This window comes from Coregonus lavaretus (assembly GCF_964263955.1).
Source record: "Coregonus lavaretus genome assembly, chromosome: 15".
Taxonomy (NCBI): Eukaryota; Metazoa; Chordata; class Actinopteri; order Salmoniformes; family Salmonidae; genus Coregonus; species Coregonus lavaretus.
The window spans coordinates 45,377,499-45,521,677 of NC_140002.1; the positions used below are offsets into that span (position 1 = coordinate 45,377,499).

The 144,179-nt window shown below is 41.3% G+C and overlaps 6 protein-coding genes across 13 annotated transcripts in view; 2 read left to right on the forward strand and 4 right to left on the reverse strand.

The window, feature by feature from the left end:
• Positions 1-1,712: 1,712 nt before the first annotated feature.
• Positions 1,713-24,870, forward strand: LOC311142791 (E3 ubiquitin-protein ligase TRIM69). 5 transcript variants are annotated; one of them, XM_084178468.1, is made up of 12 exons: positions 1,713-1,816; positions 8,116-8,597; positions 15,751-15,819; positions 16,279-16,374; positions 18,455-18,597; positions 18,733-18,813; positions 20,371-20,472; positions 20,721-20,846; positions 20,992-21,126; positions 21,718-21,769; positions 21,897-21,950; positions 22,401-24,870. In XM_084178468.1, exons 4-12 carry the CDS (start codon positions 16,332-16,334, stop codon positions 22,934-22,936), a joined length of 1,272 nt encoding a protein of 423 aa, XP_084034594.1. In that variant the 5' UTR covers positions 1,713-1,816; positions 8,116-8,597; positions 15,751-15,819; positions 16,279-16,331; the 3' UTR covers positions 22,937-24,870. The 5 variants fall into 5 exon arrangements, with proteins under 5 accessions (XP_084034594.1, XP_084034593.1, XP_084034596.1 ...); XM_084178467.1 differs by lacking the exon at positions 8,116-8,597; XM_084178470.1 differs by lacking the exon at positions 8,116-8,597 and having other exon boundaries at positions 15,803-15,819.
• Positions 24,871-25,273: 403 nt separating this feature from the next.
• Positions 25,274-44,154, reverse strand: tp53 (tumor protein p53). The gene is made up of 11 exons (XM_084178474.1): positions 44,008-44,154; positions 43,373-43,510; positions 43,055-43,100; positions 42,618-42,815; positions 32,445-32,631; positions 32,102-32,214; positions 28,133-28,242; positions 27,720-27,865; positions 27,413-27,513; positions 27,190-27,293; positions 25,274-27,030 (listed from the first exon to the last, which is right to left on the reverse strand). Exons 2-11 carry the CDS (start codon positions 43,453-43,455, stop codon positions 26,937-26,939), a joined length of 1,182 nt encoding a protein of 393 aa, XP_084034600.1. The 5' UTR covers positions 43,456-43,510; positions 44,008-44,154; the 3' UTR covers positions 25,274-26,936.
• A 2,695-nt stretch (positions 44,155-46,849) lies between these two features.
• gps2 (G protein pathway suppressor 2) lies at positions 46,850-76,255 on the reverse strand. Of its 3 annotated transcripts, XR_014614385.1 has the most exons (13): positions 76,033-76,255; positions 74,921-75,038; positions 73,598-73,707; positions 73,390-73,502; positions 72,968-73,053; positions 72,786-72,865; positions 67,705-67,882; positions 67,310-67,393; positions 62,191-62,267; positions 61,874-61,969; positions 61,505-61,588; positions 48,774-49,135; positions 46,850-47,283 (listed from the first exon to the last, which is right to left on the reverse strand). XR_014614385.1 is itself a non-coding variant. In XM_084178472.1 (12 exons), the coding sequence occupies exons 1-12, from the start codon at positions 76,126-76,128 to the stop codon at positions 49,043-49,045; spliced, it is 1,215 nt and encodes a 404-aa protein (XP_084034598.1). In that variant the 5' UTR covers positions 76,129-76,255; the 3' UTR covers positions 48,678-49,042. The 3 variants fall into 3 exon arrangements, 2 of the variants coding, with proteins under 2 accessions (XP_084034598.1, XP_084034599.1); XM_084178472.1 differs by lacking the exon at positions 46,850-47,283 and having other exon boundaries at positions 48,678-49,135; XM_084178473.1 differs by lacking the exons at positions 46,850-47,283; positions 76,033-76,255 and adding an exon at positions 75,865-75,887 and having other exon boundaries at positions 48,948-49,135.
• A 2,350-nt stretch (positions 76,256-78,605) lies between these two features.
• gabarapa (GABA(A) receptor-associated protein a) lies at positions 78,606-81,255 on the reverse strand. The gene is made up of 4 exons (XM_084178212.1): positions 80,800-81,255; positions 80,345-80,423; positions 80,137-80,255; positions 78,606-79,908 (listed from the first exon to the last, which is right to left on the reverse strand). Exons 1-4 carry the CDS (start codon positions 80,887-80,889, stop codon positions 79,828-79,830), a joined length of 369 nt encoding a protein of 122 aa, XP_084034338.1. The 5' UTR covers positions 80,890-81,255; the 3' UTR covers positions 78,606-79,827.
• Positions 81,256-84,265: 3,010 nt separating this feature from the next.
• LOC311142843 (CTD nuclear envelope phosphatase 1A-like) lies at positions 84,266-111,743 on the reverse strand. Of its 2 annotated transcripts, XM_084178539.1 has the most exons (9): positions 111,633-111,743; positions 111,247-111,444; positions 99,916-99,982; positions 97,750-97,868; positions 97,502-97,573; positions 91,394-91,504; positions 91,036-91,147; positions 85,534-85,618; positions 84,266-85,391 (listed from the first exon to the last, which is right to left on the reverse strand). In XM_084178539.1, exons 2-9 carry the CDS (start codon positions 111,349-111,351, stop codon positions 85,313-85,315), a joined length of 750 nt encoding a protein of 249 aa, XP_084034665.1. In that variant the 5' UTR covers positions 111,352-111,444; positions 111,633-111,743; the 3' UTR covers positions 84,266-85,312. The 2 variants fall into 2 exon arrangements, with proteins under 2 accessions (XP_084034665.1, XP_084034664.1); XM_084178538.1 differs by lacking the exon at positions 85,534-85,618.
• Positions 111,744-133,527: 21,784 nt separating this feature from the next.
• The window catches only part of senp3a (SUMO specific peptidase 3a), an 11,946-nt gene continuing 1,294 nt past the window's right edge, over positions 133,528-144,179 (forward strand). Inside the window, exons 1-10 of the mRNA XM_084177898.1 lie at positions 133,528-133,685; positions 137,939-138,625; positions 138,882-139,061; positions 140,868-140,982; positions 141,236-141,383; positions 141,709-141,756; positions 142,000-142,077; positions 142,349-142,486; positions 143,000-143,083; positions 143,178-143,228. Coding sequence (XP_084034024.1) covers positions 138,172-138,625; positions 138,882-139,061; positions 140,868-140,982; positions 141,236-141,383; positions 141,709-141,756; positions 142,000-142,077; positions 142,349-142,486; positions 143,000-143,083; positions 143,178-143,228 — 1,296 coding nt within the window. The 5' untranslated portion in view covers positions 133,528-133,685; positions 137,939-138,171. The remainder of the gene's footprint in view (positions 133,686-137,938; positions 138,626-138,881; positions 139,062-140,867; positions 140,983-141,235; positions 141,384-141,708; positions 141,757-141,999; positions 142,078-142,348; positions 142,487-142,999; positions 143,084-143,177; positions 143,229-144,179) is intronic.

The following is a 144,179-nucleotide window of genomic DNA, read 5'->3' on the forward strand; positions in this document are numbered from 1 at the left end:
GAAAGTCCTAGCAAGGCTATAAGCATGTCACCCCAGCCTGCTCAGTTCATTGGATCCAATTGTTCGAACATTTCTCAAAAAATGAAGAGAAAACGACCTATATATATATATCGCAAGACCAGTTCTTTATGTCCATTACATGCAAGACATATTTCATGAAGTCCTCATTATATCCTGTTTTATTCCGACAAAGAAAGAAAAACGAACATTGATTCTAACGGCCGCTAATGACTGCCAGTAAAATTAGTCTTAGGCATGACACTACCTATAAAGGAATACCTAAATTTAACTTACAATCGACTCTGACCATAGCCTAGAATACATGCAGTACTGACAATCCAGAGCGAGCAAACCTGTAAAACCAACCCTCTCTCCACCCACACACATTTTGTTTTTATTCCAGGGTCATTGCTCTATCACCTCGGCTGTTTTACACCTAGGCCTATATCATTAGGATCAAGAATATAAAAGGTAGCGTAAATAGCTTATATAGAAAGATATAATATACCTCTCGCTTAGAGAAGTGCTTCCATAAGCCAGTTATTGTGTTGGTTCTACCATTAACTTTAATAAGTTTATCCCAGTGTTAACCAGCCCGCCACACACTAATAGAGACAAAAACCCTGTTGACAATACCTAATCCATTTGCCGGTGTGTATCTGAACAATCTTTTACTTTTTTAATATTTAGATTTATTTTAAAATGTAAAAGGATAATGACATAAATGATCGTATAGGCCTACTCCAATAGAGAACCTACGCAGGTTTTAAATTCTATAATCCTTTATCATAGCCCTACATTAGATCTATTCATATTTATTACGTTTTATCTTAAAAGCTAATCGTTCCGATTCACATCCGCGAACAAGGGCTGCACTATATAACAGCTTTTAAGTCTTAACATACCCGGCCTCTACAATTAGGCCATATCATATCAAACAAACAAAAACAACCGTAGTATTTCTAATGTACTACTGTACAATCTTCAAATTAAATAAACAATACAAAATAAAAAAGGTCAGCCTTACCCATCTTCTTCTTTCCCCTAAATCAAAACCTGATTTTAAGTCCATATAGTCCAAAGTTCCATATTGCCTAAATAAAAAAAGGATAAGTTCATCATACCCATTCTGCATTACCATGAGTTCAACCTTATTTTAAGTCCACATAGTCCACGGTTCCCATACTGCATGAATAAAAAAAAGTCCATCATGCAAAAAAAAATAATTTTTTTAAACCAATGAATCCATAATTGTACGGCGTAATGCGGTGCAAATGTGTATTGGAGACAACTTCAGCAGGAGACAGCTATCACTCACAGCCACGTTGTAATGTTCGAGTCCTTGAACATTTGGTTGTTTACATACAATTGATCGACCACTAGACGAGACCTTTGAAAGTGGGGTACAGGGCACGTCGTCTCTACACTATTTGATGGGGAAATTGTTCATTAATAGAGAACGGGGTGTTCTTCAGTTCCCTACCCTGTTGTAACAAGGCACTGAACTGAACTGAAGAACACCCCGTTCTCTATTAATGAACAATTTCCCCATCAAATAGTGTAGAGACGACGTGCCCTGTACCCCACTTTCAAAGGTCTCGTCTAGTGGTCGATCAAGTGTATGTAAACAACCAAATGTTCAAGGACTCGAACATTACAACGTGGCTGTGAGTGATAGCTGTCTCCTGCTGAAGTTGTCTCCAATACACATTTGCACCGCATTTCGCCGTACAATTATGGATTCATTGGTTTTAAAACATTTTTTTTTTTTTGCATAGCTACGATCGGACGGGGCCTTCCCTCTGCCACCGAAACGGTGAGCCCTTTGAAAATGAATTGTATCCACCTGTTCGTCCGTCATCTTGAGCTTAGGTTTCATGAACACCTTGACTTTTTCCTCCGTTGACTGACAATTTTCGTTTTCATCCTCCTTTATTCCCATTATAACAATATTATTCTTCATACTTCTGCACTTTAGATCCAGTAATTCGGCTTTCATTGTTTTATTATCATAGCCTCTCTGTAGTATATTTTAGGGAGTCTACGGTAGTTTTTAAGGCCTCAACCTCCCCCAGTAGCCCAGGCAATAGATCCAGCTTTTTTAACTGCTCGCTCATACTTGTAAGCAATGCTCTATCTTCTGGAGACATAGTTATAAAAACGTCCCCTCCAATGTTAAATTTGGAATTCTAGACGGGGGCTTTCCTTCAGTTTCACTCGCAGAGCTCGAGGAAAGGTCTTCTCTTGTTCTCTTTGATGTATCTGATTATTTTTCGAGCATATCAAAATGCTGATCAATAAATAGTTAAAGGTTCTCTATATTATCCAGATTGTTTGTTTCGTAGTTATCAGCTAATCCTAAATGTTTATGATTAATTCATGGGACAAGCTGTGGCTACCACGCTGCCACCTGCCATGTCATCAAGCCCTCAGGTCAGAGTGTTCTTTCTTTTCACTCTGTCAATTCGGTTAGAATTGTGGAGTAACTATAATGTTGTTGATCCATCCTCAGTTTTCTCCTATCACAGCCATTAAACTCTGTAACTGTTTTAAGGTCACCATTGGCCTCATGGTGAAAACCCTGAGCGTTTTTCTTCCTCTCCGGCAACTGAGTTAGGAAGGACGCCTGTATCTTTGTAGTGACTGGGTGTATTGATACACCATCCAAAGTGTAATTAATAACTTCGCCATGCTCAAAGAGATATTCAATGTCTGCTTTTTTTTTTTTTACCCATCTACCAATAGGTGCCCTTCTTTGCGAGGCATTGGAAAACCTCCCTGGTCCTTACAGATAATTGTATGTGTGGGGTACAGAGATTAGGTAGTCATTCAAAAATCATGTTAAACACTATTATTGCACACAGCGTTCATGCAACTTACGTGACTTGTTAAGCAAACTTTTACTCTTGAACTTATTTAGGCTTGCCATAAAGGGGTTGAATACTTATTGACATAAGACATTTCCCAAAATAAAATAAAAAAACATAATTCCACTTTGACATTATGGAGTATTGTGTGTAGGCCTGTGACAAAATATCTTAATTTTATGCATTTTAAATTCAGGCTGTAACACAACAAAATGTGTAAAAAGTCAAGGGGTGTGAATACTTTCTGAAGGCAATGTACTATAAAAATGAACAAAAATATAAACGCAACATGCAACAAGTTCAAATACTTTCGAGTTACAGTTCATATAAGGAAATCAGTGAATTGTAATAAATTAATTAGGCCCTAATCTATGGATTTCCCATGACTGGGAATACAGATACGCATCTGTTGGTCACAGATACCGTTTTTTATTTTTTTAAAGGTAGGGGCGTTGATCAGAAAACCACTCAGTATCTGGTGTGACCCACCATTTGCCTCATTCAGCGCGACACATCTTCGCATAGAGCTGATTAAGCTGTTGATTGCGGCTTGTGGAATGTTGTCCCACTCCTCTTTAATGGCTGTGCGAAGTTGCAGGATATTGGCGTGAACTGGAACACGCTGTCATACACGTCGATCCAGAGCATCCCAAACATATTCAGTGGGTGACATGTCTGGTGAGTATGCAGGCCATGGATGAACTGGGACATTTGCAGCTTCCAGGAATTGTGTACAGATCCTTGCGACATGGGGTCGTGCATTATTATTCTGAAACATGAGGTGATGGCGGCAGATAAAGTTGAATTCGGAAGTTTACATAGATTTAGGTTGGAGTCATTAAAACTCGTTTTTTTTTAACAAACTATAGTTTTGGCAAGTCGGTTATGATATGTACTTTGTGCATGACACAAGTCATTTTTCCAACAATTGTTTACAGACAGATTATTTCACTTATAATTCACTGTATCACAATTCCAGTGGGTCAGATTTTACATACACTAAATTGACTTTGCTTTTAAACAGCTAGGAAAATTCCAGAAAATGATGTCATGGCTTTAGAAGATTCTGATAGGCTAATTGACATCATTTGAGTCAATTGGAGGTGTACCTGTGGATGTATTTCAAGGTCTACCTTCAAACTCAGTGCCTCTTTCCTTGACATCATGGGAAAATCAAAATAAATCAGCCAAGACCTCATAAAAAAAATTGTAGACCTCCACAAGTCTGGTTCATCCTTGGGAGCAATTTCCAAACGCCTGAAGGTACCACGTTCATCTGTACAAACAATAGTACGCAAATATAAACACCATGGGACCACGCAGCCGTCATACCGCTCAGGAAGGAGACGCGTTCTGTCTCCTAGACATGAACGTACTTTGATGCGAAAAGTGCAAATCAATCCCAGAACAACAGCAAAGGACCTTGTGAAGATGCTGGAGGAAACAGGTACAAAAGTATCTATATCCACAGTAAAACGAGTCCTATATCGACATAACCTGAAAGGCCGCTCAGCAAGGAAGAAGCCACTGCTCCAAAACCGCCATAAAAAAGCCAGACTACGGTTTGCAACTGCACATGGGGACAAAGATCGTACTTTTTGGAGAAATGTCCTCTGGTCTGATGAAACAAAAATAGAACTGTTTGGCCATAATGACCATCGTTATGTTTGGAGGAAAAGGGGGATGGCTTGCAAGCCGAAGAACACCATCCCAACCGTGAAGCACGGGGGTGGCAGCATAATGCTGTGGGGGTGCTTTGCTGCAGTAGGGACTGGTGCACTTCACAAAATAGATGGCATCATGAGGAAGGAAAATGATGTGGATATATTGAAGCAACATCTCAAGACATCAGTCAGGAAGTTAAAGCTTGGTGTCTTTCAAATGGACAATGACCCCAAGCATACTTCCAAAGTTGTGGCAAAATGGCTTAAGTACAACAAAGTCAAGGTATTGGAGTGGCCATCACAAAGCCCTGACCTCAAGCCTATAGAACATTTGTGGGCAGAACTGAAAAATCATGTGCGAGCAAGGAGGCCTACAAACCTGACTCAGTTACACCAGCTCTGTCAGGAGGAATGGGCCAAAATTCACCCAACTTATTGTGGGAAGCTTGTGGAAGGCTACCCGAAACGTTTGACCCAAGTTAAACAATTTAAAGGCAATGCTACCAAATACTAATTGAGTGTATGTCAACTTCTGAACCACTGGGAATGTGATGAAAGAAATAAAAGCTGAAATAAATCATTCTCTCTACTATTATTCTGACATTTCACATACTTAAAATAAAGTGGTGATCCTAACTGACCTAAGACAGGGAATTTTTACTAGGATTAAATGTCATGAATTGTGAAAAACTGAGTTTAAATGTATTTGGCTAAGGTATATGTAAACTTCTGACTTCAACTGTATATGGCATGACCATGGGCCTCAGGATCTCGTCACGCTATCTCTGTGCATAAAAATGTCCATCGATAAAATGCAATTGTGTTCGTTGTCCGTAGCTTATGCCTGCCCATACCATAACCCCACCGCCACCATTGGTAATTCTGTTCACAACGTTGACATCAGCAAACCGCTCGCCCATGCGACACCATAGACGTGGTCTGCTGTTGTGAGGCCGGTTGTACATACTGCCAAATTTCCTAAAACGACGTTGGAGGTGGCTTATGGTCAAGAAATTAACTTTCAATTCTCTGGCAACAGCTCTGGTAGACATTCCTGCGGTCAGCATGCAAATTGCACACTCCCTCAAAACTTGAGACATCTGTAGCATTGTGTTGTGTGACAAAATTGCACATTTTAGAGTGGCCTTTTATTGTCCCCAGCACAAGGTGCACCTGTGTAATGATCATACTGTTTAATCAGCTTCTTGATATGCCACACCTGTCAGATGGATGGATTATCTTGGCAAATGAGAAATGCTCACTAACAGGAATGTAAACATATTTGTGCACAAAATTTGAGAGAAATAAGCTTTTTGTGCATGTGGAACATTTCTGGGATCTTTTATTTCAGCTCATGAAACATGGGACCAACACTTTACATGTTGCGTTTATATTTTTCTTCAGTGTATATATATATAATGGTGTGTATAGACAGTATGGACAGTATATGAATAGAAAAGGTGTGTATAGCAGTAGTTAATTCCTGTAAGTCGCTCTGGATAAGAGCGTCTGCTAAATGACTAAAATGTAAAATGTAAATGTAGTTATATAGGATGAGCCATGACTAGAATACAGTATATATATATATATATATATATATATAAAGTGGGTTAAACAGTTTGTAAAAATTATTAAAGTGACCAGTGTTCAATGACTATGTATATAGGGCAAAGCATTCTCTAAGGTGCAGGGTAGAGTACCGGGTGGTAGCCCGACAGGATGCTCTCAATGGTGCATCTATAGAAGTTTGTGGGTCTTAGGGGCCAAGCTGAATTTCTTCAGCCTCTTGAGGTTGAAGAGGCTCTGTTGCACCTTCTTCCCCACGCTGTAGGCAGGTAGCCTAGCGGTTAGAGTGTTGGGCCAGTAACCGGAAGGTTGCTGGTTCAAATACCAGAGCCAACAAGGTGAAAAATCTTTCAATGTGCCCTTGAGCAAGACACGTATCCCTACTTTGCTCCAGTGGTGCTGTACTACTATGGCTGACCCTGTAAAACAACACATTTCACTGCACCTATCTGACAATAAAAAACATATATTTTTGAAGGGACCATTTCAGGCCGTCAGTGATGTGCATGCCAAGGAACTTGGAGCTCTTGACCTCCTCCACTGCAGCCCTGTAGATGTGGATTGGGGCGTGCTCTCTCTGCTGTCTCCTTTAGTGCACAATCAGTGTAGCGGGAGAGGTTATTTTCCTGGTACCACTCCACCTGGGCTCTCACCCACTCCCTGTAGGCTGTCTCGTCATTGTTGGTAATCAGGCCTACCACTGTTACGTCATCAGCAAACTTGATGATTGAGTTGGAGACGTGTGTGGCTACTCAGTCATGGGTGAACAGGGAGTACAGGAGGGGGCTGAGCACACACCCCTGTGGGACCCCCGTGTTGAGGATCAGCGTGGCAGAGGTGTTGTTGCCTACCTTCACCACTTGGGGTCGCCCCGTCATGAAGTCTAGGACCCAGTTGCACAGGGAAGGGTTCAGACCCAGGGCCCTGAGCTTAGTGATGAGCTTGGAGGGCACTATGGTGTTGAAGGCTGAGCTGTAGTCGATGAACAGCATTCTTACATAGGTATTTATCTTGTGCATGTGGGATTGGGCAGTGTGCAGTGCAATTGTAACAGATGTTAATCGTACTCTCCTTGCGTTGTGTTTAGTTCAAAGAAATCACCCCAGCCAGTGGTCCCAGTTGATCGTTATTTATTATCTGTGATTAAATAGGACACAGCACATTAGTTGTGCAGGGTTTAATGATGTTGATGGCTGTCGATGGTAAAATCTGTAGCAGGAAAACAACTGTGTTAGCAGTGAGCTTATGTGAACATTACATTGGTGCATGCTAGATAACACACTTATATACAGCAATCATATACCAAAGCACATCCCAGAAAGCCCCTCAATCCCTAACAGGTACCATATACCCACACATGTATAAATCAGGAATGTACAGCAAACTTGTATACATTGTAAAATATAGAAATAGAATACAGTATTCAGAATGTGACCTACCCCTTGGATCACATTTTTATACTGGGGAGACCTGGCCAGTGTTGCCAACTCATCAGTAAGGAAAGTAGCTATTGGCTGTCCTAAAAGTCACTAGAAGTCGAGAGGAATAACGTTGTGGGGGAGACAATAAGTGAGTAAAAAACACCCTAAATATGTTTAGAACTACAAATGAATTTTCTTCTGTCGATTCTTTTTTTTTTTATGTCACAATTCCAACCCTCCTCCTTTATCCGGGCTTGGGACAAAAAGTCACCCAAAAGAGACACTGGCGGAGTTACTTAGTTTTTTTATTTGTATTTATATTTATTTTATCTTTTTTTAAATCTGTTTTTGTCTTTTTTGTCTTTTTTTTTCTTTTTCTTAAGTTTGGTTTGGTTTTTAACCTTATGGTCCACGTAGGAGCCTACAACAAGTCACAGTAAAACATGAACATTTTTAACCATAACATTTTGTATACAATCTACATTAACAATCTAAATGGACCAAAAAGAGACAATAGAAGAAACTGTCAATGGCAATGTGAGAAAATGATGGTAACTAGTCTGGCCCTAATTCAGGTTAATTGTTTGTTTTCTCCAGACCCCCCTCCACACAAACACAGGCTGTGCTGGCTCACAGAAAGAGTGGGTCATCGTCATTTTGGTCAAGGCTCTCTATGGCAGGTTCAGCAACTGAGGGAGCTGACTTAAATGAGTAAGCAGCTGATGTGCCAAAAAGCTACAAACCATTATCAGGCAGCTGGTGCTCATAGCAAGCCTCACCAGACAGCTTCAGTCCATATCGAATATACAGGATGGAGTTAAGGGTCTGCAAGGACATCCGATTTCTAAGTTTGCTTTTTACCACACTCATCTGGCTGAATACTCTCTCGACCTCAGCATTCGAGTGTGGCAAGGACAACACAGACACAGCAGCCATGGCAAGTTTTTGAAACGGGTTGATATCAGCTGCATCCCTGAACTTCCAAATCTCACTCCAGAAGCCCAGTGTGTTTTTTGTCTCATTCCATTTACTAAGATGAATGGCACGCCATTGCTGGACAATCTTGTCTATCTCTGCAGGTGAGTAGCCAAGGAGCTTGGCTATTTTTTATATTTCTCCAGGGCTCTTATTGTGCTTTAGAGTTTCCTCCACATTGAAAACTGACATGTACTGCAATGCTTCGATGTTGTCCGGCAGTCTCACCCTCAACTCATTAGTGAGGGAGATGGTGAAGGCCACACACCGCTTTCAGATATTGTTTTCATCCTCAGGCGCAAGGTGGAGCTCAGCTGCCTTTGACTCAAAAAGGTAACCAAGGTACGGTTTGGGACTGATGTATCCATCTATTGGCCCTTTGAGTACATCAACATTTGCCAATGGATTCAGCACCCTGCTGCTCACAGACTTGATCAGGCTAACCAAGCTGTCAAGTAGCTTAAGAGGATCTACTTGCTCTCCCTCAAAAGCCTTGATGGCCAACTGTACCTCACCCAGCACTGACTTCAAAAAAGTCCGATACAATATGTTTTGAGGATCACTGTCCATGGAGTATACAACCTCAGCCATGTAGCAGTGTTCACTGGACTTGGTGACTGCGAAATGCAGCCTAAGCTCCTCCCACTGGTCCAAAATGCGTGAAACCGCAGGTTCAATGGAGAGCCAACGTGTGGCACACACCTTGGTTATCTGTAAAGGTTTCTCCCCACAGTTAATGGTCTCATATATATATATATATATATTTTTTTTTTTTCACCTTTATTTAACCAGGTAAGCCAGTTGAGAACAAGTTCTCATTTACAACTGCGACCTGGCCAAGACAAAACAAAGCAGTGCGATAAAAACAACAACACAGAGTTACATATGGGGTAAAAAACATAAAGTCAAAAATACAACAGAAAATATATATACAGTGTGTGCAAATGTAGCAAGTTATGGAGGTAAGGCAATAAATAGGCTATAGTGCAAAATAATTACAATAGTATTAACACTGGAATGCTAGATGTGCAAGAGATTATGTGCAAATAGAGATACTGGGGTGCAAAAGAGCAAAATAAATAACAATATAGGGATGAGGTAGTTGGGTGGGCTAATTTCAGATGGGCTGTGTACAGGTGCAGTGATCGGTAAGGTGCTCTGACAACTGATGCTTAAAGTTAGTGAGGGAGATAAGAGTCTCCAGCTTCAGAGATTTTTGCAATTCGTTCCAGTCATTGGCAGCAGAGAACTGGAAGGAATGGCGGCCAAAGGAGGTGTTGGCTTTGGGAATGACCAGTGAGATATACCTGCTGGAGCGCAGACTACGGGTGGGTGCTGCTATGGTGACCAATGAGCTAAGATAAGGCGGGGATTTGCCTAGCAGTGATTTATAGATGGCCTGGAGCCAGTGGGTTTGACGACGAACATGTAGTGAGGACCAGCCAACAAGAGCGTACAGGTCACAGTGGTGGGTAGCGTATGGGGCTTTGGAGACAAAACGGATGGCACTGTGATAGACTACATCCAATTTGCTGAGTAGAGTGTTGGAGGCTATTTTGTAAATGACATCGCCGAAGTCAAGGATCGGTAGGATAGTCAGTTTTACGAGGGCATGTTTGGCAGCATGAGTGAAGGAGGCTTTGTTGCGAAATAGGAAGCCGATTCTAGATTTAACTTTGGATTGGAGATTCTTTATGTGAGTCTGGAAGGAGAGTTTACAGTCTAACCAGACACCTAGGTATTTGTAGTTGTCCACATACTCTAGGTCAGACCCGTCAAGAGTGGTGATTCTAGTCGGGTGGGCGGGTGCCAGCAGCGTTCGATTGAAAAGCATGCATTTAGTTTTACTAGTGTTTAAGAGCAGTTGGAGGCTACTGAAGGAGTGTTGTATGGCATTGAAGCTCGTTTGGAGGTTTGTTAACACAGTGTCCAATGAAGGGCCAGATGTATACAAAATGGTGTCGTCTGCGTAGAGGTGGATCTGAGAGTCACCAGCAGCAAGAGCGACATCATTGATATACACGGAGAAAAGAGTCGGCCCAAGAATTGAACCCTGTGGCACCCCCATAGAGACTGCCATAGGTCCAGACAACAGGCCCTCCGATTTGACACACTGAACTCTATCTGAGAAGTAGTTGGTGAACCAGGCGAGGCAGTCATTTGAGAAACCAAGGCTATTTAGTCTGCCAATAAGAATGCGGTGGTTGACAGAGTCGAAAGCCTTGGCCAGGTCGATGAAGACGGCTGCACAGTACTGTCTATTATCAATCGCGGTTATAATATCGTTTAGGACCTTGAGTGTGGCTGAAGTGCACCCATGACCAGCTCGGAAACCGGATTGCATAGCGGAGAAGGTACGGTGGTATTCGAAATGGTCGGTGATCTGTTTGTTAACTTGGCTTTCAAATACTTTCGAAAGGCAGGGCAGGATGGATATAGGTCTGTAGCAGTTTGGATCTAGAGTGTCACCCCCTTTGAAGAGGGGGATGACCGCGGCAGCTTTCCAATCTCTGGGGATCTCAGACGTTATGAAAGAGAGGTTGAACAGACTAGTAATAGGGGTTGCGACAATTTCGGCGGCTAGTTTTAGAAAGAAAGGGTCCAGATTGTCTAGCCCAGCTGATTTGTAGGGGTCCAGATTTTGCAGCTCTTTCAAAACGTCTGCTGTCTGAATTTGTGTGAAGGAGAAGCGGGGGGGGCATGGGCAAGTTTCAGCGGAGGGTGCAGAGTTGGTGGCCGGGGTAGTGGTAGCCAGATGGAAAGCATGGCCAGCTGTAGCAAAATGCTTGTTGAAATTCTCGATTATTGTAGATTTATCGGTGGTGATAGTGTTTCCTAGCCTCAGTGCAGTGGGCAACTGGGAGGAAGTACTCTTATTCTCCATGGCCTTGTAGGCCTCCCTGTGCTTTGGAGACACTGAAAACCAGTTATAAGTCTCTCGTACCAAGTACTCCACACTACGGGGGATGGTGTCATTGGAAGCATGATTTACAGCAAGCTGCAGAGAGTGGCACACACAGCGAATAAGAACCAGATCTTTGAGGCCATACTCCTCCTTCAGCACTTTATGGACTCCATTGTTAATCCCCGTCATAACAGAGGCATTGTCAGTCCATATCCCCAGGAGTTTCTCTTTTTTAAGACAACATTTATCGAGGAAAGCCACAACTGCACGGGCTATAGATTTGGCATCTCCTCCCTCCAACTCAACAAGCCCCAGAAATGTTGATACAATTGTCTGCTTGGTGTCACTAAAGTACCTTATCACAACCCCCAGGTACTTAGAGGCTGAAACGCTGGTCACCCACATCGGCGACCAACTTTTTCAGAACATGTGGTGCTAGAACACCATTAATCATTTCTGTGCACTTTGTCCTGTGCATTTTGAAGTGGGTAGCAGCAGTGGAGTCTGAGAAAGCAGCTCTACATGCTTCTCCAATGTGATCACATGCCAGCATGGAACAGTGGCCTCAGCCTTTTTTGCAGAGTCAATTTTTTTAACCATAAATTGCTTGTTTTGGTGGAACTGTTATAAGGCTTTGCCTTTTGAGTATGTTTTTGAGTTGTCATGTGTTTTTTTACATCACTAAGTTTGGCGTAGAAATCAGCCTTACAATACAGGCAGTATGCCCGTGTATCATCTCCAATAAACGGCTTCAACCAGCCTTTGAATTCAGGGTTTGATTCCCACTCCTTTCTGTATTTTTGAGTGTACAGTTTAGACTGAGACATGATGAGCTAGCCAGCTAGATGTTTAGCTTATGTCACAGAGAGGCACACACACAGTGGACGAGGTGAGTAAGTGACTGAGGCTGTGTGAGTCAAATGCAGTGATTTATTTTTGTGCAGTGATTTATTTTAGACAAAGAACATTTTACATTTACATCCCACCCTGAATGTAAGCCAGGGCGGGATCAGCCAGCGGCGGCTTCCCGCATGCGCGATTCATTTGCAGTCTGGATGCGGAGGGGTGAACATCTCCTGCTCTGACTGCAGCTGGGAGGGACTGCTGTGCGAGGACTGGGCCGCCTGTGAGTTCTTTGGGACGGGAGTGGGCCCGTGTGGGGCCCACGGCAGCACCCACTGCTCGTTGAGAAGAGTAAGAAGGATACGTGCTTTCATGTCAGAGTCTCCAAAAGTCTCCAATAACACCAGAAAAAGTTGCTAGATTTGTCGCTAGTCGATTTTTTGAAAATGTGTCGCTAGTGGGGTCTGAATACTCGCTAAATATAGCGACAAAGTCGCTAAGTTGGCAACACTGCTGACGTTCGCGATCTCCCCCTATCTTCAAGCGGGGCCAATAACAACACGCCTTATTGTCATCGGAATTGAACCAACCAATAAGAGTGCTTGAACATTAAATACACATTTCTTTAGAGGCAAGTGGAAACATAACCAACTCTGTTACACAATGGCGATTGCATCGTCCCTGGACCTGTTGGGGCTGTATGCGAATTGTAGTGGGTTTAGGTTGTCGGGTAAGGTGGAGGTGATATGGTCCTTAACTAGCCTCTCAAAGCACTTCCCGATGACAGAAGGCGATAGTAATTTAGTCCAGTTACCTTCGCTTTCAACCAACTTCCATAATAAAGTCTCCAAGGGCCCAGTATGGTATTTAGGTGAAGAGTGACACATGCCTTACAATAAACAGTTTGATGGGAGTATTATTATTATCGGAAGGCAATAGTGAGTGCAAAATAGTAGTTAAAGTCCATAACCTAGGTGGCTAATTCATATACAGGAAATGTACATACACCTTAGCCAAATACATTTAAACTCAGTTTTTCACAATTCCTGACATTTAATCCTAGTAAAAATTCCTTGTCTTAGGTCAGCTAGGATCACCACTTTATTTTAAGAATGTGAAATGTCAGAATAATACTAGAGAGAATGATTTATTTCAGCTTTTATTTATTTTATCACATTCCCAGTGGGTCAGAAGTTTACATCCACTCCAATACCTTGACTTTGTTGTCCTTAAGCCATTTTGCCACAACTTTGGAAGTATGCTTGGGGTCATTGTCCATTTGGAAGACCCATTTGCAACCAAGCTTTAACTTCCTGACTGATGTCTTGAGATGTTGCTTCAATATATCCACATAACTTTCCTTCCCCATGATACCATCTATTTTGTGAAGTGCACCAGTCCCTCCTGCAGCAAAGCACCCCCACAGCATGATGCTGCCACCCCTGTGCTTCACGGTTGGGATGATGTTCTTCGGCTTGCAAGCCACCCCCCTTTTCCTCCAAACATAACGATGGTCATTATGGCCAAACAGTTCTATTTTTGTTTCATCAGACCAGAGGACATTTCTCCAAAAAGTACAATCTTTGTCCCCATGTGCAGTTGCAAACCATAGTCTGGCTTTTTTTATGGCGGTTTTGGAGCAGTGGCTTCTTCCTTGCTGAGCGGCCTTTCCGGTTATGTCGATATAGGACTCGTTTTACTGTGGCTATAGATACTTTTGTACCTGTTTCCTCCAGCATCTTCACAAGGTCCTTTGTGTTGTTCTGGGATTGATTTGCACTTTTCGCACCAAAGTACGTTCATCTCTAGGAGACAGAACGCGTCTCCTTCCTGAGCGGTATGATGGCTGCGTGGTCCCATGGTGTTTATACTTGCGTACTATTGTTTGTACAGATGAACGTGGTACCTTCAGGCGTTTGGAAATTGCTCTCAAGGATGAACCAGACTTATGGAGGTCTACAATTGTTTTTTCTGAGGTCTTGGCTGACTTCTTTTGATTTTCCCATGATGTCAAGCAAAGAGGCACTGAGTTTGAAGGTAGGCCTTAAAATACATCCACAGGTACACCTCCAATTGACTCAAATGATGTCAATTAGCCTATCAGAAGCTTCTAAAGCCATGACATCATTTTCTGGAATTTTCCAAGCTGTTTAAAGGCACAGTCAACTTAGTGTATGTAAACTTCTGACCCACTGGAATTGTGTTACAGTGAATTATAAGTGAAGTAATCTGTCTGTAAACAATTGTTGGAAAAATTACTTGTGTGCACAAAGTAGATGTCCTAACTGACTTGCCAAAACTATAGTTTGTTAACAAGAAATTTGTGGAGGGGTTGAAAAACTACTTTTAATGACTCCAACCTAAATGTATGTAAACTTCCAACTTCAACTGTAGGTTATTGATGACTCCTTGGTTGATACTAAGCTAAACAAACACATTCTGATATACTGTAACTGGGTTAGGCAACTTGAGTTAATAATGCAAAAAGAATGTGATTAAATTGATGATTGTATATCCTCCCACCCTGTTGTTATATGGCGTGTCTATTAGTAGGATCTTCCCATTGCATTTATTTTATTGTGAGGATGCATTGGAGGCCTCTGACTATCAATAACAAGATAACAAGATATCATCATCTTCTATTGTCTTCTAGAAATGTTTATTTTTTTATTGTTATGCAATGTATTATAATTTATGTCCATAGTCCATCTGATGAGTAGATATGGTAACCGTGAGGATCCTTTATTTTATAGCACGCTCTCTCTCACAAGGCTTGAGTGGCTCCTCAATAGCAAACTGAAATATAAAATACTTATTCACTATATCCTTAAATTTAGCAGTAACCTTTTATTGTGACTGTCTGTTTACTACATAGCAATAACTACCTATTAATCTAAATAACTTAAATCCATCCAACCATCCCCATTCTTGTGAAGTTGTTTACAGGAAAATTCTAATTCCCTCACAAACAGAGCAGAAGTCTCTGTACTCTAGGTGTTGGGTTGAACTCTACAGGCTACTCATGGCAGCTCTATGTCCCGAAAGGAAAAATACTATTAAGTAAGAATGGTTTTAATATAATATACAGATTTGTTTAACTTCATCAAACAAGTAAACACAACCTCTGGAGAAATACAGTATGAGTTTTGTTTTGTAGCATGATACCTCCTATCAAATTAAGTCTTAGTCTGTGTATACATTTATATAAATCGAGTACATAAATCTGTGGTGTATTTTAATTCAGTAGATTTTATTGCTAAGTGTCTAACAAAGTTCATCGACTTTCTTTCTCTGTAATTATGTTAAATCATATGCCGTAAAATAGCATCTCTACATTCAGGTAGATAGTAAAGGTATGGTGCGTGATTATGATCTGATGAAGGCTAGATCTGCTGGGATTGGGATTCCATAAAAAGGACCAAAGGTGACAGCAGCATGACTGTCTGTCTGGGAGACTCAAGTCTCTCTGTACCAGAGGCTTTTGATCTTTTAGCTCTCTCTCACCGTAGCAGACGGGAAGCAGACGGAACACAACCTGGTCTCTGTCTCTCTCACTCCTAGGCCAGGACCCTCACAGGGTAAGATGTTTATCAGTTATATATGCACTGCTTTTATCAATTATTAGGATGAACTATCAGTTTAATTATTATCAATTAAAACATGCTCAATGAAGTTTGACTTGTTTTGGTTATCTTTTAATCAGTCTTGTGTGACATTTTTTCTTTGTGAGGTGATTCCATGTGATGTTACCATTTCATACAGTTATAGTAAATGTAAAAATGATGTTTTCTTTATTTCATAATGATAGCATGTCCTTTTTATTTTTCATGGATGATAGTTATACTGATAGATAAATAGACGATTTTACTTTCATTGCCACAGGTTTGCATATAAACCTATTTGATTTATGCTATTATTTGATAGCTCAGTGATAAAATAAAAGATCAGTTCGCACACACACTGCCAAAATGATCAGGCAGGCAACTATGTTTGTATTAAAGAGAGTACTAAGGCCTACTATGTGAATGTTGTTTCAGATTCTACACCAATAGCATACAAAAGCACTAAAGTGGCTCAATAAACATCAAAAATGAGTATTCTCAAGAAGAGTATTCTCAAGGAGAAGAAGATCAGTAAGTTGTTTATTGTTGTATGTCAATGCTGATTCAGCATTATGACAGACTTCCTATGATGCCTCTATATGATATGTAACCATGCCTGAAAGCCCCAGTAGCTGCATATACACATACAGTTGAAGTCGGACGTTTACATACACGTTAGCCAAAGACATTTAAACTCTGTTTTTCACAATTCCTGACATTTAATCCTAGTAAAAATGCCCTGTCTTAGGTCAATTAGGATCACCACTTTATTTTAAGAACGTGAAATGTCAGAATAATAGTAGAGAGAATGATTTATTTCAGCTTTTATTTCTTTCATCACATTCCCAGTGGGTCAGAAGTTTACATACACTCAATTAGTATTTGGTAGCATTGCCTTTCAATTGTTTAACTTGGGTCAAACATTTCTGGTAGCCTTCAACAAGCTTCCCACAATAAGTTGGGTGAATTTTGGCCCATTCCTCCTGACAGAGCTGGTGTAACTGAGTCAGGTTTGTAGGCCTCCTTGCTCACACACGCTTTTTCAGTTCTATAGGATTGAGGTCAGGGATTTGTGATGGCCACTCCAATACCTTGACTTTGTTGTCCTTAAGCCATTTTGCCACAACTTTGGAAGTAGGCTTGGGGTCATTGTCCATTTGGAAGACCCATTTGCGACCAAGCTTTAACTTCCTGACTGATGTCTTGAGATGTTGCTTCAATATATCCACATAATTTTCCTTCCTGATGATGCCATCTATTTTGTGAAGTGCACCAGTCCCTCCTGCAGCAAAGCACCCCCACAGCATGAAGCTGCCACCCCCGTGCTTCACGGTTGGGATGGTGTTCTTCGGCTTGCAAGCAACCCCCTTTTTCCTCCAAACATAACGATGGTCATTATGGCCAAACAGTTCTATTTTTGTTTCATCAGACCAGAAGACATTCTCCAAAAAGTATGATCTTTGTCCCCATGTGCAGTTGCAAACCATAGTCTGGCTTTTCTATGGTGGTTTCGGAGCAGTGGCTTCTTCCTTGCTGAGCGCCCTTTCAGGTTATGTCGATATAGGTCTCGTTTTACTGTGGCTATAGATACTTTTGTACCTGTTTCCTCCAGCATCTTCACAAGGTCCTTTGTGTTGTTCTGGGATTGATTTGCACTTTTCGCACCAAAGTATGTTCATCTCTAGGAGACAGAACGCGTCTCCTTCCTGAGCGGTATGACGGCTACGTGGTCCCATGGTGTTTATCCTTGCATACTATTGTTTGTACAGATGAACGTGGTACCTTCAGGCGTTTGGAAATTGCTCCCAAGGATCAACCAGATTTGTGGAGGTCTACAATTTTTTTTCTGAGGTCTTGGCTGATTTCTTTTGATTTTCCCATGATGTCAAGCAAAGAGGCACTGAGTTTGAAGGTAGGCCTTAAAATACATCCACAGGTACACCTCCAATTGACTCAAATGATGTCAATTAGCCTATCAGAAGCTTCTAAAGCCATGACATAATTCTCTGGAATTTTCCAAGCTGTTTAAAGGCACAGTCAACTTAGTGTACAGTATGTAAACTTCTGACCCACTGGAATTGTGATACAGTGAATTATAAGTGAAATAATCTGTCTCTAAACAATTGTTGGAAAAATGACTTGTGTCATGCACAAAGTAGATGTCCTAACCGACTTGCCAAAACTATAGTTTGTTAACAAGAAATTTGTGGAGTGGTTGAAAAACGAGTTTTAATGACTCCAACCTAAGTGTATGAACACTTTCGACTTCAACTGTAAGATAGTACTTTACATGTATTTTGGGTCCGTCTAGCTATCACCTGATAGGGCCTACTCTGATATCACTTCTAAGTACAAGTAGAGTCAATGCCTTATCAGACAGATTAGTGGTTAAGAGCGTTGTGCCAGTAACGAAATGGTCGCTGGTTCTAATCCCCGAGCCGACTAGGTGAAAAATCAGTCGATGTGCCCTTGAGCAAGGCACTTAACCCTAATTGCTCCTGTAAGTTGCTCTGGATAAGAGCGTCTGCTAAATGACTAACATTTAATTTTAACCCATGTAAAATGTCTATAATCAATTGACAAAGTTTGGTTTTGTGTATGTGTGTGTCAGAATTCGACGATGTCGAGGAGAGTGCAACGCAGGACAGCTCGATCGGGGCAGTACGATGGGAACTGCCAGAAGACCTACAGACTCACAACTCAGCACCTACCTCCAATAAACAAATACTCAGCAGCAAACCATCCAGACAAAAGGTACAGGATGGACATTAGAGTCGGAGCAAGAGGGAGAGAGAAAGAGAGAGATTGAGAATAAATTATATGGATAGTGAACGTGAGAGACAGTGAATTGACAGCTTGATTTTCTTTTTTGTATCTCTTTCCTTATAGAGCCTAAAGGACATGCGTAGCCTGCAGGACTGTGTTAGATTCATCACACAGTGGAAACAACAGGTGGAGGTCGTCTGCAAGGTAGGCCTGAGACAAAATATTTAAGAATCAAGGTAGGCCTGAGACTAAATATTTACGGTCTGCAATGTAGGCCTGTGACTAAATATTTAAGGTCTGCAAGGTAGGCCTGAGACTAAATATTTACGGTCTGCAAGGTAGGCCTGTGACTAAATATTTACGGTCTGCAAGGTAGGCCTGAGACTAAATATTTACGGTCTGCAAGGTAGGCCTGAGACTAAATATTTAAGGTCTGCAAGGTAGGCCTGAGACTAAATATTTCAGGTCTGCAAGGTAGGCCTGAGACAGAGGGTCTGTCTGGGCTGGGCCCTACTGTATAAGGTTTGGTTAGGTAGGCCTGAGACTTAGGGACTGGGTCCCACGTTGGGGCCAAATCCTTTGTTGTTTGTATATTTGTATATTTCTTGATCAGTCTTTATTGGGATGTAGAGAAGTATCTATCATATGTGTAGGAGTACTGAAACACTGTATGGGAGGTGGCGTTCTGTTGTAGGGTAATGTAGATTGACAGTTGAAATCATCAGTTACCCCTAGGTATACACACGGTATACTGGTATGTATAACACCTTATATACTGAGTAAATGAGGCAAGAAGAGTATAAATTAATCTCTGTTTTTGAAAGCTTTGTGGTTGTTGAGCAGATTCTATTGAAACACGTGTCAAATTCTATTGAGTCACGTTCTGACTAAAATGAGACTACTCAGCGTGATGTCTTAGTTTGTTATGGATTATAATGGAGTTTATTTCATGCTGATAGAACATGAATTTTCTGGTTATAGATTTGTCATTATGGTTTCCTGGTTGAGTTCTTTCTTTGTCTGGTTTGATCTGCTTATGGACAGTAAATTACTTCACATCATTTGAAGAAACTAAATGCAATCACTAAATTAAATCACTAAAGGAAATCATGCTTTGTTTTGGATTTGATCGTTTGAGCAAAATATTATGCATCATATTCTATCTACAGTGTATGTATGTCGGTATGGCATGTTTATCAGTTAACCTTTATCCTGAGCCGTAATCCAGAATGGCCTTTGACAAGGAAATAGAGCCTTCACTGTTGTTGTTTTATGGGACTTTCATAAACGTTGCTCTGGGAGACCTTATGTCATAAATCTATGGATCACGGTGGTTGATAAAAAACTGTATAATTCTTATGACAGAATTTACCAGTCCTTAGATAAACTAAATGTGGAATAAGATACTGGATCTAAATTTGGTGGGGGAGATGCTACATCAGGTCATTGGGACAGGAGTGGGTGTGGTTGTTGTGGGCTGACATATGAATGGGAAGAAGCTTTGGGGCAAATTACGGAATTTCTTGCAAACCTGGGTTCAAATACTATTTGAAATAATTTAAAATACTTTATCTGTGCTTGATTGAGCTTGCCTGACTTAATGCACCAATAGAATAGTCACAAAACTGTAAACCCCACCTATCTAGCAGGCTAGAGGAAATGCTCAAATAGTATTTGAACCCTGGTCTGATGTCTTGAATGGAGTGTAAATGACAGTTTTGTGCTGTGTACATCAACTTGTTATTGTGTGTTGTTCTGCAGCTCAGTAAGAATGTCAGAGTGGACCAGCAGAGTGTACAGAGTCTGGAACAGTGTCGAAAACTCATCCTCCAATGGGCAGAGGAGTTGAAGAGAGTGGACACAGTGAGTGGGTTACTAACAATATTCTCACGAATCTCATCTCGAGCTACTTGCATATTCATACTGTAAAATATGGATGCTGTTGACTAGGACAAGACAGATGAAGTGGAGGGGGGAAGTAATGAAACCAGGATGATCAATTGAGAATCCATGAATCTTACTCATAACAATGATTTATTTCACAAGATAATGAGACACTGATACAAACACAGTAATTGGCTATACTTCATATGTTCTTCCCTGTCCCACAGAGTTCCTGGATACAGGAGCGAGGTGACTTCGTAGACCTGGAGAAGAACAGGGAGGATCTTGACCCCTCCACACAGGCAGAGCAGAGGATCATGGAATGGGCTAAGGAGCTGCAGAGTGTCACAGAGGTGTGTGTGTTCTTGCCAGTCATAGCCATCATTGCTGATTGATACATATCATTGGTGTAGGTAGAGGTTGCCTGATCTAGGGTCAGAGTCAGTCTCAGTGAGATCAAATCAGTTCATGGACCTTGCACTGTTTGTGTCCATTCAGAGATGTGGTCTGATGAGGGATGAGCTGACCCAGATGCTGAGACGGCTGGAGCTGAATAAAAAGAAGCTGGTGACCCTCCTCCCCTTCCTGGAGTTCATCACCTGGTCTCTACTGAAGGAAGAGGACAGCAGCACGGTGAGGCACACAGCCCTAACCCTATGTTCAATCCTAACCCTGACCCTAACCACAACCCTAGCTTCATGTCCACATACTGGTTCAACCCTAACCATAACCCTGCCACCCACACATTTCTCTCAATCTTTGTAGGATCCAGTCTTATTAAATGTCTTTACAATTTCAAGCTATGATTGGTACCATCTACCTTTTTCAAATGCAACACACACAATTTGAGTTAGGTTTCGATTCACCTAGAATATTGTCCTCGGATGACATTGTGTCAACCAAAAGAGGAGGACGGCTCCAGATAAAGCTCTTATGCAAGCAGTGATAAGGCAGCCGCCTAATCAAAGGGGCTATAGACTAGCCAATATAAATCGTTATCAGATCAGAGACAAACCATCAGCAATACTTCATGCTGACCTTTCTATTACCTACAGTTGAGTCAACCGTTTTGGAATGGAATACTACCCTCTAGAACTGCCCATTGGTAACACAGTGCCTCATTTATTACTCCTGGTCATGCCCTCTGGCCCCTGCTCTCTTTCTCTATCAACCACTGGCATTGCCCCAATTCTGACGCAACCCTTCTCTTTGCTCCTCCTATAGGGTATCGTTCCCCAGCTATGGCTGGCTATGAAACAACGCACCTGGAAAACAGGTATGTTCGCCCCCTCCTAACATCCAAATATTTTTGCTTTCTGGCTGTGAATGTTTGAAAAGTGTCATTATTTTAACATTTGAATGTTATAGAGGTATGTTATCGTCTTCTTCTCCTGAATTGACAGAAACGCCTAAGTACATCCCAAACTCAGTGTGGAACTGGATCTGCAGTGCTTCAGGTAATTCTGCTTCATTTGCTGCATTTCATAATTCAGTACAGTGTTTACCAACTCTGGTCCTCAAGTACTGCCAACAGTACATCTTTTTGCTGTGGCCCCAGACACGCACACCTGATTCTACTTGTCAACTAATCATCAAGCCCTTGACAAGTTGAATCAGGTGTTTTTGTCTGTGGCTACGACAAAAATGTGTGCTGTTGGGGGTACTCGAGGACCGGAGTTGGGAAACGCTGCAGTACAGTGACATGAAAATGTATTTAGATGGACAGATTTGATTTGATTTTAAAATAATACAATTCCAACCATACAAGTGGATACAGTGCTTTCAAAATAACCGAGAATAACAGAAAAAAAGGTTTACTTAAATAATTTCAATTGTGGTCCTCTATTGCCCAGAAACACATTATACATGCACTAAAACCTCTCCTCTCACGTTGTCCTCCTACATAGTTGACGTTAACTTGGACCCTATGACCAACCACCCGTGGCTGCTGCTCTCAGACGACCATAAGAAGGTCCAGGAGGCTCACTGCACGACAGAGGTGGACTTCAGCACGCAGCGCTATGACGGCTGGCCCTGCGTCCTGGGCTGGGAGGGCATGTCCTCTGGACGTCACTACTGGGAGGTCACCCTGGCCAACAACGGATACTGGAGAGTCGGTCTGACCACCGCCACGTCCAAACGCCACGGTCGCTTCCCTATGACCCCCGCCGAAGGCTACTGGGCCCTGTGGCGCAGCACGAGGCAGTTATATGCCTGCACCAAGCCAGAGACCTCCCTGCCCCTGGAGATGCTGCCCCGCAATGTGGGCATCTATCTGGACTTCGAGGAGGGTCAGATCTCCTTCTACAACGCGGAGACCCGGGCGCACATCTATACATTCACCGATAACTTCAAGGAGAAGCTGTATCCACTGTTTGCTCCGCTGGATGGACGCACCCTCATCACCATCTCATCGCCGAAGTATGTCAGAGATGTAGACTAGGCACCCCCTACCTAATCTCAGAACCCCAAACTCGTGTGTCTGTCAGAAGAGCCTCTACCCATCATAGGGGCGGTTCCTGCTAGTCCTGGACTGAAAAACTAACTCAATGGAGATTCTCAGGATTAGCCTTAATCAGTGTGAGTGAAACCACCCTATGGTTTACAGCAACAACAGATAACCTTGATCCTGGAACCGTGACCTCAAAATATCTGTTAAGAGCCCTCCTATTGCCTCCATGGATGATGTATCTAGTATCTATGAATTATCTATTTAGTGTCTAGTATCTATGAAGTATCTATTTAGTATCTATGTAGTATCTCTGAAGTATATATTTAGTATCTATACTGAACAAAAATAAACGCAACATGCAACTATTTCAAAGATTTTGCTGAGTTACAGTTCATATAAGGAAATCAGTAAATGTAAATAAATAAATTAAGCCCTAATCTAGGTATTTCAAATGACTGGGCAGGAGCGCAGCCATGGGTGGGCCTGGGAGGGCATAGGCCCACCCAATCAGAATTCATTTAAAAAAAAAGTTAATTTGTGGAATTTCTTTCCTTCTTAATGCATTTGAGCCAATCAGTTGTGTTGTGACAAGGTAGGGGGTGTATACAGAAGATAGCCCTTTTTGGTAAAAGACCAAGTCCATATTATGGCAAGAACAGCTCAAATAAGCAGAGAGAAACGACAGTCCATCATTACTTTAAGACATGAAGGTCAGTCAATACGGAACATTTCAAGAACTTTGAAAGTTTCTTCAAGTGCAGTCGCAAAAACCATCAAACGCTATGATGAAACTGGCTCTCATAAAGACCGGCACAGGAAAGGAAGACCCAGAGTCACCTCTGCTGCAGAGGATAAGTTCATTAGAGTTACCAGCCTCAGAAATTGCAGCCCAAATAAATGCTTCACAGAGTTCAAGTAACAGACACATCTCAACATCAACTGTTCAGAGGGGACTACGTGAATCAGGTCTTCATGGTCAAATTGCTGCAAAGAAACCACTACTAAAGGACACCAATAAGAAGAAGACTTGCTTGGACCAAGAAACACGAGCAATGGACATTAGACCGGTGGAAATCTGTCCTTTGGTTTGATGAGTCCAAATGTGAGTTTTTTGGTTCCAACTGCTGTGTCTTTGTGAGACGCAGAGTAGGAGAACGGATGATCTCTGCATGTGTGGTTCCCACCGTGAAGCATGGAGGTGGTGGTGTGATGGTGCTTTGCTGGTGACACTGTCAGTGATTTATTTAGAATTCAAGGCACACTTAACCAGCATGGCTACCACAGCATTCTGCAGCGTTACGCCATCCCATCTGGTTTGCGCTTAGTGGGACTATAATTTGTTTTTCAACAGGACAATGACCCAACACACCTCCAGGCTGTGTAAGGGCTATTTGACCAAGAAGGAGAGTGATGGAGTGCTGCATCAGATTACCTGGCCTCCACAATCACCCAGCTTCAACCCAATTGAGATGGTTTGGGATGAGTTGGACCGCAGAGTGAAGGAAAAGCAACCAACAAGTGCTCATATGTGGGAACTCCTTCAAGACTGTTGGAAAAGCATTCCAGGTGAAGCTGGTTGAGAGAATGCCAAGAGTGTGCAAAGCTGTCATCAAGGCAAAGGGTGGCTATTTGAAGAATCTCAAATATAAAAATATATTTTGATTTGTTTAACACTTTTTTGGTTACTACATGATTCCATGTGTTATTTCATAGTTTTGATGTCTTCACAATTATTCAACAATGTAGAAAATAGTAAGAATAAAGAAAAACCCTTGAATAAGTAGGTGTCCAAACTTTTCACTGGTACTGTATATATATATATATATACACACGTCTCCTGAGTGGCGCAGTGGTCTAAGGCACTGCATCGCAGTGCTAACTGTGCCACTAGAGATCCTGGTTCGAATCCAGGCTCTGTCGCAGCCGGCCGCGACCGGGAGACTCATGGGTGGCGCACAATTGGCCCAGCGTCGTCCAGGGTAGGGGAGGGAATGGCCGGCAGGGATGTAGCTCAGTTGATAGAGCATGGCGTTTGCAACGCCAGGGTTGTGGGTTCAATTCCCACGGGGGGCCAGTATATATAAAAAAATATGTATTCACTAACTGTAAGTCGCTCTGGATAAGAGCGTCTGCTAAATGACTAAAATGTAAAAAAAAATATATATATAAGAATAGAAGAAATTGATCAAGCTTGGACCAATCACTTTTGTATTAAATATTTTCATAATAATGTAACTTAAAATTGTCTATGCTTTACATTGCATGCATGCTGTCACACTTACTAATACATATATATTTATACAATAAATCACACAAAGCCAAACTTAATGAAAATGTCATGTTTTCTTTAATAGTTTTATGAAAATGTCAATGTATTTCCGTGGCAGTGTAATAAAAAGTGTGTTTGGAAGATATTCTGGTGTGTGTGTGTGTGTGTACTCTTTCTCTTAACAAAAATAAAAAAGGGTACAAAAACATTTTACCGATACAAAATTACGAAAGAGAATAAAGATTAAAAAATAAATTGGACCTTAAAAATATCCAACTAGGACTGCAATTTAAAGTAATACTTTTTTGCAATATTTCTGCAGTGTCTTACAAATTCCTGTTCTGAAAACAGCAAGTGTCTACCTGTGAGGGGAGTCTATTTGGCAGAACATTAAAAGGTTTTTTACCCAAAACGTATTCTCGGCACCCAGAACCAAATCAGCTACTCTTCTGGTAAGGCTGTTTTAAGACACTACCAAAGCATACATTTCAACATCATGATAAAAGGGGTGTCGTAGAAAAGACATGTTGCGCTAAACAGCTAGACACGTATGGCAGTGGCAGGATACTGTTGACAGAACTTTACAGTTAACAATATAATGACTAGGGAGGTAGATGTTCAGTTGAAGCTCTCACCCATTATTCAAGTAAGGATCTTATCAATAGGCCTCACTAACTAAACATCATCACTTATGAACCACAGTAAGGCCCCTGTACTCTAATACGTACTTATCTTTCATATGCAAAAAGGACTGCGTGATGGCCATGCTAGGTTGACGTTAGCTAAATGTACAGTACAGAGAACCCAGGGGAATGCATGTACTATATAGAAAAGAAAGTAGATCATATCACAATCCTACAAAAAGCAATACATATAGTCTAACAGGACAGAGAGTTCATTGTCCTCAGAGTGAGTAACACTAGAACAGGGATTCAGGACCTGCATGGGCCACCAACCAACTGATGAGCGCACCAAAGTTGCCCATAAGCATGACAGAATAACAAGCTTAACCTGCACTAAAACAGCATGCTAACATAAGGCTAGTAAGCTGCAAGCATCAACAGTTTACCGTAATTGCATTCCCTCAATTAATAGAAAAGGTACAGAACAGAAACAAAGCAGGATGGGTAAATCCTCTCTCTCGGGTCGTTCCACCTCAAAAAGCACAAGAAAAAGTATTGACACCCACCATATCAGATTGTTCGGAAATAGTTTCTGTAGTTGGTTACAGATATGATTAGCGTTCCTTAAACATTATTTTGTTGAAATATAATTTAATCTCTGAGAAATTAAGCTAATTGATTGCACCCAAACTGGCAATTTGAATAGGATTCAGATAATACAATATACAGCTCCATACTACTTGTCAAACACAGAACTGATACTGTATACTGGATGTTGGGGTGGGATTGGCATGGGGTGTGGGGGGTCCATGGGTGGCTTTTGATATTCATGTCTTACTCATTGGTAGGAAGAAGTTTGATCCAAATCGGATGTTGGGTACTATATTTCTTAAATATGATCTGAATCCTATCAATTAAAAACGGCCAATTTGGGTGCAATCAATTAGCTTAATTTCGCCAAGATAAAATGACATTTCAACAAAATAATGTTTTAGGAATGCCAATCTTACCTGTTTCTAATTAAATAAACAATTTCAGAACAATCGGATGGTGGGTGTCATGGCTTGCTGAAATGACATGGGACGACTCGCTCTCCTTCTCAGTCAGAGTCGCTCCTCTCCTCCTTCACCAGTAGTTTCTTCCCTTTCTTCGGCCCCACTCCGAGTTCCCGTTTGGCAACTCTCTTGGTGAGGCTGTAGGGGATTTCATGTTTAATTTGATTAAGATTCGGAAAGAAGGAAAAACACACACTCACGAGAGAGCCAAATGTTGCATAAGGGAAAGCGAGAGCGGGAGGAAGAGAGGATGTGTGTGTGTGTGCGCGTGTGTATCAGAGAGGTAAGTGAACTCACCGTTTCTGACGGTATTTGTCAGCGTCGGCAGCAGGCACCAACTCACTCAGTTCAAGACAGTCATTGAGCTTCTTCAGCATCTCATATTTCTCCTTCCCTCGGATCTGGAGGGGCAGACGAGCCCAGTTACACAAACAGCCAACAGCAGACTAGTGACTAGGCATCTCTGAAGGGGACGAGACATGATAATAAATTGCTGTTGGTCTGTCCTCTGAGTAGTTACCTGAAGAGTGTAGATCTCATCGTCACTCACAGCAGGGGAGGAGGACTTGGTCTTCTTACTGACTTCAGGCCGAGGGGCAGGCAGGGAGGCCTCCTTCACAGCTGAGAAGAACACAAACATGACACACATGATGAGGAACTGCTCACACTCAGGGTCATAGGTCAATGTCAACCTTTATCAGCCACAGAATAGAGGAATTCAACTTTATTGTCCAATGTGAATCTGACATCTTTCTTTTTGCCATCTTATGTTATTCCCAACCTCCCAACCCCATGGACACCGCTTTAAGATTGCCAGGATCTATTACAGCGTTTGGTTCCCTGGGCAGGCTTGGTCTTGGTCTCCAGGATTGTCTCCTGCTGCTTCTTCAGGTTGATCTCCTCTGTCTTCCTGTCTCGACCAGGACAGGCACACACACGCACCTCAAAGGAGCGCCGGCCCAGGAGTTGCCCCCTGCAGGACGGGAGAGGAAGTTCCCATCACTGTCATACCATGACATGACATTGGTTGGGGTCAACCCAGGACCAGGGTTGGGGTCAATTCCATTTTAATTCAGTGAAATTAAAATGGTCATTCTTAGAAAAGCAACAATGACTCTGAATTTAAATGGAACTGAGACAAAACCCTGCAGAGGAGAGACACAGGCAGGTAGAGGGAGCCAGAGATCACAAATCAGTCAATGGAGCAACAGTCGAAAATGGATTATTAGATGATACTCACTCCTGTGTCTCCAGGGTGATGATGGTGAGGATGGGTCTGCGGTTCATCCCTCCCATACAGGAGCTGTTGCACATGAAGTTGTATAGCACAGTGGTACACTCTGATCCCACCTGGGAAACCAGATAGACATCTGTGACAGATGGATACACTCGCTCTCATACACACACATACAGTGCTGTGAAAAAGTATTTACCCCCTTTCTGATTCTCTACTTTCGCATATGTTTTATACTGAATGTTATCAGATCTTCAACCAAAACCTAATATTAGATAAAGGGAACCTGAGTGAACAAATAACAACAATTAAATACTTATTTCATAAACAAAGTTACGCAACACCCAATGCCCCTGTGTGAAAAAGTAATTGCCCCCTTACACTCAATAACTGATTGTGCCACCTTTAGCTGCAATGACTCCAACCATACACTTGGTTAACAGTTGTTAATCAGTCTCTCACGTCGCTGTGGAGGAATTTTGGCGCACTCTTCCATGCAGAACTGCTTTAACTCAGCGACATGTGGGTTTGCAAGCATGAACTGCTCGTTTCAAGTCCTGCCACAACATCTGAATTGTGATTTGGTCTGGACTTTGACTAGGCTACTAGAATGTGTGCTCGAAGGTTATACACCTGTCAGCAACGGGTGTGGCTGAAATAGCAGAATCCACTAATTTGAAGGGGTGTCCACATACTTTTGTACATATAGTGTATTCAGACCCCTTTACTTTTTCCACATTTTGTTACGTTACAGCCTTATTCTAAAATGGATTACATAAATATTTTTCCTCCTCAATCTACACACAACACCACATAATGACAATGGTCACTCTGACAGAGCTCCAGAGTTCCTCTGTGGAGATGGGAGAAACCTTCCAGAATGACAACCATCTCTGCAGCACTCCACCAATCAGGCTTTTATGGTAAAGTGGCCAGACGGAAGCCACTCCTAAGTAAAAAGGCACATGACAGCCTGGTTGGAGTTTGCCAAAAGGCACCTAAAGGACTCTCGGACCATAAGAAACAAGATTGTCTGGTCTGATGAAACCCAGATTTAAGTCTTTGGCCTGAATGCCAAGCGTCACATCTGAAGGAAACCTGGCACCATCCCTACGGTGAAGCATGGTGGTGGCGGCATCATCATGCTGTCGTAACCTGACTTTTTATTAATACGGCGACTGTTATTTATCGAATCAACTGTGTTAATTGTCACTCTATTAAATTAATCATGTAACAATTAACTCATTAGGAATTTGGGGCACCACGGAAGAAGTTGTTTAACGAGTTACCATCTCCCGAATTAGACACTACCGTTCAAAAGTTTGGGGTCACTTAGAAATGTCCTTGTTTTCTAAAGAAAAGCTAACATCAAATTGATCAGAAATACAGTGTAGATATTGTTAATGTTGTAAATGGCTATTGTAGCTGGAAATGGCAGATTTTTAATGGAATATCTACATAGGCGTACAGAGGCCCATTATCAGCAACCATCAGTCCTTTGTTCCAATGGCACGTTGTGTTTGCTAATCTAAGTTTATCATTTTAAAAGGCAAATTGATCACTAGAAAACCCTTTTGCAATTATGTTGGCACAGCTGAAAACTGTTGTGCTGATTAAAGAAGCAATAAAACTGGCCTTCTTGAGACTAGTTGAGTATCGGGATGGCGTTTCGCTGCAGAATGCTGTGGTAGCCATGCAGGTTAAGTGTGCCTTGAATTTTAATTAAAATCAGACAGTGTCACCATAACACCTCCTCCTCAATGCTTTACGGTGGGAACTACATTTACATTTTTATATTTTTAGTCATTTAGCAGACGCTCTTATCCAGAGCGACTTACAGGAGCAATTAGGGTTAAGTGCCTTGCTCAAGGGCACAGACAGATTTTTCACCTAGTCGGCTCGGGGATTAGAACCAGCGACCTTTCGGTTACTGGCACAACGCTCTTACCCACTAAGCTACCTGCCGCCCTAACTACATGTGCAGAGATCATCCTTTCACCCACATCGCGTCTCACAAAGACACGTCGGTAGGAACCAAATATCTCAAATTTGGACTCCAGACCAAAGGACAAACTTCCACCAGTCTAATGTCCATTGCTCGTGTTTCTTGGCCCAAGCAGGTCTCTTCTTATTATTGGTGTCCTTTAGAAGTGGTTTTTTGCAGCAATTCGACCATGAAGGCCTGATTCACAGTCCCCTATGAACAGTTGATGTTGAGATGTGTCTGTGAAGAATTTATTTGGGCTGCATTTTCTGAGGCTGGTAACTAATGAACTTATCCTCTACAGCAGAGGTAACTCTGGGTCTTCCATTCCTGTCCTCATGAAAGCCAGTTTCATCATAGCGCTTGATGGTTTTTGCGACTGCACTTGAAGAAACTTTCAAAGTTCTTGAAATGTTCCGTATTGACTGACCTTCATGTCTTAAAGTAATGATGGACTGTCATTTCTCTTTGCTTATTTGAGCTGTTCTTGCCATAATATGGTCTTTTACCAAACAGGACTATCTTCTGTATATCCCCCCTACCTGGTCACAACACAACTGATTGGCTCAAACGCATTAAGGAAAGAAATTCCACAAATTAACTTAAGAAGTAACACCTGTTAATTGAAATGCATTCCATTGAAATGCATCCCCATGAAGCTAGTTGAGAGAATGCCAAGAGTGTGCAAAACTGTCATCAAGGCAAAGGGTGGCTATTTGAAGAATCTCAAATATAAAATATATTTTGATTTATTTAACACTTTTTAGTTACTACATGATTCTATATGTGTTATTTCATAGTTTTGATTTCTTCACTATTATTCTACAATGTAAAAAATAGTAAAAATAAAGAAAAACCCTTGAATGAGTAGGTGTGTCCAAACTTTTGACTGGTAGTGTGTGTGTGTGTGTATAATATATATATATATATATATATATATATATATATATATTATACACTTTATTACAGCAAAGACTAAAAACAGTTGCACGCATTCGTGAATTGCAGTTTATTTATTGTTTAGGCTAATTATCCAAAGCTCACTTTGTTATTTCATTTTAAAACTAAAATGTGCTCTTCAGCCGATGGTAGTTATACAAAGCTATTACTATAAGAAGCTTACTAATGATAATGACATTACTTATAATTATAATGATGATAATAATAATAATAATAAGAGCGAGAGCTGCGTGCATATTATGTGTGACAAACAGGTGCTGTTAGATAACAATATTATTTTTCTGCCCGTTTGGAAAAGTGTAAACACCAAATGTACCAGAAAGTCTGTTCTAACGAAACATTTGTAAAGGCTTTATTACAGCATAGCAAAGATCCAAAACAGCCGAATTTGTGAAATTGGTTTATCCAACATTTTGTGGTTGCGTGAGGCTTGGTGCTCATGGAAACAGTAGGCTACTAATTCAACGGCGCACTGAAGATTAAGTTCCAGAACCGCAGACAACGACCACTATCCATCACGGTAGAAAGCGCATTTGTCATAAAATAATATTATATTTATTAGTGAACCACCATTATTCTTAAATAATAGAATCATTTACAATTTCAGTAGCACATGTCTTAGAGCACAGGTGTCAAACTCATTCCACAGAGGGTCGAGTGTCTGCAGGTTTTCGCTCCTCCCTTGATTCATGAATTAGGGTCACTAATTAGTAAGGAACTACCCACACCTGGTTGCCTAGGGCTTAATTGAAAGGAAAAACCAAAAACCTGCAGACACTAGGCCCTCCATTGAATGAGTGACACCCCTGTCTGCGTGATGGACTGTGCCATCCCTGTGGCCTCCGCAATGGATTAGTCCACAGAGACAGGTGCAAATCAGACGGGTGTCTTGTGCACCATGAAAAAAGAAATCACATTTGCAACTGCTCGACTAAAGAAATCTCTGACCAACAGCCTATAGCCCAAACAATCGTCCAGTAGACTAAATGGGGTCAGCCCTAACACACACAACAGTAGAGTATGGGACCTACCTGAGGCGGCTCATAGGGGACGAGCACGCTCTGTCTCAGAGTGTTACCATCCTCCATATACTCTGCTCGCTGGTTCCCCTCAACTCTGACCAGGTGACCTCGTGGGGCAGGACCTAAGGCACAGAAAACACTTATGAGTATTAAGTGACACTGAGGATAGCCTACCAGCCGAAACATTTGCGTTACACTTGTTGCCTCTTGAATGAATGAGTATAAAAGAACTCAAACTCCTTTTATAGTGTGGACCCTCTATACTGCATCTAAGAGCACACAGTAGAACATTCTAGATCTTTCTAACACGTTGTAGTTTGGGTAAGAGTAGCCTTCCCGCTGTGTTGTGTACCTTCATTGTTCTCGCTGGTGCTCTGGTGGTGAGGACAGCGTCTCACCACGTCAGCCACGTCGCTCAACTTCTTATAGACGGCCAGGGCTCGTACCACTGCCCCCGGAGGAGGGGGGTGGTCCACCACAATCTGAACTGGACAAGTCTTTGCCAACTGGCAGAACAACTTGTTCAGGTCTGGAGAATACTGGAGAAGAAGAGCGAGAAGGGGTTTGTTAAAATCAAAAACCATACTTAGATTAAACAAAGACTGTCAGCATTGTTCTAGTACCGGTGTGATAGATATTATGGCAACGAAATACAAACTTCACCATATTAATTTGGTCACTGTACCCGAACCTATCACTTCTATTTTTTGATAGTTTGATTTAACTCACAAAATGAGTCAAAATTAGGATGTATACATGTCCAAAATTCATAAAGTAAATCTGATCCCCATTGTTCTTGTTTGACTCTGCCCTGAACCTTTCCATGTCCCCTTTGAAGTATTGGACAGTAGAAAATGTAGTTATTTCAAAGCACATGATTAGTTCAGATCTAATTAGTGACATGAGAAGGACATTTGACCATTACAAGAAGTTTGGACAAAAGAGGAATCTCTTACCTTCTGTATAAAGCAGAGTCCTCTTGATTCTTATCAACTGTACTGAAACTCAAGGCTGCTGTGACAGCCCAGCGTCCTCCAAATAAACACATTTTAACATCATTCCTCTCCTGATATACTCTCCAGATTATGAATGAGTCCAGGTTTAAATATTCTGTACAGAGATTATGCTGCTCCCCCAGTTCATATGGCCAGGACTGAAACCCCTCCCCCAACCCTGCTCTGAGGCAAGTCATGACATGTCCTCACAGGCTAAATGTACCATTGCCATTTCAACCTTTATAAAAGACTCATGCTTATTATGCTTTATTAAACATTCCAGTGAATGTGCTGTAGTAAATATAATACTATGTTAGGTGTTATTAATATTAAAGGTGTATAGCAGCGACATTATTGCAAATGTACCATTATAAAGTAAATGATATAGCGCCCATCACATTTACAATGCCTGCCTACAATGAGCTACATTGTACAAGTTTGATACCAACATCAGAGACATTGTTGCATTTGCTCCAAGTAACATTGTTGCAAGTGGAAGATGTTTATGCTATTGTGCCCATTTCAAATGAAACTTCATTTCCTCAAAAATGTAAACGGAACATGTAAAGTGTTGGTCCCATGTTTTATGAGCTGAAATAAAAGATCCCAGACGTTTTCCATATGCACAAAAAGCTTATTTCTCTCTAAATGTTGTGCACAAATTAGTAATTACTCCTTTGCCAATATAATCCATCCACCTGGCAGGTGTGGCATATTAAGAAGCTGATTAAACAGCATGATCATTACACAGGTGCACCTTGTGCTGGGGACAAAAGAAGGCCACTCTAAAATGTGCAGATGTGTCACACAACGCTACAGATGTCCCAAGTTGAGGAAGTGTGCAATTGGCATGCTGGCAGCAGGAAAATCCACCAGAGCTGTTGCCAGAGAATTGAATATTAATTTCTCTACCAATGTTGTTTGAGAATTTGTCAGTACGTCCAACCGGGCTCACAAACGCAGACCATGTTTATGGCGTTGTGTGGGCAAGCGGTATGCTGATGTCAATGTTGTGAATAGATTGCCCCATGGTGGCAGTGGGTTATGATATGGGCAGGCAGAAGCTACGGACAACGAACACAATTGCATTTTATCGATGGCAATTTGAATGCACAGAGATACCGTGACGGGATACTGAGGCCCATTGTCGTGCCATTCATACGCTGCCATCTCCTCATGTTTCAGCATGATGATGCACAGCCCCATGTTGCAAGGATCTGCACACAATTCCTGGAAGCTGAAAATGTTCTGCATACTCCCATGGTCTGCATACTCACCAGACATGTCACCCATTGAGTATGTTTGGGATGCTCTGGATTGACGTGTACGGCAGCGTGTTCCAGTTCCCGCCAATATCCAGCAACTTCGCACAGCCATTGACGAGGAGTGGGACAACATTCCACAGGCCACAATCAACAACCTGAGCAACTCGCGCCGAAGACGTGGCTGTCGATTAAGGAAACCCTTCACACCTCTCTGATTCAGAGGGGTTGGATTAAATGCGGAAGACACATTTCAGTTGAATGCATTCAGTTGTAACAACTAACTAGGTATCCCCCTTTCCTTTCGAAGGAGATGTGTCGCGCTGCATGAGGCGAATGGTGGTCACACCAGATACTGACTGGTTTTCTGATCCATGCCGCTACTTATTTTTTTGAAGGCATCTGTGACCAACAGATGCATATCTGTATTCCCAGTCATGTGAAATCCATAGATTAGGGCCTAATGAACTTATTTCAATTGACTGATTTCCTTGTAACTCAAGAAAATCTTTTAAACTGTTGCGTTTAGATTTTTGTTCAGTATATAATCTATATGCTAAGTATGTGTTACTTCCAACACCAGTAGGTAAGTTACTATTATAAAAGACACATTAAGATCAATATGAGATATTAGCTCCATTGTCATATCAAGCCCACACCTCTCATGTGTTGTCGTGACGTACTTTAACGTATGACTGTTATTTATTGAATCAGCTAACTGTGTTTAATTGTCACTCGATTAAATTAATCATGTAACAATTAACTCATTAGGAATTTGGGGCACCACGGAATAAGTTGTTTAAGGAGTTACCATCTCCCGAATTAAACTCATCTATCTATCTATCTATCTATCTATCTATCTATCTATCTATCTATCTATATATATATATATATATATATATATATATATATATACACACACACACGTACATATATATACACACAGCTGCAGAAAAAATTAAGAGACCACTGCAAAATGATCAGTTTCTCTAGTTTTACTATTTATTTACATTTACATTTTAGTCATTTAGCTGACGCTCTTATCCAGAGCGACTTACATGAGCAATTAGGGTTAAGTGCCTTACTCAAGGGCACATCAACAGATTTTTCACCTAGTCGGCTCGGGGATTAGAACCAGCGACCTTTCGATTACTGGCACAACGCTCTTAACCACTAAGCTACCTGCCGCCCCATTTATAGGTATGTGTTTGGGTAAAAATAACATTTTTGTTTTATTCTATAAACTACTGACAACATTTCTCCCAAATAAAAATATTGTAATTTAGAGCATTTATTTGCAGAAAATGACAACTGGTCAAAATAACAAAAAAGATGCAGTGTTTTCAGACCTCGAATAATGCAAAGAAAATAAGTTCATGTTCATTTTTAAACAACACAATAGTAATGTTTTAACTTAGGAAGAGTTTAGAAATCAATATTTGGTGGAATAACCCTAATTTTCAATCACAGCTTTCATGCGTCTTGGCATGCTCTCCACCAGTCTTTCACATTGATGTTGGGTGACTTTATGCCACTCCTGGCGCAAAAATTCAAGCAGATCGGTTTTGTTTGATGGCTTGTGACCATCCATCCAGCACCCCCAGATCATCACCGATCCTCCACCAAATTTCACAGTGGATGCGAGACACTGTGGCTTGTAGGCCTCTCTAGGTCCCCGTCTAACCATTAGATGACCAGGTGTTGGGCAAAGCTGAAAATTTGACTCATCAGAGAAGATGACCTTACTCCAGTCCTCTATGGTCCAATCCTTATGGTCTTTTGCAAACCTCAGCCTGGCTCTTCTTTGCTTCTCATTGATGAAGGGCTTTTTTCTAGCTTTGCACAACTTCAGCCCTGCCCCTAGGAGCCTGTTTCGAACCGTCCTCGCCGTGCACTTCACCCCAGCTGCCGTTTGCCATTCTTTTTGTAGGTCACTTGATGTCATCCTACGGTTGTTGAGTGACATTCGAATGAGTTGGCGGTCATCCCGGTCAGTAGAGTCGTTTTCGCCCTCTGCCGGTCTGTAGCTTTGTTGTCCCCAATGTCTGCTGCTTGACCTTGTTCTTGTGAACCGCCGTCTTTGAAATTTTAAGGATGGAAGCAACCCGACGCTCACTGTATCCCTCTGCCAGTAAAGCCAGAATTGAACCCTTCTTTTCCTCACTCAAAACTTTCCCTTTGAACTCTTTTGACATGGTCAATAGTTATTTTTTGATTAATATTACTTTTGAGGTACTATTAGCACTGTTTTTGCGATCCAGCTGGTCCTATTGCAAGAGGATAGTGATGACCACAGCAGTGGTTTTTTATACTTTCTCGTTAAATAAGATTTGGTTCATGTGATCACCTAATCAGTACCTAATTCAGTAGAATGAGGTGTGCCTGTGTTTGAATTCAACAGACACTGGAATGGAATGGCTGTCATACATGTAGAGATGCTAATTTAAGAAAAATTTGCAGTGGTCTCTTAATTTTTTCCAGAGCTGTATGCATGCATGTATGTATGTATGTACGTACAGTGGGGAGAACAAGTATTTGATACACTGCCGATTTTGCAGGTTTTCCTACTTACAAAGCATGTAGAGGTCTGTAATTTTTATCATAGGTACACTTCAACTGTGAGAGACGGAATCTAAAACAAAAATCCAGAAAATCACATTGTATGATTTAAGTAATTAATTTGCATTTTATTGCATGACATAAGTATTTGATCACCTACCAACCAGTAAGAATTCCGGCTCTCAGAGACCTGTTAGTTTTTCTTTAAGAAGCCCTCCTGTTCTCCACTCATTACCTTTATTAACTGCACCTGTTTGACCTCGTTACCTGTATAAAAGACACCTGTCCACACACTCAAACAGACTCCAACCTCTCCACAATGGCCAAGACCAGAGAGCTGTGTAAGGACATCAGGGATAAAATTGTAGACCTGCACAAGGCTGGGATGGGCTACAGGACAATAGGCATGCAGGTTGGTGAGAAGGCAACAACTGTTGGCGCAATTATTAGAAAATGGAAGAAGTTCAAGATGACGGTCAATCACCCTCGGTCTGGGGCTCCATGCAAGATCTCACCTCGTGGGGCATCAATGATCATGAGGAAGGTGAGGGATCAGCCCAGAACTACACGGCAGGACCTGGTCAATGACCTGAAGAGAGCTGGGACCACAGTCTCAAAGAAAACCATTAGTAACACACTATGCCGTCATGGATTAAAATACTGCAGCGCACGCAAGGTCCCCCTGCTCAAGCCAGCGCATGTCCAGGCCCGTCTGAAGTTTGCCAATGACCATCTGGATGATCCAGAGGAGGAATGGGAGAAGGTCATGTGGTCTGATGAGACAAAAATAGAGCTTTTTGGTCTAAACTCCACTCGCCGTGTTTGGAGGAAGAAGCAGGATGAGTAAAACCCCAAGAACACCATCCTAACCGTGAAGCATGGAGGTGGAAACATCATTCTTTGGGGATGCTTTTCTGCAAAGGGGACAGGACGACTGCACCGTATTGAGGGGAGGATGGATGGGGCCATGTATCGCGAGATCTTGGCCAACAACCTCCTTCCCTCAGTAAGAGCATTGAAGATGGGTCGTGGCTGGGTCTTCCAGCATGACAACGACCCGAAACACACAGCCAGGGCAACTAAGGAGTGGCTCCGTAAGAAGCATCTCAAGGTCCTGGAGTGGCCTAGCCAGTCTCCAGACCTGAACCCAATAGAAAATCTTTGGAGGGAGCTGAAAGTCCGTATTGCCCAGCAACAGCCACGAAACCTGAAGGATCTGGAGAAGGCCAAAATCCCTGCTGCAGTGTGTGCAAACCTGGTCAAGACCTACAGGAAACGTATGATCTCTGTAATTGCAAACAAAGGTTTCTGTACCAAATATTAAGTTCTGCTTTTCTGATGTATCAAATACTTATGTCATGCAATAAAATGCAAATTAATTACTTAAAAATCATACAATGTGATTTTCTGGATTTTTGTTTTAGAATCCGTCTCTCACAGTTGAAGTGTACCTATGATAAAAAATTACACAAAGCATGTAGAGGTCTAAGTAGGAAAACATGCAAAATCGGCAGTGTATCAAATACTTGTTCTCCCCACTGTATGTGTGTATATATATGTATATATATATATATATATATATATATATATATATATACACACACACATACATATATATATAGATAAGTCGCTTATCAAATAATTACCTCTTATCAGTCTCATTCTGAACGTTGCATAATCCTTGAACCTGCAAGAACCCTACCCTTATTGATGAATCAGCAATACACAAAATTGGCTTAATTATTTATTTACTAACTAACTAAATAATAACACAATACAAACACACAGTTGTAGTTTTAAACCATTTTGTAACATTTAGCTCACGCTTCACGTCTGCTGGTCTTGTAGAGTGTCAACCATTTTAAGCCGTGGGCTTCCTGGTCTGGTAGAAATTAAGTCCCCACCAACCATTTCCCACATTCTTTTAAATAGGAATATTGTTTCATTATCCACTTTTGGATGTTGGAGTCTTGGCAGGAAGACTTCCTTTGTTAACAAAGGGGTCCTTTCTCCCAATACTTTATGGCAAGGAAGAGAAAGTCTGCACGGTATTTATGACCGGTCATAAAACTGGTCCCCAGGAAAGGGGGTGTTCAAACCTTTGCCTAGTCGGCATGTTTGATCCTCAACCCATGAGGGCACGTCATGACAGTGTATACCACAACATTAACATGTGTGAAAACCACGATCACATCCCCAAAAACATGAATGAAACATAGGTGATAAACAGACGCTATCAAGGTGATAATAATTAAGAATAAGAGCGTAAAAAGAGAAAGTTCGACTGACCGGCAGTCGAACTAAGCGGAGGACGCAGGGCGGGGAGATGCCATGTTAGTTAACACCATCCTTACTGGAAGAGATTTGTTGAAATCACAAACAAACCAACGACATGTCCCGTCATGTCTTAGGACAATGCTTTGTGAATCAGTTGTCTTAAAAATCGACAAGCTATAGAAGGGCCACCATGAGACTTGTCTAACATGTTGATGGGCCAAGTTGTTCAAAGATTCGGGTGAAATCTAGCAATTGATTTTGCAATGACAACAGAATAGGTTGATCCTCCCCTGCCATGTTCTTGTGTGGCAAGGTTCCCTCTCTCTTTGCAACCTTCTGCTACACCGCACAGACAAAGGAGGACTGGACGGGATCTTATTTAACTTTCTGCAGTGGCCCAGGTAATTGACTATGTCCATTCAAAGGATGCTTAATTGGATGCGTTTGACTATATACTCGTCTGCGAACATATTAATAGAATCTAGGACGATTTAAAAAAGAAAAGGCCTACCTTGGTGACCAATGTTGAATGGAATGTTAGTTATATTCAAAATGACCAATTCAAAATGACAAAAACTATGGTGCTATACCAGAGCATTTCCATGTAAAATGCCCCATAAGCATTAACGTGAAGTTCATAAGGGCACATCAAATTTGGTGTCAAATGAAAACTAAGAGTCTATACATATATACATTTCTCAACCATTTCCCATCGTAAGAATTTGGAATAAGCATGCAAAGGCTTTGATTTCTGGTCAAACAGATGGAAAATGAGTTTTAGAAATACATCAGAACACAATAATGTTGAAGTAAAGACCCGTACCAACTAATATAAATGATTTGCCTTCTGTAAGTTTAAGAAATATTGCCTAGTGTCTTGTCATTCTGTTACCAAAAACCCACATATCTTCAAGATATTTTCAAATCTCTCCCTCATGAGGGAGGATAATGGAAGTTCACAGAAGTAACACATACAAAGGTAGACCTACCAATTAGTTATTGTTTCTACTGATAATTTGGTTTATGATTTATTAAGTAACTAGAAAATGCGTCATTCTGTTACCAAAAACCCACATATCTTCAAGATATTTTCCAAATCTCTCCCTCATGAGGGAGGATAATGGAAGTTCACAGAAGTAACACATACAAAGGTAGACCTACCAATTAGTTATTGTTTCTACTGATAATTTGGTTTATGATTTATTAAGTAACTAGAAAATGCGTCATTCTGTTACCAAATGGGTAACGAATGACCCTCCGAAAAATTGGGAATTCATAGTAGTCACAAACCACAGTTGGGTCACCTGCTACTGTCCTGCCTTCCACTGTCAGACTGTTATGTTCAACTCATAACAGTTTTCTTTCTCTTTCTGTTATGTGGTGGTCAAATGGTCCAAAAGGATTCTGGACAACCCCTCCCTCGCTCTATCTCCAGTTAATGTTACCTCTCCCAGCTCATACTGACACCTACCCATGAGCCCCCTTTCTTTCCATTTACTGTATCAGCCCTCTCACCCACTGAGCACTGACGTCCATGGACGTTGAAAATAAGTTAACATTTTATCAGTCCAAATCTGAACCAATCATAGACGTTTGGACAGCACAGTAGATTATAGGTCAGTACAATACAGTACAGTTTAGTACAGTTCAGTAGAGCACACTAGAGTACTTTACTGAACTTTACTCTGTACTGAACTCTACTCTGCTGTACTCTGATGTCCAACCTTGTGAAACATAGACGTCTACGATTGGTACAGATTTGGTCTGGTCCAACCAAATTTGGTCTTGTTTGGGGGCGGAGCTCATTAGAATAATATCCAGTGTGTAGTAGAATAATACCCAAACATGCAAAGGAGGATATTACATTTTTCTACCTTTGTGTACATATTCAGGATACATCACCATGAAGAGAACGACATTCATAATTATGGATTTCTGTATAGTACAGATCATGGACCCATAATGTTATTCTGTTACCATCATTTTGTTACCAGTTATTAATCCAGTTCACTTACTGTAATTCAATAACCAAAATGGATTTTTTCAAACTCAAGGTGTTATATCATAGCCCACACTATTCTTTCTGCAGACATCTTTGAATCTTAAAAAGGATAGTTTGGGATTTTGGCAACTTCCCCAGAGTCAGATTTTATGTCTGCGATAACGCTAGTTAGCATTGACTCGTGAAACTACCTCATACAATACGCAGAGATATACAAATGGCATCCATGAGTTCATCAGACTCTGGGGAAGTAGATAAAGGGCTTAATTGCTCAAATCCCGCACTATCCCTTAACTGAGTTTTTGGAAAACGTGGTCACAAACTGAGGGAGATTTTGCCGCCATTCTGTTACCAAACTTTACATCTGCACTGTTCTTCGAGTAAATGTGATTTTTGTAAATGTCAGTGGACATTGTTAAAAGTAGTGATTGTGCATAGTTTCACTTTGCAATCAATGGTTTTTCATTGGCATACTTTGTGAAAAATCTGAGTCACAGCATCATTCTGTTACTGTGGAATTGCCCACCACTAAGAGTTATAAGAAATCATACATTAAATAAAATCATATTTCATTAAAACTATAGTTAATGTGATTGATACGCTATAGAAAATATTATGGCAATTTAGATTAAAAACTTTATTTACACATAGGCTACTTTAAATGATGAATAAGAGTTTAATTGAGCAGCCATCATGGGTGGTATACATAGGGCCCTATAAAATCTGCGATGCGGAAAACGCGGACGGAATCTGATATTAAAACGGAATTAAACAATATAAAAAATGTATTGAACTTAGTAGAAAGTTTGTTAGATGTATTGACCTAGAAAAGTAGTTAAACTGCACTAGTTTCTCATAACTCATGAAAATAATGCATCAGTGATTCTCATTTCCTGTAACTTTCTGAAGAAGTAATGGCTAGGGAATGCGCTTGTTTGTGTTGTGTAACCAGTTAGAATGCCGAAACTAAAGGCTTTCCCAAAAAAACGTTCCAATTAAATATTGACTGCAAAGTAGGCCTACTTGGCAGAATGACATCATGATGAATTGCCTATCAATCAGGTGGGCATTTGTTTTGCCACATACATGCAGTACAGAATATTTTTCCCAAACATCAAAAGTGGTCTCCTGATGTGGTTTAAGCATTGTTGTGGACCAATGTTGTTTTCTATGAAAAAGTGTGATTGTGAGTGGTCCTCTGTAGCTCAGCTGGTAGAGCACGGCGCTTGTAACGCCAAGGTAGTGGGTTCGATCCCCGGGACCACCCATACACAAAAATGTATGCACGCATGACTGTAAGTCGCTTTGGATAAAAGCGTCTGCTAAATGGCATATACCATTTTTATTTTTTTACCTGAAATTGGAAAAGGCCCTAATTACATAGGTGTGTGTTTGCTTGTGCATGAGTGTGTCAAATCCCTTAGACTCACTGTGCAAGTGACGGACTTGGCTGTGCTGGACTGGAGGAAACGTAGCTGGAACCCCAGGGCCCCGGGGTAGTCAGACGTGGTTGGTACGGTGGAGGTAGGTGGAGAGCCAGTGTCCAGGGTAGAGATGGAGGGCTGGGGTGCAGACACCTCAAACAGACTCTGATCAAACTCCCCCTGGAGAGGGGCCTCCATCATGAACTGCATGTAAGAGAAATATGTTTTTCTTAATACAACGAATGGTATCAGAGCAAGAGTTTCCTACAAAGGTTAGGTAAATAGTGCACTGCAATGGGGAGACCAACATTTGTTTCCGGCAACAACCCAATTGTAACTTGAGACAACATTAAACATTTGACAACATAAAAATAACTCACTAAATATTACACAGAAATAACATGCACATATGAGGAAAAATTACTTGCTGCAGTGAAACGTACATTATCATATTCCACCCAAGCCTCGGTTACAGGTGGTTGAACTTCCCTGATATATATATGAGAGAGAGAGAGAGAGAGACTTTAAACTTAGAAAACAACCAAATGCAGGCATTGATCATGCCATATTACAAACGTTGAGAATGTCAAAACTTTGGAGCTGATGGTGATAGCAACCGCTGCCTAGCTTATGTCTACACATCACAGATGGTCATAACCCTGAGGATGGAGACAAAACTTAAGAGGCAGAAACACTAGGAGGAGGAAACATAACATTTCAGTATCTGATTAATTCCATTGTCATACTGCACAGTTTCTTACATCAGGTTCAAATTCATTTTCCACAGGTCCTCGAAAGACTCCTGGCTGAGGGGAAGAGACACGTTCTCCACCAGATCAGCCATGATGGCTTTCTCTAGCACCTCAAAGCAGCACAGAGGGAAGCAAAGCCAACCGGAGCTGAAAGGAGAGACAAGAGATGAGAAACATGCAATATGATAAGAATGAGATGAAATAAGCGTTACAGTATTTACTATGTAACGTTAAACAGGATACAATACAAATTGCCAAGACATATCAAAATGATTAGCTCGTAGTAAGAAGAATGGGAGGGCTCAAAATGCTAAGTGTGGTTCCAAACGACGTTTCAGGGACGTTTGTTGTCTTTCCATACCTAACATGCTCACTTCCGTGTTATTGCCACGATGACCATGCAATAGCTAACAAACGTACATCATTTCAATACAATCTAACGTTAACTAGGTATAAAACAATGCCGACATACAATCTCCCTTGCTAGATAACTCCCATTCAAGTCAGTCTCATAGATGAAAGCAGTACACAGTCATTGGCTACCTGAATGATGTAAAACAAACCCCATAAGCGACAAACCAAGGAATGTTCGCTAGCAGCTAACTAGCTCTGATCATTTAAGTCTATCTGGTGGACTAACTTACCTTCTCCGATCTTATTACCCCGAAACTCCTGACTGCACAGTTATAAATTCACATGTATTTTTGCCGGGGGTGTTAAGTATCTATTTTGCCAGCACAATATTTCTATACTTTTCGTCCACGCGTTGGGGAATCCCCTAAATTTGACCTGAGATGTGGGCGGAGTCAAATGGGTCAGCCAATCAAATCCAACCAACGAAAAGTAAATTCATTAAAATCAAAACTGCGCCGAGGGGCTCGAAATATATATATATATATATAATAGAACTTTAGCGATGTCAATGATAGTAAACTACAAATAAAATGTCAAAGGAATATTTTCATGTTGTATGATCAAGTGTTGTTGGGTGCGTTCCAGATATAGTCTCCCAAGGCTGGCATTCCAGATACATTGGAGAAGTGTCTCGCTAGTATTGGGGGCTTTGCGCCCAAGGAATACTGTAACACAGGCTGGTGTCTACCTAAGGCCCGGACTTTTATTGTACAAGGAGCAGATCCTCACTGTTGCACCACAGGATCGTAAGATTGAACAATCTGTCAGCTGTTCGCTCTCTCTCCATCTACAATGAAACCAGCAAAGGCATGCATAATCTGGAACGCACCCAAATGGCCCACAACCCACAGGCCTGAGCAAATTATGACAAAAGTGACATAAAATTAAGAGAAGATGCTTTTATAGATTCAAATTAACAGAATACAAACAATTTCCCTGTCCAATTTACCGATATCATACACTCACCTCCATATGTATTTGGACAGTGAAGCAACATTTAATTTGCCTCTATACTCCAACATTTTGGATTTTAATCAATATTGGTTTTAGCGCTTTATGTATCTAGTCCCAGCATTGAGTACTTTCTTTTCTAAACGGTAAAACAGATATGTATGAAAATACCCTCAAATAAAAGGTGACATTCCGTACTGTCGTCTCATATTAAACATTTGATCTCAAAATGCTGGAGTAGAGACATTTTAGCTTCACTTTCAAAACACAGAGGTGAGTACATGCTAGATTACAAAACAAAAACCACCAGAAAGAGTGGTGATGTGAGGATATCAGAGCCTCCATTTCATTATTTTACTGAAAATATAGAAGTTTCATGTTTCAAGTGGATGTTTCATACTTTTCTTGACCATCTAAAAGTCAATATAGGCTACATAGTTCTAAAATCCAACTTTTCAAACAAACTTTTTGATATAATAATCAGATAAATATGTAGACATACTTTACAGGGAAAACGAAGAGAGATTCTCTGCACATCCTTTCTGCTTCTCTACCACATGGGCACATACAATGGCTCTCTGTCACAGGCACATGCCGGACATGGTGAACAAGACTGACAAAAAATACATAACTGTAACAAAACCAATAAATGCAAGTAAACAATACATATATAATTAATTCAAATAATGATTGTAGATAATTGGCAGAATCTACCGCACACCCAAATCAGATTAGTGAAGGTAGTAGAGGCAAAATGCTAAACTGGAGAAACAGGAAAAACTATCCAGACAGATGCAAATTCATTTTAAATGGTAGCTGAGCTTTCGGTCAGTCGACCTTCATCAGAGCCAATTCAAATAATTCATAAAATACTTTAAAAGCCTAAGCACTAATGTATCAGTGTAAAATCTATTTATCTGATAGAAAATGTGACTAATTGCATCAAAAACCTCCCCGAAACCATACGTTAATTGAAATATACATAAATTAACAACAATTAAATTCCTTGACTGCATAGCATGTTTATCTAATATCAATGGCAACTTACTCCTGCAATTGAATCACCCACCTTTTATTGGTGATGTCTGGAAAATAAGTAGGGAAAGAGGTCTCCATGAGTGGGTTTGAAACTCTGGGGAGATGGAAAGATTGAGGGGTTGCATAGAGATCCATGATAAACAATAGTGAACAAAAGGCGGAAAATTGCTCCTATAATTCTAACTGACAAAAGCCGTAAATGGAGGATAGTCAAATAGAAGGTCAAAACATCAGGAAAAGAGCATCATTGGTAACCAATTGTATTGCTTGAACAATTTCGGAAGTAGAAATCAACCGTTTTTTTTTAAAAGTAAAGGAACACCCTCCTGAAGACCCTGTTATCTGTGAGGAAAATGTATAAACTTAGCCAATAGCCACCATGATAGAATGACAAATATAGGAAACTACAAATTGAGTAGTTGACGTGAAATAGAAAATGAAAAAACAAAAAGGCGAATATTACACTCACTCCAAAAGCAGCTGTACAAAATTCACAAATAGATACATCACCCACAGAAAAAGTCAAGTCATCCCAGTGCTTTCAACTACAAGAACACAGACTCACTGATTCATTCAAATAATACACTGGTTTTAGTTTCATTAGTCCCATAGCAATGTGAAGAGTAAAATCCAGTAGGGAACGAGGGTCGAATCCAAAAACAGCAGGCTATATTTTGATATCTATCTCGACAACTCTTATTTTCTGTTAAGTGAAAATCACGAAACATGATGAGTCATTTGAGCAGGCCATTTTATCTTCATTTTTTTCGCGCTCTCCCTCTCCTCCTAACGACTAAAAAGTGCATCATCAACTTCCGCCCCTCTTCTCTCCCACAGACTGGCATATATTCAAGACTCTTCTGCATGTGTTCCTGTAACTATTTGTTTATGCTTTACTTCTTGTGAATGACCTCTCCTTAGATTCATCGATGTATTAATACACGTTTCTATTCCAAGCCATCATCTCAGTTCTTTCTTTCGTTTTTACAAAGATGAACACTTCCCTCCCACATATCTTGTCACATGTTCTCTTCTTACACATCACCATACGCCTCCGCATGAAAAAATTAAAGCCATTGCATGTTTCGTTTTCAAGTGCAATTTTAATAAAATGTGTATATTTTCATTTAAAAAGTTTAGGAAAATATGGCTTCCACAAATACAGTATGTTTATGTGAATGGAAGAGTGTTCTTCCTTGCGAATGATCATTTCCTCCATGGGCCCTGAGAAGGGTTTACATTTAATCATTTAAAATGTATTAACTAAGATTTTAAGATTAAGAATAAAATAAGAGTATTTTAAGAGGCTTTCATTATCAGTAAAAAGTTAATAGCACAGAGAACTTACGCTTGGGTTAATTTGGTAACACATCAACAATGAAAACAGCACCATTGTTTGGAATGCAAATATTATCATTGTGAATCTACCAATTCTCCCTCATAGTACAGTGGGGAAAAAAAGTATTTAGTCAGCCACCAATTGTGCAAGTTCTCCCACTTAAAAAGATGAGAGAGGCCTGTAATTTTCATCATAGGTACACGTCAACTATGACAGACAAATTGAGATTTTTTTTCTCCAGAAAATCACATTGTAGGATTTCTAATGAATTTATTTGCAAATTATGGTGGAAATAAGTATTTGGTCACCTACAAACAAGCAAGATTTCTGGCTCTCACAGACCTGTAACTTGTTCTTTAAGAGGCTCCTCTGTCCTCCACTCGTTACCTGTATTAATGGCACCTGTTTGAACTTGTTATCAGTATAAAAGACACCTGTCCACAACCTCAAACAGTCACACTCCAAACTCCACTATGGCCAAGACCAAAGAGCTGTCAAAGGACACCAGAAACAAAATTGTAGACCTGCACCAAGCTGGGAAGACTGAATCTGCAATAGGTAAGCAGCTTGGTTTGAAGAAATCAACTGTGGGAGCAATTATTAGGAAATGGAAGACATACAAGACCACTGATAATCTCCCTCGATCTGGGGCTCCACGCAAGATCTCATCCCGTGGGGTCAAAATGATCACAAGAACGGTGAGCAAAAATCCCAGAACCACACGGGGGGACCTAGTGAATGACCTGCAGAGAGCTGGGACACAAGTAACAAAGCCTACCATCAGTAACACACTACGCCGCCAGGGACTCAAATCCTGCAGTGCGAGACGTGTCCCCCTGCTTAAGACAGTACATGTCCAGGCCCGTCTGAAGTTTGCTAGAGTGCATTTGGATGATCCAGAAGAGGATTGGGAGAATGTCATATGGTCAGATGAAACCAAAATAGAACTTTTTGGTAAAAACTCAACTCGTCGTGTTTGGAGGACAAAGAATGCTGAGTTGCATCCAATGAACACCATACCTACTGTGAAGCATGGGGGTGGAAACATCATGCTTTGGGGCTGTTTTTCTGCAAAGGGACCAGGACGACTGATCCGTGTAAAGGAAAGAATGAATGAGGCCATGTATCGTGAGATTTTGAGTGAAAACCTCCTTCCATCAGCAAGGGCATTGAAGATGAAACGTGGCTGGGTCTTTCAGCATGACAATGATCCCAAACACACCGCCCGGGCAACGAAGGAGTGCCTTCGTAAGAAGCATTTCAAGGTCCTGGAGTGGCCTAGCCAGTCTCCAGATCTCAACCCCATAGAAAATCTTTGGAGGGAGTTGAAAGTCTGTGTTGCCCAGCGACAGCCCCAAAACATCACTGCTCTAGAGGAGATCTGCATGGAGGAATGGGCAAAAATACCAGCAACAGTGTGTGAAAACCTTGTGAAGACTTACAGAAAACGTTTGACCTGTGTCATTGCCAACAAAGGGTATATAACAAAGTATTGAGAAACTTTTGTTATTGACCAAATACTTATTTTCCACCATAATTTGCAATTAAATTCATTAAAAATCCTACAATGTGATTTTCTGGATTTTCTTTTCTAATTTTGTCTGTCATAGTTGACGTGTACCTATGATGAAAATTACAGGCCTCTCTCATCTTTTTAAGTGGGAGAACTTGCACAATTGGTGGCTGACTAAATACTTTTTCCCCCCACTGTATGTCATGATTGAGACACACCCTGCATGAAACAGAACGCTTAACTATTGAAATACTGATATAGAAAAAAAACATGCTAATGCATAGTGAAAGTAGTCAACATACACATTATCGGATGCAATGCAACATTTTGGCAGAAGAAATAGATGTACTATTTAAGCAGTTGAAGAATAAATCTGTGAGGAGAGCGATGCCAATCCCTAATTGCTGGTGGTGGTTGACCCAGTTTACTTGGCGTGGTGGTAGAACCTCTGTCCTGATTGGCTGTGGGAGAGGTAGGCATGCCGAGGAGCGGGTTGAGGAGAGCTCTGAAACGTTGCCTGTAAAACGACAAACAAAAGAGCATGAATAGATCATTTAGAAACATCATACTATAGAAGTATAATGTAGTTATTCTATTTGTAAGCATCACCTCACGTCTAACTAAACATGAGAATGACTGAGTCAGTCAAATCAAAGCTAGGGTGCATCTACCCTAAAAAAGTGATGAATACTCTAATCCATATTATGACTAATGTTGATTTTCATGATGTATTCCTAGTATTTCGTTGAGGCTATTACCATTGGCCATTTGATCTAACTGGCTGCACCAAGGCTGTCTGTAATGGGTTGTGCTGCCCAGGTTAGGGTGCTGTGTGATAGGTAGGGCTCTGCATTTAGGGAGTTTTTTCTACCCCGCATTTCAGTCATCCGACCTCAAGAGGCCGATATAGCATCTTCTCACACCACGTGTGAATTAATTGTCACCCGTGCATACAATAATTGTATAACGTAATTATTCAATTAGTCCAAAATAAATTCCCAACCATGTGGATTGACTTCAAAAGGAAATTACTGCCGACACTTATTCCAGAGAGGAAGAGGCAAAGCGGGAGGGTCTCCACCCAAAATCTGTCCACGTTAAGCAGACCAAGTGTGGAGTTTTTGTATGGGGGGCAATGCGTGTTCAATTTGGTCAAGATAAAAGTGAATTGCTATTTTGATAGAGTAGGTGAGGCTTATTGGATCTTACAGAAGTTTCATAATGCTTAGGTTGTTACGAGTGTATTAAAATGTTTTCTACAAAAGATCATTGGCTAGCAATAATTTTCCCACCTGATCTCGCCTCCTTCCGCCTGCCTTTCGCCTTTGTGGACATGTATTTACATTGTTTGAGCCCCGTTCCAGGAGAGATACCGTCCTGTAGGATTCGCTCCAACCCTAATCTAGCGCACCTGATTGTAGCCTTGGCTATTTCAGAACATAAAGAAGCCTATTTTCTGGTGGCATGTATTGAAACGCGTGGCCTTATCAGGGCTTTCTTTTGCAAATGTATTATGAATTAACGGACTTGTTTACTAAAATTGTTAATTGTAAACACCATATGAAGGTGTGGGACGTTCATTGTATGACCAAAAATTAGCAGGTCTATTTCGCTCCAGTAGATAGCATAATCTGTCAATGTTTTCTATGAACTGTTACAGCAGGAGAAGCTGGGTCCAATGCCGCTAATTAACATTGCGCACTGCACGGGTCCTCGCCGGAATGGCCCTCGTTGTATGATTGTACGAATCCACAGTTTTGAAGTCAAATAGCAAATTGCTCACCTTGCAGCAGAATCGGGGGCTCTGAGCTATGCGGAGAAGAGGATCAGCATCTACCCAGACCTGAGTGCCAAACTGCTAAAACAGAGGGCGACCTAAATGAGGTGAGATCTGCAGCTACTCAAGCTAAATCTGTTAGGCAAGGGGGTTCAGGGAAGGGGGGAATGGTTTACAGGGACGGTTTTCTGGGTGGGGAACAACCAATGGGTGAATATCCCTGTGGTTCCTGCTTTTTGTTACACATCCATGGACTTATCAACACTAAAGATAACAATTATATAATTAATATACCATTCCTTTCTGAAAAACAATGGCAACACTAGCTATTCTCTCTTGGAATTTGAAAGGTCTTAATTGTCCTATTAAACATTCCAGCTGTCTTCATATCCTACCAAGAGACCATGTTGATATAGCAATGCTCCAAGAAACACACCTGCTTCATAAGCAGCGCTCGACATTCAGGGCAGCCCACTGGCCCTGCAACATCTGCCGAAGCTTGCCGGGCCAGTTAATCAAGCTTTCATATCGCCCACTTGGGCCAGTACACTTTCAAACTCCAAAACAGATTTTTACTATTCACAATCTCCCTGATGTCTAATGCTTCACACTTGTTATCAACCAGCATTCCGTTTCCAAGCAAGAATGTCAGAGAATTCCCTCTCCGTCTCGAGCAAGCCCCGCCAGTAGGCTACGTCCTGGATACTCGCGCCAGACCCATCTCAGCGGAGGTGGGAAGCCCATCAATTCAGAGTTGAACACCGGCACGTGCATTCAAAAGTCCTCCGTCTGCCTTTCCGCTTGCTTGTCATGACATTAACAATATTTACACAAATCACTTTTTGGTTAAATACAGAAAAAAAAAAATGAATATTGTAATAATGGTATCCTGCAGTCTATATAATTGTTTAAAAACCAGCTGTTAATTACCTATGTAATTTATTTATCAGCTGAATATCAACTGTGGGGTGGCAAGAGCATGCAACTCCTCACACAGCTGATTGCTGTATGGAAAGAAAGACCAGTCACTACGCAACATTCCCAAATGCAATCTCGAGAAAAGACAACCGTTTTGATGACAATTATTGAAAAGAGTGGGATCCCAGCTTTTCAGTGTTGTATTATTTATTTCTCAACAATTTTTGTGCAATTGCCAGTTTTACAATCTGAGAGTCTGGCATGACAATTAAAAAAGTAACTGCAGGAAGTGCGTCGGCCATTCGAATGCATAAACGGTAGCCCTATATTCACTGTAGAATTCACACAATTACAATGCATTTAAAAATCACTTGATTTTATTAGTGCCAGTGGAAGTTTTTGTTGTTGACATTAAACAAGCAACATAATATTTAGAGTCTGATCTAGCTAATGGTTAGCCCATTGAGGAAAACAATGCAGATCGTAGCCACCAGGCTGCATCAGGATACAGGTGATAGGCCTAATGCGTATTGCTAAAATAGTACACTTGCCTGATAATATGGACCATGTACAGACCCTAAAATATATTGCTTTTCATCAATACGTTATTGGGCTAATTTCTGGAGGGGAATATTACATTTTAAACTGTTTAATATGTGAAGGCTATGTGTCATCATTCAGAGGGGGGATGGTTTTATAGTCTTTTCTCCAAACAATCAGTGTTTGCACTGCCCCCCCACCCCATCTTTTTACGCTGCTACTACTCTGTTAATCATTTATGCATAGTCACTTTAACTCTACCCACATGTACATATTACTTCAACTACCTCAACTAGCCGGTGCCCCCGCACATTGACTCTGCACCGGTACCCCCCTGTATATATAGCCTCCCTACTGTTATTTTATTTGACTTCTGCTCTTTTTTTCTCTCAACACTTTTTTGTTGTGGTTTTATTTTACTTTTTTATTTAAAATAAATGCACTGTTGGTTAAGGGCTGTAAGTAAGCATTTCACTGTAATGTCTGCACCTGTTGTATTCGGCGCATGTGGCCAATAAAATGATTTGATTTAAATATCAGATTTTATGGTTGGCTATAATATAAGGTCGTTGCCCAGACTGCAAATGAAACATGAAATCAGCCACGATTGAATTTCTGCGTGCATAACTTGCTTTCCTGTGATCTTGGGCCAGTCATTTTCTCATTTGGGCCAGTAGTTTTCACTTGGTACTGGCCCGGAGTGCCACTGGCAAATATACCTGAATTTCAAGTCATGATAAGGACGCTGGACGCAAATAGAATGCAGACCCATTTGTACAAACTGGCTGCTTTTTCATCAGCCCAAAACAAAACTAAAGGTGTAATCACAAAGATAGATGAGAAGACCAAGAAGGCAGAATCACTTTCCTTAAATGTATCCATAATGGAGAGAAAATTGCCTTTATTAATGTGTATGCTCCAAATTTATATGATCCTAGGTTTTTTGATTCTCTGAACAGCATATTGTTAGAATGAACTGAATTCCATCTGGTTACTGGGACAGACATGAATGCCATTTTTGACATGCTACAATCCACCAACTATAATCCACACGCAACCAAAACTCTCCAACATATACTCTTTGATTACAACCTCTGATGCCTGGCGAGCACATAATCCAAAAGCAAACAAGTACACTTTCTACTCAAACAGGCATAAAACATTCTCCCGAATCAATTTGATATTATCTACACCTCTATTTTCTACAATTTAGAAAATAGACATTTCAGAATCTCCTAAAAGAGCCACAAGATGGAGTTTCAAGATGGCGTTTCAATTTGAAATCAAACTAAATTAATTAATAATGATCAATAAAAATTCAGTCGATGACCCCCAGATTCTATGGGATGCCGCGAAAGGTTTTATTAAAGCTGCAATATGTAAATCTTTGGGCAACCCGACCAAATCCACATAGAACTGTGAGTTATAGATCTGTCATTCTCATTGAAAGCAAGTCTAAGAAGCGGTAGATCTGTTCTATGTGCACTATATCTATGCTTCCCGTTTTTAAGTTTCGTTTCTGCGTCTTTTACTTTCGGTTTTGTACACAAACTTCAAACAGCTGAAAATACAATATTTTTGGTTCTGGAAATATATTTCACAGCGGTTTAGATGGTACAATAATTCTCTACACACCGACTGCTTTTTATGTCACAAACTGAAATTAGGCCAACTATTAGAATTTTCGCAACCAGGAAATGGCGGGGCGATTTCTGCATATTGCACCTTTAAAAACAGGATTCATACACATTTTGACAGATGGAATTATGGACTTCTCCATGACTATTAACCAAATTTCCATGACCAACAATTGGCGACGTCTCTATGTACGTATACAAAAGTAAGCATAATGTGGTATAGACACTGAGAAGCTGCTCGCTGATCCCATGAACCATCTCCTGTCGTTGTGCAACGCACTTAATCCCCCACAAAGAATACCTGTAAGGCAACTGTGTATAACACGTGGTCAACCCTCTTTCTGGAGAGCTACTGGGTGTGCAGGCTTTTGATCAAGCCCTGCTCAAACACATCAGAGCCAGTTTATCAAGGTCCAGGTGAGCAGCTAACTTTTTTTAAATGGAATAAAAGCCTGCACACACGTTAGCTCCCCTGAAGTAGGGTTGACCACCCTTGATGTAAAACATTGCAACATTACAACCAAATAAGTTTTATGCCTTTTGAAATAATTTGCTCATTCAATATATGAAAGATCAAATGGCTATGGTAGGCTACAAAATATTTTTATTCAGCTGAAGCAAGTCCACAATTTCTTTCAGGAAATTGACCTTTTCTAGTTCAGTCATATTCATCTTAGAAGTGTTTACTTTGTAGGCTGACTAGCATCTATTGAGTTGCAATTTCCCATACATTGGATGCCCAAATCAACTGGAAGTGTATCTACAAAACAAGTTTTGAAGCCACATAATCCAAAAGGCTACATCTAATATTTATTCCAAAAATTACTGTTTGCGACTCACAAATTATTATTTTGATTCACATGATTTGATTCACCGTGATTGAACCGAATCCCAACTAATACAATGGTTAAGTGAATTGTTTGTTTCGTCAAAAATAATCATTTAAATGAATCATATGAATCGTAAAAAACTTTGTATGGCTTTATTCGCGAGTGTCGGTGGAACGTTTTTGGGGACATGACGAAAACATTAATACAGTGAGGGAAAAAAGTATTTGATCCCCTGCTGATTTTGTACATTTGCCCACTGACAAAGACATGATCAGTCTATAATTTTAATGGTATTTTTATTTGAACAGTGAGAGACAGAATAACAACAACAAAATTCAGAAAAACACATGTCAAAAATGTTATAAATTGATTTGCATTTTAATGAGGGAAATAAGTATTTGACCCCTCTGCAAAACATGATTTAGTACTTGGTGGCAAAACCCTTGTTGGCAATCACAGAGGTCAGACGTTTCTTGTAGTTGGCCACCAGGTTTGCACACATCTCAGGAGGGATTTTGTCCCACTCCTCTTTGCAGATCTTCTCCAAGTCATTAAGGTTTCGAGGCTGACGTTTGGCAACTCGAACCTTCAGCTCCCTCCACAGATTTTCTATGGGATTAAGGTCTGGAGACTGGCTAGGCCACTCCAGGACCTTAATGTGCTTCTTCTTGAGCCACTCCTTTGTTGCCTTGGCCGTGTGTTTTGGGTCATTGTCATACTGGAATACCCATCCACGACCCATTTTCAATGCCCTCACCCAAGATTTGACGGTACATGGCCCCGTCCATCGTCCCTTTGATGCGGTGAAGTTGTCCTGTCCCCTTAGCAGAAAAACACCCCCAAAGCATAATGTTTCCACCTCCATGTTTGACGGTGGGGATGGTGTTCTTGGGATTATAGGCAGCATTCCTCCTCCTCCAAACACGGCGAGTTGAGGTGATGCCAAAGAGCTCGATTTTGGTCTCATCTGACCACAACACTTTCACCCAGTTCTCCTCTGAATCATTCAGATGTTCATTGGCAAACTTCAGACAGGCCTGTATATGTGCTTTCTTGAGCAGGGGACCTTGCGGGCGCTGCAGGATTTCAGTCCTTCACGGCGTAGTGTGTTACCAATTGTTTTCTTGGTGATTATGGTCCCAGCTGCCTTGAGATCATTGACAAGATCCTCCCGTGTAGTTCTGGGCTGATTCCTCACCGTTCTCATGATCATTGCAACTCCACGAGGTGAGATCTTGCATGGAGCCCCAGGCCGAGGGAGATTGACAGTTCTTTTGTGTTTCTTCCATTTGCGAATAATCGCACCAACTGTTGTCACCTTCTCACCAAGCTGCTTGGCGATGGTCTTGTAGCCCATTCCAGCCTTGTGTAGGTCTACAATTTTGTCCCCGACATCCCTGGAGAGCTGTTTGGTCTTGGCCATGGTGGAGAGTTTGGAATCTGATTGATTGATTGCTTCTGTGGACAGGTGTCTTTTATACAGGTACACTCCCTTTAAGAGTGTGCTCCTAATCTCAGCTCGTTACCTGTATAAAAGACACCTGGGAGCCAGAAATCTTTCTGATTGAGAGGGGGTCAAATACTTATTTCCCTCATTAAAATGCAAATCAATTTATAACATTTTTGACATGTGTTTTTCTGGATTTTATTGTTGTTATTCTGTCTCTCACTGTTCAAATAAACCTACCATTAAAATTATAGACTGATCATTTCTTTGTCAGTGGGCAAACGTACAAATCAGCAGGGGATCAAATACTTTTTTCCCTCACTGTATATGGACACTCAATCACTATGGTATTTTTTATTGGTGAAATAAGTATAGCCAGTTATAATTGTAATGGCTTAGCAGATAATAACAAAATAAGAACAATATTTACATGGCTCCAAGAGAAGGAATATAATATCTATTGTTTACAGGAAACTCATTCAACAATTCTAGATGAAGTTGTGTGGAAAAAGGACTGGGGTGGGGGCGAAATATACTTATCCCATGGGCAAAGAAACTCAAAAGGGGTGATGATATGAATTAACAGTAATTTCGATCTGAATGTGCAAATTGTCCAAACAGATCCGCAAGGTAGATGGAGGACCATAAACAGATATGGCTCATTAAACTTTACGGACCAAATAATGATGATCCACACTTCTTTGACAATATATATAATAAATGATCAACTCTGCAAGCAATACAATACTCTATTATTATGGTGGGAGATTATAATACTGTTTTAAATAGCTCAATGGACTGTAAAGGAAATCACACTACAAATTATCACCCTCATGCTCTTAAGGAAATCATGAATGTCATGGATACAATACAACTAGTAGATATATGGAGGCTTAAATATCCTGACCTAGTGAGATATACATATCGGAAACTCAATCAAGCTAGTCGTCTTGACTTCTTTCTTATGTAATTATCGTTGGCACCAAAAGTTTTAAAAGTGTTGATGGAGGACAGAATGCGGTCGGACCATCATATAATTGGCATATACTTTACTCTTACTGAATTTCCACGTGGGCGAGGATATTGGAAATTTTATCAAGCCTATTGGGTGATAACTTGTTTTTAACTAGGACAGAGGAATTTATGACAGATTTTTTCTGACATAACATAAAGTTGAAGTCGGACGTTTACATACACCTTAGCCAAATACATTTAAACTCAGTTTTACACAATTCCTGACATTTAATCCTAGTAAAAGTTCCCTGTCTTAGGTCAGTTAGGATCACCACTTTATTTTAAGAATGTGAAATGTCAGAATAATAGTAGAGAGAATGATTTATTTCAGCTTTTATTTCTTTAATCACATTCCCAGTGGGTCAGAAGTTTACATACACTCAATTAGCATTTGGTAGCATTGCCTTTAAATTGTTTAACTTGGGTCAAACGTTTCGGGTAGCCTTCCACAAGTTTCCCACAATAAGTTGGGTGAATTTTGGCCCATTCCTCCTGACAGAGCTGGTGTAACTGAGTCAGGTTTGTAGGCCTCCTTGCTCGCACACACTTTTTCAGTTCTGCACACAAATGTTCTATAGAATTGAGGTCAGGGCTTTGTGATGGCCACTCCAATACCTTGACTTTGTTGTCCTTAAGCCATTTTGCCACAACTTTGGAAGTATGCTTGGGGTCATTGTCCATTTGGAAGACCTATTTGCGACCAAGCTCTAACTTCCTGACTGATGTCTTGAGATGTTGCTTCAATATATCCACATCATTTTCCTTCCTCATGATGCCATCTATTTTGTGAAGTGCACCAGTCCCTCCTGCAGCAAAGCACCCCCACAGCATGATGCTGCCACCCCCGTGCTTCACAGTGGGATGGTGTTCTTTGACTTGCAAGCCACCACCTTTTTCCTCCAAACATAACGATGGTCATTATGGCCAAACAGTTCTATTTTTGTTTCATCAGACCAGAGGACATCTCTCCAAAAAGTACGATCTTTGTAACCATTTGCAGTTGCAAACCGTAGTGTGGCTTTTTTATGGCGGTTTTGGAGCAGTGGCTTCTTCCTTGCTGAGCGGCCTTTCAGGTTATGTCGATATAGGACTAGTTTTACTGTGGATATAGATACTTTTGTACCGGTTTCCTCCAGCATCTTCACAAGGTCCTTTGCTGTTGTTCTGGGATTGATTTGCACTTTTCACACCAAAGTACGTTCATCTCTAGGAGACAGAACGCGTCTCCTTCCTGAGCGGTATGACGGCTGCGTGGTCCCATGGTGTTTATACTTGCGTACCAATATTTGTACAGATGAACGTGGTACCTTCAGGCGCTTGGAATTTGCTCCCAAGGATGAACCAGACTTGTGGAGGTCTACAAATTTTTTTCTGAGGTCTTGGCTGATTTATTTTGATTTTCCCATGATGTCAAGCAAAGAGGCACTGAGGTTGAAGGTAGGCCTTGAAATACATCCACAGGTACACCTCCAATTGCCTCAAATGATGTCAATTAGCCTATCAGAAGCTTCTAAAGCTTCTGGAATTTTCCAAGCTGTTTAAAGGCACAGTCAACTTTGTGTATGTAAACTTCTGACCCACTGGAATTGTGATACAGTGAATTAGAAGTGACCAATCGGTCTGTAAACAATTGTTGGAAAAATTACTTGTGTTATGCACAAAGTAGATGTCCTAACCGACTTGCCAAAACTATAGTTTGTTAATAAGACATTTGTGGAGTGGTTGAAAAACGAGTTTTAATGACTCCAACCTAAGTGTATGTAAACTTCCGACTTCAAATGTATGTGTGTGTGTATATATATGTGTATAAGAAAAAGAAAAAGCAATTTCTCAGACTGGCCAATAAAAAGAAAAGATTAAGATGGGCAGTCTGAGATATGGCTTTTTCTTTGCAACTCTGCCTAGAAGGTCAGCATCCCGGAGTCTCCTTTTCACTGTTGACGTTGAGAGTTTTGCGGGTACTATTTAATGAAGCTGCCAGTTGAGGACCTGTGAGGCGTCTGTTTCTCAAACTAAACACTGTAATGTATTTGTCCTCTTGCTCAGTTGTGCACCGGGGCCTCCCACTCCTCTTTCTATTCTGGTTAGAGCCAGTTTGCGCTGTTCTGTGAAGGGAGTAGTACACAGCGTTGTACGAGATCTTCAGTTTCTTGGCAATTTCTCGCATAGAATAGCCTTCATTTCTCAGAACAAGTAGACTGACGAGTTTCAGAAGCAAGTGATTTGTTTCTGGCCATTTTGAGCCTGTAATCAAACCCACAATTGCAGAACTAGTCTCAAGAAGGCCAGTTTTACTGCTTCTTTAATCAGAACAGTTTTCAGATTTGCTAACATAATTGCAAAAGGGTTTTCTAATGATCAATTAGCCTTTTAAAATGATACATTTGGATTAGCAAACACAACGTGCCATTGGAACACAGGACTGATGGTTGCTGATAATGGGCCTCTGTATGCCTATGTAGATATCCCATAAATAAATCAGCTGTTTCCAGCTACAATAGCCATTTACAACATTAACAATGTCTACACTGTATTTCTGATCAATTTTATGTTATTTTAATGGACCAAAAAATTGCTTTTCTTTCGAAAACAAGGACATTTCTAAGTAACCCCAAACTTTTGAACAGTAGTATATATATATATATATATATATATATATATATATGCGAGGAAAATAAACATATGGGGGATTGGAAGTGTTGCAGACAATTACATTGATGGAAGTTACAATCTATCTGCAATATTAAAGCTGATCAACCCCCAATAACAAAATTAAAATAAACAATAAAAAAAGATAACGTTAACTAGGTTAGCACATGCGAATTGAATTTTACTATGGTTACGGTAATCGTCTAATATTGTGATAACAAGTGATGATTGGCGTTGGTGAGGAAATACTTGACCATATGATGACACGCTTCTTTCAACATCAACGGAATTGTTTAAAATAGAGAGATATGTGAGCCATTGTTGACATGTTGGGAAATAATTGTAGATTTGCAGAGCATTTCCAGAATGGATAAATTTTGCTGCTGTTTTCTTTTGCATGGTGTGTGTGTATTGGTCCAGTTCTGCATAACATATCTTTGGTTAAATTAGGAATAAAAGATAACTTTCAAAATGACCACAAATCTGTATTGCCTTGAGAAATTTGTGAGCTGGTTGATTGAAATAAACTTTATTTTCGGAGTGATCCGGGTTGTAATATAAGTTGAGTTTATCTTTAACCTGATTAAATGTATCCACACATTTACGGTTAACTGTCTGGTCTGTGCTGTGTATTTCATGTGCCAATGACTGCTATTCCTGTATCACCTGTTTTGATTTTATTGTAGGCGAGGTGAATTCTGGATTTGCGTCTCTCAAACCACTGGATGAGGTCTATTAGGCTCTTTGCATGTTTAGCAATTAGAGAAAGTTGCTTCTGCAAACAGAGTTAACAACTTCTAAAACTCTTAAGACTGCGGTATTTGGAGAGATATGCTTCTCTGCCTCTACAAAGCGTGAGTAAAAGCGCAGGTGATATCCAAAAGATTTGTACCACGTACCCCATCGGGTTTTACATTGCTTGAGAGGAAACTGTGTCAGCAGAGGGGAACTTGTTTCGGTAATGTGTCTCTGAGATGCTCTTTGTATCTAAGCTTTCTGCCTGGGCAATGTTTGAAGATTTTATTGATGGTTGCAACAAGTTTGTCAACCTCTGGGAAATTAGTTTGCCAGATATTGCTGGCAAGAGCCACAACGTGGGCATTGCCAGTCAAATGCAACAATTTGGTAACAACCCCCGCAGAATGTCATTGCATGCTTTCACCATGCATCTTGAATTGTCTGACACAAATCCAGTGACCTTTTTAAAAATCAACCTCAAAGTATTGTAGACATGTTTTAACAGTTTCAGACACGGTTGAATAGTTCACTCCCTATACACTGTATCAACCAGAACAACTTTTGCGTCTTCACCCAGCTCTCCTTGCAAGACAAACAAAATATGAAGAACATATTGATCTTGTGTGTCAGTTGATTTGTCCGTTATTATCATTATTAATGAATGCACGCATTTTTGGGTTATCAACTTTTTCTATAGGGATGTTGGCGCTTGCAAAACCCTCCACCATATCCTCCAGGACCTCCCAACTGTCTAAACGATTTTGGGCAGTAGGCCTACCATTCTTATGAGACAACGTAATGTTTTTATTTATTTATTTCAGATGTCTGTCTATCCTGTCTTTCTGTTTATGAGCTAATGCTAAGTTGCAGGTTTTGCAGAATATTGTCATCTGCAAAGAGCGTCCCAGTGGGGTATTGGCGCACTCTTTTTTTTAAGCTATATTCTGATTTTGGATCTTTTCTTTCTCCTTCCATGGTTGGTTTCATTGACTCTCCCTTTTAACTCCCCTAATTGCCAAATTTTTATAACCTCCGATTACCAGAAATTGATTCAGTTTGAGAGGATCAGTTTGAGCAAAGTGAGGTGCACAATCACTAATCTACAAACAGAGTTCCTTGCCAAAAAATGTATTCGCAGAACTACGCCTCCCCTGGATCAGGTGAGCCACCGCAAAACACACGCAACAACCAGCCATTGACTGAAACAGCATGTGTCAATTAAATACAATTTCCTATAATTTTCTGACAGCAGCGGAATAAGGCTGTAAATACCGGTAAAAGCACAGTGCCCCATTTCATCAACCAAAACTCCAGGCCCTAGTGATAGGATACTCACTGGGTGAGCCTGCTGTGGAGGAGTTCCATGGGTGAAGCTTCCTGGAGAGGCCGGGCGGGGGGGATTGGTGTATGGCAAGCCAGACTAATCACACAGAACAGGAGGAGCAGGAAAGGAAGACATGACGTTATGAATTGATAAGGACAACTGACTCTGTGATGTGTGTAATGCCAGAAGGAAGAGAACAGTACATACAGCAGGGTTGTGTTCATTAGGCACAATACTGAAGAAAACAGAGTGAAATGGAGAGGTACTAACTGAACCTGTCCAATAAGAAACACTTGCTTCATTTTTCATTGCAAAACATTTTGCTACATTTGTCCTAATGAACACGACCCAGGGTAGGTGGGTATGGAGGGTTGTCCTTACCTTGGCAGGAGTGATCTGCACTGCGAGGGAGGGGGTAGGCAGCAGGCCTGCAGCACTGGCATGAAGCGCCTGAGGGTGCATGGTCCGTAGAGCACTCTGAAACCACCACAAAAACACAGCATACAAAGATTAAGGGCCAGTTACGTGTGAGTTAACCACCGATGACCCACCCACAAACTGAGATACAGTACACTGCTTGTGATCAACCTCTTAAAACGGATTGTTTGAACACTGCATGGTTTACAACACTTAACACCATATTATTTAATTGTGTGCAATGCTACTTTGCCACTCTATAAGGGGCCCAACGATCTTACAGAGTCAGTGAAGCCAGATTGTTGATTGGCATGTTCCAGCTGCTTCTGCAGAGGGATCCCAGCACTAGGGATAAATCCTGGCGACAAAATAGAGAATATGTTTAAAAGAGCAAAATGGAGTGAAGCAAGAGAATAGTGAGTAGTAGTCTAGGCTCGCGACTAACTTTATTCCTCACCTTCCTGGTACCGTCCGGAAGTGCAATTTCAACTGTCCCAAACTGAACTTGAACCATCTCGAAATTAAAATACTTGTTTTTTTAATGTTTTGATATGCCAAAATGGGTCTAGGTCATTTGCAGTTCTTTTAAATTAATTGGTGTATTTCTGAGACAGATACAGTCTATACTACATAAACTTCATTTGTTAAGAAACAAACATTTTTGCATCTTAAATGAAAACAGACAAACATCCATTACATTATTAGTAATTATAATGTATTAATTGAACATGCTAACCACATGTATACAATATATCTAATAGAGAACAAACAATGTTATTGTGAACTGGTTACTGAATCAACTTAAGTTAGAGACATTACATTCCACCACCAGCTGCCCCATTAAACAACAATATACAATAAAGAATGTGTGTGTGTTGCCCAGCCTTCACTTTCTCTCCTTCACCCTCCCTCTTCAGTCACTGAAGTATGGTCACCTTGAACTTTTTGAGCGCCACCACTTGCTAACGGCCAGGGCCTAAAAGGTACTTATTGGTACACCTGCCACTGTGGCAGGTATTTCTTTTAAATCTACCAGCCACTCAGATTTTTTACCAGCCAAACTAATTTTTTTCCTCTACAATTACACCAACAAAACACACAAAAAAAACAGATGAGCATGCTTTGTAATGTTTCTAAAATAATAAATGTATTACTAGTAAGAAGTAATGTTATATTGTTTAATTTAATTTAATGTTTTGTGACCAGAGTCTTTTAAACAGAGACAAAAATGCATGTTTATGCCTGTGAGATTGAGAGTTTGACTAGTATCCGTGTTGCTTCTCCCTAGCAGTTGAAACTCAAACATTGAAAAACAACCTAGCTTGTGAACAAAACTATGTAATTAGCCGAGGAATACAAGGACAAAGTCTAACTTCAGTAGACTTTCGTTTCAAGTAAATTAAACAAACTTTTATGCCTGTGCACTGAGCTTCTAAAAATGAAACTGTCACTCAGCTCTTCGCGTGTGCATGCACAGGCCCCAGTCAGGCAGTGTTGCAGCGCGAGGCTGAAATACTTTGCACATTTTACAGTGTGCATTCAGTTCAGGTCAGGGAGATACAACCATATTCTCTAGAATACCATAGTACCTAGCCATAGCCTATAGACAATGCAAATGCTACAGCAACTCCAGGCACACGAAACCTCAGCTCTGGGCCGGCGGGCACGCAGACAGGCTGAGAGAGTAAAATGTGCATTCTAATAGGCCTATTTGCCCAACATTGGAATGATATTCTAATATACAGGAACCAATATACATAATCAGTTAGGAAAGGAAAGGCTAGCTTTTTCAAAGAGAAATTTGCATCCCATAGCACTAACTCCAAAATGTTTTGGGACACTGTAAAGTCCATGGAGAATAAGAGCACCTCCTCCCAGCTGCCCACTGCACTGAGGCTAGGAAACATTGTCACCCCCGATAAATCTACGATAATCGAGAATTTCACTAAGCATTTTGCTACGGCTGGCCATGCATTCCACCTGGCTAACCCTACCCCGGCCACCAGCTCTGCACCCTCTGCTGCAACTTGTCCATGCCCGCCCCGCTTCTCCTTCACCCAAATTCAGATAGCTGATGTTCTGAAAGAGCTGCTAAATCTGGACCCCTACAAATCAGCTGGGCTAGACAATCTGGACCCTTTCTTTCTAAAATTAGCCGCCGAAATTGTCGCAACCCCTATTACTAGCCTGTTCAACCTCTCTTTCGTATCTTCTGAGATCCCCAGAGATTGGAAAGCTGACACGGTCATCCCCCTCTTCAAAGGGGGTGACACTCTAGATCCAAACTGTTACAGACCTATATCCATCCTGCCCTGCCTTTCGAAAGTATTTGAAAGTTAACAAACAGATCACCGACCATTTAGAATCCCACCGTACCTTCTCCGCTATGCAATCTGGTTTCCGAGCTGATCATGGGTGCACCTCAGCTATGCTCAAGGTCCTAAATTATATAATAACCGCGATCGATAATAGACAGTACTGTGCAGCCGTCTTCATCGACCTGGCCAAGGCTTTTGACTCTGTCAATCACCGCATTCTTATTGGCAGACTAAATAGCATTGGTTTCTCAAATGACTGCCTCGCCTGGTTCACCAACTATTTCTCAGATAGAGTTCAATGTGTCAAATTGGAGGGCCTGTTGTCTGGACCTCTGGCAGTCTCTATGGGGGTGCCACAGGGTTCAATTCTCTGGCCGACTCTATTCTCTGTGTATATCAATGATGTCGCTCTTGCTGCTGGTGACTCTCAGATCCACCTCTATGCAGACGACACCATTTTGTATACATCTGGCCCTTCACTGGACACTGTGTTAACAAATCTCCAAACGAGCTTCAATGCCATACAACACTCCTTCCGTGGACTCCAACTGCTCTTAAAACGCTAGTAAAACTAAATGCATGCTCTTCAATCGATCACTGCTTGCACCCGCCCGCCCGACTAGAATCACTACTCTAGGCGGGTCTGACTTAGAATATGTGGACAACTACAAATACCTAGGTGTCTGGTTAGACTGTAAACTCTCCTTCTAGACTCACATTAAGCATCTCCAATCCAAAGTTAAATCTAGAATCGGCTTCCTATTTCACAACAAAGCCTCCTTCACTCATGCTGCTAAACATGCCCTCGTAAAACTGACTATCCTACCGATACTTGACTTCAGCGATGTCATTTACAAAATAGCTTCCAACACTCTACTCAGCAAATTGGATGAAGTCTATCACAGTGCCATCCGTTTTGTCACCAAAGCCCCATATACTACCCACCATGGTGACCTGTACGCTCTCGTTGGCTGGCCCTCACTACATATTCGTCGCCAAACCCACTGGCTCCAGGTCATCTATAAATCACTTCTAGGCAAATCCCCGCCTTATCTTAGATCATTGGTCACCATAGCAACACCCACCCGTAGTATGCGTTCCAGCAGGTATATCTCACTGGTCATCTCCAAAGCCAACACCTCCTTTGGCCGCCATTCCTTCCAGTTCTCTGCTGCAAATGACTGGAACGAACTGCAAAAATCTCTGAAGCTGGAGACACTTATCTCCCTCACTAACTTTAAGCATCAGTTGTCAGAGCAGCTTACCGATCACTGCACCTGTACACAGCCCATCTGTAATTAGCCGACCCTACTACCTCATCCCCATATTGTTATTTACATTGTTATTTATTATGCTCATTTGCACCCCAGTATCTCTATTTGCACATCATCTTCTGCACATCTATCACTCCAGTGTTAATACTAAATTGTAATTATTTTGACTATGGCCTATTTATTGCCTTACCTCCATAACTTACTACATTTGCACACACTGTATATAGATTTTCTATTGTGTTATTGACTGTACGTTTTGTTTATTCCATATGTAACTCTGTGTTGTTGTTGTTTTTAAATCGCACTGCTTTGCTTTATCTTGGCCAGGTCGCAGTTGTAAATGAGAACTTGTTCTCAACTGGCTTACCTAGTTAAATAAAGGTGAAATAAATAAATAAACACATTTCCATAACCTAAATAAAGACTTTTAATAGCCAAAATCCAACCATTAAAAACCTTGCCTTAGGGCCTCCCGAGTGGCGCAGCGGTCTAAGGCACTACAGACCCGGGTTCGATCCCAGGCTGTGTCGCAACCGGCCGTGACCGGGAGTCCCATAGGGCGGTGCACAATTGGCCCAGTGTCGTCCGGGTTAGGGGAGGCTTTACTTGGCTCTTCGCGCTCTAGCGACTCCTTGTGGCGGGCCAGGCGCCTGAGGGCGGACTTCGGTCGTCAGTTGAGCGGTGTCTCCTCCGACACATTGGGCGGCTGGCTTCCGGGTTAAGCAGGCGGGTGTTAAGAAGCACGGTTTGGCGGGTCATGTTTCGGAGGACGCATGACTCGACCTTCGCCTCTCCAGAGCCCATTGGGGAGTTGCAGCGATGAGACAAGACCGTAATTGGATCGCAATTGGATATCACGAAATTGGGGAGAAGGGGGTAATTTGTTTTAATCCTTTCTGTAGGATATAAAACAAAAATAGTCTACATTAGATTTTCTACATTCTACATTAGAGCCAGTTTGCGCTGTTCTGCGAAGGCAGTAGTACACAGCGTTGTACGAGATCTTCAGTTTCTTGGAATAGCCTTCATTTCTCAGAACAAGATTAGACTGACGAGTTTAAGAAGAAAGTTAATTGTTTCTGGTCATTTTGAGCCTGTAATCGAACCCACAATTGCTGATGCTCCAGATACTCAACTACTCTCAAGAAGGTCAGTTGTATTGCTTCTTTAATCAGCACAACAGTTTTCAGCTGTGCTAACATAATTACAAAATGGTTTTCTAATGATCAATTAGCCTTTTAAAATGATAAACTTGGAATAGCAAACACAACGTGCCATTGGAACACAGGACTGATGGTTGCTGATAATGGGCCTCTGTACGCCTATGTAGATATTCCATAAAAAAATCAGCCGTTTCCAGCTACAATAGCCATTTACAACATGAACAATGTCTACACTGTATTCCTGATCAATTTGATGTTATTTTTATGGACAAAAAAAATGCTTTTCTTTCGAACACAAGGACATTTCTAAGTGACCTCAAACTTTTGAACGGTAGAGTATATATATATATGAATGTAGGCGTATTTAAACGGTTTTGGAGGTTGTTTTATTTTCATGGCGGTCTTCATCCATAACCAGCAGTTACATGGTAGAGCACGGCGCTTGTAACGCCAAGGTAGTGGGTTCGATCCCCGGGACCACCCATACACAAAAATGTATGCACGCATGACTGTAAGTCGCTTTGGATAAAAGCGTCTGCTAAATGGCATATTATATTATATTTATATTATATTATATTATAATCACAACAGGGCCTACAACAACATATAGCTTTTAGTAGACACAGACACACAGGTGTAAGGTACCTGGCTGGGAGGTAAAGTGGCTGTGTACAGCGTAGCCCTGCTGTTGGTGAGGCAGGTACTGCATGGCTTGGAAGGCTGAGGCACCTGGACACAGAGGAGGGGACATAATGAGGGGTTTATGAATGAAACACGCACAAACAGCATACACATTAGGGTTCTCATTCTCATAATAACCTCAACATAGTCACCTTGAAACACATAATACCTAAAGATTCAAAGCCTGTTCCCTAGATCCGTTTGTGCGGTCGTGACAACTCCTTAGATCATTGTCAAACATGTTTGGCGTAACAAGACAACAGATCTGTGAGCAGGCTACCAGACATTATTTACTTTAAAATCTCACATTGACAACACGTCTCTGAAATAACAATTACATTCAAAATTCAAAACCTTACCTCTGAGCTGTGAGCTGCTGGCGTAGCTGACAGGGACAGTCTGGCTGGGGGCGAAGGGAGAGGCGTGCTGTGCCTGGGTGAGCTGGCCGTAGGGGCCGTGGGCTGCCTGGCTGGCTGTATACTGCCCATGCTCCAAGCCCCCGGAGCTCATCCCTGGTTGGCTCTGGTAGTGACGCCCCTGTCAAACAACATACAGGACACGTTTTCAGACAAATTCAATGTACTGTAATTGCATATAAACTCAGCAAAAAAAGAAACGTCCCTTTTTCAGGACCCTGTTTTTCAAAGATAATTAGTAATAATCCAAATAACTTCACAGATCTTCATTGTAAAGGGTTTAAACACTGTTTCCCATGCTTGTTCAATTAACCATAAACAATGTATGAACATGCACCTGTGGAACGGTCGTTAAGACACTAACAGCTTACAGACGGTAGGCAATTAAGGTCACAGTTATGAAAACTTAGGACACTAAAGAGGCCTTTCTACTGACTATGAAAAACACCAAAAGAAAGATGCCCAGGGTCCCTGCGTGAACATGCCTTAGGCATCCTGCAAAGAGGCATGAGGACTGCAGATGTGGCCAGGGCAATAAATTGCAATGTCCGTACTGTGAGACGCCTAAAACAGCGTTACCGGGAGACAGGACGGACAGCTGATCTTCCTCGCAGTGGCAGACCACATGTAACAACACCTGCACAGGATCGGTACATCCGAAAATCACACCTGCGGGACAGGTACAGGATGGCAACAACAACTGCCCGAGTTACACCAGGAACACACAATCCCTCCATCAGTGCTCAGACTGTCCGCAATAGGCTGAGAGAGGCTGGACTGAGGGCTTGTAGGCCTGTTGTAAAGCAGGTCCTCACCAGACATCACCGGCAACACCGTCGCAGGACCAGACAGGACTGGCAAAAAGTGCTCTTCACTGACGAGTCGCGGTTTTGTTTCACCAGGGGTGATGGTCGGATTCGTGTTTATGGTCAAAGGAATGAGCGTTACACCGAGGCCTGTACTCTGTACTCGATTTGAAGGTGGAGGGTCTGTCATGGTCTGGGGCGGTGTGTCACAGCATCATCGGACTGAGCTAGTTGTCATTGCAGGCAATCTCAACGATGTGCGTTACAGGGAAGACATCCTCCTCCCTCATGTGGTACCCTTCCTGCAGGCTCATCCTGACATGACCTTCCAGCATGACAATGCCACCAGCCATGCTGCTTGTTCTGTGCGTGATTTCCTGCAGGATAGGAATGTCAGTGTTCTGCCATGGCCAGCGAAGAGCCTGGATCTCAATCCCATTGAGCACATCTGGAACCTGTTGGATCGGAGGGTGAGGGCAAGGGCCATTCCCCCCAGAAATGTCAGGGAACTTGCAGGTGCCTTGGTGGAAGAGTGAGGTAACATCTCACAGCAAGAACTGGCAAATCTGGTGCAGTCCATGAGGAGGAGATGCACTGCAGTACTTAATGCAGCTGGTGGCCACACCAGATACTGACTGTTATTTTTGACTTTGACCCCCCCTTTGTTCAGGGACACATTATTCAATCTCTGTTAGTCACATGTCTGTGGAACTTGTTCAGTTTATGTCTCAGTTGTTGAACCTTGTTATGTTCATACAAATATTTACACGTTAAGTTTGCTGAAAAAAAAACGCAGTTGACAGTGAGAGGACGTTTCTTTTTTTGCTGAGTTTATTATATTACATTCAGGCCAGAACAAAATTAATTATAGAACAATTAAGTATAACAACTACAGCATCTTGTGTCCCCAATGGTCATTCCTCAAGTCCCTGAAGTCCTAATTATAATCAACAGGAACAGCTGCCTGCTGTATACACTGACTGAGGTGCTTGAGGCCAAATGGGAACCCTAAGAACACTATTTCAACACTGAATAAAAATATAAAAATGCAACATTCAACAATTTCAAAGATTTTACTGAGTTACAGTTCATATAAGGAAATCAGTGAACTGAAATAAACTCATTAGGCCCTAATCTATAGATTTCACATGACTGGGAATACAGATTTGCATCTGTTGGTCACAGATACCTTTAAAATAAAGTAGGGGGTTGGACCAGAAAACCAGTCTGTATTTGGTGTGACCACTATTTGCCTCATGCAGAGCAACACATCTCGTTCACATAGAGTTGATCAGGCTGTTGATTGTGGCTTGTGGAATGTTGTCCCACTTCTCTTCTATGGCTGTGCGAAGTTGCTGGATATTGGCGGGAACTTCAACCAGCTGTCGTACACGTTGATCCAGAGCATCCCAAACACGCTCAATGTCTGACATGTCTGGTGAGTATGCAGGCCATGGAAGAACTGAGACATTTTCAGCTTCAGCCTCCAGGAATTGTGTACAGATCCTTGCGACATCGGGCTGTGCATTTTCATGCTGAAACTTGAGGTGATGGCGGCGCATGAATGGCACGACAATTGGCCTCAGGATCTCGTCATGGTATCTGGGCCCCGTGTAGCTCAGTTGGTAGAGCATGGCGTTTGCAACGCCAGGGTTGTGGGTTCGATTCCCATGGGGGGCCAGTATGAAAAAATTAAAAATGTATGCACTCACTAACTGTAAATCGCTCTGGATAAGAGCGTCTGCTAAATGACTAAAATGTAAATGTAAAATGTACAGTGAGGGAAAAAAGTATTTGATCCCCTGCTGATTTTGTACATTTGCCCACTGACAAAGAAATGATCAGTCTATAATTTTAATGGTAGGTTTATTTGAACAGTGAGAGACAGAATAACTACAAAAAAATCCAGAAAAACGCATGTCAAAAATGTTATAAATTGATTTGAATTTTAATGAGGGAAATAAGTATTTGACCCCTTCTCAATCAGAAAGATTTCTGGCTCCCAGGTGTCTTTTATACAGGTAACGAGCTGAGATTAGGAGCACACTCTTAAAGCAATCAATCAATCAGATTCCAAACTCTCCACCATGGCCAAGACCAAAGAGCTCTCCAAGGATGTCAGGGACAAGATTGTAGACCTACACAAGGCTGGAATGGGCTACAAGACCATCGCCAAGCAGCTTGGTGAGAAGGTGACAACAGTTGGTGCGATTATTCGCAAATGGAAGAAACACAAAAGAACTGTCAATCTCCCTCGGCCTGGGGCGCCATGCAAGATCTCACCTCGTGGAGTTGCAATGATCATGAGAACGGTGAGGAATCAGCCCAGAACTACACGGGAGGATCTTGTCAATGATCTCAAGGCAGCTGGGACCATAGTCACCAAGAAAACAATTGGTAACACACTACACCGTGAAGGACTGAAATCCTGCAGCGCCTGCAAGGTCCCCCTGCTCAAGAAAGCACATATACAGGGCCGACTGAAGTTTGCCAATGAACATCTGAATGATTCAGAGGAGAACTGGGTGAAAGTGTTGTGGTCAGATGAGACCAAAATCGAGCTCTTTGGCATCAACTCAACTCGCCGTGTTTGTGTTTGGAGGAGGAGGAATGCTGCCTATGACCCCAAGAACACCATCCCCACCGTCAAACATGGAGGTGGAAACGTTATGCTTTGGGGGTGTTTTTCTGCTAAGGGGACAGGACAACTTCACCACATCAAAGGGACGATGGACGGGGCCATGTACCATCAAATCTTGGGTGAGAACCTCCTTCCCTCAGCCAGGGCATTGAAAATGGGTCGTGGATGGGTATTCCATCATGACAATGACCCAAAACACACGGCCAAGGCAACAAAGGAGTGGCTCAAGAAAAAGCACATTAAGGTCCTGGAGTGGCCTAGCCAGTCTCCAGACCTTAATCCCATAGAGAATCTGTGGAGGGAGCTGAAGGTTCGAGTTGCCAAACGTCAGCCTCGAAACCTTAATGACTTGGAGAAGATCTGCAAAGAGGAGTGGAACAAAATCCCTCCTGAAATGTGTGCAAACCTGGTGGACAACTACAAGAAACGTCTGACCTCTGTGATTGCCAACAAGGGTTTTGCCACCAAGTACTAAGTAATGTTTTACAGAGGGATCAAATCCTTATTTCCCTCATTAAAATGCAAATCAATTTATAAATTGAATTATCAATAAAAAAATATTATCAATTTTGTTGTTATTCTGTCTCTCACTGTTCAAATAAACCTACCATTAAAAGTATAGACTGATCATGTCTTTGTCAGTGTGCAAACGTACAAAATCAGCAGGGGATCAACTACTTTTTTCCCTCACTGTATCTCTGTGCATTCATATTGCCATCGATAAAATGCAATTGTGTTCGTTGTCCGTAGCTTATGCCTGCCCATACCATAAACCCACCGCCTCCATGGGGCACTCTGTTTACAATGTTGACATCATGAACCTGCTCGCCCATACGGCGCCATACACGTTGTGATCTGCCCGGTACAGTTGAATCCGGGATTCATCCATGAAGAGCACACTTCTCCAGCATGCCAGCGAACGTGAGCATTTGCCCACTGAAGTCAGTTACGAAACCTGCCTGCAGTCAGGTCAAGACCCTGGTAAGGATGACGAGCACGCAGATGAACTTCCCTGAGACGGATTATGACAGTTTGTGCAGAACTTCTTTGGTTGTGCAAACCAACAGTTTCATCAGCTGTCCGGGTGGCTGGTCTCAGATGATGCCGCAGGTGAAGAAGCCGGATGTGGAGGTCCTGGGCTGGCAGGGTTCCACGTGGTCTGCCAAATTCTCTAAAGCGTTGGAGGCGGTTTATGGTAGAGAAATTAACATTCAATTCACTGGCAACAGCTCTGGTGGACATTCCTGCAGTCAGCAGGCCAATTGCACACTCCCTCAAAACGTGAGACATCTGTGGCATTGTGTTGTGTAACAAAGCTGCACATCTTAGAGTGGCCTTTATTGTCCCCAGCACAAGGTGCACCTGTGTAATGATCATCCTTTTCAATCAGCTTCTTGATATGCCACACCTGTCAGGTGGATGGATTATCTTGGCAAAGGAGAAACGCTCACTAACAGGGATGTAAACTAATTTGTGCACAAAACATTTCTGGGATCTTTTATTTCAGCTCATGAAACATGGGACCAACACACGTTGCGTTAATATTTTTGTTCAGTATAAGAAGTCTGCAAACTCACCGGAAGGACAGGGGACTGGAAGAGCTGTTTACTGCGTTCTCCAAGAAGAGCAGCAGACCGGCCGTGACTCACTTGACTCGCTGATCATTGATATAGAGGAAGGAGACATGGAGAGAATGATAATACACAGTTTGTGTGTATTAACGATCAAGCTTGTGCTACATAAAATCAGTGTGAATTACCTTGCATGCTGAGCAGGTGTTGTCCTGAGTGGGAGTGGATAGCCATGCTGGGCTGGTAAGTAGCAGATGTCAGGGTTGTCATGTCACTACAAGAAACCAATGGGGAAAGAAAGTAAGATCATGTCCATAGTCACACACTAGCAGTCAGTATTAACAATGTGTGCGGATGGTAACAACGTTAATGCTAATCTACCAGCAACTAGGACTGAATCTCACATCAAAAGCCAATAAGGTTGCTGGGGAATGTGGGGATGTGTTAGCCTGGTGGTTCCAGAAATGTATACGCTGTATGTATGATGTCAACAACAACAACCATAGATGTTGTCAAGACAGCACATATAGATCTGGGACCACCAGGCTAGGGATAAGTGATTTTTGTAAGACCCCCAGAAAGTTCATTCAAGAGCCGGTAGAGCCTTTACCTCTGTTCTTTCCTCCGTCGCTTCTCCTCCTCATGGAGCACTTTCTTCAACTGGAGGAAGAGCTGGTGTTTCTCCTCTTGTAGCCCCTGTAGCTTCTCCCCCATCTTCATGATCTAAGGCAGAGAGAGGACAACGAGAGAGGAGTTGAGTAATGGGAATAGAATGCGAGGCAGGCCCTGGGCAATGTCAAAAAATCTCAATAACGCACCTGCTCTTTCGTCTCATCTAAAGACATTCTCTCCTCCACCTCTTTCTTCCTCTTCCTTTCCTCCTCCTCCTTCTGCTTCTGCTCCATCATTTTGTCTACTTCTTCTTCCTCTGCGACACAAGGTTGGATGAGGGGGTTACAGGACAGGAGTTGGTATCAATGACCACGTTTACATGCACACCAATATCCTGTTATTATTCGGGATACTCAAGCATTCTGTTTTTGAGTTGACGCATATAAACATCATATCCTGTTTACAATAACCTGAAAAGGCTTGTATCCCGGTTATGAGAAGCCCTAATAAGATGCCTGGGTTATGCTGATCTAAGACGGGATACTGTGGCATGTAAACATCTTACCCCGTTTACTGTTGTTTTTGATATGGAGTTTTGCATATCATGGGTGTTGTGTGATGATGTTTTCATCTGATTGCCAAACAATTCACTTCAAAAAGTAGCATACCTGCGCAGTTCAATCCACCATAATAATTCCATTATAATTTAGCCTACTATAATTAATTTACTATAATTTACTACTGGCTACTTTCACCCCTAATTTAGACAATTCTAATTCTGCTTATAATTTCCGAAATATGGCAGGCCATATTATAATTTCCAACATTTGGTGGGTCACTTGTTTGTCATAACTTGTTGCCCCAGAAGACTAAATAAAGTAGTGATCACCAGAATAATGTATTACATCGATAGAATGAATGCATTAGTAATCTCGTTAACACCAATAAAGTTGTCTGTTTCGTTTAGGGACCAGAGAGAAAACGCAATAACTCCAAAACAGTAGAAAGATTGGTCCTGTGTTAAATGTCTAGTGTCATCAGTTTGCCCGGTTTTAAGGAAATGAAAAGCTGAGAAAATGACTTAACACTTTTCTGATAAGACTTCAGTTCGTCTTGGGTGCATATTTTATGTGGTTGAAATACTGTCTGCTTGCATAACAGTGTCAAAGATAACGCAATACATTTTATCAAGAGATGCTGAAAGAAAGAAATCTATAATTTCACTAAAATAAATGCATAATTCTGCAGGAGTTCATATTATATTACGCTACATGTGAAAGGTTATAGGCCTACAGTCAGTGTCCATATTTCAGTTACTATTCCATTTAACCCATATACTTAAATTAAGAATATTCTGTTTATTCATGATTACAGGGAAACTCATGAGAGGGATATCAAAAGGTGCATGTAAACAGCGTATCCCGAATAAGACCTTAAGTGGGATATGAGCTACTATCCGGAATACTGTGCTCATGTAAACGTGGTCAGTGTGTTACCTGTGTCATTGGGTAGAGAGTGTTCTTTCTTACCTTGTCTCTTGCGGTCTCGCTCGCGCATGATGTGCTTGTGCAGGGCGCGTGCCATGGCATTGGACAGTTTGGGCCTCTCTAGTAGAGCAGGCATAATGGTAGGGATTGGTGGGGCCAGCTAAGAACAGACAGATTGACACAGAGAGAAAGTGAGCCCAAGAATCACCACTGACATTGCTAACATATGTTTACATCTATTTGCCTACCACAGTCCTTCATTCATCAAACAACAATACATGACTCAATCAGACTGTAATAAAGTCCCTAATAAGTAGATCACAACAGCATAAACGTAAATCTAAATTATAACAATCTATTAAATTAGCTAACTAGCTATGTCTGAAGCCAGTAAAATATGACTGACTAGCTCAAATGTCAGCAGCAGATTCTAGCTACTTAAATATGGTAGCCTATGTCGAAGATGTGATCATGATTCGACAGTTTTGTGGCAACATTACACAATAAAAATACGTAATATTACAAAATAATGATCACATCCTCGACTTAAGGTACCATATTTGGGTATAATAAAGTCAAACTAACGTTATAATCAAGAATAAACTAAAGGCTTAATTGTATTACTAACTGGCTAACAACCCGTTAATATAGCTAGCCAAGTTAGCTAGCTAGCGTGTAACGCTATGACTTGCTAGCTGACTAATTGCACGATGGTAATCTCACACTAGCAGTTTAGCATCAACTAGCTAACATTAGATTGATTTCAAAAAGTCACCAAGTGATCTGTCAACTTTTAAATCACACACGGGAAGCCTGACTCTGTTGCGAGCTAGCTAGCTAAACCCATATGCAGAACAAATCCCGATTTAGCATCAAGAATTTACAGTTTAGCCAGCTAACGTTGGCTAGCTAAACTACACATCCTCTCATATCTAGTTAGCTAACAGTCTTGCAATAGAATTGTGTGGAATCCTCTCAAAACGCACTTTTATCCGTGCCAGAAAATATGTCTTTGTTAGTCTGGTTTGCAGTTAAAATATTATAAAAGCCCAACGTTGACACTACAGCTGATAGTGTTGGGTGTGACGTTAGCGAGTTTATGAATGTTGCCAAAATCAACAACAACAAAAAAGCAGAGGAAATTTGACACTTACTGTATTTACGACAGCCAGAAATAATAATAATAATAATAATACTTCCACTTCTTCTTCTGTGGAGTTTAACGGCGGTTGGCATCCAATATGTTGCATTACCGCCCCCAATTGAGCTATAGTATAAATCCATTACACGTTATGATACAAAATGCGAAAACGGGAAACGGGAAAAATTCAATAAAAATCGTTTTTTCATTATCCTACCAACTAACCCTACACTCATTAAAACCCACCAGGTTATTCCACTACTTTAACCCTATCTGATCCTTCCCAAGGCCAATGACCTGAGAGGACGGGACACTACCACTCAACTCACTTTGTAACTCTTTTGAAGTCAAATTTCATACCCCCAAGTACTTCTCTGCAGATGCCACCACAACATCAATTTTCTGTGACTTATGTTCCATCTCTGCAGTACAGTTGATAACCATTGCTATGAACGCTAAGAAGCCAACCTTACTGAAACATACAGTGCCTTCGTAAAGTATTCAGACCCCTTGACTTTTTCCACATTTTGTTATGTTACAGCCTTATTCTAAAATTGATTATTTTTAAATCCTCAGTAATCTACACACAATACCCCATAATGACAAAGCAAAAATAGGTTTTTAAAACATTTTGCAAATGTATAAAATCAAAATAAGGGGAGGAAGGCTCACAATAATAGTTGGAACTGCGCAAATGTAATGGCATCAAACACATGGTTTGATGTATTTGACACCATTCCACCTATCCCGCTTCAGCCATTACCACGAGCCCATCCTCCCCAATTAAGGTGCCACCAACCTCCTGTGGTAGAGTCAGACATCTGACAGACAGGCCACGGAGCTCCTCGTCGTTTTTTGATTGTCATAGCTCCTCCTCCGTAACCGGATCGTCCAGTATGAAATGTAGCACCCACCTGTGTGATGCTTTGGTAACTGTAAAAGCGCCAGCAAGACCACCACACCTCAGCAGTGGTTCGGAAAAGTCTCTTACGAAGTGACCCTCTGCATCCCCTCACACCGCAGTCCACTTCCCTCTAGGAACTGGGGCAGGGGGCCAAAAACCTGATGCTGTTGATCAGGTGTTGCTGCATCATTCAAATCATATCACATGGTAATTGATGATTAAGGATTCCTAATGATTGTTGTTTTTTCTATTTTAAACACTAGTATGTGTTACTGTTCATTAACATTATTGGACTGGTTTTGATGTCATGTTCTGAGTCTGATAATTTATTACACCCCATTCCTGAACTTGTCGCCTAATTAAATGGCTTATTCTCTTGAACTGATAATACATGCTTTCTCAGTTAATATGGCTGTGTAATGACTTTCTTTAATACCATAATAGTAGCCCATTGAGACAGTCTATTTTGCAAGTGAAGCCTGCCCAAGAAGGCAGCTGCAATATAACATTACAAAATGTAATCATCAACAGTCCATAATACTGGGTCGCGACTCAATTGTCATTGTCAAATTTGGGTCCCCAGCAAAACCAGTTGAGAACGACTGATTTAGCAGACGCTCTTACCCAGAGTGACGTACAGTTGGAGCATTCATTTTAAGATATCTAGGTGGGCCAACCACATATCAAAGTCATAGTAAATAGCTACATGTTTCCTCAATAAAGTAGCTATCAGCAATGTCAGAGCTAGAAAGGGGGAAAGGGAGTGTTAGTTCACGAAAGCCTGTTTATTTTTCTGCCCCCATTTAAGTGCACATCGTTTTCGTGACATTGTCAGCTAACCCGTATATAGGAATGCATTTATTAATGTTTACGTTCGTTTTTGCCACGTTAATTCTATTACAGACACATTAATACATACTTTTAACTACTTGTATTATATAAACAGTGAGCTAAACATAAAAACAATTAAGAATATATTTTAAAAGTTCCTTAAAGTATAATTTTTAGAGATTACTAATGTTACTGTTCCCACAACAACATAATACTACTTAAATACAATTAATTTTGTCCTTTAATTTAAATGAAATGTGTAGAATTCCATTCATTCCAATGGAGGACTGCTCCTAGCCTGGTTGCTGTTTGTTTAGCTATTACATTCTACTCCATAGAAATAGAATGAATTGAATGGGCATCTCCATTCAAGTCAATGATGGCATAAGGGGTGGACTGGCAGCCATTTTGAGTGTACCCATGCCAGGTAGTAAAAGCTAGGTTGAAGATGACAACCTAGAGTATAACCAAGAAGTGTACTCTTCAATCTGTGCTGTGATTTGTTGAGTCAACTCAACTGACATTACAAAAAATACATTCCATTGCATGAGCCACATCAGTTAGCATCATTTTAATGACAATTCTACATTACCATGTCAATCCAGCATCAGTTGATGGAACATTCCAAAATACCATGGAAATTATTGCGTCAGACTACCAGGCAGCCATTGCGAGTGTACCCATGAGTTTGAAAACGTTCTGAACTTAATTCATACATTTTACTGCTCCTATTGGGGAGTTTATATACATCATTGGCTTCTACCATTTGATAGGCTACAACTGTCTTAGCTTATCATTTTTTAAAAACTACAGATATATCATGGCAATCAAGAACTATTTGCACGTGAACATGTAATTTGCTCCATTTTTTATTATTCACAGCTGCATAGTAAAAATGTTTACAGCAGAACTAGACCAAAGATTGAGCAAACAGAAACATATAGGGCCGGTTTCCTGGACACAGATTAATAATAATTTATTCAACTTCTATAGTGCTATTCATTACATAAAGAATCTCAATGCGCTTTAAAGCAAAACAAAAATGCATACAATTTAGAACATCATGAAATGGACAATCTTTAGAAAGTTCATGGCTTGAGTGGTGGTCATCTCAGGGTGGTGGTCAAGCAGGGAGAGAAAGAAACAGGTCTGGCTTTCAGGCTAACATATCCTTCATATCACCAAAATATCCTTCATTTGGTCTATGCAACTACAGTAAGATGAATCACCAAAACTGTCCACTGAAATGTTTGGGTGCAATATCAATGCATACTGTATACATAAATACATATAGGTCTAAAATCTAATCTTTCAAGTAAACAAAAAAAGATGATTGCTAGCGACAGAGTAATCGGGTTGATTAAGGGTCTGTTTCTCAGACATAGACTAAGCCTATTCCTAGACTAAAACACATGTTCAATGGAGAATATCTATGGAAAAGTACTTTTTAGTCCTGGACAAGAATTAAACTGTGTCCAGGAAACTATCCCTAAGCCATTTGGAAGGTGAAGCGATCAAACATAGAAATGTGCTGTGGATAACAACTATGACAGGACATGACTATGACAGATGGAGCCTTGATTACAAGAGGGAGATTTGGTAGTCTGAATGTTAAAGCTAGAATCCTTAGTTGCTACATCCATTTTTGGACTTATAAATTAATTATATATACACCCATTGATTCTTGAAAAATATAACTTTGCCCCATGAGCTTAGTTCAACTGTTGTACCCCATCAAAACCCAAAATAGAAGCTTGTTTTACTCCAATGTTTGTAAACAATGTAAATGTAAACAAACACTGTATAGCCTCAAAATATGGTTAAAACTATCATTTTGATATCATGCATGGTCAGTCCTTCCATCCATAGCTTGGTCGATGAATTTGAGAGTGGTTAAATTTCTTAATTTCTACTTTGTTATTGTTTCAATTAAGGATTTTAGCTTTAATGGGGCAAGAGGGTTTGAAAGTGCATTAAATATTCATCTGGTGGCAACTAAATTGCTTTTATTTGTTTGTGTCTTTGTGACGATGCAGAGTCAATCAGGCTGCAGATGTGCTGAAAGGTGGTTATCTAGACTTCTGTTTGGCTGTCTCCGTAGACACTCTCATCACTGTAGGCTATGTACAGAAAGAAGTCCTCTTCGTGGTGTTCCTATTACACAGAGATTCAACATTCAGTTAACCAGGAATGTGTTTGAGACAGCCAAACAGAAGTGTTTGAATCAAGGAACATTTCAGGATAAGTAGGATATACAAGATCTAGGATGATGTCAGAAAAGCAGGAATTCCTGATTAATCAGGAGGAAATACCACAACACCATGCATAATGTATAGGAGGGAATAAAAAATTATGCCCTGCCTGGATAAATAGACTCAGTACCTGGTAAAGTAGTCCCATGGTGGCTGAGGTGGGAGGAATGACATTGTTGACAAAGAAGAAAAGGGCATCCTCTGCCCGCAGGTGAATCCTCTTCCGGATCAGGAAGTAGAACTGTCCCACTTAAGAAATAAGAAAATAAGTCATTTTAAATTCAGATCAAAATGTGGAAATAGACGCAACACAATTCGATACATGTCCTGTATCTCACCTGTAAGATCAGAGGGTACAAGATATTTCTTCTTGTCCAAATCACCTATTCTGGCTTTGGGGGCTTTCTCCACTATCACCTGCAAATATAATAAATGTCCCAGCTAGTCAGATGACCAAAAATGCATTTATGAAATGCTTACCAATTCTCAAAGCAATACGTTGAAATATATATATAGTGTCAAAAGATGTGTCAATTTAGCAAAATAGCTAACAACTAGTTAGCTAGCTGGCTAGAATGACAGTGTAAAACGTTCATCCAAAACAATCTGTGACCAATTAATTGGAAAACTATTTCCAAAGATGTAACCATAGATGTTAAGGTTGTAGCTAGTACTATTACTGTCAATGTCCTTAAGATCCTCTCTTTATTATTGTGTTTTGTGTGGGTTACAGCCCACAAGCTAACCGGTAAGCATTTCGCAAGCATTGGCTAGCTAGTTAGCGGCAACTCACTGGCACTCTATCTGGGTACTTCTTCCTGATTTTTTCCCCCTCCGATCTTCTCTTCTCAAATGGGTGCTCCTCTTTATACATGAATTTCATTGTCACGGTTTAAGATTCCTCCAAACCCTAAGTTTTGATGATAGTTCAAGCTAGCCTATGCCTGCCCTCTGTATGACTGCAAAATGATGTAATTCTATAAAAACTGATAACCTTGTTGCTAATGCTAATTTGGTGACGTTTCATGTTTTGACGCGAGGAGATGGAACAATGACGTATCTATACCCTAAATTAAAGATGGGATTGATGCCGCGTTCAAAAAACGGGGAACTCGTAAATAATAATGTATTACATTTATATAGCGTTTTTAATAAATCTAAAAGCGCTTCAAAAGCTAAACAAACAAGCAATATATCATGACAGGTCAACCAATAGATGCCGAGTTCACATGCTAGTCGGAACTAGGAAACTTGGACATTTCCGACATGCTGATTCGTTGAATGCGGCACGTATATAACTACAACCAGTTAGCATGTCGGAAATGTACTAGTTTCCTAGTTCCGACTAGCACGCGAAAGCAGCAAAAGGCAAAGTCTTTGAAAAATGTATCCTCTCAGGGTGGTAGATTATGGTGATGGAGTCTGCAGGTGATCTTGTAGAGGGCAAGTCTGGGAACCAGCCTGAGTCTTATAGCCACTGGCCTTCTCTTCCACTCTGTGTAGCACCCACTTGGGTGATGCATCAGCAGCTCTGGGCGCCAGAAAGCTCCCCACACAAAATGCAGAATATTAGCGTCGTCCTCTCTATGAGCCCTCTGCTTCAGCACTATTCCTCTATCTCCCATTCCTCTCATGCTTCAGGCGACTCCTCAAATCATGTTCTCAAAAGATCAGGAATTGGCAGCCAGGTAAACCAAAAAAGATGGCACTGTGTCCAGATACATTTTTCAAACAAACGCTAACTAGCCAAGCCAAAAAGTGTTAACCTGTCGGTCAATCTGCAAATCCGTGGCTCAAAACGATAGATACATGCAATTAAAACTCAGCGTTATCCAGGGGTGCCAGTAGATGTAATTACTTACCGGCACGGGACACCCAAGTGCGCCCACTCATTTTTTTAAAATATACAACAAAAATTACAGGGTAGCCTACTCTGCTGACACTGACAAACAGATCAATAAAAACTATGTTGTCTGATCCATATAGTCGGCCTACGAAAAGGGGAGACACAAATACAATGACTTCCATCTAATCTGGAGGAGGAAATGATTGTCCAAAAACAAACAAAAGTGGCACTGACAATGATAAAGACAGTGAATATGCACACTCACCGGGGATATGGCATTTGTTCTCTGGTGGCCCCAATAAGATAGGCTACTGTCCGCTCAATTAAGTTAATACTTTTGTGTAAAAGACAGATTGGAGTCTTTCCCTTGTCATCTATTTACAGCAATAGCCATTTGCTTTCCAAACAGTTTTTCCGCGAATGTATTTTTGAATATTGCAATTTGCCTGTTTGGGTCTCTGCTTTTCACTGACAGTTGCCCTTCCCACTGTAGGCTATAATATTTAAGAAGCTAACGATTGTCTGTGGCCAAATCATGCTTTCTGCTGTAGTAGCCTATTTTGAATGTTTTTTTGTTTGTTTTTCTGTATAGACAAGAGTAAGGTAATTATGCTAGGCCTATGTAATTTTGGCAATTTAATTAAATTTACTTTAGGGAAAGCGTAGTTTTCCTAGCCTTATGGACACGCCACCTTTGCCTTTTAGCGTGGCATAAACACAACCAGTCATGTTTTCATCTGATTGTCAAACAAATCACTTAACAAATGAGCTCCTGTAGGCTAGCCTCGCACATTCGTTCACTCACAAAATAATTTCAGCATCCAAACCCCAAGAGTGTACTGTGCACCCGCAATTTGATGAATGGAAAGAGACATCAGTTACAAAACACCTACGTGTATTGTAATTAAGTTCTGCAATTGTCCACAGTATGAGTCATAATACCCATAAAACCTTGCGGTCAAACAAGGAAATGGTTCCAATCGTTTTTCCACCATACATTTTTCCCATAGGGGATTTTAGAAACACTTAAAATAAGGTCTGTTTCTCATGTAGGCTTACCCTGGCGTGACGTTTTGATAACCATGCAAATCTCTCTAGGACAAGGTGACATATCAATATATTCGACTGTATTTACTCCCCAAAAATGAAATGCTAATTAGCTGCTGATGTGGCTATCATAAAGAACTACAAATGCCATGATCTGAACGAGACTGCCAAATCACGGCAAAGGTAAGAATCTCTGGATTAACTATGTGTTAGCTAAATTTAGTAATGAATAAATTGGCTAAATGTATTTAAAATTGACAATTCTGTGAACTGTCTTGTGCAAGTATTACATTTACTCAATACCTGTTAGCAAAGGTGGCAGCTAGATGACGTGCAGGAGCTTGCAGAGATTTGTAGTCTTGCATGATATCTACTTTGATGCTACCTAGCATTTTCGAATATGAGTAAATAGAGCCGAATATATTGATAAATCACCTTGTCCGAGAGAGATTTACATGGTTATCAAAACGTCACGCCAGGGTAAGCCTACACGAAACACAGCCTTTATTTTAAGTGTTTCTAAAATTCCCTATGGGAAAAATGGTGGGAAAACGATTGCAACCATTTCCGTTTGACCGCTAGGTTTAATGGGTATTATGACACCTCCACTGTGGGGCTCTATAGCTAGGTTGTTATCAATAAAACGTCACAATACGGTGCAGAGCATTCGATTTGACTGCTGGGGGGCAAGAAGAACCCCAGCTCCACTAAAACCATTGACAACTACGTGCCGTTTAAGGGATTGTTCAAGAAATGTTAAGTATTTTGTTTTAATATCATCACCTCTTGAAGAGCATAGTCAGAACAACACATTTCCGATTCCAATCTTCAACCTAGACATAAACCCGAAACCAACCACGGAAGGTTACGCTGCAATGTAAACCTCATGCTCCAGGGTTTCCACTAGATAAGTCAGATTCCACAAGCAAAGTCAAAATTGGCTAACAAATTAGCTTTTTGGTGTTAATTTAAGGTTAGGTATAAGGTTAGCAGTGTGGTTTGGTTTAACATAAAATGTTAAGATAAATTGCAGGGTTTAGCCATAATTTTGACTTTGTGTTTGGGTTAACTAGTGACGACCGCCCCTGTTGGACCAGAGAACCTTTGGTCCAGTGACCTGTATTATTGTACAGGTAGTCACTTACAGGAAAATACTGTCCATTAAAGAATGAATAAATGTACAATAATCAATTGTGTCAAACACACCTGTGTGTGATCCATGTCTGCCAATGTTTTTCAAAACATTGCTCTGAATTTAGTTTCAGAGATTCACCATGGAATGAAGTGAGTTAAGCTCACAAAATAGAAGTAGTTATAGAATAATCTACATGAGACGATCATGATTTAAAAGTCAGTAAAAGAGGAGTATGATGCCTAGCATTTTATTGGAAACACTGATAGACGTGATTTTGACCAACACATTGTTCAATGGGCAGGCATGTTGGGGTTACATTAAAGTACATGTGATAATGTGTACATGGTTGAAAGTGAATGGGTATAAATCAGGCTTTAAAAAGTCCAAGGAAGAACACACACTCATGAATAGAAAGCTTGTTGAATAATCAAAAAGAAAACCCATCTTTGCTCTGTGGATGGAGAAGTACGTTAACAATCTTACATCTCTTTCAACTAAACAACATTCAAGTAATTTTCAGTTATTTTTGTAAATCTCTGAATAGAACAAATTATTTTAGAGTAAAACATATTTTCTCAACAAGGGAGAAATAACTCAAAAATTACTTCATATCACCCTGTTCAACCCTTTTGTAAAAATCCACACATCCCAATAATTGAAAGATATTGCCAACCTGGCCCGACCCAGTCCATCCCTAACCACTGAGTAAATCTTCAGTTCTATTTAGGCTTGTTGATCAGTTATCTATTAGTTGTTCCTTAATCTTAACTTAACTCCAGAACCAAACTATTAAAATGACAGTTACCTGAGAAGGTAGATGATAAAAGCAAAAGATTTACAGAAATGTTGAGAAAGAATGATAGACTGGGTATAGTAGTGGAGAGAGTTGCGTTCAAGGGGCATAAACGATAATAAGATGGGATGGGAAATAAGGAAGGACTGGTTTCTTTAGTCTCATTTCATCAGTATTTCCTTAGTCAATAGTTAAAAATACTTAATATTTCATCTAAAAAAAAGAAAATGTAACTAATGCAAGCATACTTGAATTCCCAGAATCCAAGGACTAAGGCAAGAGTTTCCATTCAGGAAAAAGAAAGCTGGCCCTCTCCACTTTTCCTTATACGTAGCGCCCACCTCTGTATTTGTGGCCCCCAGTCTTGGTCCTCCCTCTTCTTAAAAAGGGTCACACCATGGAGATGTGGGCAGAGCAGAGGAAGGGGTCGTGCAACAACCAGGAGATAAGGCGTTCTAAAAAGAGAGGCAGTGGAGCTGCTGATGCTAGCTCCGATGGATGAATCCCCATAGCCGATGCTGATGGAGGTTTCGACTGAGGACAGATCGGACATCTGAGGTGAACCTGAGATTGAGAGGAAGACAAACAGAGGGGAATAGAAAGAGAAACAAACATTACTATGGAAAATCAACATACTCATGAGTTATGATGAGAGGTATCACTCATCTTGGCAGCTCATCACAGGTGTAACATCTTTGAGACATACCTAAGTGTGTCTAGCATGGGTAGCAGGTTAAGTAGAGCTGTGTCGCTTGGGTCGCTGAACCACGATTTGATGGGTATTGCATTGTCTGTGAGGTGAACACACAAATGTTTGACAAGAGGGTACAGAGACAGGGCAGATCCATGATGACAGAACTGTTAGAACCCAATATCCCCTTTTGTGTAAGATCAATCCAATGAAAATGGCACTTGGCATCTACCTAAACATAGTTTGAAATAATAAATAGCCAAATACACTTTACATATAATCCTGTGTGAGTTGTACAGGTAACTGACAAAATAAAGGCAACACCAACATGAAGTGTCTTAATAGGGCGTTGGGCCACCACGAGCCACCAGAACAGCTTCAATGTACCTTGGCATAGATTCTACAAGTGTCTGGAACTCTATTGGATGGATGTGACACCATTCTTCCACGAGAAATTCCATCATTTGGTGTTTTGTTTATGGTGGTGGAAAACGCCGTCTCAGGCGCCGCTTATGGAGCGATTTCAGTGCCAACAGAAATTATATTTGAATCCCATTTTGGATATTGAATATCTACCTCAATTACCTTGTACCCCTGCACATCGACTCGGTACTGGTACCCCTTGTATATAGCCAAGTTATCGTTACTCATTGTGAATCAATTACTTTAATTATTACGTGTTCTACTTTTCTATTATTTCTCTATTTTCTTTCTCTCTGCATAAATATGCATTTCACTGTTAGTCCACACCTGTTGTTTACGAAGCATGTGACATAACATTTGATTTTGAATCATTGAATTTATAAATTGAACTTGTATTTCATGATTTGAAACCGAATTGAATGAATATTGCATTAAGTCTTAAAATTCAATTATTTGAATATTCTAATCCAGTATTTACATATTCAGTTTCAATATGGTAGATATTGCATTCATTGTCTCTGTATCAAGTTTAAACTATAATTTCAAGTTTTAGTTTCATATAGCCTATTCAACTTCTCAGATGCACTCAGATTCAGTTTTCAAATTCAGTTCTCTAAATTCAGATTCAACCAGAGATAACATCCTGGTACTTTGCCAGCCAGGAAGGGTAGAGATGAACAGATCAAACGCTCTCTGTGGTAAAACTGAAGCTTCTGGCAGTTTCTGAAGCCAATGTGGTATGTTGAATTTATTTTCTTCCTATGAATTTGGCTCTAGCGTTTGAACCGTTTTGGCTATAAACTATTATGACCCCATTCCTGAAAGCTAAGACTCTCTGGAACATGGATGTTACTCTTTATTATGATCACAGGCTGCGCAGAACACATTAGAAGAGTGTCACAATTTGCCCCCATAAGAATATAGTTGAATAGCCCTGTCATAGCCCTTCTAAGGATAGCCTTTCCACTCCCTATTTAATCTTGCTCTTGTGACTGACTGGGTTTGAACCAGGTCTCCTACATGTCACAAGACTATGTTAGCCCACTTAGCTAAAGCCTATAGGGATAAGTTCAGGAAGTTCATGCAAAGGACAACCTGCTTCTTGCTTAACGAGTACCACTTCCCCCTGACTCAGCTCATACAGTACCAAGATCAAACTCAGGACTTCTGCCTCACACACACACATGATCGCCCTCCTGAAGCATTCCAACCCATCGTGCTCTTAAAAAAGACTTTCTTCAATTGCGCAAGGGGCGGCCCTTCATTCTGAGGAGTGAGTTCCACAGATCCCCATCTGCTACACTAATACAAGACTTCAAGATCCAGCAAGGTTACTCATCAAAACACTGTGGTTTGGTGATACATGCTTGTGATGAGCAACCTGAAGACGTATTAGTTTGACATCTTAGATGTGTTAGTTTCAAGTCTCTGGTAAGGGTAGTCATTATAAGGGTACTGTGACTGTTAGATGGCTGATATAAAGCCTAGGCATTGGTCCTGTGACTTGGATGGGTCTCTTCAAGGAGGTGGTCAAAGGGGGGTGAAGTGTAACCACAGGTGGTTCGGTGACCACGCTCGCGTGATGAGTAACTTGTCTGAGACCTGAAAAGTTGCATTGTCTGGCACACAGGAGACCTGGGTAAGAACCTCATTAGTCAAACTAACACATCTCTTCAGGTCTCAGGCAAGGTTGCTCATCACATGCATGGATCACCAAACCACCTCTGTTGCACTCATTAAAAAGTGTTGCACCCACTGAAAGTGTTGTGCATTAGGCCTGATTTAGAACCCAGGCAGTTATATTGATGCCGTGATCTCTAAGTCAAATAATAGCTTATAGCCAAAACTGTTCAAACGCTAGATCCAAATTCATAGGAAGAAAATAAATTCAACATGCCATATTGGCTTCAGAAACCGCCAGAAGCTTCTGCCTGGCTGGCAAAGTACCAGGATGTTGTCTCTGGTTTTAAATCTGAATTTAGAGAACTGAATTTGAAAACTGAATCTGAATGCATCTGAGGTTGAACATATGAAACTTTGATAAACCTTAAATGATAGTTTGTAAACTTGATACAGACAATGAATGCAATATATACCATATTGAAACGAAACAAATATCTGTTTGAATATTAAATTAAATTGAAATACATTTTAAAACAATGCAATATTCATTCAATTCAGTTTCAAATCATGAAATACAAGTTCAATTTATGAATTCAATGATTCAATGTGCATTACAAATTCAAAAATATTGAATTCAAATTCAATATCCTAATACAAATTCAAAATGATGGAATTCAAATGCAATTTCTGTTGGCACTGACATCGCTCCATAGCTGCTCCAGAATCTCCCACACATGTTCAGTTGGGTTGAGATCTGGTGACTGAGGCACACACCATTTAAACCTCCTATGCTCCTTTGACACCACTCTTTCAAAGTCACTGAGATCTCTTCTTCTAGCTATGGTATCCAAAATGATGGGTAAATGGGCATTGTCATACATGACCTTATGCTAGAGTCCTGCATGGGTCAGTTTTTTTGAGCTGCACCCGCCCCGCGCCGGCCACATCAATTCCGAGCCCTGCCCAATACCCGACATCAGGGAACATTTCTCTCCAACCTGACCCACCCGCATAGAATTGTTCCGAGAGCTGATCCGTGACCCGCCAAATAACATCAATTTATTTAATTGTTTTTATGACTCCAGGCTATTAGGCTATTCCCCTTCCCTGCCTGAATTAATTTGTCTGCATGTCTATCCAACATTTGGACAAAAGGAAACCCTGCCATGAATTAATATGATGCGGCAAATTATCAACTCAAATCGCTTTGAAAAGAAAAGAGCTTTCTAATGATCCTTCTTACCTAATGAAAGCCTATAGCCAACATAAGAAAACCTTTACATTCAATATTGCTTAGATCATCAAATAAATATTTTAATTGAAACTTAAATAGATAATTCAGAGAATCGAATAGGCTATGGGCTGCAAAAATAGCCTACATTTATCCTCAGTTTTACCAGCTGCACAGGTTAAAACTTGTTGCCTGCAAATGGTCTGAACGAAAGCCTGAATTAATGTAATAATTAACTGAATTATCGTAAACAAATACCTGCTTTTTGCAGGCTGTGTATCTAGGCGTAGGCTACTATGTCTGTATCTAGGCGTAGGCTACTATGTCTGTATCTAGGCGTAGGCTACTATGTCTGTATCTAGGCGTAGGCTACTATGCAATACAAGCTCCTGGATTTGTAAAACGTTTATTATCTTGATTTAAAACGTTCCGACCTGCAATATATTTGTTCTGAACCGCATGCCGACCCGCGGGTTGAAATGTTTTCGTGTCATCCGCGTGGAACTGTAGGTATCCGATCCGATGCAGGACTTTACCCTAAGCTTAATTAATGGAAAAATCCACCCAAAACCAATCATTCCTATAATTTACAGTGTTAAATAACACTAATTTGTTAGAAGAATATTTTTTGTCAACACATTTTGTCGTTATAATAAGGTTGCAACGTGAAAATTGTTGTGGAAATTTGTTGCAGTTCAAGTCGACTACAAAACCCACAATGCAATGCTCTCTATGGACTGGCTGGGCAGCAAGCAAACGCAGCTACACACACAATAATACCAAAGTCAATATCAGCCTGTGAAGTAGCTAATTAGCTGTAAAATCGCCTAAACAAACTGCACTATCAATTTAAGAAGTCTACAATCTCACCATGTTGAACCTGCAGATAGATGTGCCTCGCAGAGTGGAGTCTGACATTCGCAACGGCACCATGCAATGCACTCTGGACTGAAGAGGCAGACAAATAGGAGAAATGTGGTGGACTCTCTTAAATTACACATTTCGAGGTAGGAATATTGCAAAAATATGATCAATGGCTCATTCGAGAGAAGACAACCTCCCGCGTTATGACATCGGCCAGTATTGAAATCTGACATTTTCGCGACCTAAAAGTCTTCCTATTAACTTCCAGTGTAGTGAGAGCGGATTAAACGCAATGCTACGTCATACCGGCTGAATTTCTGCCTGCTTGAACAGCAATAGCTCAGATACACATTAAAACATGAAATAACCCCGGGAATCAATGGAACATCGCTCAGAGATGCACAAAAACAGTATAACATTCAAAATGGGTAAATCGTTCCTTTAACTCAGGAACCACACCTGTGTGGAAGCACCTTCTTTCAATATACTTTGTATCCCTCATTTACTCAAGTGTTTCCTTCATTTTGACAGTTACCTGTACATGTAGTAGGGTTGGGCGGTATCCAGATTATCATACCGTTTCTGTACCATACCGGGGTATACAGTGTTACCGGAAGTGCACACAAGGGGCGCTATAGAAAATTAATAGAAAATTGGGGGGACGCACAAAACAATTTAGGCAACAGGGATCTTGATCCAGGAAGGGATTTAATGTCTCTAGTCTGGGTACCAGTCATTTTAGCTAACATTCAACTCCTTGCCACTCCATGTCATTGCCAAAGAGACTGGCGTTTATTTTGATGGTCTGGTTTCGTCTGGACAAACAAAAAATGGTTGCTTAACAACCGGATACCAATGTGTTCTGTGGAGAGAAAAAAGTGATAGAGTTCCAATATTTTGATAATTGTTGTGATTAGAGGATAGCTGTGAGGGTTATCGAGTCAGGATGAACTCCTCTGTTCTCCTCGAGCTCATTAATTATGGAATGTTCATATATGAAGATGGCAGAAAGGCCAGTCTCTTTAGCAATGACAAGGAGTGGCAGGAGTGGAATGTTAGCTAAAGAGACTGGTACTCAGGCTAGAATGACTGCTGTAACCAAAAAGCTTGATCTTGACAACTAGCCACATTGCAAACGAAATGCAAAGCTGGAGCCCTGAGCTGGATATAATTTATTTGACACATCTTCGATTTCTTACAGTTACACTTAACGTATCGTTATAGGCAGTGGTGTAGCCCCCCGAGTTACTTTTTTTCTTTCTTAATTTTATTGAAAATCATACCATTGGTATTTGGAAATACCCTGGTATACGGTATAAACAGTTTATTGCCCAAGCCTAACATGTAGTCATTATAACATGGTAACAGCTCCTTACCAGGGTGGCTGCGGTAGGCTCCAGGCGAGTTGTCCAGGATGACTACGCTAGATAGATCGTTGTGCACCACAGAAAGATCTTTAATATAACTACCCAGATCCAATGTACAGTGCTAGATAGAGAATAAAAAAAGAGTGATAAACTTGAGTTTTATATGTTGCAAAAGAGTGATAAGTCTAACTGTACATAGAGAGAACCTCTAAATAATGACAGAGACATTCAGAATTTTCATTGAAAGTGCTTTTTAGGGTAGGATGAGGCATAATCTGTATCCGGGAAACCAGCCCTCAGAGTGTAAGACTGAGCAGGGTGCATAACTGCACAGAGCTGAAGTGAACCAGTGAGTGGGTTTGTTTACCTGTCTGTAGTATCTTCGTTTCAGGATGTCCCTGTCTAGCTTGTCAGACACGGCTGAGCCATATATTTCCATACTGGCCGTGAAAACCACCAGCTCATACCACTGACTCACCTAAAACAACAGAGGAGTTACATCTCACACAAACAGCCAAGAGAGCTCCAAACAAATGTGCACAAAATAATTAGAAATAATAAACAAAATAGATTAACTGTATAGTCCACAACCCCAAAATGAAAATGTATTGATTGCTAGCTCAATACACTTTTTACAAATAAATGTGTCCTCATAACGGTTGTCAAATTTCCCCTACCCTGACTGACAGTCCCCCTCTTCCTATCACCAAGCACCATTCCCTGTCCAATTCCCCTCCAGCAGAGCCGGGACTTCAGCTCCTTCACCAGCTTTAAATACACACACCTGTCCCTAATCAGTGTGGCGAGTGTGGTAAAACTGAGAAGACACTGTCTGTCATTGAGTTTTGAAGCAGCCTACCTGACAAAGTCATGTTAGGATATGTCAGTTATCCTGTGAGAGCTTTTGTGCCGAACCCATTAAAGTGTTTCAGATGCCAAGCTTATGGTCATGTTGCAGCAGTGTGTAGGAAGGAGGTTCCGAGATGTGAGAAGTGTGCAGGAGAGCATGGGACAAAGAAATGTGTAGTATCAGTTGAAAAAACTGTAAATTGTCGGGGTGCCCATGTTGCTGGGGATCAGAAGTGCCCAGTGTGAGAGAGACAGGTTGAGTCTGCCAGGGTCAGAGTAGAACAGAAGGTGTCATATGCTGAGGCTGTGAAGAGTAGAGCAGGGTTTTGTTGGTTTTTCCCTAGCACTACACAGCTGATTCAAACAATCAACTAATCGTCAAGCCTTTAGAATTTCAAATCAGCTGTGTAGGTGTTAGGGCAAATACCAAATCGTGCACCCCTTGGGGTCCCGAGGACCGAGTTTGGGAAACGCTGGAGTAGAGGATAGGTCAAAGGTGAGTACTAGGCCTTGGGCAATACAAAGTGATATGAATTTCTGCTTCGGTAAGGTTTGCTTCTTCTTGCCATGGTTATCAACTGTACCGCAAAAATAGAACGGAAATCACAGAAAATAGATGTGGTGGCAGCCGCAGAGAAGTATTTGGGTGTACGAGGGTTTACTGCAAAATAATTACAAGGTGTGTGGAACGAAAGAGTCCTGTCCTCCCAGGCCGTTGGCCTGGTATAAGATCAGTTACGGTCATTAGTAGTGTAATGGGGTGGTGTTTTTATCATTTTTAGGAAATAGTGGTATAGACAGTGTACAAAACACCTGCTCTTTCCATGACATAGACTGACCAGGTGAAAGATATGATCCCTTATTGATGTCACTTGTTAAATCCACTTCACTCAGTGTAGATGAAGGGGAGAAGACAGGTTAAAGAAGGATTTTAAAGTCTTGAGACCATTGAGACATTGATTGTTTGTGTACCATTCAGAGGGTGAATGGGCAAGACAGAATATTTAAGTGCGGGGTATGGTAGTAGATGCCAGGCACACCACTTTGAATGTTTCAAGAACTGCAACGTTGCTGGGCTTTTCACACTCAACAGTTTCCCATGTGTATCACGAATGGTCCACCACCCAAAGGACATCCAGCCAATTTGAAAGCTGTGGGAAGGAAGCATTGGACATCAACATGGGCCAGCATCCCTGTGGAATGCTTTTAAATAATAAATAATAAGCCATTTAGCAGACGCTTTTATCCAAAGCGACTTACAGTCATGTGTGCATACATTTTTACGTATGGGTGGTCCCGGGGATCGAACCCACTACCCTGGTGTTACAAACGCCATGCTCTACCAATTGCGCTACAGAGGACCACACTTTTGACACCTTGTAGAGTCCATACCCCGACGAATTGAGGCTGTTCTGAGGGCAACAGGGGTTACAACTCAATATTAGGAAGGTGTTCGTAATGTTTAGTACACTCAGAGTAGGGTTAGTTGGTGGTCCTTTTTATTTTTGTATCACAAAATGTAATGTGATCGACTACACACTCCCACACAGTAGGTAGCGGCATGAACAAACAAAATGTGCGAACGCCATGATACCAAAGAAAAAGAAGAAGCATCAGCGTGGCAGACCTTACCTTTTCAGTTTGCAAGTGTTTGTTACAAGACACCTTTTCTCTTGTAACCTTTCCTTTGTGTTTTGGATGCATTTATTGACCTCGTAAGTTCTTATTTCTTGATTTGTATTATAATGTGATTGAGAACATTTACTGTTACTAATTTATCTTTGTTTACCATTTATATTTATTTTACTCACGTTTTAACCCATTGCTTAAGTTTCACTCCTGTGATATTCCTTTGAAATGTTATGAGATTTATGAGTACATTTATATGCATTTTTTTTTTTTTTTTTTTTTTTTCCTAGGGGTAGATCAGCTTTAATATTGCAGATAGATTGTAACTTACATCAATGTAATTGTCTGCATCACTTCCAATCCCCCATGTTTTATTTTCTCGCAAATATATATATACACACACATACAGTTTAAGTCGGAAGTTTACATACACCTTAGCCAAATACATTTAAACTCAGTTTTTCACAATTCCTCACATTTAATCCTAGTAAAAATCCCCTGTCTTAGGTCAGTTAGGATCACCACTTTATTGCCATATTACCATTTTGCCACAACTTTGGAAGTATGCTTGGGGTCATTGTCCATTTGGAAGATCCATTTGCGACCAAGCTTTAAAACTTCCTCCCTGATGTCTTGAGATGTTGCTTCAATATATCCACATAATTTTCCTTCCCCATGATGCCATCTATTTTGTGAAGTGCACCAGACCCTCCTGCAGCAAAGCACCCCCGCAGCATGATGCTGCCACCCCCGTGCTTCACGGTTGGGATGGTGTTCTTCGGCTTGCAAGCCCCCCCTCCCCCTCCAAACATAATGATGGTCATTATGGCCAAACAGTTCTATTTTTGTTTCATCAGACCAGAGAACATTTCTCCAAAAAGTACAATCTTTGTCCCCATGTGCAGTTGCAAACCGTAGTCTGGCTTTTTTAATGGCGGTTTTGGAGCAGTGGCTTCTTCCCTGCTGAGCGGCCTTTCAGGTTATGTCGATATAGGACTCGTTTTACTGTGGATATAGATACTTTTGTACCTGTTTCCTCCAGCATCTTCACAAGGTCCTTTGCTGTTGTTCTGGGATTGATTTGCACTTTTCGCACCAAAGTACATTCATCTCTAGGATCCAGAACGCGTCTCCTTCCTGAGCGGCATGACGGCCGCGTGGTCCCATGGTGTTTATACTTGCGTACTATTGTTTGTACAGATGAACATGGTACCTTCAGGCGTTTGTAAATTGCTCCCAAGGATGAACCAGACTTGTGGAGGTCTACCATTTTTTTCTGAGGTCTTGGCTGATTTATTTTGATTTTCCCATGATGTCAAGCAAAGAGGCACTGAGTTTGAAGGTAGGCCTTGAAATACATCCACAGGTACAACTCCAATAGGCTAATTGACATCATTTGAGTCAATCAGAAGCTTCTAAGGCCATGACATAATTTTCTGGAACTTTCCAAGCTGTTTAAAGGCACAGTCAACTTAGTGTAAGTAAACTTCTGACCCACTGGAATTGTGAAACAGTGAATTGTAAGTGAAATAATCTGTCTGTAAACAATTGTTGGAAAAATTACTTGTGTCATGCACAAAGTAGATGTCCTAACCGACTTGCCAAAACTATAGTTTGTTAACAAGAAATTTGTGGAGTGGTTGAAAAACGAGTTTTAATGACTCCAACCTAAGTGTATGTAAACTGTACATACATACATACATACATACATACATACATACATACACACATACACTCAGCAAAAAAAGAAACGTCCCTTTTTCAGGACCCTGTCTTCCAAAGATAATTAGTACAATTCCAAATAACTTCACAGATCTTCATTGTAAAGGGTTTAAACACGGTTTCCCATGCTTGTTCAATGAACCATAAACAATTAATGAACATGCACCTGTGGAACAGTCGTTAAGACACTAACAGCTTACAGACGGTATGCAATTAAGGTCACAGTTACGAAAACTTAGGACACTAAAGAGGCCCTTCTACTGACTCTGAAAAAACTCCAAAAGAAAGATGCCCAGGGTCCCTGCTCATCTGCGTGAACGTGCCTTAGGCATGCTGCAAGGAGGCATGAGGACTGCAGATGTGGCCAGGGCAATAAATTGCAATGTCCGTCCTGTGAGACGCCTAAGACAGCGCTACAGGGAGACCATGTGTAACAACACCTGCACAGGATCGGTACATCCAAACATCACACCTGCGGGACAGGTACCGGATGGCAACAACAACTGCCAGAGTTACACCAGGAACGCACAATCCCTCCATCAGTGCTCAGACTGTCCGCAATAGGCTGAGAGAGGCTGGACTGAGGGCTTGTAGGCCTGTTGTAAGGCAGGTCCTCACCAGACATCACAGGCAACAACGTCGCCTATGGGCACAAACCCACCGTCGCTGGACCAGACAGGACTGGCAAAAAGTGCTCTTCACTGACGAGTCACGGTTTTGTCTCACCAGGGGTGATGGTCGGATTCGCGTTTATCGTCGAAGGAATGAGCGTTACACCGAGGCCTGTACTCTGGAGCGGGATCGATTTGGAGGTGGGGGATCCGTCATGGTCTGGGGCGGTGTGTCACAGCATCATCGGACTGAGCATGTTGTCATTGCAGGTAATCTCAACGTTGTGCGTTACAGGGAAGACATCCTCCTCCCTCATGTGGTACCCTTCCTGCAGGCTCATCCTGACATGACCCTCCAGCATGACAATGCCACCAGCCATACTGCTCATTCTGTGCGTGATTTCCTGCAAGACAGGAATGTTAGCTCAACTGGTAGAGCACGGCGCTTGTAACGCCAAGGTAGTGGGTTCGATCCCCGGGACCACCCATACACAAAAATGTATGCACGCATGACTGTAAGTCGCTTTGGATAAAAGCGTCTGCTAAATGGCATATTATTATTATTAGTGTTCTGCCATGGCCAGCGAAGAGCCCGGATCTCAATCCCATTGAGCATGTCTGGGACCTGTTGGATCGGAGGGCTAGGGCCATTCCCCCCAGAAATGTCAGGGAACTTGCAGGTGCCTTGGTGGAAGAGTGGGGTAACATCTCACAGCAAGAACTGGCAAATCTGGTGCAGTCCATGAGGAGGAGATGCACTGTAGTACTTAATGCAGATGGTGGCCACACCAGATACTGACTGTTACTTTTGATTTTGACCCCCCCTTTGTTCAGGGACACATTATTCCATTTCTGTTAGTCACGTCTGTGGAACTTGATCAGTTTATGTCTCAGTTGTTGAATCTTGTTATGTTCATACAAATATTTACACATGTTAAGTTTGCTGAAAATAAACGCAGTCGACAGTGAGAGGACGTTTCTTTTTTTGCTTAGTTTATATACACATATCCTTTAAAAATATATATATTTCCCTTTATTACTTTCCAACCCCACCACCCCTTCCCTAATTTGAGTAAACTAGTGAACAACAATGCTTAGGCCTCTACTTCCAACTTATACATACTATATACATTTTATGGACACAGTCAATTTTACAATAATTCTATTTAGTTTGTTCTTACTCCTGAACTTCCTCTAACCTCAACCTCTCCGATCATTTTCATGATGTCCATTTGCATTTGTTTTACCTTATATCAAAATCACTCATGTATTTTTTTCTTTCCTTGTTTTCCCAGTTAACCATCCTTTTACCGTAATCGTCCTAATATCCACCCATCCTGCAATATAATTTCATGATTTAAACTGCAATAATAAAACGGGCACCAGCCCATTTAAGTGCCATCCTCCTCTCTGTGTTTTAATGGACACCACCACGATAGCCTCAAACATCAAGATACAGTCCTTTATTCAAACCACAACTCTAACCAGTTTTTGGCACCAAGAAACACTGCAGAGAGAATAAACAAGATGCTAACAAAAAAGTATTTAGCTGCTTGAAATCCTATAACCAAAGCTTATTTGAATAGACAATTAATCCTCCATAATGTTCATACTTGCTACTATATTGTACTTATTTGGATGTTGACAACAGGCCAATCACTTACCACTTCTAAGAAGAAGTCCACATGTGGTCTTTTATGTACAGAAAACCTGACAGGATGTTTGTCGATTACCACCTTCATGGGAGAGAAAGGAGAGAATATGAATAAAAGAGAACTGGTAAGGTTAGGAGACTCATTCCTGGACTGAATGAGTGAACAATGAGTGTGAGTCAGTCTGGTGTGTGTGTGTTGACAAGGTGACAGCACAACACTAATTAAATCAGTCAGACAGTGAACATACAGGCCAATACCTTTAGGATGAAGTCTGGCGGAGTGCCTGGTCTCACTTTGGGTCTAACCACCCCATCATGGTGGGAGTGGATTAGGGTCTCGTCAAGGTCCAACACCAGAATCTTCCTCTTGACTGCATCTGATGAGCAAGAGCCCAAGTCCAATTACAGTCAATATCACAGAGAGAAAAACTAAATAAGTAACATTTCAAAGCCATAGATCTCTGGTCTCTAGCCTGGTCCAACATCTATTTGTTCAGTAATACCAACAACTCCTACTGTCATAGCCTGGTCCCAGATCTGTTTGTTTTGTAGCGGAAACCCTTACTTTCAATGTCATGACAACAACAATAATAGTTTAGACTTCATACATAGTAATCAAACAGGGTTTATTAAAAATAGACATTTACAAACAAATACAAGAACATGTTTCAGTATGATACAATACGTTAAAAAACAAGATATAGATTTATCAATAATGGCTGTTGATGTCAAAGGCTTTCGACAGTCTTGAATGGTATTTTTCTCTTCAAAACTTTGCAAGCCTTCCAGCTGAAATAATAAATGTAAAAAATATTATAAATATCCTAAAGCAAAAATATACACAAATAATACATTATCATCTGAAATTGCTTTAGAAAGGGGCGCAAGACAGAGATGTCTTCTCTCCCCTCTCCTGTTTGCACTGGCAATTGCAGAAAGAATTAGACAGGACCCAAACCTAACAGCTATCAGTATTGGTAAACATGAATATAAACTAAACTTATTTGCCGATGATCTCCTGATATACCTGACCAATATTGAAAATTCAATGCCCCCTTTGTTAAAAACATTTTCTTACACTAAAATCTCAGGATATAAAACTAACATGTAAAAAAACTGAAATAATGGCAATAGGTAAAATAAAAAGAATAACTCATGATCTACAGCAATCCGTTAAGTGGACCACAAACAAATATGAAATACTTAGGATGCTTAATAAGAAACAACAAACAAATATAAAAAGACACATTTATCCCATTACTCAACAATATGAAAGCAGATCTATTTAAAATGGAACAATCTTCCCATAAATCTTACAGGTAGAATAAACCTCTTCAGAATGGCATGGCTCCCAAAGTTTTTAGATTTATTCTCGGTAATACCAATTACCCCACTGAAGACATACTTTAAAAAGTATACTCTGCCATAAGTCTTTATGGGCAAATAAAACTCAGAATAAAAGTTCACATCTCCCTAAGTCTGAGGGTGGTTTTACCCTCTCAGACTTGGAATTGTATCAACTCACCACCCAAGGCTTTTACTTGAGACATATTGTTAAATGCACTAAAGAGGCCTCCTGAGTGGCGCAGCGGTCTAAGGCAGTGCTTGAGGCTTCACTACAGCCCCGGGTTCGATCCCAGGCTGTGTCACAGCCGGCCGTGACCGGGAGACCCATGAGGCGGCACACAATTGGCCCAGCGTCGTCTGGGTTAGGGGAGGGTTTGGCTGGCCGGGATTTCCTTATCCTATCGCACTCTAGCGACTCCTTGTGGCGGGCCGGACGCCTGCAAGCTGACTTCGGTTGCCAGTTGTACGTGTTTCCTCCGACACATTGGTTGCGGCTGGCTTCCGGGTTAAGCGAGCAGTGCGGCTTGGCAGGGTCATGTTTCAGAGGACACATGGCTCTCGACCTTAGCCTCTCCCGAGTCCGTAGGGGAGTTGCAGCGATGGGACAAGACTGTAACTACCAATTGGATATCACGAAATTGGGAGAAAAAGGGGTAACAAAAAATGCACTAAAGAGGAACAATGGGTACATATTGAAGATACCCGATGGGTTGGACGATACTCTTCTCGTCAATTATCCTGGTTAAAAAAAAACATACTTAAGTGGAAAACAACCAATCCTGAATCATTAAGACAATGGAAAAATCATATGCTTCATTATCTAAATATTGTAAGAGTGTGGGCGACGGAGGAACAAAATGGTGCAATAAGAGGACGTGGCAGAGAGTTGTGCAGGCACTGGAGATAGGGGTGAGAACAAGTGGGTCTGGGCAGGTGTGATGTTCGTGTGTATCTGTATGTTGTCTTTTGTATGTGTGTTTTGTACATTAAAACCTGTCAAAACATTACAAACAGATCTGGGACCAGGCTAAGACCCTTTGACCTTCTTTTAGACACTGAAAGTGAAAGGATACTTACTGAGTCTGTTTCTGGACACAGGCGACAGAGGTAATGTGTCATAACGCACTGTTTGGTACTGGATTACCTGCAAAGGTAGAGATGAGGAACTGTCACAATTGAGAAACTGAAAAATGACAAAATTCCTAACATTTAACTTGTCAAAAATATTTTGGGGATAAACACAATAGGCCATTTGTTAAATACATTGTGGAGCAATACCAGTGTGCCGGAGTGTCTTTATATATTTTTTATAGAGGGTTTTCTCTCTATGCATCTGGAACTAGGCCTACATCAGTTGTGTGACCTGAACAACCCTCTCTGATGGGTTCCAGACAGATTAGATTAGACAGCTATAGTAGTCCTCCTCCAGGACTCACTTCAATTTGCCCTCTGCACCTGGGCTATATTTAACACACATACGCGAGCACACGTAAACATCCTCAGCTGTCAAGGACTGTCATACAGGCACACAGCCATAGCAAAGGCAAAGGGGTAGTTTGTTTCAAGGCGGCCTTGTGAGGCCTTTGTGCGCAGACAGATATAGTAGGGTACTTTAGCTTGTACTGTAGAGCTGATCAATACTCCTGCTCACAGTTACCATGCTTTATTGACAGAATGTTCAGGGTGCCTTGCTGGGTGAACACTGTGTAAGGTCTGTATTATAAAAGCTATTGCTTTCTCTTTTTCTACCTATATTGGTTTGGTTCTTCTGCAAAAGGTTGCAATAGGATCAGCTGAACAATGGATTGAGTACCTAATAGGGCTTACCACACTGATTATAGTTGGCTCGTTAAACATACATAAATACCGCTCTTACTCAAGTGGTCACATAAAACAGGGAAAGGTTATCATAATGGGTTGTTTGTCTGAAGAGCCATAATTAAATCTGAACAAATGGGAAGCTTTAGGTTACACTATAGTAAGTCAACAGAGAGGGAATAATATACGACAATCTCTCCAGCAAGCATTTCTACTAGGCTATAAACAATTTAACTAAACTGGTAATAAAATATTTGAATAAAAATGATTACCATCCTATGAGAGGACTTTGTTTCGGTATTGTAAAATGACAGAATTTGCACTTGTGTAAAACGTGGTCAGATTCAGATGTTCTGGTTTACGCACTGCTCTTCCTGGTCCTCTTGCAACTCAAATATGAAATAACTAATATTTCAGTGTGTATACAGTCACCAGCTCTGCTTAGTTACACCTGAAACACCTAAATCCACATCTAAAGTCCAATCACCATAGCTATACACTGTCAAACACTGTCCATGACAGATGTCTGAGAGAACAACTCTGTGCTTTTGCACCTTTTGGTTTCCTAGCATAAGCAAAACCAATAAGTAAAGAAGTTATTTCTATAGGTGTCAGTGTATACTGACAGTCAAATAGTTGTGGGTACTAGTGATGCGCAGGTTGACTCATAACCCGCAGTCCCCGCAGTTATATCCGTGTGGGCGGCAGGTTTTAAGGTCACGGAATATTGTGTGGATGAAGGGTGGCGGGTGGGTTGAATACAGAGAAAACAATGCATTAAAAATGCATACATGTACAGTGCCTTGCAAAAGTATTCATCCCCTTGGCGTTTTTCCTATTTTGTTGCATTACAACCTGTAATTTAAATGGATTTTTATTTGGATTTCATGTAATGGACATACACAAAATAGTCAAAATTGGTGAAGTGAAATGAAAAAAATAACAGAAAAGTGGTGGGTGCATATGTATTCACCCCCTTTGCTATGAAGACCCTAAATAAGATCTGGTGCAACCAATTACCTTCAGATTGCTGTACACCAGCGGAACCCATCCAACTTGAAGGAGCTGGAGCAGTTTTCCTTTGAAGAATGGGCAAAAATACCAGTGGCTAGATGTGCCAAGCTTATACCCCAAGAGACTTGCAGCTGTAATTGCTGAAAAAGGTGGCTCTACAAAGTATTGACTTTGGGGGGGGTGAATAGTTATGTACGCTCAAGTTCATTTTTTTTGTCTTATTTCTTGTTTGTTTCACAAGAAAACATTTTACATCTTCAAAGTGGTAGGCATGTTGTGTAAATCAAATAATACAAACCTCCAAAAAATCCATTTTAATTCCAGGTTGTAAGGCAACAAAATAGGAAAAATGCCAAGGGGGTGAATACTTTCACAAGCCACTGTATAATTCTTGTGCAATTCATATCTATAGGCGACATGGACGTTTTTCTTTCATTCTTTTTTATCTGCCGTTAGTGCATAGCCTTAGCCTAAGCTTTAGGGAACTGTAGCGTGCCAAATACATGCCAATTGCCAAAAGCTTTTGGGAACTTGGGCAGAAAACGTTAACCTCGATCCATTGAGGCAAAAACAACAAAGTCAGAGTTTAATTCAATAGGAGAAGTGTAAAATAAATAGAAGTGAGCCCCAGAACAGTAGTCTGTTTGGGAAAGACTTGGTGAAGTGGTAAAAGAGGATGTAATGTGTGATGCTAGACAAATTTGACAGTCACAAGACGGGGACTTCAAAATGGCATATAATATGCCATTTAGCAGACGCTTTTATCCAAAGCGACTTACAGTCATGTGTGCATACATTTTTACGTATGGGTGGTCCCGGGGATCAAACCCACTACCCTGGCGTTACAAGCGCCATGCTCTACCAATTGAGCTACAGAGGACCACAAGGGGGGACTGAACTGTTCCAGCCTGGTCTCATAAACTAGACGTATCATAGTAAAAGTAAATCCAGGAAACTCAAATGAGTAAGTTATGTAACCATACCAAATGTAACATAAGACAGGTTTACTTAAGGTAAACACAAAAGTAGGTTGGTTGGTCGAGGTGGATGGGTGGACCTATAACACGAACGTCAAGCAACCCAAAGGTTGCGTGTTCAAATCTCATCATGGACAACTTTAGCATTTTAGCTGATTAAGAACTTAGCAACTACTTTTTTTTTTTTTTTAGGGGGTAGATCAGCTTTAATATTTCAAATAGATTGTAACTTCCATCAATGTAATTGTCTGCATCACTTCCAATTCCCCATGTTTTTTTTCCTCGCATGCATGCATATATAAATATATACACACACACACATATACACATACACACAGTGAGGGAAAAAAAAGTATTTGCTCCCCTGCTGATTTTGTACATTTGCCCACTGACAAAGAAATGATCAGTCTATAATTTTAAATGGTAGGTTTATTTGAACAGTGAGAGACAGAATAACAACAAAGAAACCCAGAAAAACGCATGTCAAAAATGTTATAAATTGATTTGCATTTTAATGAGGGAATTAAGTATTTGACCCCCTCTCAATCAGAAAGATTTCTGGCTCCCAGGTGTCTTTTATACAGGTAACGAGCTGAGATTAGGAGCACACTCTTAAAGGGAGTGCTCCTAATCTCAGTTTGTTACCTTTATAAAAAGGCACCTGTCCACAGAAGCAATCAATCAGATTCCAAACTCTCCACCATGGCCAAGACCAAAGATGTCAGGGACAAGATTGTAGACCTACACAAGGCTGAAATGGGCTACAAGACCATCGCCAAGCAGCTTGGTGAGAAGGTGACAACAGTTGGTGCGATTATTCGCAAGTGGAAGAAACACAAAAGACTGTCAATCTCCCTCGGCTTGGGGCTCCATGCAAGATCTCACCTCGTGGAGTTGCAATGATCATGAGAACGGTGAGGAATCAGCCCAGAACTACACAGGAGGATCTTGTCAATGATCTCAAGGCAGCTGGGACCATAGTCACCAAGAAAACAATTGGTAACACACTACGCCGTGAAGGACTGAAATCCTGCAGCGCCCGCAAGGTCCCCCTGCTCAAGAAAGCACATATACATGCCCGTCTGAAGTTTGCCAATGAACATCTGAATGATTCAGAGGAGAACTGGGTGAAAGTGTTGTGGTCAGATGAGACCAAAATCGAGCTCTTTGGCATCAACTCAACTCGCCGTGTTTGGAGGAGGAGGAATGCTGCCTATGACCCCAAGAACACCATCCCCACCGTCAAACACGGAGGTGGAAACATTATGCTTTGGGGGTGTTTTTCTGCTAAGGGGACAGGACAACTTCACCGCATCAAAGGGACGATGGACGGGGCCATGTACCGTCAAATCTTGTGTGAGAACCTCCTTCCCTCAGCCAGGGCATTGAAAATGGGTCGTGGATGGGTATTCCAGCATGACAATGACCCAAAACACACAGCCAAGGCAACAAAGGAGTGGCTAAAGAAGAAGCACATTAAGGTCCTGGAGTGGCCTAGCCAGTCTCCAGACCTTAATCCCATAGAAAATCTGTGGAGGGAGCTGAAGGTTCGAGTTGCCAAACGTCAGCCTCGAAACCTTAATGACTTGGAGAAGATCTGCAAAGAGTAGTGGGACAAAATCCCTCCTGAGATGTGTGCAAACCTGGTGGCCAACTACAAGAAACGTCTGACCTCTGTGATTGCCAACAAGGGTTTTGCCACCAAGTACTAAGTCATGTTTTGCAGAGGGGTCAAATACTTATTTCCCTCATTAAAATGCAAATCAATTTATAACATTTATGATGTGTTTTTCTGGATTTTTTTGTTTTTATTCTGTCTCTCACTGTTCAAATAAACCTACCATTAAAATTATAGACTGATCATGTCTTTGTTAGTGGGCAAACGTACAAAATTAGCAGGGGATCAAATTCTTTTTTCCCCTCACTGTACATACATATATCCATACACACGCATATCCTTTTTTAAATTATATTTTCCCTTCATTACTTTCCAACCCCACCACCCCTTCCCCAATTGGAGTAAGCTAGTGAACAACAACGCTTAGGCCTCTTCTTCCAGCCCATACATACTATATAAATTTTATGGACACAGTCAAATTCTACAATAATTATATTTACTTAGCATGTTAGCTAAACCTTCACCTAAACCTTTAACCTAACTCCTAACCTTAAGCCCTAGCCTAGCTAACATTAGCTACGTCACTAACGTTAGCATTAGCCACCTAGCTAACGTTAGCCAAAACAAATTGGAATTCGTAACAATGTACAAATTACAATTCGTAACATATCGTACGAATTGTAATTCATAACATACACTATATATACACAAAAGTATGTGGACACCCCTTCAAATTAGTGGATTTGGCAATTTCAGCTACACCAGTTGCTGACAGGTGTATAAAATTGAGCACACAGCCATGCAATCTCCATAGACAACCATTGGCAGTAGAATAGCCTTACTGAAGAGCTCAGTAACTTTCAACGTGGCACCGTCATAGGACGCCACCTTTCCAACAAGTCCGTTTGTCAAATATCTGTCCGGGTCAACTGTTGTGCTGTTATTGTGAAGTGGAAACGTCTAGGAGCAACAACGGCTCAACCGCGAAGTGGTAGGCCACACAAGCTCACAGAACGGGACCGCCGAGTGCTGAATCGTGTAGAGCAGGGGTGTCAACTCATTTTAGCTCAGGGGCCACATGGAGGAAAATCTATTCCCAAGTGGGCCGGACCGGTAAAATCATGGTATATATAACTTAAAAACAACAACTTCAGATTGTTTTCTTTGTTTTAATACGATCAACATACAACATAAAGCTGGAGCCTGAGGACAGTGTGTCCAAAATAGTACAAGCACAACATCACTATTAATCATAAAACACGTCAAGTTTATTTGAAAATTCTAAAGAAAAAGAACACACAAACACACAATGCCTCAGTGATTAACAGAACTGTTTCACAGATCACAGAACTATATCAGGGTGTCATTTCTCAGGCAGAAATGTAGATAAAAATAATGAAATCCTGTTCCCCAAACAAGTGCAAGAACCACAGAGTCAAGAATAGGTTAAATATACAAATAAAATAAAATCAATTAAAAACAATAGCACATCAACATAAAAACATATAAACATAAATCTGAAAGCGTTGCTCAAACTCCCGTAACAGTCCAGTTATTTTATCTTTGAACCGCTTCATGTCTGCCACATGTTGGGTCGCGCACACATTTTTCAGACAGGGGAAGTGAGCTGCATCACCACCGGCAAGTTGCGTCTCCCACAATGACAGCTTCAACTTGAAAGAACGTATGCTGTCATAATACTGCGTGACAACTTTGTTGCGCCCTTGCAGCTGTTTGTTCAAGTTATTCAGGTGCTCTGTAACATCCACCATAAATGCAAGGTCCGGCATCCATTCTGCGGAATGAAATTCTAACACTGGTTTGCCCTTTTCTTCCATGAACTGTTCAATTTCTTCTCGTAAATCAAAGAAACGCCTCAGCACAGCACCTCGGCTTAACCATCTTACCTCAGTGTGGTATGGCAGGCCATAGATGTGGTCTTTCTCTCTGAGAAGGCTGTCAAACTGACGGTGATTCAGGCTTCTGGATCGGATGAAATTAACAGTTTGGATGACCACCTTCATGACGTTATCCATCTTTAATGACTTGCAACACAAAGCCTCCTGGTGCAAAATACAGTGAAAAGTCAAAAAATCACGTCCTCCATTTGCAGATTGCACTTTCTCTCTGAACTTTGTCACAACGCCTGCTTTTTTCCCGATCATTGAGGGCGCACCATCTGTAGCCAGGCTGACAGCGCGGGACCAGTCCACTCCGACCCTGTCCAGCGCGCCGACGAGTGCGGTAAAAATATCAGCTGCTGTCGTTGTATCTGTCATCGGCACCAACTCCACGAACTCCTCGGTGATGGTCAATGTGTCATCAACTCCGCGGATGAAAAAATGGCCAGTTGTGCAACATCTGTAATGTCCGTGCTTTCATCAATTGCAACCGAAAACGCAATAAATGACTTTACTTTTTGCTTCAACTGGCTGTCCAAATCCACTGAAAGATCGGAAATCCTGTCTGCAACTGTGTTTCTTGTCAGGCTGATATTTGCAAAAGCCTGCCGCTTTTCAGGGCACACAATCTCCGCTGCCTTCATCATGCATGTTTTTACAAATTCACCCTCACTAAATGGTTTTGAAGCCACTGCGATTTCATTAGCAATGAGGTAGCTAGCTTTCACTGCAGCGTCACTGATGTCTCGGCTGTGAGTAAACACAGACTGCTGTTTCTTCAGACCCGCCAACAGTTCATTCACCTTCTCTCATCTCCGCTGTCCTTGAAAGTTGTCATATTTGTCGGCATGAAGACTCACATAGTGGCGACGAAGGTTATATTCTTTCAGCACTGCAACATGCTCTGAACACACCAAACATACAGCTTTCCCATTCAATTTCGTGATTAAATAGGATGACCATTTTTCTTGGAACACTCTGCACTCTGCGTCCACTTTTCTCTTTTTTGACAGAGACATATTGGGGCAATGAGGGTGCCAAAGCACATAATGTTAAAAGTAGAAGCCGTAATAAATATCGCGGGCAAAACAAAGTAGCTCATTGGCTGCACGTGCTTGACCTACTTGCTCTGTCCCGATATAAACAGTTTGCTTGCTTAACACAATTGCTATTGCGCCATCCAGTGGACGCAATTGGAACAGCAGTTTATTTTATTGAAAAATTGCAGCGCATTTTTATACTTAAAAAAAATACAAAATATAAAAATTAAAAAATTATTTTTTTTCAAAATCATCTCGCGGCCCGGATTAAACCCGTTTGCGGGCCTGATCCGGCCCGTGGGCCGTACGTTTGACACCCCTGGTGTAGAGCGTAAAAGTTGTCTGTCCTCGGTTGTAACACTCACTATCGAGTTCCAAACCACCTCTGAAAGCAACGTCAGCACAATAACTGTTCGTCAGGAACTTCATGAAATGGGTTTCCATGGCCAAGCAGCCGCACACAAGCCTAAACTCACCATGCACAATGCCAAGCGTCAGCTGGAGTGGTGTAAAGCTCACCGCCATTGGACTCTGGAGCAGTGGAAATGCATTCTCTGGAGTGATGAATCACGCTTCACCATCTGGCAGTCCGACGGACGAATCTGGGTTTGGCTGATGCCAGGAGAACGCTACCTGCCCCAATGCATAGTGCCAACTGTAAAGTTTGGTGGAGGAATAATGGTCTGGGGCTGTTTTTCATGGTTCGGGCTAGGCCCCTTAGTTCCAGTGAAGGGAAATCTTAATGCTACTGCATACAATGACATTCTAGACGATTCTGTACTTCTAACTTTGTGGCAACAGTGTGGGGAAGGCCTTTCCTGTCTCAGCATGACAATGCCCCCGTGCACAAAGCAAGGTCCATACAGAAATGGTTTGTCGAGATGGGTGTGGAAGAACTTGATTGGCCTGCACAGAGCCCTGACCTCAACCCCATCGAACACCTTTTGAATGAATTGGAACGCAGACTGCGAGCCAGGCCTAATTGCCCAACATCAGTGCCCGACCTCACTAATGCTCGTGGCTGAATGGAAGCAAGTCCCCGCAGCAATGTTCCAATATCTAGTGGAAAGCCTTCCCAGAAGAGTGGAGGCTGTTATAGCAGCAAAGGGGTGACTAACTCCATATTAATGCCCATGATTTTGGAATGAGCTGTTCGACGAGTAGGTGTCCACATACTTTTGGTTATGTAGTGTATAATACGAAATGGATGATGGACATCCACAAATTAATAAATACCATACGAAATGTAACATATCATACCAATTGGAGTGTCCCGGATTTACATCTACCTCTGAGTCCAGGTTGACTGTTCAGATGGGTTAAATGGAATAGTAGCCTAACTGAAAAATGGACACGGACTGTAGGTTTATAACCTCTCACATAGCCTAATATCATATGAACTTGTGCAGAATTAAGGCTTTCTTGCAGTAAAATGATACACCAAATATAAGTTGACTGGGGAACAGGAGGGGAAAAAAGTTATTTCATTCTTTCAGCATCTTGAGAGAATGAATGCACGGTTAGGGATCATCTGTAAAGGTGCTATCTTTATCAGCATCATAAAAGCTGATAGTATTTCAACCACATAAAATATGCATCCAAGCTGAACTGAAATCTTGTCAAAAACATGTTTGGTCGTTTTAACAGCTTTTAGTTTCCTTAAAACCAGTCAAACTGAAATTTTGCATGAGAAATCTTTCCCGTTTATTTAGAGTTATTGCATTTCTCCCCGGTCTATAAAACATATTTACTGAACGGGAGAAGCAGAGATGAAAGAGGAAAGACAAAACCAACGTCAACTATGCTTAACAAAAATATAAAACGCATGTAAAGTGTTGTTCCCATGTTTCAAGAGCTAAGATAAAGATCCCAGAAATCTTCCATAAACACAAAAGGCTTATTTCTCTCAAATTATGTGCACAAATATCTTTACATCCCTGTTAGTGAGCCTTTCTCCTTTGCCAAGATAATCCATCCACCTGACAGGTGTGGCATATCAAGAAACTGATTAAACAGCATGATCATTACAGGTGCACCCTTGTGCTGGGGACAATAAAAAGCCACTAAAACGTGCAGATTTGTCACATAACACAATGCCACAGATGTCTCAAGTTTTGAAGGAGCGTGCAATTGGCATGCTGACTGCAGGAATGTCCACCAGAGCTGTTGCCAGATAATTTAAAGGTTAATTTCTCTACGATAAGCGGCCTCCAACATCGTTTTAGAGAATTTGGCAGTACGTCCAACTGGCCTCACAACCACGGACCACGTGTAACCACACCAGCCCAAGACCTCCACATCCGGCTTCTTCACCTGTGGGATCGTCTGAGACCAGCCACCCGGACAGCTGACGAAACTGTGGGTTTGCACAACCGAATAATTTCTGCAAAACTCTCAGGGAAGCTCATCTGTGTGCTCGTCGTCCTTACCAGGGTCTTGACCTGATTGCAGTTTTGCGTCGTAACTGACTTCAGTGGGCAAATGATCACCTTCGATGGCCACTGGCATGCTGGAGAAGTGTGCTCTTCATGGATAAATCTTGGTTTCAACTGTACTGGGCAGATGGCAGACGGCATCGTGTGGGCGAGCGGTTTACTGTTGTCAACGTTGTGAACAGAGTGCCCCATGGTGTAGGTGGGGTTACGGTATGGGCAGGCGTAAGCTACGGACAACAAACACCATTGCATTTTATCAATGGCAATTTGAATGCAGAGATACCGTGACGAGATCCTGAGGCCCATTGTCATGTCATTCATCCGCCGCTATGCACGGCCATGTCACAAGGATCTGTACACAATTCCTGGAAGCTGAAAATGTCCCAGTTCTTCCATGGCCTGCATACTCACCAGACATGTCACCACCCATTGAGCATGTTTGGAATGCTCTGGATCAACACGTACGACAGCGTGTTCCAGTTCCCGCCAATATCCAGCAACTTCGCACAGCTATTGAAGATGAGTGGGAAACCATTTCACAGGCCGCAATCAACAGCCTGATCAACTCTATGCAAAAGAGATGTGTCGCGAGGCAAATGGTATTCACACCAGATACTGACTGGTTTTCTGGTGACATGGGGAAGTGCATGATCATGCTGAAACGAGGTGATGGCGGCAGATGAATGGCACAACAATGGGCCTCAGGATGTCATTGCGGTATCTCTGCATAAATGCATTAAATGCAATTGTGTTTTTGTTGTCCGTAGCTTATGCCTGCCCATACCATAACCCCACCACCACGGGGCACTCTGTTCACAACGTTATCAGCAAACCGCTAGCCCAAACAACACCATACAGGTGGTCTGCGGTTGTGATGCCAGTTGGATGTACTGACAAATTCTCAAAAAATATGTTGGATGCGGCTTATGGTAGAGAAATTAACATTAAATTATCTGGCAACAGCTCTGGTGGACATTCCTGCAGTCATTATGCCAACTGTCTGTGGAATTGTGTTGTGTGAAGAAACTGCACATTTCGGAGTGGCCTTTTATTGTCCCCAGTACAAGGTGCACCTGTGTAATGATCATGCTGTTTAATCAGCTACTTAATATGCCACACTTGTCAGGTGGATGGATTATCTTGTCAAGGGAGAAATGCTCACTAACAGGTATATAAAATAATGTGCACAACATTTGAGAGAAATAAGCTTTTTGTGCGTTATGGGAAATTTCAGGGATATTTTATTTCAGCTCATGAAACATGGGACTAACACTTAACATGTTGCGTTTATATTTTTACTAAGTGTAGTAAGGCATGTTAAGACAAACCGTATTGATTACACCTGTTTGACAGTTTTCCTAGACGTCTCTGAAACGTTACCAAGATTTCAGTTGGTATCATATAGCACAGTGAAGAAGTACCATTCAGACCTTTTAATAGATAGATTTGGCGTGTGTGTGAGCTTCCGATTGACTGTCTGTCAAGAGCATTGGCTAGTCCAAATGGGCCGTGTGTGTGTTAGTTTATCCAACTACCAATATCACTTATCCAAGTGATATTAATTAGGGCCAATAATTATTACACCTTTAGTTCTAGAATACTCACCGTCCGTAAATGCTTCCTGAGTATGTACAGAATAAACCCCCATATTCTAGATGTCACTCCGACGAAAGTGCGAATGCCAAGTAAGCTGTGACTGGTTTTCAGCATGGTACAGTCTCTTCCCTCCCGAACCTGCAGGTCGAGTAGACACTGGCCAATGGCAATCGTGTGCTCAGTTCAAATCCCACTTTCGCCACTCCACTAAAATGAATAACAAATATATAATTTAAAAAGTAGCCTACCAAGCAAAACCGTCATTAAAAACGAAAGCGAGGAATCCAGACGAATAACATTCGCTGGTTCTAGGTCACTAGCTAGCCCTGGCACGTTATACTTTGATTAAAGTGTAAAAATACGTCTTTATGAAATGCAAACAATGCACTTCTAACCTTGCTTAGTTTCGTTGACGAAATATGCAAAAGTCCCAACTAGACGCCGTCAACACAGCTTTCAAGCAAAACAGGAACTGGACAGCGCGCCGCCATAAGTGTCTCGCAGTCACTTCCGTAGAGGAAAACATGCGCTCTTTTCAAATAGTTCCCTTCCACGAAATAGTCACATCCAAGAAATAGGCATTGACCTCAATAAGGTCAAGACCAGCATTGGCCAACAGGCAGGTCATTAGAAATACACTACTGCATTGTAATATACTGTAATCTATTTATGAAGCGCAATCAATGATGTATACATTACCTTGGTGGACAAAATAATGCCAGACAGTACTATCTTGTTACACCCAGTCCAGACAACTGCTAGGCTGCAGTGCTGTTTTAAAACGGCTCCAGTCCAGTCAAACATCTGCTGAGTTAGTTGGGACCATACAATTAGGAATTAGAATACTAGAATGTCCTGAACCGTCTTAAGATGGTCCAAATGTCAGCCATGTTGGTCAGGGAGTTGGTGTTACCTGTGATTAAATGTTTTCCACACACGTAGCTATGTATCTCCTCCGGGTCCCAACATTTCCTACGCCAAATAGCCTGAAGCCACATGGCTCCATTTCCCTATTTGGAAGCACTGTGAACCGTAGGTCGGGGTTTTGGACCTGTTTACATGTACATTGAACAACACAGCACATTTTAGGCATGTTTTGTTTTTGCTGTTTAACAAAAAAATCGACAACGAACTTGTCTCTTTTACAATGGGGGTGAAGGAGAAATACTTTTTGTTTCCCCCAATTTGGGGGCGTGGTCGAGGGAAATTCCTTATTATTTAAGTGATAATGCAAGAGAAGCCAGTGTTTGTTGGATATATTGCCATGGGTGTTGCTCGTCGAGGGCCGACAAACCGTGCCAATATATCCAACAAACACCGGCTTCGAGGGCATTATCACTTTTATACAACGGGTTACCAACATATTCAAATAATGATTGACATATTTTCATTAAAAACTTTATTTTGATAAATGTATTCGTACTATTTCATCCTTCCACAAGATATAGTCCCGACACAAATCTAGGGTTGCTAGAGACACGACCCAGTCGTTCGATCTTTTTGTTCTGTATCTATGGACGCGACCCAGTCGTTCGTTCTAAATGTTCCATTGCCATACTGGCTGGCAACGTTCTTATCCCTTGCTTGCTAGCTAGCCAACTACGGCTAATTTACAGTTATGTCAAACAGTTCAGACAGAATAACAGACAGCAAAGTAGCTGCATTTGCATTTGTTTAAGCTGTTTTCTAGTGACATTTATTTGGATACATCCATAACAATCAGCTTATAATGCGCGACTTTGCCTGGCAGAGAAAATGTGCTCTCGTCAGGATACTGTTGAGACAATAGAAAGACAACCCATGACATTCATTTGAGCTGATTTTAATAAATGAAACCATACATTCTCTTTGTTATCCACCACAGCTGACATAGCTATAGCTACTTATTGTATGTCACATTTATCTGTACATTCCCCTGGATGATGCATTGGTTGAAATATCTGTCGGAGTCTGTGCTACTACTTCTGCAGCCTTGCTTCAGCCTTTTGGGTGTCGATGGTGCTGCGGTGTTCTCTTTGTTTTTGACCAGGATGTTGCTCCAGCGTTTTCTGTCTGTCAGTGAGGGAAGCCAGTAGCTATGGAGCGAACCTTTGCACCGATGCCCACTCTCTGATATAATCTCCCTCGCTTCTAAACCAGCATTGGCCAGTTTCTGGACTGTCGTGGTCCTGATGCTGTGATTTGTGTATGTACAGTCGTGGTCAAACGTTTTGAGAATGACACAGGTATTGGTCTTCACAAAGTTCGCTGCTTCAGTGTTATGAGATATTTTTGTCAGATGTTACTATGGTATACTGAAGTATAATTTCAAGCATTCCATAAGTGTCAAAGGCTTTTATTGACAATTACATTAAGTTTATGCAAAGAGTCAATATTTGCAGTGTTGACCCTTCTTTTTCAAGACCTCTGCAATCCGCCCTGGCATACTGTCAATTAACTTCTGGGCCACATCCTGACTGATTATGCAGCCCATTCTTGCATAATCAATGCTTGGAGTTTGTCAGAATTTGTGGGTTTTTGTTTGTCCACCCGCCTCTTGAGGATCGACCACAAGTTCTCAATGGGATTAAGGTCTGGGGAGTTTCCTGGCAATGGACCCAAAATTTCGATGTTTTGTTTTCCGAGCCACTTAGTTATCACTTTTGCCTTATGGCAAGGTGCTCCATCATGCTGGAAAAAGGCATTGGTCGTCACCAAATTGTTCTTGGATGGTTGGGAGAAGTTGCTCTCGGAGGATGTGTTGGTACCATTCTTTATTCATGGCTGTGTTCTTAGGCAAAATTGTGAGTGAGCCCACTCCCTTGGCTGAGAAGCAACCCCACACATGAATGGTCTCAGGATGCTTTACTGTTGGCGTGACACAGGACTGATGGTAGCGCTCACCTTGTCTTCTCCGGACAAAGTGTATTCCGGATGCCCCAAACAATCGGAAAGGGGATTCAGCAGAGAAAATGACTTTACCCCAGTCCTCAGCAGTCCAATCCCTGTACCTTTTGCAGAATATCAGTCTGTCCCTGATGTTTTTCCTGGAGAGAAGTGGCTTCTTTGCTGCCCTTCTTGACACCAGGCCATCCTCCAAAAGTATTCGCTTAACTGTGCGTGCAGATGCACTCACACCTGCCTGCTGCCATTCCTGAGCAAGCTCTGCACTGGTGGTGCCCCGATCCCGCAGCTGAATCAACTTTAGGAGACGGTCCCGGCGCTTGCTGGACTTTCTTGGGCGCCCTGACGCCTTCTTCACAACAATTGAACCTCTCTCCTTGAAGTTCTTGATGATCCCATAAATGGTTGATTTAGGTGCAATCTTACTAGCAGCAATATCCTTGCCTATGAAGCCCTTTTTGTGCAAAGCAATGATGACGGCATGTGTTTCCTTGCAGGTAACCATGATTAACAGAGGAAGAACAATGATGTAAAGCCTTTTAAAGCTTCCAGTCTGTTATTCTAACTCAATCAGCATGACAGCATGATCTCCAGCCTTGTCCTCGTCAATACTCTCACCTGTGTTAACGAGAGAATCACTGACATGATGTCAGCTGGTCCTTTTGTGGCAGGGCTGAAATGCAGTGGAAATGTTTTTTTGGGGATTAAGTTCATTTTCATGGCAAAGAGGGACTTTGCAATTAATTGGTGTACCGGGATTCAGAGCCTGGGAGTTTTGGAACTGGGCCATGTCCTTATCGGTGATGGGAGGGTGGCTGTTTGTGATATATTTTCCTTGCCTTAGCTGTTTGATGTTGACCAGAAATACATGATTCGAGGTGGTAAATTCAGTGTCCTTCATAAGGCACCAGCTGCGACCGATGGGTGGGTCATTTAGAAATCGGTTGAGCCCACTCTGGACTGCCAGGTAGCTACATATGATGTACTGCTCCCCCTTCCCATTTCGTACATTTCCATAAAACTGTCGGAGAAGGATGTTAAACTCTTCCTTAGTGACAGTTTTGAAGTCAACAACTTTTTTATTCTGCTAGCCAGCCCTCGAAGCAGCCCAGTTTGTATTTTTAACTGTTTCTTTCGTTGCGGCTTTTCTCTAGGTCATTCAATGCAGTATCCCCCAAATCGGCCATGCCTGGTTATTATTGCCATCTCTTTTTCCCATTCATCCATAGTCATGCCGCCGAAAAGATCATAAATAAATGTTCCACTCATCCAGTTTAGTTTTTGCAACAAAGTATAGATTTAGCCAGTCAACTGAAGAAAAAAAACATTTTGTATGTTGCTATGACAACCAGCTCATTTTGCTGTCTGTATCATTCGGACACATTCACTTTAAATGGTACGGTGGAGATTGCAATTCAATATTCAAACATAGGTCGGAGAGACAGACAGCAAGGTTTACAAATCTCTTCTGTTGAAAACCAAATGCTAGTCTAAAAGAAATGGGAGATAATGTCTAGATGCTTTTTATAGTGGAGTTCAAGTTTAAGCATTTCCTAGCTGGGCTGATGAGACAGTGGATTGCGCCGTCAGATGGAACAGAGTAAATAGGCATTTTAACGTCATAGATTTAGCCGGTGGTAACTTGTGGAATAGACACCAGCTGGAATGCAGTTTTAACCAATCAGCATTCAGGATTAGACCCACCCGTTGTATAATACCTGAATGTCTACTGGCTTACAAATTGTAAATGTAACAAGTACTCATATGTTATCATATAATAGCACTCACAGCTTTCCAAGAAAACACAATCTGAGACATTTATGGTCTGTTTAAATATATTTGAGAGGCTATTTATACAGAACATTTATATAAAGCCTGTATAAACATGCAACAATTTCAACAATTTTACTGAGTTACAGTTGATATAAGGAAACCAGTCAATTTAAATAAATTCATCAGGCCCTAATCTATGGATTTCACATGACTAGGCAGGGGCGCAGCCGTGGGTGGGCTTGGGAGGGCATAGGCCGGATGTGGAGGTCCTGGGCTGGCGTGGTTACACGTAGTCTGCGATTGTGAGGCAGGTTGGACATACTGCCAAATTCTCTAAAACAACGTGGTAGAGAAATGAACATTACATTCTCTGGCAACAGCTCTGGTGGACATTCATGCAGTCAGCATGCCAATTGCACTTGAGACATCTGTGGCATTGTGTTGTTGGACAAAACTGCACATTTTAGTGGCATTTTTTTGCTGCCAGCACAAGGTGCACCTGTGTAATGATCATGCTGTTTAATCAGCTTCTTGATATGTCACATCTGTCAGGTGGATGCAGTGACGACCAGTCATTCAGGACAGGTGGGGCAGACCATATTTGTATGCGGCTTTATTAACTCAATTGTTGTTTTTTTTACATTGTTTGCAAAACGGATATGTGACACGTATTCATAACAAAATAACATGCAAAACAGGCAACAACAATTTTTTGGGAAAATAAAAATAAAAACATATATAGTGAGGGAAAAAAGTATTTGATCCCCTGCTGATTTTGTACGTTTGCCCACTGACAAAGACATGATCAGTCTATAATTTTAATGGTAGGTTTATTTGAACAGTGAGAGACAGAATAACAACAAAAAAATCCAGAAAAACGCATGTCAAAAATGTTATAAAATGATTTGCATTTTAATGAGGGAAATAAGTATTTGACCCCTCTGCAAAACATGCCTTAGTACTTGGTGGCAAAACCCTTGTTGGCAATCACAGAGGTCAGACGTTTCTTGTAGTTGGCCACCAGGTTTGCACACATCTCAGGAGGGATTTTGTCCCCTCCTCTTTGCGACTGAAAGTATAAAATAATTTATTTTCCAGATGTCGAAGAGACATCTTATACGGACGTTGAAAATACATCTTATATAGACTTTGAAAATACATTCTCAATAAAGTAAGCATTATACCACAATAATATAGGAAAGAGGAGCCAACTGAAGATTGCAACAGAATATTTATTATTGCTCCCATCTGTCACATGCACTTATGTTAGCTTTTTTTTTTTACTTTAAAACTGGCAGCGATGATATTCAAAGTAGTCCAACCTACAAAATAAACCAACAGAACATTTGAACTACAATAACTTCATCTTTTTCACATTTTCTTTGTGCTTGCCGTCACCTAATATGTGGGAGTGTGTAGTCGATCACGTTACATTTTAAGATACAAAAATAAAAAGGAAGGGGGAAAGGAAAAGATTGCACCGCCAAATAACCCTACACCGATAGATCACTATTTCATTTAAAAAATACACTAATAAATCCATTTAAAAAACACCACCCCATTCCAGTTTTTGACCCTTACTGATCCTACACTAGGCCAACGGCCTGGGAGGACGGGAATCTTTCGTTCAACACACCTTGTAACTCTTCTGCAGTAAAACCTTGTACACCTAAGTACTTCTCTGCAGCTGCCACCGCAACATATATTTTCTGTTCTTTCATTCCATTTCTGCGGTACAGTTGATAACCATGGCAATGAATGTTAAGAAGCCAACCTTACTGAAACACAAATTTGTATCACTCTGTATTGGCCTAGGCCTACTACTCACCCTTGACCCATCATCCTCTACTCTCTTCACTGCCTGAACCTGGCAACCTGTCACTCTCGCACCGGGCACTTCTGATCCCCAGCAACATCGGCACCCCCACAATTGACAGCCAACTGATATTTACTCCTGAGGTGCTGACCTGTTGCTCCCTCTATAAACACTGTGATTATTATTTGACCCTGCTGGTCATCTATGAACATTTGAACATCTTGAAGAACGATCTGGCCTTAATGGACATGTACTCTTATAATCTCCACCGGGCACAGCCAGAAGAGGACTGGCCACCCCTCAGAGCCTGGTTCTTCTATAGGTTTCTTCCTAGGTTCCCGCCTTTCTATGGAGTTTTTCCTAGCCACCGTGCTTCTACATCTGCATTGCTTGCTCTTTGGGGTTTTAGGCTGGGTTTCTGTATAAGCACTTTGTGACATCTGCTGATGTAATAAGGGCTTTATAAATACATTTGATTGACAGTTTTTACACCGATACTACACATTCCTTTGTCCCATGCACTCCTGCACACTTCTCACATCTCGGAACCTCCTTCCTACACACTGCTGCAACATGACCATAAGCTTGGCATCTGAAACGCCTTAGTGGGTTTGGCACAAAAGCTCTCACGGGATAACTGACATGTCCTAACATGACTTTGTCAGGTAAAGACTCTACTTCAAAACTCAAAAGGACAGACAGTGTCTTCTCAGTTTGACCACGCTCGCCACCGGGTCTGCGTAGCACCAAACAGCGGGCATCACAGACACAGGGAATCTTCAATTTCAGTTGCTCCACCTCAACACTTAACGCCACTCCAGTAACCACTCCTTTCAAAGGTGCCCTGCTCCAGAGACCAAAGCAAGTCACAGGTCTCGTCCCAAGGCGCGTGTACAGTAGAGCTCCCACTCCCTCTGGGCGGAAGAAACACAGAAAATCCTCACAAGTCCACTTCGAGCTACCTTCACCGATTTAACAGTACCCAAATAATGTTTTACCCAGCCTGAGACTACATATGGGTCAGTCAAAAGGCAGGGATCCACTCGAAGGACTTCACCACACCTGCCCCGCAGGTAATTCATCCTCACACTCATCAGGTTCCATTTCTGAGCCATCAGAGACAGCAGAGTACAGTTTGTACTTGGCGCCATTCTTCCTCAACAAACATCTTTCCGATGCACTCAGCTCTTCTACTTTTTTCCTCGCTGTCCATATCCAGGTATATCCACCACGCTCATGCCACGCTTTCATCCACTATATTGTTTACAGAACACGCACTGATGGCCTTTCTCCAATACCCAACTTCTGTTCCTTAGCCCAAGTTACTAGTCTGGCTATCTCTGGCCTCTCCATGCTCGCAAAACGCGAGCTACTCTCCGGTTACTACATTATTGGACTGACTGGACTACCTGCCACGCACACTACCATAGAGAAGTCAACCGTGTCTGGAAGTGACTTCACCATACATTTTCTGGATTCAGGTTAACTCAAACATTGTTTTAAACGTTGTTTTATTATTTACAGTTACAGCTGATTTCGGGATTGTATATCATTTCGCTGTCCTTAAATATTTGTCATCTGATGAATTCATTTCAGTCTCTGAATTGTTTAGACAAACTTTTCTCCACCAGCTCCTGATATCAGGGCATAAAAACTACAATCTGTGTCCTGAATTAGCCTAGTGCGCATGTGCGCCCAGCTATATCCTGTCCCAAGTTTTCGCTGGTTTTCCCTGGCTAAACTAGCTGGCTAGCTGAACTATGCTAGTTTTCATCCTCATTGCCAAACCAACGATTTTTATAACTAACCCAAGATAGACCACAGCCTTTTGCTTCCAATGGGAGCAAATTAATCATAGTGGGCAGAACAAGCAAGGAGGTGGGCAGAGCCAAGCACGAGCTAGAGAGATCCTATTAGCGCGTTCTAGCATGTATTTGCATATTTCCATTAGGGAAAGTCCACTCTGTGAAGTGCGAGTGTGCAATAACTCAATTCGCCCTTGCCCTCCTTCTAAACAGCACAATTAGTAATAAATAGCTCATTGTTCTATCTGTGGTCAAACTTCTTAAATACTGCTAACCTTCAACTTCAAAACTCCTTTGCTATTTATTCAATCGTGTAACTAATAAATTCTCTAGAAAGTAACTTGAAAATTATTTATTGTTTTGTTGAATAGTCATGACTGGTTCGAGCTATCTGTTCTTGCGTAAGACAATGGTGGCGAAGGATATCATTGCTACTTAACACGGATTCAAGTTCAGTTTTGAGATCCAGCGGCGTCATTGGTGTAGGGTTAACTGGACGTGTCTGACTGGTCTTGGAACTGTGACAGGCAGTGAGATATGTACACAGTCTTGTACCCCTTAACCTTTTGAAACTGACTATCGTATTTGTTGATTAAATCGGACTTTATTAGTATAATGAGCAATCCAGCAGAGCGGTATTGCGCCAATAACGTTGGATGCCAATATCCGAAAAACCCCACCTAAGAAGAAGGATGCTGCTAGCTACAGTTGAAGTTGGATGTTTACATACACTTAGGTTGGAGTCATTAAAACTTGTTTTTCAACCACTCCAAACATGTCTTGTTAACATACTATAGTTTTGGCAAGTCAGTTAGGACATCTACTTTGTGCATGACACAAGTAATTTTTAAAACAATTGTTTACAGACAGATTATTTCACTTATAATTCACTGTATCACAATTCCAGTGGGTCAACGTTTACATACACTAAGTTGACTGTGCCTTTAAACAGCTTGGAAAAATCCAGAAAATGATGTCATGGCTTTAGAAGCTTCTGATAGGCTAATTGACATCATTTGAGTCAATTGGAGGTGTACCCGTGGATGTATTTCAAGGCCTACATTCAAACTCAGTGCCTCTTTGCTTGACATCATGGGAAAATCAAAAGAAATCAGCCAAGACCTCAGAAAAAAAGGTACCACGTTCATCTGTACAAACAATAGTACGCAAGTATAAACAGCATGGGACCACGCAGCCGTCATACCGCTCAGGAAGGAGACGCGTTCTGTCTCCTAGAGATGAACGTACTTTGGTGCGAAAAGTACAAATTAATCCCAGAACAACAGCAAAGGACCTTGTCAAGATGCTGGAGAAAACAGGTACAAAAGTATCTATATCCACAGTAAAACGAGACCTATATCGACATAACCTGAAAGGCCGCTCAGCAAGGAAGAAGCCACTGCTCCAAAAGCGCCATAAAAAAGCCAGACTACGGTTTGCAACTGCACATGGGGTCTGATGAAACTAAAATAGAACTGTTTGACCATAATGACCATCGTTAAGGATAATAAGGAGGGGCTTGCAAGCCGAAGAACACCATCCCAACCGTGAAGCACGGGGGTGGCAGCATCATGCTGTGGGTGTGCTTTGCTGTAGGAGGGACTGGTGCACTTCACAAAATAGATGGCATCATGAGGAAGGAAAATTATGTGGATATATTGAAGCAACATCTCAAGACATCAGTCAGGAAGTTAAAGCTTGGTCTCAAATGGGTCTTCCAAATGGACAATGACCCCAAGCATACTTCCAAAGTTGTGGCAAAATGGCTTAAGGACAACAAAGTCAAGGTATTGTAGTGGCCATCACAAAGCCCTGACCTCAATCCTATAGAAAATGTGAACTGAAAAAGCGTGTGCGAGCAAGGAGGCCTACAAACCTGACTCAGTTACACCAGCTCTGTCAGGAGGAATGGGCCAAAATTCACGCAACTTATTGTGGGAAGTTTGTGGAAGGCTACCTGAAACGTTTGACCCAAGTTAAACAATTTAAAGGCAATGCTACCAAATACTAATTGAGTTTATGTAAACTTCTGACCCACTGGGAATGTGATGAAAGAAATAAAAGCTGAAATAAATCATTCTCGTTACTATTATTCTGACATTTCACATTCTTAAAATAAACTGGTGATCCTAACTGACCAAAGACAGAGCATTTTTACTAGGATTAAATGTCAGGAATTGTGAAAAACTGAGTTTAAATGTATTTGGCTAAGGTGTATGTAAACTTCCGACTTCAACTGTAGCTACAGTGAGGGAAAAAAGTATTTGATCCCCTGCTGATTTTGTACGTTTGCCCACTGACAACGAAATGATCAGTCTATAATTTTAATGGTAGGTTTATTTGAACAGTGAGAGACAGAATAACAACAACAAAATCCAGAAAAACGCATGTCAAAAATGTTATAAATTGATTTGCATTTTAATGAGGGAAATAAGTATTTGATCCCCTCTCAATCAGAAAGATGTCTGGCTCCCAGGTGTCTTTTATCCAGGTGACGGGCTGAGATTAGGAGCACACTCTTAAAGGGAGTGCTCCTAATCTCAGCTTGTTACCTGTATAAAAGATACCTGTCCACAGAAGCAATCAATCAATCAGATTCCAAACTCTCCACCATGGCCAAGACCAAAGAGCTCTCCAATGATGTCAGGGACAAGATTGTAGACCTACACAAGGCTGGAATGGGCTACAAGACCATCGCCAAGCAGCTTGGTGAGAAGGTGACAACAGTTGGTGCAATTATTCGCAAATGGAAGAAACAGAAAAGAACTGTCACTCTCCCTCGGCCTGGGGCTCCATGCAAGTTCTCACCTCATGGAGTTGCAATGATCATGAGAACGGTGAGGAATCAGCCCAGAACTACACGGGAGGATCTTGTCAATGATCTCAAGGCAGCTGGGACCATAGTCACCAAGAAAACAATTGGTAACACACTACGCCGTGAAGGACTGAAATCCTGCAGCGCCCGCAATGTCCCCCTATTCAAGAAAGCACATATACATTCCCGTCTGAAGTTTGCCAATGAACATCTGAATGATTCAGAGGAGAACTGGGTGAAAGTGTTGTGGTCAGATGAGACCAAAACCGATCTCTTTGCCATCAACTCAGAACACCATCCCCACCGTCAAACATGGAGGTGGAAACATTATGCTTTGGGGGTGTTTTTCTGCTAAGCGGACAGGACAACTTCACCACATCAAAGGGATGATGGACGGGGCCATGTACCGTCAAATCTTGGGTGAGAACCTCCTTCCCTCAGCCAGGGCATTGAAAATGGGTCGTGGATGGGTATTCCAGCATGACAATGACCCAAAACACACGGCCAAGGCAACAATGGAGTGGCTCAAGAAGAAGCACATTAAGGTCCTGGAGTGGCCTAGTGTCACGATCGTTGAGAGACCGGTCAGACCAAGGTGCAGCGTGATATGCGTACATATTTATTAATACGAATAAACACTTGACAAAATAACACAACAACAAAAACGTGAAGTCCTATGGGCTATACACACAACAAGCCTAACAGGAAACACAAACAAGATCCCACAACTAAGGTAGGCAACCAGGCTACCTAAGTATGATCCCCAATCAGAGACAATGAGCGACAGCTGCCTCTGGTTGGGAATCACACCCGGCCAAACATAGAAATACAAAACTAGATCTAAACATAGATATACAATACATAGATCTCAACTGAAACTCACACCCTGACACAACCAACAAGAGTTCTCTAGATCAGGGCGTGACACCTAGCCAGTCTCCAGACCTTAATCCCATAGAAAATCTGTGGAGGGAGCTGAAGGTTCGAGTTGCCAAACGTCAGCCTCGAAACCTTAATGACTTGGAGAAGATCTGCAAAGAGGAGTGGGACAAAATCCCTCCTGAGATGTGTGCAAACCTGGTGGCCAACTACAAGAAACGTATGACCTCTGTGATTGCCAACAAGGGTTTTCCACCAAGTACTAAGTCATGTTTTGCAGAGGGGTCAAATACTTATTTCCCTCAATAAAATGCAAATCAATTTATAACATTTTTGACATGCGTTTTTCTGGATTTTTTTGTTTTTATTCTGTCTCTCACTGTTCAAATAAACCTACCATAAAAATGATAGACTGATCATGTCTTTGTCAGTGAGCAAACGTACAAAATCAGCAGGGGATCAAATACTTTTTTCCCTCACTGTAGCTAGGGGACACCGGTACACAGTGGGATAATCTCAATTGCATACTTTGTTCTGCGCGCATAATGACACACAGTTGGTGGTCGGAGCTGGTCTCTGGAGCCGCTGAGCCGGAGAAACATGTATTAATCCTGCCGTAGGACTCATTGCCAAGTATTGGTAACTGCATACTGGGAGCGTGTCTGAAAGTGGGCATTGCAAAAGAAGTGGGTGGATCAACAGCGATGGGTGTATCAGCGCTCCGTTATTGATTAGACCGGCCATAGCCAGGTGCACACAGGTTAGCTTAATGTTTACATAGCAGGTTAAGATTATCAACAACCAATTTGACAGAGCTTGAAGAATTTTTTAAATAATAATGGGCAAATGTTGCACAATCCAGGTGTGGAAAGCTTTTAGAGACTTACCCAGAAAGACTCACAGCTGTAATCCCTGCCAAAGGTGATTCTAACATGTATTGACTCAGGGGGTTGAATACTTACAGTGGGGGAAAAAAGTATTTAGTCAGCCACCAATTGTGCAAGTTCTCCCACTTAAAAAGATGAGAGAGGCCTGTAATTTTCATCATAGGTACACGTCAACTATGACAGACAAATTGAGGGAAAAAAATCCAGAAAATCACATTGTAGGATTTTTAATGAATTTATTTGCAAATTATGGTGGAAAATAAGTATTTGGTCACCTACAAACAAGCAAGATTTCTGGCTCTCACCGACCTGCAACTTCTTCTTTAAGAGGCTCCTCTGTCCTCCACTCGTTACCTGTATTAATGGCACCTGTTTGAACTTGTTATCAGTATAAAAGACACCTGTCCACAACCTCAAACAGTCACACTCCAAACTCCACTATGGCCGAGACCAAAGAGCTGTCAAAGGACACCAGAAACAAAATTGTAGACCTGCACCAGGCTGGGAAGACTGAATCAGCAATAGGTAAGCAGCTTGGTTTGAAGAAATCAACTGTGGGAGCAATTATTAGGAAATGGAAGACATACAAGACCACTGATAATCTCCCTCGATCTGGGGCTCCACGCAAGATCTCACCCCGTGGGGTCAAAATGATCACAAGAACGGTGAGCAAAAATCCCAGAACCACACGGGGGGACCTAGTGAATGACCTGCAGAGAGCTGGGACCAAAGTAACAAAGCCTACCATCAGTAACACACTACGCAGCCAGGGACTCAAATCCTGCAGTGCAAGACGTGTCCCCCTGCTTAAGCCAGTACATGTCCAGGCCCGTCTGAAGTTTGCTAGAGTGCATTTGGATGATCCAGAAGAGGATTGGGAGAATGTCATATGGTCAGATGAAACCAAAATATAACTTTTTGGTTAAAAAAATACTTGTCGTGTTTGGAGGACAAAGAATGCTGAGTTGCATCCAAAGAACACCATACCTACTGTGAAGCATGGGGGTGGAAACATCATGCTTTGGGGCTGTTTTTCTGCAAAGGGACCAGGACGACTGATCCGTGTAAAGGAAAGAATGAATGGGGCCATGTATCGTGAGATTTTGAGTGAAAGCCTCCTTCCATCAGCAAGGGCATTGAAGATGAAACGTGGCTGGGTCTTTCAGCATGACAATGATCCCAAACACACCGCCCGGGCAACGAAGGAGTGGCTTCGTAAGAAGCATTTCAAGGTCCTGGAGTGGCCTAGCCAGTCTCCAGATCTCAACCCCATAGAAAATCTTTGGAGGGAGTTGAAAGTCCGTGTTGCCCAGCGACAGCCCCAAAACATCACTGCTCTAGAGGAGATCTGCATGGAGGAATGGGCCAAAATACCAGCAACAGTGTGTGAAAACCTTGTGAAGACTTACAGAAAACGTTTGACCTGTGTCATTGCCAACGAAGGGTATATAACAAAGTATTGAGAAACTTTTGTTATTGACCAAATACTTATTTTCCACCATAATTTGCAAATAAATTCATAAAAAATCCTACAATGTGATTTTCAGGATTTTTTTTCTCATTTTGTCTGTCATAGTTGACGTGTACTTATGATGAAAATTACAGGCCTCTCTCATCTTTTTAAGTGGGATAACTTGCACAATTGGTGGCTGACTAAATACTTTTTTTCCCCACTGTATCTAATGAAGATATAGTGTTTTATTTTCCATATATATTTTTTACAAATGTTAGAATTTTTCTCCCACTTTGACATTAAAGATTATTTTGTGTAGAGCTTTGACAAAAAATGACAATTAAAACTATTTTAATCCCACTTTGTAACAACAAAATGTGGAAAAGGTCAAGGGGTGTGAATACTTTCTGAAGGCACTGTATCTAGCTAGCTAATGTTATTTTACATTTACATTTTAGTCATTTAGCAGACGCTCTTATCCAGAGCGACTTACATGAGCAATTAGGGTTAAGTGCCTTGCTCAAGGGCACATCGACAGATTTTTCATCTAGTCGGCTCGGGGATTAGAACCAGCGACCTTTCAGTTACTGGCACAACGCTCTTAACCACTAAGCTACCTGCCGCCCAGTTATCTGCTGTTGCTTTTTTTTTACTACACCATATTCAAAAGATTAGCCAGATGGCTCTATGGCTGGTTCTGGATTTGTCATAAGCATTGATTTAGGGAAAACTTCGCCACAGATGGAAACCACTGGCCTATCTTTGACTTCACCATCTATTGTTATCTCCAAAGTTTTGGTATCTTCCATAAATGACTCATGATCATGCAGGCCGAAAATGTAAATAAGTTCCTTGAATTTTCTTTTGCGGGTGCCTTTTCATTATCTGGACAGACACCTGTGCTTTCTAGATAACGTTACACCAATCAAAGCAGTGGTCACTAACTAATCCAACAAGGCGAAACCAGGTAAGTAATGCACCCCTCAGGCAGAAAGTGCTCTATTAATAAAAAGTGAGACTCATTGTGTACCTGGCTGCTACTCAAAGGTATTTTAGTTAATAGATCAGCGCAAATAGTCTGGGTAGCCATGATTAGCTGTTCAGGAGTCTTATGGCTTGGGGGTAGAAGCTGTTAAGAAGCTTTTTGTACCTAAACTTGGCGCTCCGGTACCGCTTGCCATGTGGTAGCAGAGAAAACCTATCCAGGTGGCTGGAGTCTTTGACTATTTTTATGGCCTTCCTCTGACACTGCCTGGTATAGAGGTCCTGGATGGCAGGAAGCTTGGCCCCAGCAATGTACTGGGCCGTACGCACTACCCTCTGTAGTGCCTTGCAGTCGGAGGCTCAGCAGTTACCATACCAGGCAGTGATGCAACCAGTCAGGATGCTTTCGATGGTGCAGCTGTAGAACTTTTTGAGGATCTGAGGACCCATACCAAATCTTTTCAGTCTCCTGAGGGGGGTTTTGTCATGCCCTCTTCACGACTGCCTTGGTGTGTTTGGACCATGATAGTTTGTTGGTGATGTGGACACCTCTCAACCTGCTCCACTACAGCCCCGTCGATGAGAATGGGGGCGTGCTCAGTCCTCTTTTTTTCCCCTGTAGTCCACAATCATCTCCTTTGTCTTGATCACGTTGAGGGAGAGGTTGTTATCCTGGCACCACACGGCCAGATCTCTGACCTCCTCCCTATAGGCTGTCTCATCGTTGTCGGTGATCAGGCCTACCACTGTTGTGTCGTCGGCAAACAATGATGGTGTTGGAATTGTGCCTGGCCATGCAGTCATGGGTGAACAGGGAGTACAGGAGGGGACTGAGCACGCACCCTTGAGGGGCCCCGTGTTGAGGATCAGCGTGGCAGATGTGTTGTTACCTACCCTTACCTATTAGCATGATAATGCAAGGTCGCAAGTATCTGTACACAATTCCTGGAAGTTGAAAATGTCCCAGTTCTTCCATGGCCTGCATACTCACCAGATATGTCACCCATTGAGCATGTTTGGGATGCTCTGGATCGACATGTACGACAGTTTGTTCCAGTTCCCGACAATATCCAGCAACTTTGCACAGCCATTGAAGAGGAGTGGGACAACATTCCACAGGCCAAAATCAACAGCCTGATCAACTCTATGCGAAGGAGATGTGTTGCGCTGCATGAGGCAAATGGTGGTCACACCAGATACTGAATGGTTTTCTGATCCACGCCCCTACCTAAAAATAAATAAATATCTGTGACCAATGGATGCATATCTGTCTTCCCAGTCATGTGCAATCCAAAGATTAGGGCCTAATTAATTTATTTTAATTGACTGATTTCCTTATATGAAGTGTAACTCAGTAAAATCTTTGAAATTGTTTCATGTTGTGTTTATATTTTTGTTAAGTGTACAAGCAGTTAGCAAGTCTGAAATGTCAGAGTTTCCTAGTTCCAACTAGCACTTGAAAGTGGCATAACCCAGATCAGAGTATCCATGTGTCATGACTGATGAACAACATTGGCATGAGCAGCAATAGTGGAATCGGGGGTTCACCTTCAAAATAAAAGTCCCCCTTGGAAACTGATGCAAATGGTTAAAAATGGTGGAATCAAATCAAATCAAATATATTTTGTCACATGCGCCAAATACAACAGGTGTAGACTTTACCGTGAAATGCTTACTTACGAACACTTTCGCAACAATGCAGCGTTAAAAAGTATGAAAAATGTGCTAATAAAAAATAGTAACACAGTAAAATAACAATAACGAGGCGATATACAGCACCAGTATTGAGTCAATGTGCAGGGGTACGCGGTAGTTGAAGTAATTTACTTAATATGTACATGTAGGTAGGGCTAAAAGTGACTAGGCAATCAGGATAGATAATAAACAGAGTAGCAGCAGCATATGTGAACTGTGTGAAAGCGTGTGAAAGTGTGTATGTGTGTAGTGTCAATATGCATGTGTGTGTGTGTGTGTGTTTTGTGTGTGTGTGTGTGTGTGTGTGTGTGTTTTGTGTGAGTGAGCTTATGTAGTATGTGAGTGTGTATGAGTTGGAGTGTCAGTGTAGTTTGTGTGAGTGTGTGCATAGAGCCAGTGCAAGAGAGTCAGTGTAAAAAAAAGGGGTCAATGCAAATAGTCTGTGTAGCCATTTGATGAACTGTTCAGCAGTCTTATGGCTTGGTGGTAGAAGCTGTTCAGGAGTCTTTTGGTCCCAGAATTGGCGCTCCGGTACCGCTTGCCATGCGGTAGCAGAGAGAAAAGTATATAACTTGGGTGGCTGGAGTCTTTGACAATCAGCCAGTCAAGATTATCTCAATGATGCAGCTGTATAACTTTTTGAGGATCTGAGGGCCCATGCCAAATCTTTTCAGCCTTCTGAGGGGGAAGAGGCATTGTCATGCCCTCTTCACAACTGTGTTGGTGTGTGTGGACCATGATAGGTCCTTAGTGATGTGGACACTGAGGTACTTGAAGCTCTCGACCTGCTCCACTATTCATGACCCAATTGACTAAGCCCCACACCAGAATTTGGGGCAACCAATCGCAGCGCTCCAATGGATTTCAACTTTTGTTGGGTCCGAGACCTCGTACAAGCTCACATTTGAAACACATGGAAGCAATTGAGGGCATTGCAAATAACTGAGAGTTTTCATCCAAAACCAAATTGTTTAAATGACTAGATAAATGAACAGAGCATGACAGTTACTTGCTACTGTGATTCGTGAAATGCAGAGCTGTTAATAGTGTTTTTCGAAACCGAAATTATACTTTTGTTATTGTTTGCTAGCTCAGCTAGTTAGCTAGCTCTCAGTCTTATTGACCACCCAACATTGCTAACGCTAGCTAGACAGTTAATAATATAACTAGTTTTTTTTCGAAAAACATGTTATCTAGCTAAGTTTGCCATGTTATGAATATAACTTTCATCTTTGGCTGCATGCTGTGAGAGTGCATTCAGAGCTATCCAGTGGCTAGCCAGTGCCATCCAGTGGCTAGCCACACTACAACCTTCATTTTACTAGGTTCCCATGAAGCAATTGGAATGACAGTCCACCACAACATACCCAAGAGTCTCCTGATTAGCAAGGTGTAGTCTGTGTTTAATTTCATTGTGTATTAAAAACACAGTTTGAGATCATTGTGAGGGGATTTCGTTATGGGTTCGTATGGGGAAATGGGCTTCCTGGGAAAATGTTGACTGAGGTTGCAACAGTAACCAAGGGGGGCTTAGCAAATGGTCAATTGGGACTAGATAATGCTAAACAAGTTTGGAATGTTGTTATATATTGGAATGTTGTTATATAAATACAAAAGACAATAATTAGTTAATTTAAAAAAAGTTACATTAGTTGAAATCGCGCTGTGAATGGAGTAGACTTCAGAATAGCCCTGGGGACATACTTATATGTGCTGTACAGCCTTACCTATGGCTCTCGGGGTATCAGCCTACTCCGTGACACCAACAGAACACAACTGTGAAGAGTTTACACAACTATTAGCTTCATTACTCTTATTGTGGAACTTTAACTGTGTCAAATCACCTTCCCAGTAAGTCTATTGCGTGTATTGGATTCATATTTCAAGGTACAGCCTTACCTATGGATCTTAGATCCATGACATGGGGTATCAGCCTACTCAGTGACACCCACAGAACACAACTTTGAAGAGTTTACACAAATATTAGCCTCGTAGGACTTATTGCGGGACTTTAACTTTGGGAAATCACCTTCTATTGTCTATTGTATGTATTGGACATTCATATTGCAATAAACAGCTGCGGGAGGTTTTGTGGGTAAAAAACAAACACTTCAGGTCACTCTTGAACATCTAAAACTAGATATAAAATATGTAGAAATTATAATGGACCTACAGTGCCTTTAGAAAGTATTCATACCCCTTGACTTATTCCACATTTTGTTGTATTACAGCCTGAATTCAAAATGGATTCAATATATTTTGTTCTCTCCCATCTACACACAAGACCCCATAATGACAAAGTGAAAACATGTTGTTAGAAATGTTTGATTAAAAGAAAATTAAATACTGAAATAGTTCATTTATACTGAACAAAAATATAAACACATGCAACAATTTCAAAGAGTTACAGTTCAGATAAGGAAATCAGTCAATTGAAATAAATTCATGAGGCCCTAATCTATGGATTTCACATGACTGGGAAGACAGATATGCATCTGTTGGTCAGATATATATATATATATTTTTTAGGTAGTGGCGTGGATCAGAAAACCATTCAGTATATGGTGTGACCACCATTTGCCTCACGCAGCAGCAGTACAACACATCTCCTTTGCATAGAGTTGATCAGGCTGTTGATTGTGGCCTGTGGAATGTTGTCCCACTCCTCTTCAATGGCTGTGCAAAGTTGCTGGATATTGTCGGGAACTGGAACACGCTGTCGTACGCGTCAATCCAGAGCATCCCAAACATGCTCAATGGGTAACATGTCTGGTGAGTATGCAGGCCATGGAAGAACTGGGAGATTTTCAGCTTCCAGGAATTGTGTACAGATCCTTGCGACATGGGGCTGTGTATTATCATTCTGAAACATGAGGTGATGGCGGCGGATGAATTGCACAGGAATGGGCCTCAGGATCTCGTCACGGTATCTCTGTGCATTCAAATGGACATCGATAAAATGCAATTGTGTTTGTTGTCCGTAGCTTATGCCTGCCCATACCACAGTGCCGTGTATTCATGGATGCCAAGGGAAGCCAGGCTTCCCCAAATATTTGACCAAGAAAAATAAATAAATATATAAAATAATGTATCTTTCGTCTCTTTCTGTGTTTTCATAATTTTCCGTCAATTCACAAGTAGCTGAATCTCACCGGAGAAATCATCAGAGCGAGGGAAACAGTGCCCCTCCGTCTCAGTATGTGTAACCCATGTACCTGAAGCTGTCGGGACAAAAAGAGTATAATATGATACAGCCATAGCATTTGATTGATTGATGCCAGCAAGCATTTGAACTCCCTTGATATATATATATATATTTAAGAATTAACCAGTTAGCGTTGAGCTAAGTTCAACTGTGGGTTGACCCAGTGCAGCAACCCCCCCCCCCCCACCCCAAGTGAGGCCAGTTTGGATTTGACTTCAGACCAATCAAATCACTTCCTTTGCAAAATGTCATTTTCAGAAAAATCTGTCTGTTTTTGGTCTGCTTGTGTTGAAGTCCGGCAGTAGCTAGCTTGCTAAATCGGCCCTTTCCTAAGCCATGGATGGAGATGGGGATTTGGACTTGTGGTTTTGACTTAATTCTCTGTACAGGCCAATGATTATGACGCCGATTCTGATCTAACCATAAATTAATATGTTGTGCCTCTGGCCTGAGACAATTGAAGTTCAATATGTCGCCTACAGGTGGATGCATTATCTTGACAAAGGAGAAATGCTCACTAACAGGGCACAACATTTGAGAGAAATAAGCTTTTTGTGCATATGGAACATTTCTGGGATCTTTTATTTCAGCTCATGAAACATGGGACCAACACTTTACATGTTGCGTTTATATTTTTGTTCAGTGTACTTACTGTAAGTATTCACACCCCTTTGCTATGACACTCCATATTGAGCTCAGGTGCATCCAATTTCCTTTGATCATCCTTGAGATGTCACTACACAGAGTTTCCCAAACTTGGTCCTGGGGACCCCAAGGGGTGCACGTTTTGGTTTTTGCCCTAGCACTACACAGCTGATTCAAATAATGAACTCATCATCAAGCTTTGATTACTTCAATCAACTGTGTAGTGCTAGGGCCAAAACCAAAACGTGCACCCCTTGGGGTCCCAGGACTGAGTTTGGGAAACGCCGCACTACAATGTGATTGGAGTCCACCTGGGGTCTGAATACTTTCTCAAGGCACTGAATACATTTTCAAATAACTGGCCTTTTTCTGGGACGCAAATTACTTTGATGAACAAATCGATGTGGAAAAAAAATCTGTGCCCAGTGTTTCCAAACTCCAGTCCTTGAGTACCCCCAACACATAGTTAGATAGCATTGCAGTGTTACTGTAATTCCAAAAATGTACATTCAGATTTTATTTTTATTCATGTTTTATTCACCCCGGACAAGCACATCTGATTCTACTTGTCAACTAATCATCAAGCCCTTGACAAGTTGAATCAGGTGTTTTTGTCAAGGGCTCAGATGTTATCTGTATGTTGATAGTTTTTATGTTGGTGTCTGTACTTTACTATTTAATATTTTTGACAACTTTTACTTCACTACATTCCTAAAGAAAATTATATACTTTTTACTCCATACATTTCCCCTGACACCCAAAAGTACTTGTTACATTTTGAATGCTTAGCAGGCCAGGAAAATTGTCCAATTCACACACTCAAGAGAACATCCCTGTTCATCCCTACTGCCTCTTATTTGGCAGACGCACTAAACACAAATGCTTCATTTGTAAATGATGTTGGAGTGTGCCCCTAGCTAGCTGTAAAAAAATGTCCCATTTGGTTTGCTTAATATAAGGAATTTTAAACTATTTATACTTGTACTTTTACTTTTGAAACTTAAGTATATTTTAGCAATTACATTCTTAAGTATATTTAAAACCAAATACTTTTAGACCTTTACTCAAGTAGTATTTTATTGGGTGACTTTCACTTACTTGAGTGAAGCTCCTCTGGGTGTAAACTCTGTAGATTTGAAACTAGAAGTGCTCCTGAGTAGAATCCCCCCCTTACAGCAACACGTACAGAAAAATGTGTATGGCGCAATAAATGATAGGAGTACACAAAAAAAAAAAAAACATTGACCATTTAGGCTTGAAAATAAATAAATAAATTCACATATCTTATAGAAATACTTGAAATTATTCTTTGTTTGAGAACTAGTATAAAATGTATCGATAATTGTTCACATGTACCTACATTTCTGTTCTAATTATTAATTTACAGTATACAGCATGGGACACTTAATCTGAAGGATTTAAAAAATCTGTGACCCGGAAGTACTTAGTTATTGTTGTCTGTTTCACAGTGGCGTAAACAAGCGCCAGTTTTCATTGAATGGGAAAGCATTTATCGTTTATTCGGTGTATTCAATTCAAATAATGGAAAATACAAACCAAACGGACCATTGACAGGTATCTCTTTCGGAGAAACGCTATATATAAACGGTAAGTAGTTGTTTTCTCCCCCAATCACCATCCCCATCCTACCAACACCTCGCCGTGTTGAGAATCCGATTTCATGTGCTCTGCGCGCGCTTCATATGAAAACAACTTGGCCAGCAAGATAATTCTGCTCTGATCTCCTATCCGGTTGGATAAAGGATCGTGTGTTTCATTTTATTTTCACTTATCACAACGAAGGTTCTTATTCACGACATACATTTAGCGAATCCCAGTTAGATACATTTGCCGAAACTAAACACTAATATTTCAGTAATCCATGCCATGGCCTCCCGTGATAAGTAAACACTTAACCAATTTAATGTAATCGGTCACAATAGTGTTAAAATAAACATTTGTACTTTACAGACTCTAGAGAAGTTTAAGTTGTGCTTATCAACAAATAAGTAATATATTATTCATTATTAAGGTGTCTAGTATGATTCAGAGAAGTTTCATATGATTTCTCAAAATGGTCAAAAGACCCGTAAGTATAAATCTCCAATGTGTACTTTTATAGACGAATTTTGCACCAGAAGTCTGTATTCAACTGCTTAAAAAACAAATACATTATTGACATTTTTACATGTTTTCTTTGTAAATATAATGTTTAAAGGGTATAGTTTACATATGTGCCTTCATTTTCAATACATTGAATCCATGACCAAGAGTATGTGGACGCCTGCATGTCGAACATCTCATTCAAAAATCATGGCCATTAATAGTTGGTCCCCCCTTTGCTGCTATAACAGCCTCCACTCTTCTGGGAAGGCTTTCCACTAGATGTTGGAACATTGCTGCGGGCACTTGCTTCCATTTAGCCACAAGAGCATTAGTGAGGTCGGGCACTGATGTTGGGCGATTAGACCTGGCTCGCAGTAGGCGTTCCAATTCATTGAGTTTAGGGCTTTGTGCAGGCCAGTCAAGTTCTTCCACACCGATCTCGACAAACCATTTCAGTATGGACCTTACTTTGTGCACGGGGGCATTGTCATGCTGAAACAGGAAAGGGCCTTCCAAACTGTTGCCACAAAGTTGGACGGTCAGAATTGTCTAGAATGTCATTGTATGATGTAGCGTTAAGATTTCCCTTCACTGGAACTAAGGGGCCTAGCCCGAACCATGAAAAACAGCCCAGACCATTATTCCTCCTCCACCAAACTTTACAGTTGGCACTATGCATTGGGGCAGGTAGCTTTGACCTGGCATCCGCCAAACCCAGATTCATCCGTCGGACTGCCAGATGGTGAAGATGATTCATCACTCTAGAGAACGCGTTTCCACTGAGTCCAATAGCGGCGAGCTTTACACCACTCCAACCGATGCTTGACATTGTGCATGGTGATCTTAGACTTGTGTGCGGCAGCTCGGCCATGGACACCCATTTCATGTATCTCCCGACTAAAACAGTTATTGTGCTGACGTTGCTTCCAGAGGCAGTTTGGAACTCGCCGGTACCGTTCTGTGAGCTTGTGTGGCCTACCACTTTGTGGCTGAGCCGTTGTTGCTCCTAGATGTTTCGACTTCACAACAACAGCACTTACAGTTGACCGGGGCAGCTCTAGCAGGGCAGAAATTTTACGAAATGACTTGTTGGAAAGGTGGCACCCTATGATGGTGCCACGTTGAAAGTCACTGAGTTCTTCAGTACGGGCCATTCTACTGCCAATGTTTGTCTATGGAGATTGCATGGCTGTGTGCTCGATTTTATACACCTCTCAGCAAAGGGTGTGGCTGAAATAGCCGAATCTACTGATTTGAAGGGGCGTCCACATATTTTTCTATATATAGTGTATATGAAAATATCTTAGCGGTCACATTTGCTGCAATTTATTATAAATATTTAATCATAGCAGGTGTATTTATCTTTTCCGTGGATTTAAGTTGAGTTGGGTTATGGATATACATTTTTATACATATACTTGACCAATATGATCTTACAAATGATTTTACCATTATCCATTAGCCTTTACATATGTTTAAATCAGTGATTCTGACTAAAACTTCATATTTTGTTATTTCACGGGAATTGGCCATGTATAGATCCATAAACTGAATTTGACATTTTAGTAATTTAGCAGACGCTCTTATTTTTATTTTATTTTTTATTTCACCTTTATTTAACCAGGTAAGCCAGTTGAGAACAAGTTCTCATTTACAACTGCGACCTGGCCAAGATAAAGCAAAGCAGTGCGATAAAAACAACAGTTAGTGAGCGACTTACAGTTAGTGAGTGCATACATTTTCATACTGGCCCCCCGTGGGAATCGAACCCACAACCCTGGCATTGCAAACGCCATGTTCTACCAACTGAGCTACAGGGGGCCTGTGAATTAGTGTAGTACCTTAACAAATATTGAATGTCAATAGGTTTGTTTAGTGTCTCTTGCTCAATGGTAGACCTGATGTATGTGAGTTTTGCTGAATAGTCACAAGGGTAGACCTGGTTTATCAGAGTGTTGGGACATAACCACAGGTGTAAACCTGGTTCGTATGGGTATTTGAGCTGAAATATGCAGGTGTAGGTCTGGTTTATATTAGTATTGCGACTCAGTCAAAGGTGTGGACCTGGTTTGTAAGAGTTCTGGAGCTGAGGTGCAGGGGTGGTTTACAGTTTATGAGTATTCAGGCTTCGGAGAAATGCAGGAGTACACCTATTTTTATGACAATTGGGGCTGATGTAGCAGTAGAGCTGTTAAAAAATAATAATCTAGATTGGGTTAGACATGCAGGTGTACGTACAGTGCATTTGGAAAGTATTTAGACCCCTTGACTTTTTCCACATTTTGTTACGTTACAGCCTTATTCTAAAATGGATTACATTGGTTTTGTTTCTCATCAATGTACACACAATACCCCATAATGACAAAGGAAAAACTGGTTTTTATACATTTTTGCAAATTTATTTAAAAAAAAACGTAAATATTACATTTACGTAAGTATTCAGACCCTTTACTCAGTACTTTGTTGAAGCATCTTTCCCTCCATCCTGACTAGTCTCCCAGTCCCTGCCGCTGAAAAACATCCCCACAGAATGATGATGCTGCCTCCACCATGCTTCACCGTAGGGATGGTGGCAGGTTTCCTCCAGACGTGACACTTGGCATTCAGGCCAAAGAGTTCAATCTTGGTTTCATCAGACCAGAGAATGTTGTTTCTCATGGTCTGAGAGTCCTTTAGGGTGCCTTTTGGCAAACTCCAAGCGGGCTGTCATGTGCCTTTTACTGAGGAGTGGCTTCCGTCTGGCCACTCTACCATAAAGGCCTGATTGGTGGATTGCTGCCGAGATGGTTGTCCTTCTGGAAAGTTCTCCCATCTCCACAGAGTGATCATCGGGTTCTTGGTCAACTCCCTGACCAAGGCCATTCGCCCCCGATTGCTCAGGAAGAGTCTTGGTGGTTACAAACTTCTTCCATTTAAGAATGATGGAGGCCACTGTGTTCTTGGGGACCTTCAAGGCTGCAGAAATGTTTTGGTACCCTTCCCCAGATCTGTGCCTCAACTCAATCCTGTCTCGGAGCTCTATGGACAATTCCTTCGACCTCATGGCTTGGTTTTTGCTCTGACATGCACTGTCAACTGTGGGACCTTATATAGACAGGTGTGGGCCTTTCCAAATCATGTCCAATCAATTGAATTGACCACAGCTGGACTCCAATCAATTTGTAGAAACATCTCAAGGATGATCAATGGAAACAGGATGCACCTGAGCTCAATTTTGAGTCTCATATAAAGGGTCTGAATACTTATGTAAAAAAGGTATTTCTGTTTTTTATTTTGTCTTTTTTGCAAACTTTTCTAAAAACCAGTTTTCGCTTGGTCATTATGGGGTATTGTGTGTAGATTGAGGAAATGTTTTATTTAATCCATTTTAGAATAAGGCTGTAACGTAACAAAATGTGGAAAAAGTCAAGGGGTCTGAATACTTTACGAATGCACTGTATTGGGGCTAAGGGGTAAATGTTGGTTAATTTTATTATAGGCAGAGCACTGTATTTTTCTCTCGCTCGCTCGCTCTCTTTTTCTCTCGCTCTTGCTCTCTCTCTCTCTCTCTCTCTCTCTCTCTCTAAAAAGCAATACGGATTACATGTTAGGGTTACTAATCGCATAAGATTTGCATAGTGGCATGTCTGGCAAAAATGTGGGAGTGAATGGTTTATGAGTATTACCTGGTTTACTACTACCATTACTATTGTTACAGTAGTTACTATCACCTGTTCCTTAACTACTATGTCCACTTCACTTGTTGTGTATTCCAGGCAGAGGCTATAAGCAGGTGGTGTAGGTGGGGTGCCCGTGGAGAGAGAGATGAGACAGTGGAGACAGCTTGGCACAACACCACTGGACCAATGAGCTGACACTGGCAGGGAGCCCTGAGACAGGCAGACAGGAGGCCACCGGACCAGGACATCTAGTGGACTCCAGAACGCCTCACCATGCCCATAGTAGTTCCATGCATTTCAATCTAGGGTAGCCTGAGGAGGAAGCTAGCATGTGGGGCATGGAAGAACGTATGGATATGGACCACGATGAAGAGGATAAGGAAGAGGAGGAGGGTTTCAGTTGGGAAGAACCAGGAGAGGATGATTGGACTGCACCACTTCTATCACCATCACATCACCAGAGTAGACCCACAGCCAGTAACTCTGCTAGCCCCTCACAAATAAAAACACAGCCCAATGGGTTCAGGATGCGGAGGCTGCTGCGCTGGCATGGACTCAGCAGGACTGTGAACCGCCGCACTCGCTTGGCCCTGCATTGGAGGACATGGTGCCAGCGGGCTAAATGGGCTGGGACTTTGGGCCTGGGGTACAGGCGAGCTAGGACTAGGATGTGGCACCGCAGGAACAGACATCCCCACAGCAGACTGAAGCCAGGAAGATCCCGTCTGAATGGGGGATCTCAAGGCTGCTTTCAGGAAAGGGAAGATATAGAGGCTGGAGATGGTATGTATAATGTTGTTGTTTTTGGACCAAATTTAATGTTGGATGTGTCATGAAATATGGAACATTAATATATGTAAACTGGAAGTTGTATCAGAATTACTTGTTTCCCTCCACCCCCTTTCCTTAATTTGTCTTCAAAAATGAGCAGTAGCATTTCATGAAAGAAAGAATGATCAGACTGTTCTGTAGAGCTGAAATGGTTAATAAATGTTAATATCTTTTACACGACCTGCACCCATCTCCTGTTTTTCCTCAGACTCTTGGGCGTGTGGGACCAATGGACTCATAGGGAATGAGGTGGCGAGCAATGCAGCCAAGGTTGGGGACAGGGACGGGCTGGGCTTCCATGAATCACCTATAGGCCTGCCAACCATCCACAAGGATAAACCTCCTCCTCAGCAGCAACTCAGCAGTGAACACATCTCCTGTGTACAAGGTAAAACAGCTTTGAGTACTAGTCTACTTTTCTGATAAAAACCAATGGAAAACCACACTAGGTAGGGCTGAACCCATTTAGCCGACTGGTCGATTGTTTGGTCGATAGGCTGTTGGTCGACTGAGATTTCTTTAGTTGAGCAGTCGCAAATATACTTTTTTGTTTCATGGTGCACAAGACACCTGTCTGATTCGCTCCTGTCTCAGTGGACTAATCCATTGCGGAGGCCACTGGGATTGCACAGTCCATCACTCTAAGACATGTGATACTGAAATTGTATATGGTTATATTATGTACAAATAATGGTGCAACACTAATAAATCAAATATTATTTTATAACATGCGCTTTCTGCCGCGTTGAATACAGTCGCTGTCCGCGGTTATGAAACATAATCTTCAGTGCGCCGTAGAATTGGCGCCTTTCCCTATGTTGTTATGTGCATAATAGCAAAATGAACCAGCATATTAGGATTGAGAACAATGTGGCGGAGGCAGCAGCAGTAGAGATGAAGAAACAGCCCTTGCTTTAGCCTAATTGTCTAAGAAAATTGAGGAGAGAGGAAACCCCAACTTAATTAGGTCTATAATCAATAGCCTAACTGTTAAATGTGCCTGGCTTTATAAATCATCCAAATATATCTACAGAAATAAGACCGATCCTGCTTCTGTTGCCTGTTTGAGTGTTAGTTTAATATCCTACTGATTCTGTGAGCACCAAGCCTCATGCAACGGCAAAATGTTGAATAAAGCAATTTCACAGATGTTTCTGTTTTTAATCTTTGCTATGCTGTAATAAAGGCTTTACAATTTTTTCGCGTTAGAACAGACTGGTATTACTACTTATTTACACTGTTCCAAACAGGCAGAAAAATACAATTGTAATTTAACTGCACCTGCTTGTCACACATAATATGCACACAGCTCTCGCTCCAATACCCTCCTTTTTCTTCATCTCCTTATTGTTATTATTCAAATTATTATTATGATCATCATTATAATAATAAGGAATGTCGTTATCATTAGTAGGCTTTGTATAGTAGCCTTGTATAACCACCATTGAGCTGTAGGCCTAAGGGCGCGTCCTGTTTAGTCTTAATACCGTAACTTACTTAGGCCTATATTTCAATATATAGGCTACTGTATCAATCAATCATTCATTTGTTCATGCCATCGCACAGCATACGAGACATTCATGCTTTGAAATGCAATCAAACATTTTAGTTTTAAAATTTAAATAAAGGGAGCTTTGAATAATTAGCCTGAGACAACGTGCGCCAATCACACAGGCACTCGCTGTCATTTTTTAAAACGCAGTGCGAGTCATTTGTGTGTCTTAATTATTTAATCAAACAGTGTGCTTAAAGCATCAGACAAGCTCAGTGCATATGCAGATGATTTTATTCAAACACTTAGGGTGTGTCTGTCTATATATGGAAAAATAAGTTTAAACATTTCGATTAATCGATTGGTCGAAAGAACAGGACGACTTTCGGTCGACCAAGATTTATTTTAGTCGGGGACAGTCCTCATTGCCTACTATAGATATAGAATTATTAATTCACTCCAGATGTGGTAGGCTAATGAAGAAAGATGCCTAAATGGTCCATTAATGGGTTAGGGTCAACGTTGACTGGGCAAAGATTAATTAGAATTTATGCATTGATTGAGCTCTATCTCCAGACTGAAGCTTTGACCATAGAGATCTAATATAACACAATGTGATAAAAACATTAATTTGGTGATTCTATAATAAAATATGTTCTATTTAATTTGTGTGGCTTTGTGACTGTCCCCGCTCTCTCCCAGGGATGTTGAATGAATTCCTACAGCAGTACGGGAGCATGATCCCTATCCATGTGGATGAGGTGGTGGACAAGCTACAGGACATCTTCCCCAGCAAGAGCTTCTCCGATCCACACAGGTTTGTCACGTAATTGGCCTTTAACCTCATCATGCTCATTGCATATCAGCATCCTGGGTCATTTTCGTTAGGCACACAATGGGATATACTTTTAAACGTTTTGCAATGGGAAATGAAAACGAGCGTTTCTTATTGTACAAGTCCAAGTAGTCCCTCCCCATCTGCGGTTCGGAATATTTGGTGCCTAATGAACGTGTGTTGTATTTTCATGTTGAAAAGTGTCTCATTCATTGTTGTTGTGTCCCTTCCAAAGGAAAGTGGTTGTGCAGCACCTCATCCAGTCTTACCAGCGTCTGTCTGGGACTGCCATGGTGAGGGGGTTCTGTGTCAACTACAAGCGACATGCCCTCACAATGGATGACCTCAGCACGTTGTATGGACAGAACTGGCTCAATGACCAGGTACTTCTACTCTTTAACATTTGAAAAGAACACTGTGTATTTTCTGAGCCACAGTAGTAGCACATCTCAGTTGGTTTGTCTTGGTCAGGCCAAATCACCTCACGTTTTGGACATTTTGTGAGAAAAATTTGTTTTACTTGACCAGTTTATGAAATATTTCATAGATACTGAGTTATGATTCAGTATAGAATAGAGTGTGTGATTTTCATTTCTTTTTCAGTGTGTGATTTATGTAAACATTGTGACTAAATAATATAAATATTTGTGTTTTTCAGAAATTATGTTAAAGTTTTGTCTTTAATGATATCTTGTCTTGGAACCACAGATCATGAACATGTATGGGGATTTGGTTATGGACACAGTCCCAGAAGAGGTGAGAAAAATAACATGCCTTATAATATGAATGTCAAATATGTTTTGGAGAGAGAAATTGTGATGACATTTAGGTGCTGGCATCCTCTTACCTCATCGGTCATGTTATGCCCCATTCCTCATTTGCAAGTATTTTTCCCGTCAACACAGGAAAGCCCCACTATTGTGTGTGTGCACAAACTCACCTTGTGTATTATGTGTTCCCATTCACACCGTGGCTACTGTCCTCTCCTCTTTCTTTCAGGTTCATTTTTTCAACAGCTTTTTTTACGACAAGTTGAGGACAAAGGGCTATGACGGGGTCAAACGGTGGACAAAAAATGTGAGTTATCCCTGGCGGAATTTCATTTAGCATGTGTTCTATAGTTTAGTCATGTTGTCAAGTGTGTTTGTTTGTTAGTATATATTTTTTGTTTTGTTTTGTTTTGTATCAGCACGTCAGAAGATTATTTTTTATTTTTTTTACATCAACCATGCACACTGATCAGCATTTCTGTAAATATATCACTGTAGTCCCTGGAGAGAAAATAAAAGTAGAGAGAAACATTTTGTAAAAAATCTAATTAAGTTTCCACCCATACCCTTTTCTCCAGGTGAACATTTTCCAGAAGAGGCTACTGTTGATCCCTATCCATCTGGAGGTGCACTGGTCTCTGGTGTGTGTGGATGTCCCACAGCGCGCCATCACATACTTCGACTCCCAGCGCACCCTCAACCGCCGCTGCCCAAAGGTCTGTGTAGTGTACCTCCCTGTGCTTAAAGCCTATCTGTGCGGTCGGACCTGTGCAGTCATACGGATGTGGAAAGTATAAATCTGCCTTTATGCCAGTACAAACACTCCATCAGTCAGTCTGCTCATTTGGATCTATAGCAGTGGTATTTAAACTTTTTCAGCGGGAACCCCATTTTTTTCAGCCAGAATTTCTGAGGACCCTATTTGTTCCCCAATAATTTCTCACGACCCCACCCCAAAACTAATGACAAAATGAAAAGAAACCAATAAATACATTTACTCAATAAAAGTTTCTCACATGATCTTTCTCAAAAACGTTTGTATACTGTCCCATACAATAATCTGTACTCTTGATTTTTTTGTTAATAAAATGTTTTGTTCCCCCGCGACCCCGACTTTGAATACCACTGATATGTAGGGAGCACATCTGCTCCTCTCAGTGGACATACTTGTATATCTTTTATCCCTCAGTGGATTCATATTCACCCATGTATTTCTCTTGATTTTTTAGCACATTGCAAAATACTTACAGGCTGAGGCAATCAAGAAAGAGCAGAAGGATTTTATCACAGGGTGGAAGGGTTTCTTCAAAATGGTAAGAGGGCTTTTGGATTTTTGGTGGGCAATGTTTATTTGTGAGTTGATACCATGTTTTTGTGATGGTTGTTGTTGTCCCATGTGCTTCCCAGAACGTGGGCAGGCAGAACAATGACAGCGACTGCGGAGCATTTGTCCTTCAGGTGGGTTAACTTAAATATCATTATTCATATTTCAATATCAACAGAACCTAAAGTGCAATCTGTCTATTTCTACAACGGGTGGGTCTAATCCTGAATGCTGAATGCTGGTTAAAAGCGCATTTCAGCCAGTGTCTATTCCACAAGTTACCACCGGCTAAATCTATAACGTTAAAATGCCTATTTACTCTGTTCCATCTGACTGCGCAATCTACTGTCTCATCAGCCCAGCTAGGCAAGTTATCCACTTGATCTCCACTATAAAAAACATCTAGACATTATCTCACATTTCTTTCAGACTAACATTTAGTTTTCAACAGCGGAGATTTGTATAAACCTTGCTGTCTCTCTGACATTTGCAACATTGTTTCAATATTCAAATTCGATCTCCAGCTGTCCCATAATAATGAACGAGTTGGGACGAAACAGACAGGCAGGCAGTATTTCTCAGCCAGTCGAAATCATGAATCAGCTGGCATCATTTCTATGGATATATACAAAGAAATGTCAATTGAAAAAAGGTAAAACTAAACGAAGCGTAGCCACTGTAGTTTGCAGTCTTTCCAGCTTCAATTTGAAGTGATTGTGTTAGCTGTGGTGTTGGCTAGCTCCTCTGAACAAGTGTCCTGACGAGAGAGCACATTCTCTATGCCTGCGAAATCGCACCTCAGTAGCTCATTGTTATGGATGTATCCAAATAAATGTCACTAGAAAACAGCTTAAACAAATGCAAATGAAGCTACTTTGCTGTTATTCTGGCAGCACTTTTTGACGTGACTGTAAGTTAGCCGTAGTTGGCTAGCAAGCAAGGGATAAGAACGTTGCCAGCCAGTATGGCAATGGAACATTTAGAACGAACGACTGGGTCGCGTCCCTAGATACAGAACAAAAAGACTGAACGACTGGGTCGCGTCTCTGGCAACCGAACCAATAGAACGAACGACCAGCCGGCTT

Coding starts and splice junctions, on each gene's coding strand:
- tp53 (XM_084178474.1), bottom strand. CDS start 43,455: ATGGCTGATCTGGTGGAGAACGTGTCTCTTCCCCTCAGCCAGGAGTCT. Junction 27,294..27,412: donor ATGAGATCTACACTCTTCAG/GTAACTACTCAG, acceptor CTGCCCCTCCAG/ATCCGAGGGAAGGAGAAATA. Junction 27,031..27,189: donor GACAAATACCGTCAGAAACG/GTGAGTTCACTT, acceptor AATCCCCTACAG/CCTCACCAAGAGAGTTGCCA.
- gps2 (XM_084178472.1), bottom strand. CDS start 76,128: ATGCAACATATTGGATGCCAACCGCCGTTAAACTCCACAGAAGAAGAA. Junction 75,039..76,032: donor TTCTGGCTGTCGTAAATACA/GTAAGTGTCAAA, acceptor GTCTGTTCTTAG/CTGGCCCCACCAATCCCTAC. Junction 61,970..62,190: donor AATCTGGCTTCACTGACTCT/GTAAGATCGTTG, acceptor TGGTGGTTTCAG/AGTGCTCTACGGACCATGCA.
- gabarapa (XM_084178212.1), bottom strand. CDS start 80,889: ATGAAATTCATGTATAAAGAGGAGCACCCATTTGAGAAGAGAAGATCG. Junction 80,424..80,799: donor AGTACCCAGATAGAGTGCCA/GTGAGTTGCCGC, acceptor TTATATTTGCAG/GTGATAGTGGAGAAAGCCCC. Junction 79,909..80,136: donor CCATGGGACTACTTTACCAG/GTACTGAGTCTA, acceptor TCTGTGTAATAG/GAACACCACGAAGAGGACTT.
- LOC311142791 (XM_084178468.1), top strand. CDS start 16,332: ATGAGTATTCTCAAGAAGAGTATTCTCAAGGAGAAGAAGATCA. Junction 16,375..18,454: donor TCTCAAGGAGAAGAAGATCA/GTAAGTTGTTTA, acceptor TGTGTGTGTCAG/AATTCGACGATGTCGAGGAG. Junction 20,847..20,991: donor AGCTGCAGAGTGTCACAGAG/GTGTGTGTGTTC, acceptor GTGTCCATTCAG/AGATGTGGTCTGATGAGGGA.
- LOC311142843 (XM_084178538.1), bottom strand. CDS start 111,351: ATGCTGAAAACCAGTCACAGCTTACTTGGCATTCGCACTTTCGTCGGA. Junction 97,574..97,749: donor CGCCAGACTTCATCCTAAAG/GTATTGGCCTGT, acceptor TCTCCCATGAAG/GTGGTAATCGACAAACATCC. Junction 85,392..91,035: donor AGCCTACCGCAGCCACCCTG/GTAAGGAGCTGT, acceptor TCTCAATCTCAG/GTTCACCTCAGATGTCCGAT.